Consider the following 106,438-nt stretch of genomic DNA (forward strand, 5'->3'; position numbering starts at 1 on the left):
ACAAATTCAAATATTAAAAATTTCGAAAGATTAAATTTCAAATATTCAGTTTTTTCAAAATAAATATCAAAAATGCATAGCTATTCACAAAATATAAATATTTTAAGAGGATCTTAATTTTCGGATTTTTTTTGGAAAAAATTTCAAAATCCAGAGTGGCTTGAGAAAATTAAATTTTTTGGAAAAAAATTTCAAAAATTAAATTTAAATTATTACATTTTTTCAAATAAATTTCAAGACCCAGCCATAAGGCCTGAAAAACACAATACTTCTGCAAGGAGCACTTTGCTGACTTCTGGGACAAGACATTCAAGCCCTTTTCCAGTCATGATCTCCTTCCCCTCGACTTTGGATTGTGGAGCATCTTAGAAAACATGGTTGGGAAGACATCACACATAAATATGCAGGAGTTCAAAGCCAGCATCAAGAAGCAATATGCCAACATGTCCACAGATTATACTGTGGCAACCTGCGCCAAGTTCCGACCTTGTGTGGAGGCTGTGATAGAGGCTGGAGGCAGCATTACTCAATATTTTTTTACCATGTTTATTGCTAAAAGTTTTTAAAATAACATTTTTATTATAATTTTTTAAGTAAAAGTGGTTAAGGTTTTGAATTTGCTTCTTCATTGCAAAAAATATCCCTCTACCATTCTGTATTGAAATCTTGTAATTAAAATAAAGAAGATAAAATCGTAATTAGATGCTACTGCAAGTTCGAAGTCCCCACCCTGTCATTCACTCTGAGCGGATAAACTATTTATTACCAAATGTCTACGCAAAAACAGGTTATAATGACTTTTTTCAAAGACAAGTGTTTATTACACTTGTCTTTTTCGCCGAATTTTTTGTAAAGTTTTATCAACAAATTATTCTTATTAGCCCTTTGAATGTGCTGCAAATTGCACTTAAATTAGCTCAAGTTGATCATCACAATAAAAAAATAAGAAATGAAAAAAATGTCATGTTTGAAATCGACGGCATCGGGCTCAATATAAGTCTTTTAAATTAAATAATGATTCTGAACTACAGCTAAATTGCTGGGGTATCTACATTCATCCTAGTTATTTAATATTAAGCCTATATTTGACTCAAATATTGACCTGTATGTATATTAATTGAGTACGAAATGAGGATTTTCTCCTTCTCTTTATTTTTTTCCCAATATTCTTTTTATGTTGGTGTTCCCCAAATGACCAATTTATTTTTTAAATTATATACATATATGTATGTTATGTGCAATAATTAATAGAGGATTCCATGGATTCCAGTTACAAGTATCCTGTGGGCACATTAAATAGTACCCACAGTTATGTTACACATAAATACATAATGACCAAAGAATATAGTTTGATCAAAATGCAATGATAACGGCATGAATTAATAGACTGATGATTAAAATGACTGATGATGCAATTAATTAAAACCTTAGGAGAAGAAGTATATATTGTATCTGCATTCTTTCCTTATTCAAGTTGCAACTGGTACAAAACTAGCTGAATAGTCCTAGTATATATATATATATATGGCAATAACATAAAAGCAAGCTGGGATTTTTATGATGAATCAGAGAAAACGTATCATAAGTTTTTTACTTCAATGAAAACCCAAATAGGATTTTTTAAAGAGTCAAATACAATATATTAAACCACTGAAAAGCTGTCCAGCAAGTTATTAATATTATAGATATTTGTTTTAATTTTTATGTGAACATATTATATATAATTTCAGTCAATTTGATCCGGGGGTATTTGAACTTTAAATTGAATTTTGATATCATTGATATAATTCATTTCAGTTGGTGAGGCATGATGCTCTTGACAAGCTAATTATTGTCTTGTCTTTATTATTTTCGCAATTTGAATACTCATACACTCTTTTTTAATAATAATTTTCACGTCATGACGTCTAAGTAGAATTTATGATCAGTGTCACCGAATAACCAATTTTTATCAGGTTCAGTTAACCTTACAAACCGCAGCTCCTAAGGACTGTATCACTTTTTTAAATTAATATTAATTATAGTACTCAATTGATATGTTTATCATACTGTTGCAATATTGAGAAAAAGTATCACAGCTTGGTTTTATGTTATAGCCACACATATGGTTCAAAAAATATATTTCCTCTTTTTTTTCTTTACAAAAAGGAACCATTTTAAGAACCAGTCTAATATATGTACCTACATACATACTTGAAACTCAAGGTTTTAAAAGAAACAATAGAGGAAGGAGATGTTTTCATGGACAAAATCCTAATTAATTGCTTATGCTATTCAATTACATCTTTAATTAATCTAATTTGACACAGAGAACGATCAGTCAATGTGTATTGGACTACATGGAGTTAAATATATGTAGGTAATCTCCTAAATATGTAGATATCATTCAATTAATTCGTTTTATCAAAATGATAATTAGAATAGAACAAAAAAAAAATAACGTAAACGTAATGAACAAACTACTAATAAACAAATATACACCCAAGATGGCGCCACTATCCTAGGTTATGTTCAGGAATGGGCAGGAAAACGTGGACTGTCGAGCCTCTTGGCCTTTATGTCCTTTGTCAGAAAGTGGCATGATAGAAATTGACATTTATTCGTAGAAGAATGCAAATACTGAGAGTCCTATTAAAATCAAAACACTTTGAATTTTAAACTTCAGCAAGATTTAATTTATTAATTAACAATATAATTTCAAGAAAATTAATAATATAAATAGATGTGTGTCTGAGCTCTTTAAATCAGTAATGTAGCCATACATAGCGACAACGATAGCTTTCAGGCAGGAAAAGGCTTTAAACCCCCTGCGAATGAAGTCATGATGCCCCACTACAGGCTGTAAGTTGCTTTGAGGGCCTCGGTGTTTGGATGACGGGCACTTCAGTTCCTCCCTTGACATGCATCATAATGGTGTAGTCGAGGGGGCTGGTAGAAGGGCTGTAGGGAGGGGCCGAAAGTGTCAAAAAAGAGTTCAAAAGAGCATAAAATACTCAATTAAAAAGAGTCTTACAACGGAGGAAATGGGGTTCTTTCATTGCTGGTGTCAAAGGTGGTCTCTCCACCCTCACAAGGCTCTTTTTACCCACTTTTTTCTAGCTCTCTGGACTGACTCCGAGATATCTTGCATGGGTCCTCACTCACCATGGACTTGAGGGAGGATTGCACTGGACTATTTTCCTGAACTCATTTGTGTCTAGTTTGGTCATTTTGACAGTTCATTTCTAACGTCTTAAACTTGCTGATGGCGTAGACGGGTGTCCTGGAGACACCCAACTGCTTGGAGTACGCGAATGAAAATTTGTCGATCACGTTCTCAACTTGTACTTATCCTAGAGTGCTAAGGTTTTTTTATTATTATTAAGTAATTGTTTATGCTTTAATATACCAGAATATGAATTGCTTTCAATCAATCAACCTTCATTAAATATTCAATTACCAAGTATTCAGATTTCAATGGACCACCTTGCTCATATTACATATAGTAATATATTTTTATGTTGAGGAACCACATATCATATTGCATTCTTCAACGAATTACGCATGTCATGGATAACAAACAATATGTTGATTTCATTATTTAATTCCTGTTATACTGGATCACGAATCTGCAATTAATTTGTTTATATCAAATTTTTGATTTGAATTATTTAAGTACTTTTTGCCTTTTGAGCATGGCTTGAGGCAACTGTTTGAGAAATAAAAAATTCGGTGTCTTGTCATCTTCTCCATTTTCAACAACAAATCATTCTGATTAAAATATATATAATTAAATTTTGTTTTCTTGTAAATATTACTTGTAGCAGCGAGGTTAAAAAATTTGCACTAGCAATTGATTAACTAAGGAGAGGCTGGACGGTACACAGACAAACAAAGTCCCCACAACTCAATGTGGAAGATGGCTGCACTCATATATAAAAGATAGTCACATCTAAATAAAGTCTAAAAATCTACAGTTTGTTTGGTTTTTTTTAATGTCATAGTTGAAATAAAATTATCTGAAAATTTAATAATTGAAACTTATTTCCAAAAACTTTAATATTTAAAATATCATTTAGAACTTTTTCCAAAAAATTAAATTTTTTGTGAACAGTTGTGGATTCCTGGAATGTTTTCTAAATATATTACTAAAACCAACAAACCCTCCCACCCACCACCAATATATATTCTGCGGACGCCCATAATTTTGTGTGTGCATTTTACACTTCTTCTGAATGGGAAAATACCCTCCAAGTTAAGCAATGGCTTGAAAAGTGTTATTATGGGGCTCGACTCCATAGTGCAAAAATAATAACTTAAAAAGAAAAACAATTTTGAAGCGAAAAAAACTTGTTTTTTTTGTTAGACCCAAGAATTATCAGGGCATGTGCTATGTATATATGTGTGGCGATAACATAAACGGAAACATCATTTTTCTCAATATTGCAACAGTATGATAAACACATCAATTGCGCATTATAAATTATATTAATTTAAAAAAGTGATAAAAGCCGCGGTTTGTAAGGTTAACTGAACCTGATAAAAATTGGTTATTCGGTGACACTGATCATAAATTCTACTTAGACGTCATGACGTGAAAATTATTATTAAAAAGAGTGTATGAGTATTCAAATTGCGAGAATAATAAAGACAAGACAATAATTAGCTTGTCAAGAGCATGCCTCACCAACTGAAATGAATTATATCAATGATATCAAAATTCGATTTAAAGTTCAAATACCCCCGGATCAAATTGACTGAAATTATATATAATATGTTCACATAAAAATTAAAACAAATATCCATAATATTAATAACTTAGGAAGCGGATTACTTGTAGTTGGATAAACTGTTCAAACTTTCACCAGCTGGAAAACAAATGGAATTAATTGAGGAATTTGTTTTCCCAAATAGTTGGAAAAGGTATGAGCCCCCTTTGGAAATTACGTTGGAAGAGACAATATAACACATGCCAGAGACTAAAGTGAAGCCCTGGATCGACATGGTTGCCAAATGGAGGCCTTACATGTGGCAGCAGAACTTTTTTTTTTTGTATTGAAGTGCAACAACTTTATTCTAATTAACTAAATTTCTATTAATACAATATATATATTTGATACAAAAAAACAAGTAAAAACAAATCAAACCGATGTTCTACATATTTTAGCATGTCAAGCGGTAAAGGGGTTTTCGTACATTTTAATGTAGAAAAAAACCATAAAAACTATTGAAATTTTGGCATGGTTGCTAACGGGAGGCCTTACATGTGGCAACAGGATTTGAATCCTTGCCACACCTCGAAAAAAAGGTTGCAAATAGCTCCAAGACTATTGTTTATTGCGTTGGGTGTGATCAATCGACAAGCCAACCGAATTCCCTGCAACACCAAATAAACTTATTAGTCGGATCAAGAAGAAATACCAGGAATTACTCAGGGAAGAAGTGGCTTTTCTCACTTTTGGTCTTGTATAGAGACTGTAATGGATAGTGGAGGTCATTTGATTAATAAAATGAATTAGAATTCAGCAAGGTTTTATTTTTTAATCGGACAAATGTTTGGAGAGATAATTGCGTTTGAAAAAAATCCTTTATCGCTGCTGCACAGATAGCCTTGCGCTTTTTTTTTTTTACAAGGAAAAACTATATAAAAAAATTGAATTATTTTTATTCATTAAAACACTTATTTGTTATAATTTGGTGCCATTTGATTTTTATAGACTCGTTTCAGGTAAAAATGCGCTCTTTTCTACCAATTTTAAACGTCAAATGTTGATCAGCATGACTCAAAAATTGTAATTTATTTTTATTTTTTACCAACCAATAAATTTTAAGAACATGTTTCTCAAACATAAAAAAAAAAGATTTTAAGATCCAGTCTACATATAACGGTCCATGCAAAAGAGGCAAATAATGAATCGCATATAAATAACTATAAAGGATTTTTTTGTATTTTATTGAAAAAAAATGTGGCATAATTAATATGTGATTTTATATATAATTATCGAATACGGCCTTTATCAGGTTCCCATGAGTCCTCCAGACGGCTCCAGAAGCCCTGGCATACCCTGATGAAGTAGTCCTTGGACATTGTGGCCCAGGTCTTGTCGACAAAGGCCTTGAGGTCCTCAATATTTGGGTGATGCACTTGACAGGCCTGAATCTCGATGCACCACCATATTAAGTAATTAAAAGGATTGAGATCTGGGGTCTGTGTTAGCCATGAACTTTTGTCGCAGAATGGTATGTTTATGCTTCAGGCCATTGATGAACTTCCTGCAGCGTTCACGGCGATTATTCAGATTAGCCTCTGTGAGGAGAGGCCACTCGCGGGTTCTTCAGAGATCACACTCTAATGGCCCTAGACACTTTAGAGCGACTAAAAGCCTTGTCCTTGGCAAAATCAGACATGAATATCTTGGAATTGGCTGGAAAAGCTTCCTTGATCTCATTTGAGTCCAATTTTCTAACCTAACAATCTTGGGCTTTGTGGTCATATCATGGCCGTCATGTTAGCGTTTCTGAACTCGAAAAACATTATCCAAAGATACTCTAGTAGCCTTGATGACATCAGCGGAGGGGAGTCCGGCGCACAGTAGTGAAGCTATCTCAATCCTCTTTTGCTCATCAGGCGCAGTCGTCGACTTGATTAAAAAAAGTTTTTATCACATATAAATGTTGACAGCGTTAGCTATCTGTAACCGTCGGAATTTGTTCTCTACAATCACTCAACTCAGAGTTATAATTAATGAAATTTGAGTCTCAATTCATTTTGACGGATCGGTACAATCCAAAAAGTTAAAAAACAAACCATTATTTGACCATTTGAAGAATGGTTTTTAGAAGCATTCTTAAAATGGTCAGGATTACCATGATCATTCACCGTTACTTTTTTTTTGTACATACCAAAAAAGCTTACGATTTAAAACCCTTGGTACAGGGTCTTTCAGATAAATTAGGACTACATAAATTAAACTGCTTCTCGAATAATAAAGATTGAAAATTTGTATTGCTGTTAAGAAGGTCCGGATTCTTCCTGACCGTGTGTACAAGAGCAAATTCCGGCTAAAACACGAGCCGGGTTCCATTGGCCTCCTTGATCATCCAGGGAATGACAATAGTCGTCAAAACCTCACAGTATCAATCTGACCCGACCCGTTCCATCGAGTTAAAGAAGAACGGGGCGTCACAGTCCCGTTGTTCCCAGGACTCCCAAGGTCATAATGGATACCGGAAACTTGGTATTGAAGACGTGAGGAACGGTGGACTTCCCATTGCCATCCACCTATCTTTTTGTTTGTTGTACGTCTGGTGCACAGACCAGCTTTTACTTCATTATATCAAGAGGGTCGTTCTCTGCGTTAGCGAGTCCCACAATTGTTGATCTTCTTCGTTGCTTCATAGTTGCTTATTGTCCGATCACATTCAAAACGGACTCAATCAAAAGACAATATCATAAGTTCTCTAATGGTACATTAAAATGATAATGCTCTCTTTATTGATTTGGATGCGGTTAAAGTCATTCCCAATTTATTTACACAGGTTTGAGAATCGAAATCAGATTGATCAGATCGATTGAGGATCGAAATCAGAGTAATTCTCCGATATATTTGCTTGATTTATACGGAGTGGGACTTGTTTTTATTTCCTTCCTCTCACAGTTGCTTACAGCTGCTCTAATAACACGCCATGACAGCTAAGCTTCTCTCCTCCAAAACCTGCTTCAAATTGTGCGGATTACCAAGTTCACTTTGGGTTTATTTTATTTCAACTTAAAAAGTATGACAGATGTATATTATGCATCAGTAATCATTGATTAAATGATCCTATTAAATTAATCAAATACAAATTGTGATAATATGGAAAGGGATTCAAAGTCGAGGTTGATTGCTGATACATAAATGTACGTACTTAAATAAATGGAGGAGATTAACATCAGTTTTGTTACATTATGGAGAAGCGTGTCTCTGCCCTTCAACTCTTGACATCATTCAATGCAGAAGCAAGCTTTTTATACATTTGTAGGAATATATAGATATCTTCCTTGACTTAAGGATGGGTATTTCGAGACTTCTCATTAGGAAGTCTATAAATAAATGCAGCTACGCAGAGTATAATATAATATTAAATAATTATAACCTGTCAGCATAAAAGCAAGCTAGAATGTTTTTTCTGAAAAGGAGTCTGAATTACATAGATAGACTCGTCAACACAAATGTAAACTAATTTTGTCTCAAATTTCAGTACGGACAAGATTTGCATTCTTTGACAAATTACCCTAATTAAAACTTTGGGTGCGTTGCAAATTGCACTTAAAGTACTCAAAATTGATGGTCATAATAAAACAATGATAAATATATTGATTTATTTGAAAAGCCCCATATTGGGCCCAATACAAGTCCCTTAAATTAAATAAAGTTTATAAAGTATTGTTAAACCTCTTGGGTATCTTAACTCATCCTAGTAATTTGAATATAAAGTCTATAATTAATTCAGATATGTCCATGAAATGTTGTGCCATACAGTCTTAAACTTATATACCGGGCGTAAAAAAAGTACTGAGACCTGCTTCTAGGTAGTCATTAAACTACTCATAATTGATCGTGATGATGCTGTACATAGAAGGTTTTATTTTTTACTATAAGAATTCACATTAATTATGAATCTGGCCACCATCCGCCTCAGTGACAGCCTCAGGAACCCCTTGCACACTTTTGCAACGTAGTCCTTTTTCAAGATCCTTCATTGTTAGCTTATGGAGGTCTTCAGGGCATCAATATTCGGGTGGTTGATTTTGCAGGCCTTCTTCTCAATTTGCCATCAAATGGAGGAATCCAATGGATTCACATTTGGGCTCTGAGGGGACCAAAGGTTCCTAGATCACAAGTTTATGTTACTATCCATCCACTCTTCTACAATATTAGAAGTATGGGCGGAGTCCTGTCCTGCTGAAATACGTACGCAACCTTGTTGGACTTCTTAATGGTCTTGGTGATCTATGGGACCTACAACATCATCAAGTAGTCGGCTGTGGGTAACCGGTATCCAACAGGAACCCAAATTTGAGGCATTTTTCTTCAATTGATGCCATAACCCCCAACTTTATTACCCGGTTGCTGTTGTGCTTCAGATTATTCAAGAGTTGTTGACATCGCTGAAGACAGAGTTATTTTCCATGTTGGGACAGGAGTAGCCTTTCGGATGGCCTTGCCCATAGTAGACCTTCTTCTGCTTGGCGTATTCTAACATGTTCTTCGTTGGGTTGACCTTAAAGGCATCCATGATTTCTTCAGGCTTCACTTTGGTGGGTCTTCCGATCTTGGGGTTGTCCCTAAATTGTATCCATCAGCTAAACGATATCTGACCCGAAAGACTGTGACCTTGCTGATGTTTAAGGCCTTCATTATGTCTGAGGTGGTCCTCCGGTTGTGGATTTAATTGTCTATGGTGGCTTTTCTTTCCTCCATCACGACATGTACATAATTTAACGTGTACATCAATCAGAAGCTTCATAAGCTTCAAAATTTCAATCCTTTGTTGCTTCATTTTACTCATTCTCGTTTTTTTTGTGTTTTATTCAATCGTAACTTTTTCTCAAGTCACAAAACCTATCTTTCACCGAGGTTGAAGACAATTGACGAATAAATTTCCGATTTATTAAAATTTAAATTAAGTGTTCCACTAGATAAAATCGACCCTGTATATATGAAGTAAAACATAAATTGGGATTTTCTGTTCTTCTAGATATCTGTTCAAGATTGTTTTTATGTTAATGCACCATGTATACTGTATTTTTCACCGAATTCAAAACGGTTTCTTCAAGACAGATCCAAACCAAATTTAAAATTCAATAATAGTTAGGTCCGGAGCAGGGCTGACCACCACCACGGAAATCTTGGTCTGTATGAAAATAGGGACTGTTGAACGTCCAGAACGACTTGTATGCACGGCGCAAGTATCGCAGTAAAAGTTTATAGGATTTTAAACAATAGTTACGACTAAAAATATTATGAAATGTCAAAAAATTTAAGCTCAAAGCAAAGTATATATCTCAAGAAAATATTCCCGCTGAGTAATTTGAATTTTCGATAGAAATTCGACTTCCCCTTAGTGTTTACAATTTAGATCCTGTCAGGTTTTGATTGAATGGAGTGCACCATAATTGCCATTCTTGTACAATCTTAATTATGTAGCATATTCGTGCCGACCTAGGAGAATGAAGAAGTGAACAATGAAGTCCTTGATCATACCGAATGTTAAACAGTCTTTATGGGGACTGTTTGATGTACAAAAATATCCCCTGGTGGCCCTTGATTCATTTTCAAAGCCTGACATGATAATTATAGCTTGATATCCTATTGAGTTTTCCCTCGATAATAGTGATATACATCTCCAAACATGTCCTGCCGGATGTTGGATTTGTGTTTACATCCTTCATCTCACGGGTGCTGATAAGACTTCCTGAAAACTAAGCTAATAGAAAGAAACTTAATAGAAATACGAGGTTAGACCATCACGTAATTCGGCTTGCTATAATTTTGAATTTGATGTTTCGTACCAACTGCTGGGCAAGACACATCGGGGTTGACGTCATAGAGACAACAACAGTACTCTGATACTAACAGTCAAGGAAGGCAATATACAGCTATTCTTAATAGCATTTATTCTCTATGGCGTCACAATTAAAAAACGTGGTGGAAGTCGATTCTTCAGTTGAAAAAGTGTGATGCTATAACCTTGTATTTCTATTAATCTTGCTCTCACACAAAACATTATTCAAATTCTCAGGTGACCAGGTTAATCCTTTGTTATTTTATTTTTACATATCTGCAGGATATATTTTATGCACATTGATCTAAATCCGGCTAATTTTTAGCTGGCCCGTTTATTTGACTCTGGTAATATGAAAAACGAATTTTCTTTGCGTTAGCATTTGTCATTATTATATAATAAACTAATTCGGTCAAGCAAAAAATATAACAGTCTGAGACCGGTCTAGGATTTCTAGACCGAAAGCCAACACTAGTATATACAGGGTGTCCACGATAAATTGGAACTACTTTAAACTTAATCCAGATTCATAATGTGTATATTCGGGGTTAAATCATACTAATATAAAAGGTTGCAGGAACAATACACTATAACTTCCACCACAATTGTTTTGACAACAAACAATAGTCATCATGGAACAAGCAAGGAAAGACGCCATTCCTCGAATTGGCTCGCGCGGGACACGAGCCCTCTGCTATCTACAAGCTTCTTAACTACCCCAAGACCACGGTGTACCGGGTCTTCAATGCCTGGGAGGTTGAGAGGAAGTTCTGCTGCAAGGCCCACAACATGAGAAGTGACCGAATCCTCACTCCCCGCTTGCTTGAAGGCCTCCGGAAGTCCATCAGGGCTTCCCCGGGGACTTCCTTGTCCAGGTTGGCCAAGAACCGTGGAGTGAGAAAGCAGCTGGTCTCCAAGGCTGTGAATGAGGATCTCGGGTACAGGTCATACCGAATGGCCAAACAACACATCCTCACGGCATCCATGAAGACCACCAGGCTCACCAACGGTAAGCGTCTCATCAATGACCTGAAGAGCCATGGAGGAAGAATCATCTTCTTCTCCGACGAGAAGAACTGGACTGTCAACAGAAGCTACACCGTCCAGAATGACAGGTGGCTTGCCAAAGAGAGAGAAGAGGTCCCTGTGGTCTTCACCACAAAGTTTCTGGGCTCCATTACGAGGGAGTAGAATGCTGTCGATTCCGCGGAAGTCATCAGGGCATGCAAATCCTTTACGGGCAGGATGGAGAAGATGGTGGCGGCTGAGGGAGGACATGTTGAATAAATCTATTGTTTAATATCATGTCTAACTTTTTCATATTAACAAATACACTCCAAATTCCATTTTTATCAAGCAGGTTGAATTTTAAGATAGTTCCAATTTATCGTGGACACCCTGTATCCATGTTTAGATTGAAAGCAATCCTCAATTCTCCATCTTCCTGCATCCCCTCTTATGGCCACATCTCACGGCAACACTAGTTTTCGGGGCACCTGCTGGATATATCTTTTACTCATTCTGTGTACAAGGTAGATAAGGCCCTGTTTGTATCCAACATCATTTTTTGGGTTAAAATTTTCTAGCGACACCCCTTGTTTTAAGGTCCTGTTACCAAATTGAGCCTGTTTAAAAAAGAACAGAGACCAAAAATGGTTGAAATGAAATTAATGAGACCGATAGAACCGCTGAACTGGGCACAAAATTGTTTATATCACAAGAAATGATGCAACGGAATAATTTGAATTTTTCAATAACCAAGGATAATGAAGAGGAGAAGAAAAAGTCCCTGATTTGGGAGGAGAGATCACTTACTTGAATGGTATACGGATTTGCAGGTTCTTATTTGCATTGTCAGTTCACCATAAGTGTGTAATGAATGAGTGGGGCATTAAAATGAGTTTTTGCACGTCATACTCATTATAAATCCCCAAAGAATGTGACAAAACTCTTCCTCATTTATCCTTGAGGAAGGTGATGCTTTTTTATACGAATAACTACATATATAATATCTCTAATATGTAGTAATTATTTGATCATCTGGCACGAAGGATCTAAGAACCCATATTTTGTTCACAAATAATCATTATTATCATTTTATTAAGGATCAGTGGGGAGGGAGCCCCTCATCTTTTTATGTACATACACAGATTATCTATCTACATGTATACGATATGATAATGTACAAAAAACCTTGAGGAATGATATTTATTTATCAAACTAAATGAAATGAAATTAATCAACAACCTTTAAAAATAACATCAAAATATGCGAAATAACAAAATAAAATATGTAGAAAATCCACAGATTCAAGTTCATTAATTCTTAAATAAATATGTCAAAAGGATAATATGTGCAATAGATTGATCAATATCATATGTGGCGCGTCAACATAACAACAATTTTTAATAAAAATCAAGGAAAGAGAAAATCTCAATATAATAAATAATCTATACTTGAAGAGTGTATGGATTTTAAATCCAGAACAAGACGTTACGACCTCAATATCTTGGTAACCCTAGAATCGATGTTTATAAAAGTGTGTCCGTCAGATTCAATGTACATAATTGCACCTTGTTTTAAGTCCTATTACTAAACTGAGCCTGTATAAAAAAAAACCCGAGACTCAAACCGTTGAAATGATAGAGCTTTGACTGGCATTGATCGAACCGCTGAATCTAAACCGGGCACAACCTTGCTTATATCTATTATATATATATATATTCTTTGTTTTTTCTTAATGTTTATTTTTTGTCTGTTCAAAAAGAAACACTAAGGATTAAGATTAATAAGAAAAAAATATCATTTGTTTAAATTTAGGATTATTAGTTTATTTCCAAGATCGTCAAAATCTAGACTGGATTTTATTTGTCACGCAAAAAATCATCTCTAACCACCTCATCCATGGTTTTAATGACAATGGTTGAAATCGGTTGATTGGCATTGTAGATTTGTACTTTGTACTCGTCTAACAATATGAACAGATAAGAAAGAATGGTGACCCATTATTTGATTTGTATCTAATGGCTTGTGATTAGTGCTAATGGCCGTTTGACGAATCAGACAAACAATATTTACTTATGTTATCATTTTGTCATTGTACTATTCAAGAAATGACGAATCTCCTCATAAAAGTGCTCAGATTTTAATGGACCGCTAGGTATAACCCAGAATACATTTTGGGTATTATTGTTCTATCTTGCTTTTGTACTGATGCCACACATACGTAAATATTTACCTTCTTTTGATATGGAGTTCATTTGATAGCTCCATGGTTATCAAATTATTTTTGTATGCTTTAAATATATATGTTTAAAAATCCTTCTAGCATACTTTTGTGTTGACGAGCCACATATTGTTCATACATAATATATATACATATAATGATGCCTTGGGATCCCTGAGACATCATCTCTCTCTTTCTATTTTTCTATTTATTAATTCCAATCATATTTAAAAATGATCATAAGATGATAATCCAACAAACTATATGGCTTTGGTCAAGGTCAAATCCTTGCACACTCCCTATTATTTCAACCTGCGTTTTCACGATTTCACCTTGGTGCTATTGGTAATCCTCCTTCTTCTTTTTCTTCGTGTGTGTAGTTTGTTCATTTACTGATTAACTTAAAAAATAATCAAAGTGTTTACGCTGTAAAGATCATATTTTATAGGACCTTTGAAATAATAACATGATTATCTCCACTTTATCATGAATAAGTATTCTATAAATTATGTAAATATATCTAAGTGCTAAGTGGATAGTTCCATAGTTTCTCAGATACGGGTCGTTTTGAATCTTTGCACTTCAATAAACGGATCCTTGTCTGGAAATGTATGAGCATTTATCCCAAAGGTCGAGCCTTACTTAAAATAGGATCCGAATGCATTTTTGTTGATACTATTGCCAAAATATTAAATATCCCAATGTCGAAGGCCCCTCCTCCTAAAATACCACACTTTTTGAGAATGACAGAAATTGTTGGGAACAGTCAAGGCTGTGGGAGTCCAAGAGTCTTGCTTTCCAAGCATATTGAGGAGGATTTTGCACCGGCTCACACGCTTTACTCAATCAAAAGGCTTCAAACCCTGACAATGAGTTCTCTTATGAGCCTTAAGTTTTGATTTTATGGTGGTCTGGTTGCTGTCAAATTCACGAGCAAGGCCATTTAGAGTCACCTTGCCTCTTTTGCCTGTAATGACGCCTTTGACTGCATCAACCAATTATTTTGCCTTGATATGGACCTTGTGGAAACTTTTGATGTGCCTCTTGCCGTGAGCCGGTACACAGTAGAAAGGTTGCCGCCCAGCACTTTTGAGATATTTGATGGTAATTTTCCTAGCCCGTCTAACTCCAGAATTGCAGCTCTGCGTTGCTTTATGTCTTTTGGTCATGACACTTACATTTCTTGGTTGACTTTTCTTATTTTTTGTATACAGTTTCTTTTTACCATTGTTTACAATAAGTTATAGGTGTTGAAAATCGAAATATAACAAATAGAACAATTGCACCTTCTTTAAAAAAAGTGCTTCATATGAGACATACTTACCTCTATTTCTATTAGAACATCCCAAATTAAGGATTTTTTCATCTTACTAGAAAATTTAATATTTGAATTTTTTTTTTTAAATTTTATATTTGAAACTTAATTTTTGAAATATTGAATTTTCTCCTAAAATAAAAATCCAAAAACCAACTCAATGAGGCCTGTAATTGGTGTTGGGTTTAAAGATTATTAAAATTTTTAGAAGAGACGAGAAAAATAGGTTGAGTCAGCTGAACTCAGCCTATTTTTCTCGTCTCTTTACGTTAAAAAAAATTAATAAATTGAACAAATCTATTCATTTTTAGGGATTTTCAGTAACACAACGTTATCCCTTGCTAACACAAAAATGTACCGTGTATGTATTTTCTCTTCAACTTTTGAGGTTTCCGCTTCGATCTTCTTAAGCAGTGAACAATCCCCGATAGTTATTGGATAATGATTATATAGTTGGAACGAATTTGCTATCTGCTACCTACGGATTTTTGACCTTTTTCATCTTGTTTATTTTTGGGATGAAAGATTTTGTGAGATACTAAAGATTAAGGACGTGGTAGACTTTACTTGTTCACCAAAGGGAATTAGGACAATCATTACGTGACCAAGATATACGAACATAAGTCGAGTCAAATGGTATGAGTAAATCCAAAGCTGCTTTATCCAGTAGTGGGTACTCTTTCAACACAAAAAACTAGGAATACAAATATGTCTTTGGTGTTTGGCCACCGTAAAGTTCGATAATCACACCTTCCATGTAAGACGACAGATCATTAGCTCTGGTGGTAAAGGCGGGGTATCCATTGGACATACTTTTTAAAATGATTCATAGGATCCTTGTAAAAAATATGTATATTCATCAATACTTAAGTCTTGATGCCACTCAAAGTAATATCAATTTAAATTATATTCTTATTTTTTGGGGATCATCTTGTGACCCGCGATATGAACAATAGTTATTCATCATACTACAATTATAAATTGAATTTAAATATGCAACCCCGTATATGGGGATGGTGTCAAAAGATTCCGCACTCAACGTGTCTTGTATCTTTGTTATGTCGGAAACTTTTAATACCGCCTTCGTACCTTGTTAAGATTGTGACTGGATTTGATAATGGATTCCGTAGAAGATCTGGAGGAATATATGCATCCTTGATCATAGATTAAATGATTGAAAAGGTCACAGAACTTGATGTGAAGGGATATCTACACAATGAAGGATCCTACAATTAAAGGAGATGAGATCCAACGAGCGAGGAACAAAGATGCGAGATCCCTGGAATAGAATTTAAAGTCGAAGAGAGGATCAGAAGTTGGTGGATTGGTTATCCTCCAAACGGCATAAATATGAACTTCAAGGAAGGAGTGTGGATGAGGATCCGTATTAAATATAATTTTTTGGCAAAATGTTGCAAATAGTCCTTTGGCAAAGATGTTTTGTGCCAATTGTCCTAGAACCATATTATTAACTAGGACTAGGCTATTATATTAAATAGCTTTGGACCGCAAATGACCTTTAGTTGAATAAAATAAAGGATCTGTTTTAACTTATTATTATCATGGGCTAACGGATAGTATCATGCAACAAATATTATTTTTTAAATACGGATTCAAAGTTCTCAAAAAATCTACCTATAAAAATATATAGGCAACAATAGGTTAATTGTACCTTCCTACTTATGGTTTTTTTCTTTGTAAATATATAAGTGGCAACATATTTTAAAAATAGTTTGAGTAAGAATCAGGTTTTTTGATTAATCCAACTCATAAAATATAATACATATATCAAACGGAAAGGTCAAATAGTGACGAGTACTTTATTAAGTTGGTAGACTTCATAAATTAATATGTACATATATTTAGAGTTGTAAATCCCAAGCACTTTTTAGCGTGGGGGTATATCTTCTTAAGCTGTAATAATTGGTAATGAGACGATTTAAAAAAAAAAAAAAAAAAAAAAAAAAAAAAAAAAAATAACCGATGTCGATTCCCATACGATTATAGTAAAATTCCCGATGCCTTAATATTTTAAATAATAGTTAAGAAATACCATTTTGCTATAAATGTATATGAATTACAATTTATAAAATAAATCACTTCCTTTATTTTATGTAAATAATATTTACTTTAAACAAAGGCGAGCTTTTCCACGGTGAATTGTAATCCCACGGCAAGCTCTCCATACGCAAATATTGCAAAGGCGAACTTTCCAGGATCCCTTTATAGAACAGATTCCTCAAAAATAAGAATGTCTGCAACGGGCCCATATGTTTAGAATACATGTGTAGAAATTCAATTTGTGTCTTCTTAGTTTTTGAGTATTTTTATCCTATATTATTTTATTTTAATATTTATAAAATTACAAGACTTAAGGAAGAAATTGATATGGTCTTTTTTTTATATCTTGAACGATCTATTTTATAATTTTTACTTAGAAAAATAATAAATAATAAATTAGAATCGGAAATTAAACGTTATAATCCTAATGCCGATTCTAGAAAAGAAAAAAAGGAAGCCAATTCTCCGATTCCCGATTCCAATTAATCATCCTATCTCTAGATATAATTATTGCTTCATTCTTGAGTAGAGAATGTCCAAGTATTAAGTCTGGTAAAAACTTAGCGCCATCTGTCGGTCTTTGTACATACTTTTTAAACGACCCTCGTATATGTCGTGTTCATTTTGTAACTTGTATATAAACAGATTATACAAGTTACAATTTGGTCGTTTCTTATCGTCATGTTGAATTACGTATGTACATCATCAGTCCTTTTAATTACGAGTTGTAGGTTTAATTGAATGTATTATTTCATTTTGATCTGTTAAAATTACTTATCATTAAGATCAAATTTACCTTCAAATAAATCTATGTCAATCTTTACAATAATAACGGGCGTTTAAAATGTCTTTTAACACCTACTCAATTGCATTTTTGAGGGGTTAAAAGATATTATTTGACATTGTTACTAGCATAAAAAACGGATTTAGTGTATATACGAATTATTTTCAAAAAGTGAGGGGACTATTATCTTTTTAATAAGATAAAATATTAACTTATTCATCAATATGTATATTGTCCCCTTCAAAGTAATCCCCCTCAGGTACAATACACTTTTTCCAATACTCGAAGCACTTCTCATAAGCCCTTTTCGGTGTAGCCTTGAGCTCTTCCAGGGATGCAGCCTCTCTGAAATCTTAAGGTGGTAGATGATTACTTATGCCTTGGAACTTGCAATTCTCGTGATCCGAGATTTAAGAAGAATATACACTTCATTATATGGTAGGCTATTCAAAACTTGAGAATCCTTTAAAGAAGTTTAAAATAAAAAAATAAAATAAAAATGAAAATAAATACGGTAAAATAGGATGCATTTTGGTAAAAAACAAAACTTTGACTAAAATCTCTCAATCAAGCAGATCCTTGTTCTGTTGAATTATCATCTGGTGCTACGAGGCACAGTCTTTTTAGAGTATTTCTCCTAGAAGTCTTTGAACTCTCTGTTGTTGATCTTGCTATGGGGATATTAGCGGCTACCTAGGCTTTCACTAGGTCAGTATTGAATACACCAACACATTTATCTTTGTAGGGGATGACGTTGAGCACCTTATATGTATCTTTGTGTCCCTTGTTGTTTAAACCTTCATTTTTTTTGTGCCTGGCGCAATGTCCATGCTGTTCGAGGATAGTTCTGTTAGGGCTAAAGTTGTAAAGCATGCATAGCAAATACCTTGTTTCAAGCACCTAAGTCCAAATCTTGGTGCAACCCAAGGTTAATAGAAATACAAGGTTATGTCATAACGAGTGTACGACGGATGTTTGATTTCCACCACGCTTTTAGAAAGATAATCTTTCACTTCGAATGAATCTAAATATAAGAAAAACATTACCATCTGAAGAAAAAAATTGCATAAAATATTAACTGAATACAAATCTATAAAATATAACAATAGGCCACACATCAATTTTCATATCAATTCCCGTCAACATAAAAATAACAACAATCCACTATAATATAAATGTGTATTGGTAAGAGCGAAATTGTATTTAGGCAAACAACTACCTCGTTTCTTCAAGGTCTTTCACAAAAAGTTTTAGTATCTTCGCAATGACCAAAAAGTATAGATGAGTTTTAAGGATGATATCTAATAATATCAGTGCCAAGCACCTTTGATCGTCTTAAGAATCTTCAATTTGAACACTCTGTGTCTTGCAACCCTGCAAATTAAAATTGCACGAATACCCTCTGCAACTTTGATTTCTCCTATATTCTTTTTGCAATGTAACCTTTAATGTAGCATTCTCTATCCATTTAGTTTTAATAAGTATGATTTTTATTTTTCGTTGACCCACCAAACAGAATTATCTGGGTAATTGTATCTAAATTATTGTCCACCAGGCCCCTCAGGCTTAAACTAATTAATGATCTCAGAATAAATAACTAAGGACATTCCGAAAAGGCGTGTCTAATGGTTTTGAATAATTTATATTAATCTTTCCATGGAATACTGAAAACATAATTCCTCTGACTATTTGAAACTGAGATGCGAATTTTCTTCCATGAGCTATTGGGGAAGTTGATGACATAATCCTATGCAACCAATTACTAGGGGGATTTAATCCATCTATCACACCTTCACAATGTAGAGTATTTTCCTTTAAATTAGAATTCACTTGTCATTTTTTGGTTGCAAATCTGATTAAACTAGTTACTATGTGTACAGAAACATTATTGTACCGCGTGGCCCATTGAAATCCGAACACTTATTAATCCAATAACTTATGAAGGTTGAGTTAATTCATATTTCGACATATTAAAGCATAAACAATTAGTTACGAACCAAAACAAATCTACCTTACGTACATGTCGAGAAAATGACATTTGAACGTGATCGACAAATTTCCATTTGCGCTCTCCTAGACACTGGGCTGGGCGTCTACAGGAACAGCGTCTACGCTGTCAGTAAGTTTGATTCGTCAGAGATGAAGAAGAGATTTGTCAAATAAGCCAAACTGGATCTGGAGGAGGTAAGGAAAACAGACTAGGACCTCACCGGACTGTCCAAGAGCTATCAAAAAAGTGGATGGAAAGAGCCTTGTAAGGGGGAGATGCCAATTTCGACACCAACAATGAAATAAATCCATCTCCGTCGTTTCAAGACTCTTTTAAACTCTTTTTGACACTTTTGGCCGCCATACAGACCTGATGCCAACCATCTCCACTACGCCTTTTTGGGTGCATCAGAAGGGAAGGCATACAGTTTCTAGGCCCTGGAAGCCACTGTTAGCCCGCAATGGGACGGGTGCCAGGCCTTCTACCACCGCCTAGAAGGCATCATTGCTACTGAGGGAGAGCTCATACACACATCAATTCATAGTTATTAATATTGTTGAAACTATATTGTTAATTAATATGGTATATCTTTTTGAAGTTTAAAATTCAATGTGTTCAGATTTTAATGGACCACTCGGAATATATAGTCTAACCTTATCTAACAGCCACTTATTGTATGCGCATCACCTCACAAAGCACCCATATCCAGTTCTCAAATTTAGAATAGTTACAAAGCAGGAAACTTACTTTAAAAGACCAACTGCACTAATTGGTCGCTTTATTAGTTTTCCTTGTCTCAGCACCGCTTAATACAGGTTTGATTGTATTAATAATAGAGGATGATGTACATTTTTGCTTGAAAAGAGTCAGTCAATACATTACATTTGAATTAATTAGCATAAATAATGGAGTTATTGTTTAATTAGCCTTAATAATACAGGTTTTTCCGTTGCATAGCTTCACAAAACAAAAACGTAATAAAATTATTATTAAAACGTTTGGCCCGTCAACACAAACAAACCATAGAGATTTTTTTTGCAAAATGGAGTGGGAATTACCTACATTTGTATTCTTGTAGTAATATTTGTCAATTTCTATCATTAAATCATAATTACTAACTCTTTGAGTGTGTCCTAAATTACACTTAAAGTAGTCAACATTATATATTTAATAAATTAAGTGCTAAATGACTCAAAAATAGGAATCCTTTTAGAGGCCGTCTAGCCTCAGATCTTAAAGTCTGACCATTTTTTACTTGGTGCCATTCAAAAGAACTAACAAAAAGCTATAATTTAATGTTAGTTTTGTTTTTGTGTGATGAAAAATGTTTGAGGCAGAGGTAGAACGGCAGAGGGTGTGTATTTTCGACAAGTGAACGCTGTTCTGAAAAGGAGAAATGATCACTTCTTGGCTAAATCAAGGCAGCTGTGCTTCTGTTTGTTCCCACATTGAAGCCATAATTCAGAATGGAGGGAAATATATTGAATAGAAAGTGTAGAAAATGGTTGAGTTACCAACTTTTGCTTCAAAAGTTTAATAAAAAAATAGAACAAAGTAGAAATAAATTAAAAGTGAAAACGGCATTGAAGGTTTTCGAATTTATGAGTCCTCACCCTGTAAATTCTGCAAATGAACTCTTTATTTACTGTAAAAGGAATTGAAAAAATGAAGATGTGAAGCCCTTAAAATATGATGTTTTTTAACCTTAGAATTGCAATTTCTTAGATAAAATATAATCAAAAATGTGATTCACCTGTTTAGTGTGGATTAAATTTTTATTCTTTGGGAAATTATCCTACATTTCTATCAACAAATTTTTCAAATAAGCATTTTGCGTCTGTTACAATTTGCAATTAAAGTAGTCAGAAAGTATCATGACTATAAAAGGAAGATAAATTGACATCATCGATATGTAAGGGTCCTTATTATACTAATAATATCTTCACACTCAATTTATCTAAAGCATTAAGAGTTTACTAGTCGTTTACTCATTTTCAACTCCTTCAGAACTCGTTCTCGTTACGTCTATGTTAACTACAGCTGCTAAACAAATTATTAGAAAGAGCGGTGGAACATGTTGGAATTGGCATCCTTCTAAAGCCTTCATAACAAAACTTGAATAATGGAATGGGCATCAACAATACAAAAATGGGCGTATAACGCATAAAGAAAATGATTTTATACACCGTTGATTAGATATTATTGAAGGTGAAGAAGAAAATGAAATATAACGGATTCAAAATGAATGTCGTATTGTATTGATATTTTATTGTATTGTATATGATTATTTTCTTGGGATTTTAGTGTTGATTCTCTCAATTTTTCAGAGGGAATTTAGGGATATTGTCAATCTCTTCAGGTGCATCTATAGCTGCATAAATATAGGGTGGTAAATTTGAAAAATTTAAGAATAAAATATATTACAATTTATTTCCTAAAATTAATTGTGCAATTCCCAAATCTTTTTCTCTTTTATGTTATGAGTCCATTGTAACAGGGGTTTTCAAAGTGGGGGTGGCAAGACATAGATGCAGTGTCGCAAAATGCGTTCCAAAAACAACTATAATTTTTTGTACAATATACACACATGAGTTGATATTAGAATAAAACCATACAATTGTAGCCGAGTGTTCAGTTATTGTACTGAATAAGAGCCCAGCCTAAATAAAAACACAGGAGACATAGCAGCAGTTTAGTACATCCATCCAGTAAAACCCATCTTCAAAATAAGAGTCACTAAATAAATAGCATACTCATTTCCCATCTGTTTTTCTCTACACAAAAAAAACCAAACACATATCCTTTTTTTATCTTACTACACAGGTTAGTGATGGTTCATTTACATCAACCAAACAGTCAAGTCAAACAGGTACTGGCCAAAACTCTTTTGGAAACAACTGAAAATTATTGACAGTCTCAATGAAATGTTGGATCAGCTACTTCAATTGCAACAGCTCTGATCTCACTGTGTGGGTCGGTCGAGTGAGCATGGCCTCTTGGCCTGTGTGTGCACGTCTTGCCAGGTAGAACAAATACGCGCACGCATAGTGCTTTTGTGTGGTTGTGTGTAACATTATAAACTCCCTCCAGTGTCGTTGGGGGTCGTCGGTCTCGGGTACCGTTGTTATGGGCGTTGCAAGCACAAAAGTTTGGGAACGGCTGAATTATTGTGAAATAAATCACTCAAATTAACTGCCTGGATTGCCGCTGGATCCTTTGACATCAATTTAAGCTCTTTGACATAATAAACTATGGAAGTATTTGCATCTTTATGCGTGCACCCAGCACTCAAGCACACCACACAATAATGGTCGCATTGTATTTGGAGGATATCTCAAACATTTTGAATCTTTGCTAGTACAGTTTTGTCAGCTTAATCTGATGAACACACTTTCATAAACATAGTTCTCAGGGTTGCCAAGATATTGAGGTAATAATTTGTTCCAGATTTTACATACAATCCCCATCCTGTATATGAAGAGGTAAAAAAGCATAGCCTGGGGTTTTCTCCTTTTCAAGATTGTTTTTTTTTTTTTTGTCGATCCACCAACTCCACGTATTAAAAATGTTGTTTGTAACCTTTGTTGATAAAATATAAATCCTTTTTATTATTTTTTAATCTTGAAGATCTCTTACTCATCACCAAGACGCGAAGTGATCTTCTTTTATGATGATAAATGGGGGGGTTTAGTGCACAAATCAACAAAAGTGCTGATTGAAAAAACAAAACAAAAAAAAAACACACTGTTTGTCTCTATGTTTACTTCATGTTCTTTGGTAAAAAAAAAAAATGTTGATCGTCACGTTCATTTTAAAGACAATGACTTCAAATCTACCTGAAAATGACGGTACATGATAATATACCTAGAGCAAGTTAATCATGATTGATAGTACATAATCTGTATATATCTATTTAATAAAGTTGTGTGTGTCTTTTATATGTCCTCACACTGTTGGGCCTAGGAGGGGGAAACGTTGCATGGGTGTCTCTTTTGAACTTGGTCAGGCTATGAATGGGTGCCTATTTGTTTGTTGTCTTTTTATGTGGGTAGTTTATATTCCTTAGCCAAAGCACTAAAGTTGTTTTTTGTAGCTCAAGGAGACTAGATAGGGGGTTAAGTTATAAATCAAAAACTGACTGACTCAAAAAATAACTATACGAATAACAAAGCTTTCTAAAAATTTTTAAAATCGAAAAAAGCTATTGGAGTAAAAGTCGGTGAAAAATGAAGTTTTTTTTGTTTTTTTTTCAGGTGCAAAGCATGGATTTCCCCATTGAAATAATGGATAAAGGGTATCAATTACAAAGATAAAGATTTGTACAACTAACATGGAGTATATACTAATGTTATCCTGATTTATTAATTTATAAAAACGTTCATTTAGACTTTTTGAAGACAAAAGTGAAGCTATGGATTGAAACAGTTTTTCTAACTAAAGAAGATGCTTATTTATGCTAGATACCTAAAATAAGATTCCCCCCCCCTCAGCTGTTGCCATTATTATTTACCTCCTGAGTAGTGAACTTCCATATGGCTACTACCTTAGCTTATATTCAAAACCTGGTTAAACATTCGCGTAGGCTCATTTAAGACAGAGTATATCCTTCAGGATTTGTTACAGAGTTATAATTGCAAGACCACGTTTTGACTACTAAGCTACTCTACTCCAAAATATACATTAAATTGTCAGGTTCATGATGATGATTTTCGGCTGTCTTTTCCCCCCAAAAAAACAAGGCTACATACGTAATAATAAACTAATTTATCACACAACCTTTCCTCCGAAAAAAACATCAACGACATAAAAACGTCCCATAATCACTTGGTAATTGACCAATTATGCCTCAATTCTTCCCAAACAAGGAATTGTTATTCAATAACTCTTGAGAATTGTTTACAGCACCTGAACAATAGTTAACTCTAAAATTCAATCAATCAACATTCTAAAGACTGATTAAGTGAAAATAAGAAGATACATCAAACACTAACAATAGAATAATCTGTTTATTAGTGAGATAAGGCTGTGTCCCACCTCTTCCTTATCAGTACTCTGTACGTTGTTGATATGTTGATTTCGAATGAGTTTAACTCTCAAGCTAATTTCCTAGCTGTTGTAACCTCCCACCCCTTATGTCCTTTTTTATTATGTTATTGTAAATACAAATTCATTATTTTTCGAATTGAGGGTTTTTGTAATGTGTATCTCGCATTTTATATGTACGATCGGACTCAACTAGACGTTGTTAGAAAGATACAATTTCGTGCTAAAAAACATGTTAGACAGTGAAAATATAGTTTATGGTCTTTATCTTGTAACAGCCAATCATGCAGTATTTTTGTTTCATGGATTCAGTTCTGGTAATTTTGATTTCAAAGATACACGTCACTCTGGAAGACCAATTGTCGAAAATGTGGTAAAATATTAAAAAATTGATATCAACTTTTTTGATTGCCAATGTGATGAATATCAAATATCCATTATCTTTATTTTTTATTATATGAATACATTATATCCTGTCCAGGGACAATACCGGGCCGTGCAAAATTATATACCAATGATGTAAATATACTTTTTAAGAGGTTTTGTGGCAACCAATCTGATTGTTTCGTATTTTTACTGTGAGAGTGTAACAACTTCCACACATGAGAACATGTACAATCAGGAAACCAAGAGGATCGAAATTGCAGCCCTCCTCCCAGCGGGAGTGTCTCATTACAACTTTAAGGAACAGGTTGGGGCCTCGTTGAAGACAATTTACAACGTTTCCAAGAGCTTGGTGGCTGGGGGTGATCTCAAGCATTCCCCTGGGGCCGGCAAGAAGTTCACTGTCTCAACAAGGCAAGTAAAGGCAGTGTTCAAGAGGACTCCCAACATTGACAAACTATTTTAATTCTAAAAATGTATGAATAAATTGTTTCTCAAGTCATTCAAATGTCATTATTGTCCGCTATATGTTCTGAAGAAAAATCGGTAAATAATTCTGCACGGCCTAGGAAATGTCAAATGATAATTTCCGCGTGTGCAACAAAAAAACACAATATATATAGAAATTGATATTGTAATGTAAAGTAAGTATTGGAATTGATCATGAAGTGTTTTGTCATTGTAGCCCTAGTCATGATTGGAATATCGACTTCTTAGTTAACCAAGTAAGTTCACTTATGGATCTTGGCTGGAAATAAAATATACCCCAAAGGTTTTTTTACAATACTATCAAAATTACGGAATAAATTTTAAAATATTGAGTCATATATCCTACATACATGTAGTTCTCTTTCGGGGATTATGACACTATTTTTTTTTCTTTTTTTTTTAGACCTAAGCACTTCAATGGCCTGTAGTTTTAATCGGGATCTAGTTTTTGGGAATAAATTATATAAGAACGGCGCCATAGTTACACAACATAACAATTTTAACTTGGTCTAAAAAAGTGAGTCTACTGTTTCATAGTATAATGGGCTCGAAGATTAAATCTGCACTTTCTTTCGTTTTAACGACGAAAAAACCCACTATAATATCAGGCTGTAGAGTCGTGTCTTGGTTATCACAATCATTTAAAGTCATGTGTTTTGAGCCTTGCTTAATACAATCACACCCTTGATACGGCCTCTGGAGAGGGGGGAGTCAGTGACGACGAGCTCTTTAGGTATTAAGGCAAGAAATCTAAAAAATCCTAGACTCATAGTTTATAATTAATGTGCATTATCCATAATGGTTCAATGCCCAGGCACTGTTGGATAGAATGACACGTCATATTTCAACTTAATTGTCTTAAGTCTCAGAAAAAATCAACGTGCGAGCTCTTGATGCACACAGTGAAAATATCTGCTGGGGTTGCTCACAGAGAATTTATGTTACAAGCTCTGGTTTGTTCTGATGTCAAGTATGACATCATCATAATAGTAAATTGAATCCGGGCAACTAAAGTAAAGAATGAACAAACCGATCAACTGGATAGCCTATCTGGCAGGATCAGAAAAACGTATGCAAATAGTGCTTTAAGACATGTATCATCAACATTATTTGATCTACAAATAAGATTCTAATAGTATTAATGAAAATTCATTAGTTTACTAGGTTGAATACTTACGTACAATACAAAAACTTTCTCAAAATAAAGTATAAACCAACATCAAAAATTGAAAGATTGCAGTTCAAGAGCCTTATGAAACTCTGAGCAATGTCGGGTGTTTCAGGTAGTAATTAATACACGAGGAAATTTATAATGCATGCACGTATTTATTCAGACAAAATGTATAGTTTACAAATTCATAATTAAAAACTAAGGGAATAATGTAGATTTACACCTGTTTTTGGTAGAGAGTGTAAGCGGTCTGCTTCGTTGCAGCAATTGTATGACTATAATTCATGTACCCTTCACTCGTAAAGGACCGTTGAGTGAAGAAAACCAGAGAGCCTGATGTTTTGTCATAAGCATTGAAACGCATTAGCTTATAATTTGTAGCATTGTCTTTTAAAACCTCTGCATCAAATTTCATTTCAACTCCTGAAGATGTGTATGGCCTTTTTCCTTCCTTTCTCCATGTTATAGAGGCATTGTAGGGACTACCATTGGGCTCTAAAAAAACAGCAATATTAACATAAAATATAAACAAGGAGTTTTGGAACATTACGTATTCCTGTAATTTTGTAACCCTCTTCAGTTAGTTGAATACATTGCATCGTTATTGGACCTTTGCTATATGCAGTGGCATTTGCCTTGCTAACACCGAGCTTCATTAAATACTCTACTGTACCACTTCGTCTTTCTTTCATTTCAAGCCATGATCCTTGAAACAAAAAGGATGGCCTATTTTGTCCGGAGATAAAATTTAATACAAATTTATTTCACTAGTAATTCAACTTACTTGGAAACCTCAGAAGTGGTTACTCCAACCAAGACAAGAGCTACAATGATAAAACACTTCATGATGAACTCAAAAACTGACTTAACTTAGCATTCTTCATTACTACATATATATTTTTTTTTTTTACAAGTGCAAAGTAATATTTTATATACTAATGACGTGGATAGTTTAAAGTATGAAATGTAATATTAAAAAACTACAAAAAAAATAGGACGTATCCATTCAATAGATCGTCAATTCTAGTCCTGAATGCAAACCTTAGACTTTATGATGTGTTTCAAGTCCTTCCCCCTTATTGATTTTATAAGAATAATTTGATTTCTAGTTATTTTACTTAATACAATATAATGATATTATTTTTTAGAGCCTTATGCATCCTTATATCATAAAAATATGTTTCATCCGTATAAGATTATGATAGCTAAGGGATTTATCTTTTTGATGATACTCCTGCTAAAAATTTTACGATTAAGTATTCGCTGTTAATTAGTCAAAAACAATCTCTTACTATGTTTAACATTGTATATGAAATATTGAATAACACTTAGTTAAGAAGTCTATCCTCACAGAGATACATAATTATTTTTTAGATAATAACTTCTACTTTATATTTTTAATCTGCCATTTTGTTTATTATCATCTAAATTATCTCCAACCTTAATTCGTCTTTGTCATAATGTACCAAAGTGTTTAAATTGGATTCTGTAGTATAAATAACAAAGAGTTACTGATTTTTGAACGGCAGAACATTAAAATAATCACATCTAAAGAATGAGAATGTAGTTCCATCAGACTTGATCTTTTTAAACACTTTTTAAAAGTATGATTCTTTGAACATAATGATCCGTCTTCTTATGTTTCTTTGCTAGAATGTCTCGTTGGATTGAGAGTTTAGAATGATCTTCTTACGGCTATCAGTATCTTCTTTCATTCTTGGTTGGGCATTTAAATGCTAAGGGATATAGAAAATCAAAAATGTTTTTGCCGGTCAATTTTCACTTGACTTAAAACTTTTTATTCGACGTTTACTGATTCATGATTAATGTAATCAGGCTTGCTAGAATTTTCAATCGGATGTATCGGACATGGCCAGAATGATGGGAACGTCGACACCAACTGTTTCAAGGGAATTGAAAAGGGCTGGAAGAAAGTCCCTGAGGCGTACTGAACGCCCTCTGCTAACTGAACGTCAGTGAGAAGTCAGACTTCAGCGTGCCAAGAAAATCTTGAATGATATCAAGAGCTCATCTTGACGCATCATCATTTTTTCAGATGAGAAAACTTTTACGGTCGATCCTGTTTTTAACAGGCAAAATGACCGTGTTGTGTGCTTTGGAGATGTTTGGAGATCCAAAGGGAAGGCCATGAAGTCGGTATGGTTCCCCACTGGCTCAGATTAACAGTGGAGGATTATGTGAAGATTCTGGCGTCCAAGGTCCTTCCGTGGATCAAATCGGCAACTCTCCTGGGGTTTTTCAACAAGATGGAGCACCCGCCCATGCTTCCAAGAAAGCTCAGGAGTGGCTCAAGGACAACATGAACTTTTCGCCAAGGACTACTGGCCCCCTCAGAGCCCAGATCTGAACCCACTAGACTTCCCTATGTAGACGCACGTGGAGACCAAGGCCTGCAAAAAACGACACAAGAACATAAATGCCTTAAAGGCTGCTGTCAACAAGGCCTGGGCCTCCATGGACGCCGATTACATCCAGCAAGTCTGTGGCAGCTTCAGATGTCGCCTGACCAGTGTCATTGAGTGAAATGGTGGCTACATTGATTAAATTTGATCACAAACTATTTTAATTCTAAAAATGTATGAATAAATTGTTTCTCAAGTCATTCAAATGTCATTATTGTCCGCGATATGTTCTGAAGAAAAATCGGTAAATAATTCTGCACGGCCCAGGAAATGTCAAATGATAATTTCTGCGTGTGTAACAAAAAAATACAATATATATAGAAATTGATATTGTAATGTAAAGTAAGTATTGGAATTGATCATGAAGTGTTTTGTCATTGTAGCCCTAGTCATGATTGGAATATCGACTTCTTAGTTAACCAAGTAAGTTCACTTATGGATCTTGGCTGGAAATGAAATATACCCCAAAGGTTTTTTTACAATACTATCAAAATTATGGAATAAATGTCAGTTATTTTGACGTTGATCCATCTACGATGGAAGCTAATCTACATTCTGAACAAGATACAAGTTCAAAGTTCGAACAGATAATATAAAAACAAGAAAAAGGTAGCGAATATACCATGCGGGAAAAATACCTTCGGCCCATTTTTAAATTTAATATATAGAATATATTGATAGATATTTCATCAGTTACAATTTGATGACCTAGGTGAGTTACGTGAATCATGAGTGAATATAATTCTAAAAACTTCTCCTATTATAACATTCGAACCTCAACAATTCCTATAAATAAATACATTCTGTTTTTCAAAATGTATATTGTTTGTGGGGTGGAAAATACCATTAAGATTTTGTAAGTATAAAAATTACTACGATATAACTTTCTCTCCTTAAACAATACAATCTTTAAATCACGGAATCTCTTCATTTTGATAGGGATAGTTGTTGAAGATTAAAACATAATAATATATAAAGTTATGAGTAATACACAGGCTATATACGACTACTTTTACACGTATGATAGATATGTTCACGAATGTCAGCCCATACAACTGTTCCTATGATTCATATTTACATTGAATATTTACCAAATATTGCTTATTTCAAACCGATATGTTATTATATTTTCATGACCTATAACTAGGACCTAAAAGCTCTTTTAATCTCTTTCTCACAAATTTTAAAATATTGAGTCATATATCCTACATACATGTAGTTCTCTTTCGGGGATTATGACACTATTTTTTTCTTTTTTTTTTTTTAGACCTAAGCACTTCAATGGCCTGTAGTTTTAATCGGGATCTAGTTTTTGGGAATAAATTATATAAGAACGGCGCCATAGTTACACAACATAACAATTTTAACTTGGTCTAAAAAAGTGAGTCTACAGTTCCATAGTATAATGGACTCGAAGATTAAATCTGCACTTTCTTTCGTTTTAACGACAAAAAAACCCACTATAATATCAGGCTGTAGAGTCGTGTCTTGGTTATCACAATCATTTAAAGTCATGTGTTTTGAGCCTTGCTTAATACAATCACACCCTTGATACGGCCTCTGGAGAGGGGGGGAGTCAGTGACGACGAGCTCTTTAGGTATTAAGGCAAGAAATCTAAAAAATCCTAGACTCATAGTTTATAATTAATGTGTATTATCCATAATGGTTCAATGCCCAGGCACTGTTGGATAGAATGACACGTCATATTTCAACTTAATTGTCTTAAGTCTCAGAAAAAATCAACGTGCGAGCTCTTGATGCACACGGTGAAAATATCTGCTGGGGTTGCTCACAGAGAATTTATCTTACAAGCTCTGGTTTGTTCTGATGTCAAGTATGACATCATCATAATAGTAAATTGAATCCGGGCAATTAAAGTAAAGAATGAACAAACCGATCAACTGGATAGCCTATCTGGCAGGATCAGAAAAACGTATGCAAATAGTGCTTTAAGACATGTATCATCAACATTATTTGATCTACGAAATAAGATTCTAATAGTATTAATGAAAATTCATTAGTTTACTAGGTTGAATACTTACGTACAATACAAAAACTTTCTCAAAATAAAGTATAAACCAACATCAAAAATTGAAAGATTGCAGTTCAAGAGCCTTATGAAACTCTGAGCAATGTCGGGTGTTTCAGGTAGTAATTAATACACGAGGAAATTTATAATGCATGCACGTATTTATTCAGACAAAATGTATAGTTTACAAATTCATAATTAAAAACTAACGGAATAATGTAGATTTACACCTGTTTTTGGTAGAGAGTGTAAGCGGTCTGCTCCGTTGCAGCAATTGTATGACTATAATTCATGTACCCTTCACTCGTAAAGGACCGTTGAGTGAAGAAAACCAGAGAGCCTGATGTTTTGTCATAAGCATTGAAACGCATTAGCTTATAATTTGTAGCATTGTCTTTCAAAACCTCTGCATCAAATTTCATTTCAACTCCTGAAGATGTGTATGGCCTTTTTCCTTCCTTTCTCCATGTTATAGAGGCATTGTAGGGAGTACCACTGGGCTCTAAAAAAAACCAATATTAACATAAAATATAAACAAGGAGTTTTGGAACATTACGTATTCCTGTAATTTTGTAACCCTCTTCAGTTAGTTGAATACATTGCATCGTTATTGGACCTTTGCTATATGCAGTGGCATTTGCCTTGCTAACACCGAGCTTCATTAAATACTCTACTGTACCACTTCGTCTTTCTTTCATTTCAAGCCATGATCCTTGAAACAAAAAGGATGGCCTATTTTGTCCGGAGATAAAATTTAATACAAATTTATTTCACTAGTAATTCAACTTACTTGGAAACCTCAGAAGTGGTTACTCCAACCAAGACAAGAGCTACAATGATAAAACACTTCATGATGAACTCAAAAACTGACTTAACTTAGCATTCTTCATTACTACATATATATTTTTTTTTTTTTTACAAGTGCAAAGTAATATTTTATATACTAATGACGTGGATAGTTTAAAATATGAAATGTAATAATAAAAAACTACAAAAAAAAAAATAGGACGTATCCATTCAATGGATCGTCAATTCTAGTCCTGAATGCAAACCTTAGACTTTATGATGTGTTTCAAGTCCTTCCCCCTTATTGATTTTATAAGAATAATTTGATTTCTAGTTATTTTACTTAATACAATATAATGATATTATTTTTTTGAGCCTTATGCATCCTTATATCATAAAAATATGTTTCATCCGTATAAGATTATGATAGCTAAGGGATTTATCTTTTTGATGATACTCCTGCTAAAAATTTTACGATTAAGTATTCGCTGTTAATTAGTCAAAAACAATCTCTTACTATGTTTAACATTGTATATGAAATATTGAATAACACTTAGTTAAGAAGTCTATCCTCACAGAGATACATAATTATTTTTTAGATAATAACTTCTACTTTATATTTTTAATCTGCCATTTTGTTTATTATCATCTAAATTATCTCCAACCTTAATTCGTCTTTGTCATAATGTACCAAAGTGTTTAAATTGGATTCTGTAGGATAAATAACAAAGAGTTACTGATTTTTGAACGGCAGAACATTAAAATAATCACATCTAAAGAATGAGAATGTAGTTCCATCAGACTTGATCTTTTTAAACACTTTTTAAAAGTATGATTCTTTGAACATAATGATCCGTCTTCTTATGTTTCTTTGCTAGGATGTCTCGTTGGATTGAGAGTTTAGAATGATCTTCTTACGGCTATCAGTATCTTCTTTCATTCTTGGTTGGGCATTTAAATGCTAAGGGATATAGAAAATCAAAAATGTTTTTGCAGGTCAATTTTCACTTGACTTAAAACTTTTTATTCGACGTTTACTGATTCATGATTAATGTAATCAGGCTTGCTAGAATTTTCAATCGGATGTATCGGACATGGCCAGAATGATGGGAACGTCGACACCAACTGTTTCAAGGGAATTGAAAAGGGCTGGAAGAAAGTCCCTGAGGCGTACTGAGCTCCCTCTGCTAACTGAACGTCAGTGAGAAGTCAGACTTCAGCGTGCCAAGAAAATCTTGAATGATATCAAGAGCTCATCTTGACGCATCATCATTTTTTCAGATGAGAAAACTTTTACGGTTGATCCTGTTTTTAACAGGCAAAATGACCGTGTTGTGTGCTTTGGAGATGTTTGGAGATCCAAAGGGAAGGCCATGAAGTCGGTATGGTTCCCCACTGGCTCAGATTAACAGTGGAGGATTATGTGAAGATTCTGGGGTCCAAGGTCCTTCCGTGGATCAAATCGGCAACTCTCCTGGGGGTTTTCAACAAGATGGAGCACCCGCCCATGCTTCCAAGAAAGCTCAGGAGTGGCTCAAGGACAACATGAACTTTTCGCCAAGGACTACTGGCCCCCTCAGAGCCCAGATCTGAACCCACTAGACTTCCCTATGTAGACGCACGTGGAAACCAAGGCCTGCAAAAAACGACACAAGAACATAAATGCCTTAAAGGCTGCTGTCAACAAGGCCTGGGCCTCCATGGACGCCGATTACATCCAGCAAGTCTGTGGCAGCTTCAGATGTCGCCTGACCAGTGTCATTGAGTGAAATGGTGGCTACATTGATTAAATTTGATCACAAACTATTTTAATTCTAAAAATGTATGAATAAATTGTTTCTCAAGTCATTCAAATGTCATTATTGTCCGCGATATGTTCTGAAGAAAAATCGGTAAATAATTCTGCACGGCCCAGGAAATGTCAAATGATAATTTCCGCGTGTGTAACAAAAAAACACAATATATATAGAAATTGATATTGTAATGTAAAGTAAGTATTGGAATTGATCATGAAGTGTTTTGTCATTGTAGCCCTAGTCATGATTGGAATATCGACTTCTTAGTTAACCAAGTAAGTTCACTTATGGATCTTGGCTGGAAATGAAATATACCCCAAAGGTTTTTTACAATACTATCAAAATTACGGAATAAATGTCAGTTATTTTGACGTTGATCCATCTACGATGGAAGCTAATCTACATTCTGAACAAGATACAAGTTCAAAGTTCGAACAGATAATATAAAAACAAGAAAAAGGTAGCGAATATACCATGCGGGAAAAATACCTTCGGCCCATTTTTAAATTTAATATATAGAATATATTGATAGATATTTCATCAGTTACAATTTGATGACCTAGGTGAGTTACGTGAATCATGAGTGAATATAATTCTAAAAACTTCTCCTATTATAACATTCGAACCTCAACAATTCCTATAAATAAATACATTCTGTTTTCAAAATGTATATTGTTTGTGGGGTGGAAAATACCATTAAGATTTTGTAAGTATAAAAATTACTACGATATAACTTTCTCTCCTTAAACAATACAATCTTTAAATCACGGAATCTCTTCATTTTGATAGGGATAGTTGTTGAAGATTAAAACATAATAATATATAAAGTTATGAGTAATACACAGGCTATATACGACTACTTTTACACGTATGATAGATATGTTCACGAATGTCAGCCCATACAACTGTTCCTATGATTCATATTTACATTGAATATTTACCAAATATTGCTTATTTCAAACCGATATGTTATTATATTTTCATGACCTATAACTAGGACCTAAAAAGCTCTTTTAATCTCTTTCTCACAAATTTTAAAATATTGAGTCATATATCCTACATACATGTAGTTCTCTTTCGGGGATTATGACACTATTTTTTTTTCTTTTTTTTTTAGACCTAAGCACTTCAATGGCCTGTAGTTTTAATCGGGATCTAGTTTTTGGGAATAAATTATATAAGAACGGCGCCATAGTTACACAACATAACAATTTTAACTTGGTCTAAAAAAGTGAGTCTACTGTTCCATAGTATAATGGACTCGAAGATTAAATCTGCACTTTCTTTCGTTTTAACGACAAAAAAACCCACTATAATATCAGGCTGTAGAGTCGTGTCTTGGTTATCACAATCATTTAAAGTCATGTGTTTTGAGCCTTGCTTAATACAATCACACCCTTGATACGGCCTCTGGAGAGGGGGGAGTCAGTGACGACGAGCTCTTTAGGTATTAAGGCAAGAAATCTAAAAAATCCTAGACTCATAGTTTATAATTAATGTGTATTATCCATAATGGTTCAATGCCCAGGCACTGTTGGATAGAATGACACGTCATATTTCAACTTAATTGTCTTAAGTCTCAGAAAAAATCAACGTGCGAGCTCTTGATGCACACAGTGAAAATATCTGCTGGGGTTGCTCACAGAGAATTTATCTTACAAGCTCTGGTTTGTTCTGATGTCAAGTATGACATCATCATAATAGTAAATTGAATCCGGGCAACTAAAGTAAAGAATGAACAAACCGATCAACTGGATAGCCTATCTGGCAGGATCAGAAAAACGTATGCAAATAGTGCTTTAAGACATGTATCATCAACATTATTTGATCTACGAAATAAGATTCTAATAGTATTAATGAAAATTCATTAGTTTACTAGGTTGAATACTTACGTACAATACAAAAACTTTCTCAAAATAAAGTATAAACCAACATCAAAAATTGAAAGATTGCAGTTCAAGAGCCTTATGAAACTCTGAGCAATGTCGGGTGTTTCAGGTAGTAATTAATACACGAGGAAATTTATAATGCATGCACGTATTTATTCAGACAAAATGTATAGTTTACAAATTCATAATTAAAAACTAAGGGAATAATGTAGATTTACACCTGTTTTTGGTAGAGAGTGTAAGCGGTCTGCTTCGTTGCAGCAATTGTATGACTATAATTCATGTACCCTTCACTCGTAAAGGACCGTTGAGTGAAGAAAACCAGAGAGCCTGATGTTTTGTCATAAGCATTGAAACGCATTAGCTTATAATTTGTAGCATTGTCTTTCAAAACCTCTGCATCAAATTTCATTTCAACTCCTGAAGATGTGTATGGCCTTTTTCCTTCCTTTCTCCATGTTATAGAGGCATTGTAGGGAGTACCACTGGGCTCTAAAAAAACAGCAATATTAACATAAAATATAAACAAGGAGTTTTGGAACATTACGTATTCCTGTAATTTTGTAACCCTCTTCAGTTAGTTGAATACATTGCATCGTTATTGGACCTTTGCTATATGCAGTGGCATTTGCCTTGCTAACACCGAGCTTCATTAAATACTCTACTGTACCACTTCGTCTTTCTTTCATTTCAAGCCATGATCCTTGAAACAAAAAGGATGGCCTATTTTGTCCGGAGATAAAATTTAATACAAATTTATTTCACTAGTAATTCAACTTACTTGGAAACCTCAGAAGTGGTTACTCCAACCAAGACAAGAGCTACAATGATAAAACACTTCATGATGAACTCAAAAACTGACTTAACTTAGCATTCTTCATTACTACATATATATTTTTTTTTTTTACAAGTGCAAAGTAATATTTTATATACTAATGACGTGGATAGTTTAAAATATGAAATGTAATAATAAAAAACTACAAAAAAAAAATAGGACGTATCCATTCAATGGATCGTCAATTCTAGTCCTGAATGCAAACCTTAGACTTTATGATGTGTTTCAAGTCCTTCCCCCTTATTGATTTTATAAGAATAATTTGATTTCTAGTTATTTTACTTAATACAATATAATGATATTATTTTTTTGAGCCTTATGCATCCTTATATCATAAAAATATGTTTCATCCGTATAAGATTATGATAGCTAAGGGATTTATCTTTTTGATGATACTCCTGCTAAAAATTTTACGATTAAGTATTCGCTGTTAATTAGTCAAAAACAATCTCTTACTATGTTTAACATTGTATATGAAATATTGAATAACACTTAGTTAAGAAGTCTATCCTCACAGAGATACATAATTATTTTTTAGATAATAACTTCTACTTTATATTTTTAATCTGCCATTTTGTTTATTATCATCTAAATTATCTCCAACCTTAATTCGTCTTTGTCATAATGTACCAAAGTGTTTAAATTGGATTCTGTAGGATAAATAACAAAGAGTTACTGATTTTTGAACGGCAGAACATTAAAATAATCACATCTAAAGAATGAGAATGTAGTTCCATCAGACTTGATCTTTTTAAACACTTTTTAAAAAGTATGATTCTTTGAACATAATGATCCGTCTTCTTATGTTTCTTTGCTAGGATGTCTCGTTGGATTGAGAGTTTAGAATGATCTTCTTACGGCTATCAGTATCTTCTTTCATTCTTGGTTGGGCATTTAAATGCTAAGGGATATAGAAAATCAAAAATGTTTTTGCAGGTCAATTTTCACTTGACTTAAAACTTTTTATTCGACGTTTACTGATTCATGATTAATGTAATCAGGCTTGCTAGAATTTTCAATCGGATGTATCGGACATGGCCAGAATGATGGGAACGTCGACACCAACTGTTTCAAGGGAATTGAAAAGGGCTGGAAGAAAGTCCCTGAGGCGTACTGAGCTCCCTCTGCTAACTGAACGTCAGTGAGAAGTCAGACTTCAGCGTGCCAAGAAAATCTTGAATGATATCAAGAGCTCATCTTGACGCATCATCATTTTTTCAGATGAGAAAACTTTTACGGTTGATCCTGTTTTTAACAGGCAAAATGACCGTGTTGTGTGCTTTGGAGATGTTTGGAGATCCAAAGGGAAGGCCATGAAGTCGGTATGGTTCCCCACTGGCTCAGATTAACAGTGGAGGATTATGTGAAGATTCTGGGGTCCAAGGTCCTTCCGTGGATCAAATCGGCAACTCTCCTGGGGGTTTTCAACAAGATGGAGCACCCGCCCATGCTTCCAAGAAAGCTCAGGAGTGGCTCAAGGACAACATGAACTTTTCGCCAAGGACTACTGGCCCCCTCAGAGCCCAGATCTGAACCCACTAGACTTCCCTATGTAGACGCACGTGGAAACCAAGGCCTGCAAAAAACGACACAAGAACATAAATGCCTTAAAGGCTGCTGTCAACAAGGCCTGGGCCTCCATGGACGCCGATTACATCCAGCAAGTCTGTGGCAGCTTCAGATGTCGCCTGACCAGTGTCATTGAGTGAAATGGTGGCTACATTGATTAAATTTGATCACAAACTATTTTAATTCTAAAAATGTATGAATAAATTGTTTCTCAAGTCATTCAAATGTCATTATTGTCCGCGATATGTTCTGAAGAAAAATCGGTAAATAATTCTGCACGGCCCAGGAAATGTCAAATGATAATTTCCGCGTGTGTAACAAAAAAACACAATATATATAGAAATTGATATTGTAATGTAAAGTAAGTATTGGAATTGATCATGAAGTGTTTTGTCATTGTAGCCCTAGTCATGATTGGAATATCGACTTCTTAGTTAACCAAGTAAGTTCACTTATGGATCTTGGCTGGAAATGAAATATACCCCAAAGGTTTTTTACAATACTATCAAAATTACGGAATAAATGTCAGTTATTTTGACGTTGATCCATCTACGATGGAAGCTAATCTACATTCTGAACAAGATACAAGTTCAAAGTTCGAACAGATAATATAAAAACAAGAAAAAGGTAGCGAATATACCATGCGGGAAAAATACCTTCGGCCCATTTTTAAATTTAATATATAGAATATATTGATAGATATTTCATCAGTTACAATTTGATGACCTAGGTGAGTTACGTGAATCATGAGTGAATATAATTCTAAAAACTTCTCCTATTATAACATTCGAACCTCAACAATTCCTATAAATAAATACATTCTGTTTTTCAAAATGTATATTGTTTGTGGGGTGGAAAATACCATTAAGATTTTGTAAGTATAAAAATTACTACGATATAACTTTCTCTCCTTAAACAATACAATCTTTAAATCACGGAATCTCTTCATTTTGATAGGGATAGTTGTTGAAGATTAAAACATAATAATATATAAAGTTATGAGTAATACACAGGCTATATACGACTACTTTTACACGTATGATAGATATGTTCACGAATGTCAGCCCATACAACTGTTCCTATGATTCATATTTACATTGAATATTTACCAAATATTGCTTATTTCAAACCGATATGTTATTATATTTTCATGACCTATAACTAGGACCTAAAAAGCTCTTTTAATCTCTTTCTCACAAATTTTAAAATATTGAGTCATATATCCTACATACATGTAGTTCTCTTTCGGGGATTATGACACTATTTTTTTTTCTTTTTTTTTTAGACCTAAGCACTTCAATGGCCTGTAGTTTTAATCGGGATCTAGTTTTTGGGAATAAATTATATAAGAACGGCGCCATAGTTACACAACATAACAATTTTAACTTGGTCTAAAAAAGTGAGTCTACTGTTCCATAGTATAATGGACTCGAAGATTAAATCTGCACTTTCTTTCGTTTTAACGACAAAAAAACCCACTATAATATCAGGCTGTAGAGTCGTGTCTTGGTTATCACAATCATTTAAAGTCATGTGTTTTGAGCCTTGCTTAATACAATCACACCCTTGATACGGCCTCTGGAGAGGGGGGGAGTCAGTGACGACGAGCTCTTTAGGTATTAAGGCAAGAAATCTAAAAAATCCTAGACTCATAGTTTATAATTAATGTGTATTATCCATAATGGTTCAATGCCCAGGCACTGTTGGATAGAATGACACGTCATATTTCAACTTAATTGTCTTAAGTCTCAGAAAAAATCAACGTGCGAGCTCTTGATGCACACAGTGAAAATATCTGCTGGGGTTGCTCACAGAGAATTTATCTTACAAGCTCTGGTTTGTTCTGATGTCAAGTATGACATCATCATAATAGTAAATTGAATCCGGGCAACTAAAGTAAAGAATGAACAAACCGATCAACTGGATAGCCTATCTGGCAGGATCAGAAAAACGTATGCAAATAGTGCTTTAAGACATGTATCATCAACATTATTTGATCTACGAAATAAGATTCTAATAGTATTAATGAAAATTCATTAGTTTACTAGGTTGAATACTTACGTACAATACAAAAACTTTCTCAAAATAAAGTATAAACCAACATCAAAAATTGAAAGATTGCAGTTCAAGAGCCTTATGAAACTCTGAGCAATGTCGGGTGTTTCAGGTAGTAATTAATACACGAGGAAATTTATAATGCATGCACGTATTTATTCAGACAAAATGTATAGTTTACAAATTCATAATTAAAAACTAAGGGAATAATGTAGATTTACACCTGTTTTTGGTAGAGAGTGTAAGCGGTCTGCTTCGTTGCAGCAATTGTATGACTATAATTCATGTACCCTTCACTCGTAAAGGACCGTTGAGTGAAGAAAACCAGAGAGCCTGATGTTTTGTCATAAGCATTGAAACGCATTAGCTTATAATTTGTAGCATTGTCTTTCAAAACCTCTGCATCAAATTTCATTTCAACTCCTGAAGATGTGTATGGCCTTTTTCCTTCCTTTCTCCATGTTATAGAGGCATTGTAGGGAGTACCACTGGGCTCTAAAAAAAACCAATATTAACATAAAATATAAACAAGGAGTTTTGGAACATTACGTATTCCTGTAATTTTGTAACCCTCTTCAGTTAGTTGAATACATTGCATCGTTATTGGACCTTTGCTATATGCAGTGGCATTTGCCTTGCTAACACCGAGCTTCATTAAATACTCTACTGTACCACTTCGTCTTTCTTTCATTTCAAGCCATGATCCTTGAAACAAAAAGGATGGCCTATTTTGTCCGGAGATAAAATTTAATACAAATTTATTTCACTAGTAATTCAACTTACTTGGAAACCTCAGAAGTGGTTACTCCAACCAAGACAAGAGCTACAATGATAAAACACTTCATGATGAACTCAAAAACTGACTTAACTTAGCATTCTTCATTACTACATATATATTTTTTTTTTTACAAGTGCAAAGTAATATTTTATATACTAATGACGTGGATAGTTTAAAATATGAAATGTAATAATAAAAAACTACAAAAAAAAATAGGACGTATCCATTCAATGGATCGTCAATTCTAGTCCTGAATGCAAACCTTAGACTTTATGATGTGTTTCAAGTCCTTCCCCCTTATTGATTTTATAAGAATAATTTGATTTCTAGTTATTTTACTTAATACAATATAATGATATTATTTTTTTGAGCCTTATGCATCCTTATATCATAAAAATATGTTTCATCCGTATAAGATTATGATAGCTAAGGGATTTATCTTTTTGATGATACTCCTGCTAAAAATTTTACGATTAAGTATTCGCTGTTAATTAGTCAAAAACAATCTCTTACTATGTTTAACATTGTATATGAAATATTGAATAACACTTAGTTAAGAAGTCTATCCTCACAGAGATACATAATTATTTTTTAGATAATAACTTCTACTTTATATTTTTAATCTGCCATTTTGTTTATTATCATCTAAATTATCTCCAACCTTAATTCGTCTTTGTCATAATGTACCAAAGTGTTTAAATTGGATTCTGTAGGATAAATAACAAAGAGTTACTGATTTTTGAACGGCAGAACATTAAAATAATCACATCTAAAGAATGAGAATGTAGTTCCATCAGACTTGATCTTTTTAAACACTTTTTAAAAGTATGATTCTTTGAACATAATGATCCGTCTTCTTATGTTTCTTTGCTAGGATGTCTCGTTGGATTGAGAGTTTAGAATGATCTTCTTACGGCTATCAGTATCTTCTTTCATTCTTGGTTGGGCATTTAAATGCTAAGGGATATAGAAAATCAAAAATGTTTTTGCAGGTCAATTTTCACTTGACTTAAAACTTTTTATTCGACGTTTACTGATTCATGATTAATGTAATCAGGCTTGCTAGAATTTTCAATCGGATGTATCGGACATGGCCAGAATGATGGGAACGTCGACACCAACTGTTTCAAGGGAATTGAAAAGGGCTGGAAGAAAGTCCCTGAGGCGTACTGAGCTCCCTCTGCTAACTGAACGTCAGTGAGAAGTCAGACTTCAGCGTGCCAAGAAAATCTTGAATGATATCAAGAGCTCATCTTGACGCATCATCATTTTTTCAGATGAGAAAACTTTTACGGTTGATCCTGTTTTTAACAGGCAAAATGACCGTGTTGTGTGCTTTGGAGATGTTTGGAGATCCAAAGGGAAGGCCATGAAGTCGGTATGGTTCCCCACTGGCTCAGATTAACAGTGGAGGATTATGTGAAGATTCTGGGGTCCAAGGTCCTTCCGTGGATCAAATCGGCAACTCTCCTGGGGGTTTTCAACAAGATGGAGCACCCGCCCATGCTTCCAAGAAAGCTCAGGAGTGGCTCAAGGACAACATGAACTTTTCGCCAAGGACTACTGGCCCCCTCAGAGCCCAGATCTGAACCCACTAGACTTCCCTATGTAGACGCACGTGGAAACCAAGGCCTGCAAAAACGACACAAGAACATAAATGCCTTAAAGGCTGCTGTCAACAAGGCCTGGGCCTCCATGGACGCCGATTACATCCAGCAAGTCTGTGGCAGCTTCAGATGTCGCCTGACCAGTGTCATTGAGTGAAATGGTGGCTACATTGATTAAATTTGATCACAAACTATTTTAATTCTAAAAATGTATGAATAAATTGTTTCTCAAGTCATTCAAATGTCATTATTGTCCGCGATATGTTCTGAAGAAAAATCGGTAAATAATTCTGCACGGCCCAGGAAATGTCAAATGATAATTTCCGCGTGTGTAACAAAAAAACACAATATATATAGAAATTGATATTGTAATGTAAAGTAAGTATTGGAATTGATCATGAAGTGTTTTGTCATTGTAGCCCTAGTCATGATTGGAATATCGACTTCTTAGTTAACCAAGTAAGTTCACTTATGGATCTTGGCTGGAAATGAAATATACCCCAAAGGTTTTTTACAATACTATCAAAATTACGGAATAAATGTCAGTTATTTTGACGTTGATCCATCTACGATGGAAGCTAATCTACATTCTGAACAAGATACAAGTTCAAAGTTCGAACAGATAATATAAAAACAAGAAAAAGGTAGCGAATATACCATGCGGGAAAAATACCTTCGGCCCATTTTTAAATTTAATATATAGAATATATTGATAGATATTTCATCAGTTACAATTTGATGACCTAGGTGAGTTACGTGAATCATGAGTGAATATAATTCTAAAAACTTCTCCTATTATAACATTCGAACCTCAACAATTCCTATAAATAAATACATTCTGTTTTTCAAAATGTATATTGTTTGTGGGGTGGAAAATACCATTAAGATTTTGTAAGTATAAAAATTACTACGATATAACTTTCTCTCCTTAAACAATACAATCTTTAAATCACGGAATCTCTTCATTTTGATAGGGATAGTTGTTGAAGATTAAAACATAATAATATATAAAGTTATGAGTAATACACAGGCTATATACGACTACTTTTACACGTATGATAGATATGTTCACGAATGTCAGCCCATACAACTGTTCCTATGATTCATATTTACATTGAATATTTACCAAATATTGCTTATTTCAAACCGATATGTTATTATATTTTCATGACCTATAACTAGGACCTAAAAAGCTCTTTTAATCTCTTTCTCACAAATTTTAAAATATTGAGTCATATATCCTACATACATGTAGTTCTCTTTCGGGGATTATGACACTATTTTTTTTTCTTTTTTTTTTTTAGACCTAAGCACTTCAATGGCCTGTAGTTTTAATCGGGATCTAGTTTTTGGGAATAAATTATATAAGAACGGCGCCATAGTTACACAACATAACAATTTTAACTTGGTCTAAAAAGTGAGTCTACTGTTCCATAGTATAATGGACTCGAAGATTAAATCTGCACTTTCTTTCGTTTTAACGACAAAAAAACCCACTATAATATCAGGCTGTAGAGTCGTGTCTTGGTTATCACAATCATTTAAAGTCATGTGTTTTGAGCCTTGCTTAATACAATCACACCCTTGATACGGCCTCTGGAGAGGGGGGAGTCAGTGACGACGAGCTCTTTAGGTATTAAGGCAAGAAATCTAAAAAATCCTAGACTCATAGTTTATAATTAATGTGTATTATCCATAATGGTTCAATGCCCAGGCACTGTTGGATAGAATGACACGTCATATTTCAACTTAATTGTCTTAAGTCTCAGAAAAAATCAACGTGCGAGCTCTTGATGCACACAGTGAAAATATCTGCTGGGGTTGCTCACAGAGAATTTATCTTACAAGCTCTGGTTTGTTCTGATGTCAAGTATGACATCATCATAATAGTAAATTGAATCCGGGCAACTAAAGTAAAGAATGAACAAACCGATCAACTGGATAGCCTATCTGGCAGGATCAGAAAAACGTATGCAAATAGTGCTTTAAGACATGTATCATCAACATTATTTGATCTACGAAATAAGATTCTAATAGTATTAATGAAAATTCATTAGTTTACTAGGTTGAATACTTACGTACAATACAAAAACTTTCTCAAAATAAAGTATAAACCAACATCAAAAATTGAAAGATTGCAGTTCAAGAGCCTTATGAAACTCTGAGCAATGTCGGGTGTTTCAGGTAGTAATTAATACACGAGGAAATTTATAATGCATGCACGTATTTATTCAGACAAAATGTATAGTTTACAAATTCATAATTAAAAACTAAGGGAATAATGTAGATTTACACCTGTTTTTGGTAGAGAGTGTAAGCGGTCTGCTTCGTTGCAGCAATTGTATGACTATAATTCATGTACCCTTCACTCGTAAAGGACCGTTGAGTGAAGAAAACCAGAGAGCCTGATGTTTTGTCATAAGCATTGAAACGCATTAGCTTATAATTTGTAGCATTGTCTTTCAAAACCTCTGCATCAAATTTCATTTCAACTCCTGAAGATGTGTATGGCCTTTTTCCTTCCTTTCTCCATGTTATAGAGGCATTATAGGGACTACCATTGGGCTCTAAAAAACAGCAATATTAACATAAAATATAAACAAGGAGTTTTGGAACATTACGTATTCCTGTAATTTTGTATCCCTCTTCAGTTAATTGAATACATTGCATCGTTATTGGACCTTTGCTATATGCAGTGGCATTTGCCTTGCTAACACCGAGCTTCATTAAATACTCTACTGTACCACTTCGTCTTTCTTTCATTTCAAGCCATGATCCTTGAAACAAAAAGGATGGCCTATTTTGTCCGGAGATAAAATTTAATACAAATTTATTTCACTAGTAATTCAACTTACTTGGAAACCTCAGAAGTGGTTACTCCAACCAAGACAAGAGCTACAATGATAAAACACTTCATGATGAACTCAAAACTGACTTAACTTAGCATTCTTCATTACTACATATATATTTTTTTTTTTTTACAAGTGCAAAGTAATATTTTATATACTAATGACGTGGATAGTTTAAAATATGAAATGTAATAATAAAAACTACAAAAAAAATAGGACGTATCCATTCAATGGATCGTCAATTCTAGTCCTGAATGCAAACCTTAGACTTTATGATGTGTTTCAAGTCCTTCCCCCTTATTGATTTTATAAGAATAATTTGATTTCTAGTTATTTTACTTAATACAATATAATGATATTATTTTTTTGAGCCTTATGCATCCTTATATCATAAAAATATGTTTCATCCGTATAAGATTATGATAGCTAAGGGATTTATCTTTTTGATGATACTCCTGCTAAAAATTTTACGATTAAGTATTCGCTGTTAATTAGTCAAAAACAATCTCTTACTATGTTTAACATTGTATATGAAATATTGAATAACACTTAGTTAAGAAGTCTATCCTCACAGAGATACATAATTATTTTTTAGATAATAACTTCTACTTTATATTTTTAATCTGCCATTTTGTTTATTATCATCTAAATTATCTCCAACCTTAATTCGTCTTTGTCATAATGTACCAAAGTGTTTAAATTGGATTCTGTAGGATAAATAACAAAGAGTTACTGATTTTTGAACGGCAGAACATTAAAATAATCACATCTAAAGAATGAGAATGTAGTTCCATCAGACTTGATCTTTTTAAACACTTTTTAAAAGTATGATTCTTTGAACATAATGATCCGTCTTCTTATGTTTCTTTGCTAGGATGTCTCGTTGGATTGAGAGTTTAGAATGATCTTCTTACGGCTATCAGTATCTTCTTTCATTCTTGGTTGGGCATTTAAATGCTAAGGGATATAGAAAATCAAAAATGTTTTTGCAGGTCAATTTTCACTTGACTTAAAACTTTTTATTCGACGTTTACTGATTCATGATTAATGTAATCAGGCTTGCTAGAATTTTCAATCGGATGTATCGGACATGGCCAGAATGATGGGAACGTCGACACCAACTGTTTCAAGGGAATTGAAAAGGGCTGGAAGAAAGTCCCTGAGGCGTACTGAACGCCCTCTGCTAACTGAACGTCAGTGAGAAGTCAGACTTCAGCGTGCCAAGAAAATCTTGAATGATATCAAGAGCTCATCTTGACGCATCATCATTTTTTCAGATGAGAAAACTTTTACGGTTGATCCTGTTTTTAACAGGCAAAATGACCGTGTTGTGTGCTTTGGAGATGTTTGGAGATCCAAAGGGAAGGCCATGAAGTCGGTATGGTTCCCCACTGGCTCAGATTAACAGTGGAGGATTATGTGAAGATTCTGGGGTCCAAGGTCCTTCCGTGGATCAAATCGGCAACTCTCCTGGGGGTTTTCAACAAGATGGAGCACCCGCCCATGCTTCCAAGAAAGCTCAGGAGTGGCTCAAGGACAACATGAACTTTTCGCCAAGGACTACTGGCCCCCTCAGAGCCCAGATCTGAACCCACTAGACTTCCCTATGTAGACGCACGTGGAAACCAAGGCCTGCAAAAACGACACAAGAACATAAATGCCTTAAAGGCTGCTGTCAACAAGGCCTGGGCCTCCATGGACGCCGATTACATCCAGCAAGTCTGTGGCAGCTTCAGATGTCGCCTGACCAGTGTCATTGAGTGAAATGGTGGCTACATTGATTAAATTTGATCACAAACTATTTTAATTCTAAAAATGTATGAATAAATTGTTTCTCAAGTCATTCAAATGTCATTATTGTCCGCGATATGTTCTGAAGAAAAATCGGTAAATAATTCTGCACGGCCCAGGAAATGTCAAATGATAATTTCCGCGTGTGTAACAAAAAAACACAATATATATAGAAATTGATATTGTAATGTAAAGTAAGTATTGGAATTGATCATGAAGTGTTTTGTCATTGTAGCCCTAGTCATGATTGGAATATCGACTTCTTAGTTAACCAAGTAAGTTCACTTATGGATCTTGGCTGGAAATGAAATATACCCCAAAGGTTTTTTTACAATACTATCAAAATTACGGAATAAATGTCAGTTATTTTGACGTTGATCCATCTACGATGGAAGCTAATCTACATTCTGAACAAGATACAAGTTCAAAGTTCGAACAGATAATATAAAAACAAGAAAAAGGTAGCGAATATACCATGCGGGAAAAATACCTTCGGCCCATTTTTAAATTTAATATATAGAATATATTGATAGATATTTCATCAGTTACAATTTGATGACCTAGGTGAGTTACGTGAATCATGAGTGAATATAATTCTAAAAACTTCTCCTATTATAACATTCGAACCTCAACAATTCCTATAAATAAATACATTCTGTTTTTCAAAATGTATATTGTTTGTGGGGTGGAAAATACCATTAAGATTTTGTAAGTATAAAAATTACTACGATATAACTTTCTCTCCTTAAACAATACAATCTTTAAATCACGGAATCTCTTCATTTTGATAGGGATAGTTGTTGAAGATTAAAACATAATAATATATAAAGTTATGAGTAATACACAGGCTATATACGACTACTTTTACACGTATGATAGATATGTTCACGAATGTCAGCCCATACAACTGTTCCTATGATTCATATTTACATTGAATATTTACCAAATATTGCTTATTTCAAACCGATATGTTATTATATTTTCATGACCTATAACTAGGACCTAAAAAGCTCTTTTAATCTCTTTCTCACAAATTTTAAAATATTGAGTCATATATCCTACATACATGTAGTTCTCTTTCGGGGATTATGACACTATTATTTTTTTTTAGACCTAAGCACTTCAATGGCCTGTAGTTTTAATCGGGATCTAGTTTTTGGGAATAAATTATATAAGAACGGCGCCATAGTTACACAACATAACAATTTTAACTTGGTCTAAAAAAGTGAGTCTACTGTTCCATAGTATAATGGACTCGAAGATTAAATCTGCACTTTCTTTCGTTTTAACGACAAAAAAACCCACTATAATATCAGGCTGTAGAGTCGTGTCTTGGTTATCACAATCATTTAAAGTCATGTGTTTTGAGCCTTGCTTAATACAATCACACCCTTGATACGGCCTCTGGAGAGGGGGGAGTCAGTGACGACGAGCTCTTTAGGTATTAAGGCAAGAAATCTAAAAATCCTAGACTCATAGTTTATAATTAATGTGTATTATCCATAATGGTTCAATGCCCAGGCACTGTTGGATAGAATGACACGTCATATTTCAACTTAATTGTCTTAAGTCTCAGAAAAAATCAACGTGCGAGCTCTTGATGCACACAGTGAAAATATCTGCTGGGGTTGCTCACAGAGAATTTATCTTACAAGCTCTGGTTTGTTCTGATGTCAAGTATGACATCATCATAATAGTAAATTGAATCCGGGCAACTAAAGTAAAGAATGAACAAACCGATCAACTGGATAGCCTATCTGGCAGGATCAGAAAAACGTATGCAAATAGTGCTTTAAGACATGTATCATCAACATTATTTGATCTACGAAATAAGATTCTAATAGTATTAATGAAAATTCATTAGTTTACTAGGTTGAATACTTACGTACAATACAAAAACTTTCTCAAAATAAAGTATAAACCAACATCAAAAATTGAAAGATTGCAGTTCAAGAGCCTTATGAAACTCTGAGCAATGTCGGGTGTTTCAGGTAGTAATTAATACACGAGGAAATTTATAATGCATGCACGTATTTATTCAGACAAAATGTATAGTTTACAAATTCATAATTAAAAACTAAGGGAATAATGTAGATTTACACCTGTTTTTGGTAGAGAGTGTAAGCGGTCTGCTTCGTTGCAGCAATTGTATGACTATAATTCATGTACCCTTCACTCGTAAAGGACCGTTGAGTGAAGAAAACCAGAGAGCCTGATGTTTTGTCATAAGCATTGAAACGCATTAGCTTATAATTTGTAGCATTGTCTTTCAAAACCTCTGCATCAAATTTCATTTCAACTCCTGAAGATGTGTATGGCCTTTTTCCTTCCTTTCTCCATGTTATAGAGGCATTGTAGGGAGTACCACTGGGCTCTAAAAAAAACCAATATTAACATAAAATATAAACAAGGAGTTTTGGAACATTACGTATTCCTGTAATTTTGTAACCCTCTTCAGTTAGTTGAATACATTGCATCGTTATTGGACCTTTGCTATATGCAGTGGCATTTGCCTTGCTAACACCGAGCTTCATTAAATACTCTACTGTACCACTTCGTCTTTCTTTCATTTCAAGCCATGATCCTTGAAACAAAAAGGATGGCTATTTTGTCCGGAGATAAAATTTAATACAAATTTATTTCACTAGTAATTCAACTTACTTGGAAACCTCAGAAGTGGTTACTCCAACCAAGACAAGAGCTACAATGATAAAACACTTCATGATGAACTCAAAAACTGACTTAACTTAGCATTCTTCATTACTACATATATATTTTTTTTTTTTTTTACAAGTGCAAAGTAATATTTTATATACTAATGACGTGGATAGTTTAAAATATGAAATGTAATAATAAAAAACTACAAAAAAAAATAGGACGTATCCATTCAATGGATCGTCAATTCTAGTCCTGAATGCAAACCTTAGACTTTATGATGTGTTTCAAGTCCTTCCCCCTTATTGATTTTATAAGAATAATTTGATTTCTAGTTATTTTACTTAATACAATATAATGATATTATTTTTTTGAGCCTTATGCATCCTTATATCATAAAAATATGTTTCATCCGTATAAGATTATGATAGCTAAGGGATTTATCTTTTTGATGATACTCCTGCTAAAAATTTTACGATTAAGTATTCGCTGTTAATTAGTCAAAAACAATCTCTTACTATGTTTAACATTGTATATGAAATATTGAATAACACTTAGTTAAGAAGTCTATCCTCACAGAGATACATAATTATTTTTTAGATAATAACTTCTACTTTATATTTTTAATCTGCCATTTTGTTTATTATCATCTAAATTATCTCCAACCTTAATTCGTCTTTGTCATAATGTACCAAAGTGTTTAAATTGGATTCTGTAGGATAAATAACAAAGAGTTACTGATTTTTGAACGGCAGAACATTAAAATAATCACATCTAAAGAATGAGAATGTAGTTCCATCAGACTTGATCTTTTTAAACACTTTTTAAAAGTATGATTCTTTGAACATAATGATCCGTCTTCTTATGTTTCTTTGCTAGGATGTCTCGTTGGATTGAGAGTTTAGAATGATCTTCTTACGGCTATCAGTATCTTCTTTCATTCTTGGTTGGGCATTTAAATGCTAAGGGATATAGAAAATCAAAAATGTTTTTGCAGGTCAATTTTCACTTGACTTAAAACTTTTTATTCGACGTTTACTGATTCATGATTAATGTAATCAGGCTTGCTAGAATTTTCAATCGGATGTATCGGACATGGCCAGAATGATGGGAACGTCGACACCAACTGTTTCAAGGGAATTGAAAAGGGCTGGAAGAAAGTCCCTGAGGCGTACTGAGCTCCCTCTGCTAACTGAACGTCAGTGAGAAGTCAGACTTCAGCGTGCCAAGAAAATCTTGAATGATATCAAGAGCTCATCTTGACGCATCATCATTTTTTCAGATGAGAAAACTTTTACGGTTGATCCTGTTTTTAACAGGCAAAATGACCGTGTTGTGTGCTTTGGAGATGTTTGGAGATCCAAAGGGAAGGCCATGAAGTCGGTATGGTTCCCCACTGGCTCAGATTAACAGTGGAGGATTATGTGAAGATTCTGGGGTCCAAGGTCCTTCCGTGGATCAAATCGGCAACTCTCCTGGGGGTTTTCAACAAGATGGAGCACCCGCCCATGCTTCCAAGAAAGCTCAGGAGTGGCTCAAGGACAACATGAACTTTTCGCCAAGGACTACTGGCCCCCTCAGAGCCCAGATCTGAACCCACTAGACTTCCCTATGTAGACGCACGTGGAAACCAAGGCCTGCAAAAAACGACACAAGAACATAAATGCCTTAAAGGCTGCTGTCAACAAGGCCTGGGCCTCCATGGACGCCGATTACATCCAGCAAGTCTGTGGCAGCTTCAGATGTCGCCTGACCAGTGTCATTGAGTGAAATGGTGGCTACATTGATTAAATTTGATCACAAACTATTTTAATTCTAAAAATGTATGAATAAATTGTTTCTCAAGTCATTCAAATGTCATTATTGTCCGCGATATGTTCTGAAGAAAAATCGGTAAATAATTCTGCACGGCCCAGGAAATGTCAAATGATAATTTCCGCGTGTGTAACAAAAAAACACAATATATATAGAAATTGATATTGTAATGTAAAGTAAGTATTGGAATTGATCATGAAGTGTTTTGTCATTGTAGCCCTAGTCATGATTGGAATATCGACTTCTTAGTTAACCAAGTAAGTTCACTTATGGATCTTGGCTGGAAATGAAATATACCCCAAAGGTTTTTTTACAATACTATCAAAATTACGGAATAAATGTCAGTTATTTTGACGTTGATCCATCTACGATGGAAGCTAATCTACATTCTGAACAAGATACAAGTTCAAAGTTCGAACAGATAATATAAAAACAAGAAAAAGGTAGCGAATATACCATGCGGGAAAAATACCTTCGGCCCATTTTTAAATTTAATATATAGAATATATTGATAGATATTTCATCAGTTACAATTTGATGACCTAGGTGAGTTACGTGAATCATGAGTGAATATAATTCTAAAAACTTCTCCTATTATAACATTCGAACCTCAACAATTCCTATAAATAAATACATTCTGTTTTTCAAAATGTATATTGTTTGTGGGGTGGAAAATACCATTAAGATTTTGTAAGTATAAAAATTACTACGATATAACTTTCTCTCCTTAAACAATACAATCTTTAAATCACGGAATCTCTTCATTTTGATAGGGATAGTTGTTGAAGATTAAAACATAATAATATATAAAGTTATGAGTAATACACAGGCTATATACGACTACTTTTACACGTATGATAGATATGTTCACGAATGTCAGCCCATACAACTGTTCCTATGATTCATATTTACATTGAATATTTACCAAATATTGCTTATTTCAAACCGATATGTTATTATATTTTCATGACCTATAACTAGGACCTAAAAAGCTCTTTTAATCTCTTTCTCACAAATTTTAAAATATTGAGTCATATATCCTACATACATGTAGTTCTCTTTCGGGGATTATGACACTATTTTTTTTTTCTTTTTTTTTTAGACCTAAGCACTTCAATGGCCTGTAGTTTTAATCGGGATCTAGTTTTGGGAATAAATTATATAAGAACGGCGCCATAGTTACACAACATAACAATTTTAACTTGGTCTAAAAAAGTGAGTCTACTGTTCCATAGTATAATGGACTCGAAGATTAAATCTGCACTTTCTTTCGTTTTAACGACAAAAAAACCCACTATAATATCAGGCTGTAGAGTCGTGTCTTGGTTATCACAATCATTTAAAGTCATGTGTTTTGAGCCTTGCTTAATACAATCACACCCTTGATACGGCCTCTGGAGAGGGGGGAGTCAGTGACGACGAGCTCTTTAGGTATTAAGGCAAGAAATCTAAAAAATCCTAGACTCATAGTTTATAATTAATGTGTATTATCCATAATGGTTCAATGCCCAGGCACTGTTGGATAGAATGACACGTCATATTTCAACTTAATTGTCTTAAGTCTCAGAAAAAATCAACGTGCGAGCTCTTGATGCACACAGTGAAAATATCTGCTGGGGTTGCTCACAGAGAATTTATCTTACAAGCTCTGGTTTGTTCTGATGTCAAGTATGACATCATCATAATAGTAAATTGAATCCGGGCAACTAAAGTAAAGAATGAACAAACCGATCAACTGGATAGCCTATCTGGCAGGATCAGAAAAACGTATGCAAATAGTGCTTTAAGACATGTATCATCAACATTATTTGATCTACGAAATAAGATTCTAATAGTATTAATGAAAATTCATTAGTTTACTAGGTTGAATACTTACGTACAATACAAAAACTTTCTCAAAATAAAGTATAAACCAACATCAAAAATTGAAAGATTGCAGTTCAAGAGCCTTATGAAACTCTGAGCAATGTCGGGTGTTTCAGGTAGTAATTAATACACGAGGAAATTTATAATGCATGCACGTATTTATTCAGACAAAATGTATAGTTTACAAATTCATAATTAAAAACTAAGGGAATAATGTAGATTTACACCTGTTTTTGGTAGAGAGTGTAAGCGGTCTGCTTCGTTGCAGCAATTGTATGATATAATTCATGTACCCTTCACTCGTAAAGGACCGTTGAGTGAAGAAAACCAGAGAGCCTGATGTTTTGTCATAAGCATTGAAACGCATTAGCTTATAATTTGTAGCATTGTCTTTCAAAACCTCTGCATCAAATTTCATTTCAACTCCTGAAGATGTGTATGGCCTTTTTCCTTCCTTTCTCCATGTTATAGAGGCATTGTAGGGAGTACCACTGGGCTCTAAAAAAAACCAATATTAACATAAAATATAAACAAGGAGTTTTGGAACATTACGTATTCCTGTAATTTTGTAACCCTCTTCAGTTAGTTGAATACATTGCATCGTTATTGGACCTTTGCTATATGCAGTGGCATTTGCCTTGCTAACACCGAGCTTCATTAAATACTCTACTGTACCACTTCGTCTTTCTTTCATTTCAAGCCATGATCCTTGAAACAAAAAGGATGGCCTATTTTGTCCGGAGATAAAATTTAATACAAATTTATTTCACTAGTAATTCAACTTACTTGGAAACCTCAGAAGTGGTTACTCCAACCAAGACAAGAGCTACAATGATAAAACACTTCATGATGAACTCAAACACTGACTTAACTTAGCATTCTTCATTACTACATATATATTTTTTTTTTACAAGTGCAAAGTAATATTTTATATACTAATGACGTGGATAGTTTAAAATATGAAATGTAATAATAAAAAACTACAAAAAAAAAAATAGGACGTATCCATTCAATGGATCGTCAATTCTAGTCCTGAATGCAAACCTTAGACTTTATGATGTGTTTCAAGTCCTTCCCCCTTATTGATTTTATAAGAATAATTTGATTTCTAGTTATTTTACTTAATACAATATAATGATATTATTTTTTAGAGCCTTATGCATCCTTATATCATAAAAATATGTTTCATCCGTATAAGATTATGATAGCTAAGGGATTTATCTTTTTGATGATACTCCTGCTAAAAATTTTACGATTAAGTATTCGCTGTTAATTAGTCAAAAACAATCTCTTACTATGTTTAACATTGTATATGAAATATTGAATAACACTTAGTTAAGAAGTCTATCCTCACAGAGATACATAATTATTTTTTAGATAATAACTTCTACTTTATATTTTTAATCTGCCATTTTGTTTATTATCATCTAAATTATCTCCAACCTTAATTCGTCTTTGTCATAATGTACCAAAGTGTTTAAATTGGATTCTGTAGGATAAATAACAAAGAGTTACTGATTTTTGAACGGCAGAACATTAAAATAATCACATCTAAAGAATGAGAATGTAGTTCCATCAGACTTGATCTTTTTAAACACTTTTTAAAAGTATGATTCTTTGAACATAATGATCCGTCTTCTTATGTTTCTTTGCTAGGATGTCTCGTTGGATTGAGAGTTTAGAATGATCTTCTTACGGCTATCAGTATCTTCTTTCATTCTTGGTTGGGCATTTAAATGCTAAGAGATATAGAAACCCAAAAATGTTTTTGCAGGTCCATTTTAGCTTGACTTAAAACTTTCTATTCGACGTTTACAGATTTATGATTAATGTAATCAGGCTTGCTAGAATTTTCAATCGGATGTATCGGACATGGCCAGAATGATGGGAACGTCGACACCAACTGTTTCAAGGGAATTGAAAAGGGCTGGAAGAAAGTCCCTGAGGCGTACTGAACGCCCTCTGCTAACTGAACGTCAGTGAGAAGTCAGACTTCAGCGTGCCAAGAAAATCTTGAATGATATCAAGAGCTCATCTTGACGCATCATCATTTTTTCAGATGAGAAAACTTTTACGGTTGATCCTGTTTTTAACAGGCAAAATGACCGTGTTGTGTGCTTTGGAGATGTTTGGAGATCCAAAGGGAAGGCCATGAAGTCGGTATGGTTCCCCACTGGCTCAGATTAACAGTGGAGGATTATGTGAAGATTCTGGGGTCCAAGGTCCTTCCGTGGATCAAATCGGCAACTCTCCTGGGGGTTTTCAACAAGATGGAGCACCCGCCCATGCTTCCAAGAAAGCTCAGGAGTGGCTCAAGGACAACATGAACTTTTCGCCAAGGACTACTGGCCCCCTCAGAGCCCAGATCTGAACCCACTAGACTTCCCTATGTAGACGCACGTGGAAACCAAGGCCTGCAAAAAACGACACAAGAACATAAATGCCTTAAAGGCTGCTGTCAACAAGGCCTGGGCCTCCATGGACGCCGATTACATCCAGCAAGTCTGTGGCAGCTTCAGATGTCGCCTGACCAGTGTCATTGAGTGAAATGGTGGCTACATTGATTAAATTTGATCACAAACTATTTTAATTCTAAAAATGTATGAATAAATTGTTTCTCAAGTCATTCAAATGTCATTATTGTCCGCGATATGTTCTGAAGAAAAATCGGTAAATAATTCTGCACGGCCCAGGAAATGTCAAATGATAATTTCCGCGTGTGTAACAAAAAAACACAATATATATAGAAATTGATATTGTAATGTAAAGTAAGTATTGGAATTGATCATGAAGTGTTTTGTCATTGTAGCCCTAGTCATGATTGGAATATCGACTTCTTAGTTAACCAAGTAAGTTCACTTATGGATCTTGGCTGGAAATGAAATATACCCCAAAGGTTTTTTTACAATACTATCAAAATTACGGAATAAATGTCAGTTATTTTGACGTTGATCCATCTACGATGGAAGCTAATCTACATTCTGAACAAGATACAAGTTCAAAGTTCGAACAGATAATATAAAAACAAGAAAAAGGTAGCGAATATACCATGCGGGAAAAATACCTTCGGCCCATTTTTAAATTTAATATATAGAATATATTGATAGATATTTCATCAGTTACAATTTGATGACCTAGGTGAGTTACGTGAATCATGAGTGAATATAATTCTAAAAACTTCTCCTATTATAACATTCGAACCTCAACAATTCCTATAAATAAATACATTCTGTTTTTCAAAATGTATATTGTTTGTGGGGTGGAAAATACCATTAAGATTTTGTAAGTATAAAAATTACTACGATATAACTTTCTCTCCTTAAACAATACAATCTTTAAATCACGGAATCTCTTCATTTTGATAGGGATAGTTGTTGAAGATTAAAACATAATAATATATAAAGTTATGAGTAATACACAGGCTATATACGACTACTTTTACACGTATGATAGATATGTTCACGAATGTCAGCCCATACAACTGTTCCTATGATTCATATTTACATTGAATATTTACCAAATATTGCTTATTTCAAACCGATATGTTATTATATTTTCATGACCTATAACTAGGACCTAAAAAGCTCTTTTAATCTCTTTCTCACAAATTTTAAAATATTGAGTCATATATCCTACATACATGTAGTTCTCTTTCGGGGATTATGACACTATTTTTTTCTTTTTTTTTTTTAGACCTAAGCACTTCAATGGCCTGTAGTTTTAATCGGGATCTAGTTTTTGGGAATAAATTATATAAGAACGGCGCCATAGTTACACAACATAACAATTTTAACTTGGTCTAAAAAAGTGAGTCTACTGTTCCATAGTATAATGGACTCGAAGATTAAATCTGCACTTTCTTTCGTTTTAACGACAAAAAAACCCACTATAATATCAGGCTGTAGAGTCGTGTCTTGGTTATCACAATCATTTAAAGTCATGTGTTTTGAGCCTTGCTTAATACAATCACACCCTTGATACGGCCTCTGGAGAGGGGGGAGTCAGTGACGACGAGCTCTTTAGGTATTAAGGCAAGAAATCTAAAAAATCCTAGACTCATAGTTTATAATTAATGTGTATTATCCATAATGGTTCAATGCCCAGGCACTGTTGGATAGAATGACACGTCATATTTCAACTTAATTGTCTTAAGTCTCAGAAAAAATCAACGTGCGAGCTCTTGATGCACACAGTGAAAATATCTGCTGGGGTTGCTCACAGAGAATTTATCTTACAAGCTCTGGTTTGTTCTGATGTCAAGTATGACATCATCATAATAGTAAATTGAATCCGGGCAACTAAAGTAAAGAATGAACAAACCGATCAACTGGATAGCCTATCTGGCAGGATCAGAAAAACGTATGCAAATAGTGCTTTAAGACATGTATCATCAACATTATTTGATCTACGAAATAAGATTCTAATAGTATTAATGAAAATTCATTAGTTTACTAGGTTGAATACTTACGTACAATACAAAAACTTTCTCAAAATAAAGTATAAACCAACATCAAAAATTGAAAGATTGCAGTTCAAGAGCCTTATGAAACTCTGAGCAATGTCGGGTGTTTCAGGTAGTAATTAATACACGAGGAAATTTATAATGCATGCACGTATTTATTCAGACAAAATGTATAGTTTACAAATTCATAATTAAAAACTAAGGGAATAATGTAGATTTACACCTGTTTTTGGTAGAGAGTGTAAGCGGTCTGCTTCGTTGCAGCAATTGTATGACTATAATTCATGTACCCTTCACTCGTAAAGGACCGTTGAGTGAAGAAAACCAGAGAGCCTGATGTTTTGTCATAAGCATTGAAACGCATTAGCTTATAATTTGTAGCATTGTCTTTCAAAACCTCTGCATCAAATTTCATTTCAACTCCTGAAGATGTGTATGGCCTTTTTCCTTCCTTTCTCCATGTTATAGAGGCATTGTAGGGAGTACCACTGGGCTCTAAAAAAAAACCAATATTAACATAAAATATAAACAAGGAGTTTTGGAACATTACGTATTCCTGTAATTTTGTAACCCTCTTCAGTTAGTTGAATACATTGCATCGTTATTGGACCTTTGCTATATGCAGTGGCATTTGCCTTGCTAACACCGAGCTTCATTAAATACTCTACTGTACCACTTCGTCTTTCTTTCATTTCAAGCCATGATCCTTGAAACAAAAAGGATGGCCTATTTTGTCCGGAGATAAAATTTAATACAAATTTATTTCACTAGTAATTCAACTTACTTGGAAACCTCAGAAGTGGTTACTCCAACCAAGACAAGAGCTACAATGATAAAACACTTCATGATGAACTCAAAAACTGACTTAACTTAGCATTCTTCATTACTACATATATATTTTTTTTTTTACAAGTGCAAAGTAATATTTTATATACTAATGACGTGGATAGTTTAAAATATGAAATGTAATAATAAAAAACTACAAAAAAAAATACGACGTATCCATTCAATGGATCGTCAATTCTAGTCCTGAATGCAAACCTTAGACTTTATGATGTGTTTCAAGTCCTTCCCCCTTATTGATTTTATAAGAATAATTTGATTTCTAGTTATTTTACTTAATACAATATAATGATATTATTTTTTTGAGCCTTATGCATCCTTATATCATAAAAATATGTTTCATCCGTATAAGATTATGATAGCTAAGGGATTTATCTTTTTGATGATACTCCTGCTAAAAATTTTACGATTAAGTATTCGCTGTTAATTAGTCAAAAACAATCTCTTACTATGTTTAACATTGTATATGAAATATTGAATAACACTTAGTTAAGAAGTCTATCCTCACAGAGATACATAATTATTTTTTAGATAATAACTTCTACTTTATATTTTTAATCTGCCATTTTGTTTATTATCATCTAAATTATCTCCAACCTTAATTCGTCTTTGTCATAATGTACCAAAGTGTTTAAATTGGATTCTGTAGGATAAATAACAAAGAGTTACTGATTTTTGAACGGCAGAACATTAAAATAATCACATCTAAAGAATGAGAATGTAGTTCCATCAGACTTGATCTTTTTAAACACTTTTTAAAAGTATGATTCTTTGAACATAATGATCCGTCTTCTTATGTTTCTTTGCTAGGATGTCTCGTTGGATTGAGAGTTTAGAATGATCTTCTTACGGCTATCAGTATCTTCTTTCATTCTTGGTTGGGCATTTAAATGCTAAGGGATATAGAAAATCAAAAATGTTTTTGCAGGTCAATTTTCACTTGACTTAAAACTTTTTATTCGACGTTTACTGATTCATGATTAATGTAATCAGGCTTGCTAGAATTTTCAATCGGATGTATCGGACATGGCCAGAATGATGGGAACGTCGACACCAACTGTTTCAAGGGAATTGAAAAGGGCTGGAAGAAAGTCCCTGAGGCGTACTGAACGCCCTCTGCTAACTGAACGTCAGTGAGAAGTCAGACTTCAGCGTGCCAAGAAAATCTTGAATGATATCAAGAGCTCATCTTGACGCATCATCATTTTTTCAGATGAGAAAACTTTTACGGTTGATCCTGTTTTTAACAGGCAAAATGACCGTGTTGTGTGCTTTGGAGATGTTTGGAGATCCAAAGGGAAGGCCATGAAGTCGGTATGGTTCCCCACTGGCTCAGATTAACAGTGGAGGATTATGTGAAGATTCTGGGGTCCAAGGTCCTTCCGTGGATCAAATCGGCAACTCTCCTGGGGGTTTTCAACAAGATGGAGCACCCGCCCATGCTTCCAAGAAAGCTCAGGAGTGGCTCAAGGACAACATGAACTTTTCGCCAAGGACTACTGGCCCCCTCAGAGCCCAGATCTGAACCCACTAGACTTCCCTATGTAGACGCACGTGGAAACCAAGGCCTGCAAAAACGACACAAGAACATAAATGCCTTAAAGGCTGCTGTCAACAAGGCCTGGGCCTCCATGGACGCCGATTACATCCAGCAAGTCTGTGGCAGCTTCAGATGTCGCCTGACCAGTGTCATTGAGTGAAATGGTGGCTACATTGATTAAATTTGATCACAAACTATTTTAATTCTAAAAATGTATGAATAAATTGTTTCTCAAGTCATTCAAATGTCATTATTGTCCGCGATATGTTCTGAAGAAAAATCGGTAAATAATTCTGCACGGCCCAGGAAATGTCAAATGATAATTTCCGCGTGTGTAACAAAAAAACACAATATATATAGAAATTGATATTGTAATGTAAAGTAAGTATTGGAATTGATCATGAAGTGTTTTGTCATTGTAGCCCTAGTCATGATTGGAATATCGACTTCTTAGTTAACCAAGTAAGTTCACTTATGGATCTTGGCTGGAAATGAAATATACCCCAAAGGTTTTTTTACAATACTATCAAAATTACGGAATAAATGTCAGTTATTTTGACGTTGATCCATCTACGATGGAAGCTAATCTACATTCTGAACAAGATACAAGTTCAAAGTTCGAACAGATAATATAAAAACAAGAAAAAGGTAGCGAATATACCATGCGGGAAAAATACCTTCGGCCCATTTTTAAATTTAATATATAGAATATATTGATAGATATTTCATCAGTTACAATTTGATGACCTAGGTGAGTTACGTGAATCATGAGTGAATATAATTCTAAAAACTTCTCCTATTATAACATTCGAACCTCAACAATTCCTATAAATAAATACATTCTGTTTTTCAAAATGTATATTGTTTGTGGGGTGGAAAATACCATTAAGATTTTGTAAGTATAAAAATTACTACGATATAACTTTCTCTCCTTAAACAATACAATCTTTAAATCACGGAATCTCTTCATTTTGATAGGGATAGTTGTTGAAGATTAAAACATAATAATATATAAAGTTATGAGTAATACACAGGCTATATACGACTACTTTTACACGTATGATAGATATGTTCACGAATGTCAGCCCATACAACTGTTCCTATGATTCATATTTACATTGAATATTTACCAAATATTGCTTATTTCAAACCGATATGTTATTATATTTTCATGACCTATAACTAGGACCTAAAAAGCTCTTTTAATCTCTTTCTCACAAATTTTAAAATATTGAGTCATATATCCTACATACATGTAGTTCTCTTTCGGGGATTATGACACTATTATTTTTTTTTAGACCTAAGCACTTCAATGGCCTGTAGTTTTAATCGGGATCTAGTTTTTGGGAATAAATTATATAAGAACGGCGCCATAGTTACACAACATAACAATTTTAACTTGGTCTAAAAAAGTGAGTCTACTGTTCCATAGTATAATGGACTCGAAGATTAAATCTGCACTTTCTTTCGTTTTAACGACAAAAAAACCCACTATAATATCAGGCTGTAGAGTCGTGTCTTGGTTATCACAATCATTTAAAGTCATGTGTTTTGAGCCTTGCTTAATACAATCACACCCTTGATACGGCCTCTGGAGAGGGGGGAGTCAGTGACGACGAGCTCTTTAGGTATTAAGGCAAGAAATCTAAAAAATCCTAGACTCATAGTTTATAATTAATGTGTATTATCCATAATGGTTCAATGCCCAGGCACTGTTGGATAGAATGACACGTCATATTTCAACTTAATTGTCTTAAGTCTCAGAAAAAATCAACGTGCGAGCTCTTGATGCACACAGTGAAAATATCTGCTGGGGTTGCTCACAGAGAATTTATCTTACAAGCTCTGGTTTGTTCTGATGTCAAGTATGACATCATCATAATAGTAAATTGAATCCGGGCAACTAAAGTAAAGAATGAACAAACCGATCAACTGGATAGCCTATCTGGCAGGATCAGAAAACGTATGCAAATAGTGCTTTAAGACATGTATCATCAACATTATTTGATCTACGAAATAAGATTCTAATAGTATTAATGAAAATTCATTAGTTTACTAGGTTGAATACTTACGTACAATACAAAAACTTTCTCAAAATAAAGTATAAACCAACATCAAAAATTGAAAGATTGCAGTTCAAGAGCCTTATGAAACTCTGAGCAATGTCGGGTGTTTCAGGTAGTAATTAATACACGAGGAAATTTATAATGCATGCACGTATTTATTCAGACAAAATGTATAGTTTACAAATTCATAATTAAAAACTAAGGGAATAATGTAGATTTACACCTGTTTTTGGTAGAGAGTGTAAGCGGTCTGCTTCGTTGCAGCAATTGTATGACTATAATTCATGTACCCTTCACTCGTAAAGGTGCGTTAAGTGAAGAAAACCAGAGGGCCATCTTTTTCGTAAGTATTGAAACGCATTACATTATCATTTGTAGCACTGTCTTTCAAAACCTCTGCATCAAATTCCATTTCAGGTCTTGAAGATGAGTATGGTCTTTTTGCTTCCTTTCTCCATGTTATAGAGGCATTATAGGGACTACCATTGGGCTCTAAAAAAACAGCAATATTAACATAAAATATAAACAAGGAGTTTTGGAACATTACGTATTCCTGTAATTTTGTAACCCTCTTCAGTTAGTTGAATACATTGCATCGTTATTGGACCTTTGCTATATGCAGTGGCATTTGCCTTGCTAACACCGAGCTTCATTAAATACTCTACTGTACCACTTCGTCTTTCTTTCATTTCAAGCCATGATCCTTGAAACAAAAAGGATGGCCTATTTTGTCCGGAGATAAAATTTAATACAAATTTATTTCACTAGTAATTCAACTTACTTGGAAACCTCAGAAGTGGTTACTCCAACCAAGACAAGAGCTACAATGATAAAACACTTCATGATGAACTCAAAAACTGACTTAACTTAGCATTCTTCATTACTACATATATATTTTTTTTTTTTTACAAGTGCAAAGTAATATTTTATATACTAATGACGTGGATAGTTTAAAATATGAAATGTAATAATAAAAAACTACAAAAAAAAATAGGACGTATCCATTCAATGGATCGTCAATTCTAGTCCTGAATGCAAACCTTAGACTTTATGATGTGTTTCAAGTCCTTCCCCCTTATTGATTTTATAAGAATAATTTGATTTCTAGTTATTTTACTTAATACAATATAATGATATTATTTTTTTGAGCCTTATGCATCCTTATATCATAAAAATATGTTTCATCCGTATAAGATTATGATAGCTAAGGGATTTATCTTTTGATGATACTCCTGCTAAAAATTTTACGATTAAGTATTCGCTGTTAATTAGTCAAAAACAATCTCTTACTATGTTTAACATTGTATATGAAATATTGAATAACACTTAGTTAAGAAGTCTATCCTCACAGAGATACATAATTATTTTTTAGATAATAACTTACTTTATATTTTTAATCTGCCATTTTGTTTATTATCATCTAAATTATCTCCAACCTTAATTCGTCTTTGTCATAATGTACCAAAGTGTTTAAATTGGATTCTGTAGGATAAATAACAAAGAGTTACTGATTTTTGAACGGCAGAACATTAAAATAATCACATCTAAAGAATGAGAATGTAGTTCCATCAGACTTGATCTTTTTAAACACTTTTTAAAAGTATGATTCTTTGAACATAATGATCCGTCTTCTTATGTTTCTTTGCTAGGATGTCTCGTTGGATTGAGAGTTTAGAATGATCTTCTTACGGCTATCAGTATCTTCTTTCATTCTTGGTTGGGCATTTAAATGCTAAGGGATATAGAAAATCAAAAATGTTTTTGCAGGTCAATTTTCACTTGACTTAAAACTTTTTATTCGACGTTTACTGATTCATGATTAATGTAATCAGGCTTGCTAGAATTTTCAATCGGATGTATCGGACATGGCCAGAATGATGGGAACGTCGACACCAACTGTTTCAAGGGAATTGAAAAGGGCTGGAAGAAAGTCCCTGAGGCGTACTGAACGCCCTCTGCTAACTGAACGTCAGTGAGAAGTCAGACTTCAGCGTGCCAAGAAAATCTTGAATGATATCAAGAGCTCATCTTGACGCATCATCATTTTTTCAGATGAGAAAACTTTTACGGTCGATCCTGTTTTTAACAGGCAAAATGACCGTGTTGTGTGCTTTGGAGATGTTTGGAGATCCAAAGGGAAGGCCATGAAGTCGGTATGGTTCCCCACTGGCTCAGATTAACAGTGGAGGATTATGTGAAGATTCTGGCGTCCAAGGTCCTTCCGTGGATCAAATCGGCAACTCTCCTGGGGGTTTTCAACAAGATGGAGCACCCGCCCATGCTTCCAAGAAAGCTCAGGAGTGGCTCAAGGACAACATGAACTTTTCGCCAAGGACTACTGGCCCCCTCAGAGCCCAGATCTGAACCCACTAGACTTCCTATGTAGACGCACGTGGAAACCAAGGCCTGCAAAAACGACACAAGAACATAAATGCCTTAAAGGCTGCTGTCAACAAGGCCTGGGCCTCCATGGACGCCGATTACATCCAGCAAGTCTGTGGCAGCTTCAGATGTCGCCTGACCAGTGTCATTGAGTGAAATGGTGGCTACATTGATTAAATTTGATCACAAACTATTTTAATTCTAAAAATGTATGAATAAATTGTTTCTCAAGTCATTCAAATGTCATTATTGTCCGCGATATGTTCTGAAGAAAAATCGGTAAATAATTCTGCACGGCCCAGGAAATGTCAAATGATAATTTCCGCGTGTGTAACAAAAAAACACAATATATATAGAAATTGATATTGTAATGTAAAGTAAGTATTGGAATTGATCATGAAGTGTTTTGTCATTGTAGCCCTAGTCATGATTGGAATATCGACTTCTTAGTTAACCAAGTAAGTTCACTTATGGATCTTGGCTGGAAATGAAATATACCCCAAAGGTTTTTTTACAATACTATCAAAATTACGGAATAAATGTCAGTTATTTTGACGTTGATCCATCTACGATGGAAGCTAATCTACATTCTGAACAAGATACAAGTTCAAAGTTCGAACAGATAATATAAAAACAAGAAAAAGGTAGCGAATATACCATGCGGGAAAAATACCTTCGGCCCATTTTTAAATTTAATATATAGAATATATTGATAGATATTTCATCAGTTACAATTTGATGACCTAGGTGAGTTACGTGAATCATGAGTGAATATAATTCTAAAAACTTCTCCTATTATAACATTCGAACCTCAACAATTCCTATAAATAAATACATTCTGTTTTTCAAAATGTATATTGTTTGTGGGGTGGAAAATACCATTAAGATTTTGTAAGTATAAAAATTACTACGATATAACTTTCTCTCCTTAAACAATACAATCTTTAAATCACGGAATCTCTTCATTTTGATAGGGATAGTTGTTGAAGATTAAAACATAATAATATATAAAGTTATGAGTAATACACAGGCTATATACGACTACTTTTACACGTATGATAGATATGTTCACGAATGTCAGCCCATACAACTGTTCCTATGATTCATATTTACATTGAATATTTACCAAATATTGCTTATTTCAAACCGATATGTTATTATATTTTCATGACCTATAACTAGGACCTAAAAAGCTCTTTTAATCTCTTTCTCACAAATTTTAAAATATTGAGTCATATATCCTACATACATGTAGTTCTCTTTCGGGGATTATGACACTATTTTTTTCTTTTTTTTTTAGACCTAAGCACTTCAATGGCCTGTAGTTTTAATCGGGATCTAGTTTTTGGGAATAAATTATATAAGAACGGCGCCATAGTTACACAACATAACAATTTTAACTTGGTCTAAAAAAGTGAGTCTACTGTTCCATAGTATAATGGACTCGAAGATTAAATCTGCACTTTCTTTCGTTTTAACGACAAAAAAACCCACTATAATATCAGGCTGTAGAGTCGTGTCTTGGTTATCACAATCATTTAAAGTCATGTGTTTTGAGCCTTGCTTAATACAATCACACCCTTGATACGGCCTCTGGAGAGGGGGGAGTCAGTGACGACGAGCTCTTTAGGTATTAAGGCAAGAAATCTAAAAATCCTAGACTCATAGTTTATAATTAATGTGTATTATCCATAATGGTTCAATGCCCAGGCACTGTTGGATAGAATGACACGTCATATTTCAACTTAATTGTCTTAAGTCTCAGAAAAAATCAACGTGCGAGCTCTTGATGCACACAGTGAAAATATCTGCTGGGGTTGCTCACAGAGAATTTATCTTACAAGCTCTGGTTTGTTCTGATGTCAAGTATGACATCATCATAATAGTAAATTGAATCCGGGCAACTAAAGTAAAGAATGAACAAACCGATCAACTGGATAGCCTATCTGGCAGGATCAGAAAAACGTATGCAAATAGTGCTTTAAGACATGTATCATCAACATTATTTGATCTACGAAATAAGATTCTAATAGTATTAATGAAAATTCATTAGTTTACTAGGTTGAATACTTACGTACAATACAAAAACTTTCTCAAAATAAAGTATAAACCAACATCAAAAATTGAAAGATTGCAGTTCAAGAGCCTTATGAAACTCTGAGCAATGTCGGGTGTTTCAGGTAGTAATTAATACACGAGGAAATTTATAATGCATGCACGTATTTATTCAGACAAAATGTATAGTTTACAAATTCATAATTAAAAACTAAGGGAATAATGTAGATTTACACCTGTTTTTGGTAGAGAGTGTAAGCGGTCTGCTTCGTTGCAGCAATTGTATGACTATAATTCATGTACCCTTCACTCGTAAAGGACCGTTGAGTGAAGAAAACCAGAGAGCCTGATGTTTTGTCATAAGCATTGAAACGCATTAGCTTATAATTTGTAGCATTGTCTTTCAAAACCTCTGCATCAAATTTCATTTCAACTCCTGAAGATGTGTATGGCCTTTTTCCTTCCTTTCTCCATGTTATAGAGGCATTGTAGGGAGTACCACTGGGCTCTAAAAAAACAGCAATATTAACATAAAATATAAACAAGGAGTTTTGGAACATTACGTATTCCTGTAATTTTGTAACCCTCTTCAGTTAGTTGAATACATTGCATCGTTATTGGACCTTTGCTATATGCAGTGGCATTTGCCTTGCTAACACCGAGCTTCATTAAATACTCTACTGTACCACTTCGTCTTTCTTTCATTTCAAGCCATGATCCTTGAAACAAAAAGGATGGCCTATTTTGTCCGGAGATAAAATTTAATACAAATTTATTTCACTAGTAATTCAACTTACTTGGAAACCTCAGAAGTGGTTACTCCAACCAAGACAAGAGCTACAATGATAAAACACTTCATGATGAACTCAAAAACTGACTTAACTTAGCATTCTTCATTACTACATATATATTTTTTTTTACAAGTGCAAAGTAATATTTTATATACTAATGACGTGGATAGTTTAAAATATGAAATGTAATAATAAAAACTACAAAAAAAAATAGGACGTATCCATTCAATGGATCGTCAATTCTAGTCCTGAATGCAAACCTTAGACTTTATGATGTGTTTCAAGTCCTTCCCCCTTATTGATTTTATAAGAATAATTTGATTTCTAGTTATTTTACTTAATACAATATAATTATATTATTTTTTGAGCCTTATGCATCCTTATATCATAAAAATATGTTTCATCCGTATAAGATTATGATAGCTAAGGGATTTATCTTTTTGATGATACTCCTGCTAAAAATTTTACGATTAAGTATTCGCTGTTAATTAGTCAAAAACAATCTCTTACTATGTTTAACATTGTATATGAAATATTGAATAACACTTAGTTAAGAAGTCTATCCTCACAGAGATACATAATTATTTTTTAGATAATAACTTCTACTTTATATTTTAATCTGCCATTTTGTTTATTATCATCTAAATTATCTCCAACCTTAATTCGTCTTTGTCATAATGTACCAAAGTGTTTAAATTGGATTCTGTAGGATAAATAACAAAGAGTTACTGATTTTTTTGAACGGCAGAACATTAAAATAATCACATCTAAAGAATGAGAATGTAGTTCCATCAGACTTGATCTTTTTAAACACTTTTTAAAAGTATGATTCTTTGAACATAATGATCCGTCTTCTTATGTTTCTTTGCTAGGATGTCTCGTTGGATTGAGAGTTTAGAATGATCTTCTTACGGCTATCAGTATCTTCTTTCATTCTTGGTTGGGCATTTAAATGCTAAGGGATATAGAAAATCAAAAATGTTTTTGCAGGTCAATTTTCACTTGACTTAAAACTTTTTATTCGACGTTTACTGATTCATGATTAATGTAATCAGGCTTGCTAGAATTTTCAATCGGATGTATCGGACATGGCCAGAATGATGGGAACGTCGACACCAACAATATGTTATGTGTATTGCTATAAAACACATTTATTGGCTAACATACATAGAGTATGTAAGGAGTTCGAACAAGAGACAAAATAGCTCATGACAGAAACAAAATTTCTATGTTTAGAAAAACAAAAATAAATAAACACAGCAACGTTTCAAATAGTATAATTGGTAAAACACTAAAAAATTCACAGGGTTTACATCACTGGTAATAACATTGGGTCATTAATTTTTCGACATTAGTCGTAAAAAAAAATATAACCTTTATCCCGTTCCTAAATGAATAGAGTATGAACTTATTAAGTAAACATTATAGTATTCCAACAAGACTCAGCGCCCGCACACATCGCCATGAGGACCACTAACTTCTTCAACTCCTACGACATCACTTTCTGGGATCGCAACACCTGGCCCTCCAACTCACCCGACCTTGTGATTACTACTTGTAGGGGAAGTTGGAGAGGGAGGTGTGCAAGGTCAGTCACAAGAGCATTGCGGCCCTGAAGGGTTCCATTACGAGGGAGTGGAATGCTGTCGATTCCCCGGAAGTCATCAGGGCACGCAAATCCTTTAGGGGTAGGATGGAGAAGATGGTGGCTGCTGAATAAATTTATTGTTTAGTATCATGTCTAACTTTTTCATATTAACAAATACACTCCAAATTCCATTTTTATCAAACAGGTCGAATTTTAATTTATCGTGGACACCCTGTATACCTTACGTATATTGTTTTCTCTATGAATCACTTGGGCGCGAACCTACGGACATTGAGCTCAAAATAATAATTCATCCTGAGTGCATTGTCCATGAGCTACGGTGATACCATAATTTATTTTGGTTTCGAATACCGGAACTGATCCAAATTCAGAAAGTGTGGATCCGTCCTACCTTTAATTTTATATGACTTCTTCAAGACCCATACAGACCAGACTTGTTCTTTCAGACCTCTTTAAGCCAATTTATTTAAAGGATCAAATAAGTATGATCCACTATAAATTATAACAGGCTAGAACTTGCAGACCGAAAGCCAACACTCATAATATAAATGGTGTTAATTGCCAAATGAAATGCAGGCCTGTATGGAAAAACCTTCAATTGCTGGACACTCAAATGATATGATTAGATAATATTAAACGTCCATTCCTAGCATAATTACTCTATATATATAACTGTAGAATTCGATGACAATGATTATGTAATCAGCTTCTTCTTTGAAACATGGATTAGACACCGCCCTTTGTTAAATGATGAAAACATGAGTTTGTGAAAAAATCATTTGTCTAACAGAATGAAATTTATTACACACATGCAAGTTTATAATATTGGGAAATTTTGCTCAATTTTTAAAAATGAGAAGGATTAAATTTCTGTGAGTTGAAGTAGAGGTCGTCTCTATAAAATGGGAGGGGTTTCATCCAAATTTTGAGTTAATGAAGTCTAGCCTTTGTAGATAGTTAGGTCAAATAACTTTTTAAAGTTATGTAAAGAATAAATTTTAACAAGAGATGCGTGGACACATATTTCAAATGAAAAAGTTTTAGTTAATTGTGAGGTTAGTTTATTATTCCGTAGGGGGGCTGTAGCCCTTCCCAAATTAAGGAATAGGGGTAAACAAAAATGAAATATTGAAATGTTTTTTCAAAAATTTAAGTATTTTCGAAAATTTGTGGATTCTGAAAACTTTTCCCAAAAATTTAACTATTTGTGAGTTTTTGAGGATTAAAAAAAAATTAAATATTTGACATTTCATTTTTGAATTCTTTTACCAGAAAATTCAATTTTCATTTTTTTTCCCACAAAAAATGTTAATTTTGAAATTTTTTTGTACAAAATTTATTATATGAATTATTTTTTTTAAATTATATTAAATTTGTTTTCCAAAAAATTAAATTTCTGAAATATTATGTGAATATCAATGGAATTTTTGAATTTTTTTTTCAACATACTTTGTTCCGTGGATTTTTTTTATTTATTTCAAAAGCTAAGCCACCCCTCAAAATATAATCTACAGACGCCCTTGACAAGTATTTATATAAGTAAAGTTAAATAAAATGTTATTTTAGGATGCAGCGTAGATCGACAATTATTTGCTGCGGATGACCTTCTTTTTCTTGAGGTCGAATATAACAAATTGCACCACCATGTGTTATCATTATAGAATGTTTACACTGACGTCATAAATTGCATCATAATTAAAAAATACATCATCTTTGGGCTCAAAGTTGAAATTTTTACAATATAAACTGTAACAATCTCTAATCAATCTTTATTAAACTACATCAAATTGTTTTTATGAATAAAAAAAGACTAATAAAATTGACGCCAATGATGAACAGCGATGAACTGAAAATCCCTATAAAATAATTTGATTTGTGCATTTATTTTATCATTTAGGGACGAGAAAAGTATGATAATTAGGTAAAAATATTTAATTAGTATTTTATCGCGGTTATTTTTAATTATGAAGTTTCCCTGTGTAACCAAATGACAGCCCTCTGAGCCAAGACCCTCAACCCCCTGGCGTTGCAGGGTGGAGTGTCTTGGAGAAGAATGTCTGCCACACCTGTCATCCAAAGTTAGATTCGTTCTGTGCCGTGAACACGGCCTTCATCTTCAAGAGTTGCCTATTGATGTAGACTGATATTGTTTTTGAAAGAGGAATTATTTAGTCAAAAATATCCTTAAATATAGTATTCAACCCTTTACGTCCGTATGTGACTAATTTGTAATACTATAAAAAATAACTATATCAAGAATTAATAAAGAAATAGAGCTTAGAAACAGAACGAGAATGTAGACAAAGGTTCTGTTTACGTTTTAAGTTAGTGTTTCATCAGAAAAGCGCAAAACTTTTCAGTAAAAACAAAAAATTTTACTGATTCATTTACGTGTATGTCACTATACCACATTACAAGTTGAGATTTAGACAAATACAACAGTTTTTATCGGTGGGACTTTTTAGTTACATCTTGAGTACCAACTGACAATTTTTACTTCTATAGTTCTAAATTTTTCCCAACAAATATGAACTATACACACCCTAATATTCATATTTCAATCATTTAATAAAAATATTGTCATTGAAAATTTAATTCAATTTGCAAATTCGTTTATAGTTTTTGATTCTAAAAAAACACTTTTTTTTTTCGTAATTTATTAAAGCTAAAGCAAGTTTTGAATCATGACTCTCTATAGAATTATTATTGAATAGTTATTGAGAATTCTTCAAGGGAATTTAATAAGAGTAAATTCAAACTCAATGATTCAACTTTCAGAACACTTATCATGGAGGATAAGGAGTAGACAAATCGACTGTATATTTGATGTGTTTAGGAAGGTGAATGAGAAATAAAGGAAGTTGTCAAAATATATAGAAAATGCATCATCAGAAGAACTTTTGACCTTGAACTGGATATTTACATAGCATTTATGTGGAAACATAGACCTAGTCTATATAAAAAATATCTCTTGTTTTGGAAACCATCGTATCTCTAAAAAATGCCTCCATTTATCAAACTGACATTGGAATAATAAATTATTTTTATTTTTGCAATCATATTTGTAGGGTCGTTTTGAAGGATTTCTTCAAGGATAGAGGATGGAAAAATATCCTCGAAAGAGAAAACCCAATTTTTCCGTTTTGTTCGAGACCTTCCTTTACAAATTTGGTAACCTTCTTTCTTTGCAAAAAGAAAAGGAAAAACGACTCAAAATCAGTTGGTAGTAATTAGCCAATTAATGAAAGAATTATTATTCACAAAAAAAAAAAAAAAAAAAAAAAAAAATATAAATCATTTGTTATTATTAAAAAATTCTATTTTTGAAGAAAAATTTTCAAAATCACATTATTTGAAAAACAATTTATATATAAAATTAAAAAAAAAAATACTACATTTTTTGGAGAAAATTTATAAAAACTCATGGATATTCACAGAAAATTAAATTTTTTCGAAAAATAATTAGAAAAAAGATAAATTTTCATGCAAAAAGAAAAGAAATACTTTTTTTTAGGGGGGAAGGGTTACCAAGCCTGCCCTTGTAGACGCCCCTGGGTCCAGTTCAGTCCTAAAAACACATAAAACTATATCATTTATAACGTTACAACTTTATTTCTTCTTTGTTTAGTCAGTTACTGAGATTCTTAAGGTGGAGTCCTAAGATTAGACTAAACTGTAACGAATAAATAAAGACTGACACAGTACTAACTAAGAGACCATTATATTTTGAGATATGGAGGTTACAATGAACTTTAAAACACTTAACCTTACCTTAACTTCGGAATAAATTGTGATATATAAATCAATTTTTCCTGATTTTATGAGGAGGTTTGCTCTCTGCCGAGTTTAATTCTTATTTGGATTTATATTAGTACTAAATTAAGAATGACCTTTTTTTGTTTCTTTTTAGAAGAAATGTTGCATGATTCAATATGAGGAACCAATGCGAATTTAATGCAAGGGAGACCATGGACTGTAACCAGGCTGAACTGGGAAAAAATTATATACACTAATGCTAACCCATCAACAAGTCCACTTATGAGCTTTGATGTAATACTTTTTGTAAAATGTAAATTTTCTTTCGAAAAGAAACAGAAATAAGGTCTAAAATATATGTGTAAATCAGTCAAACCCCCAACAACAAAATGATTACACAGGGGAACACTCATTTTGTACTCATGAATTCAAGCCAAAAAAACAAAAATATACATATATCTTTGAGCAGAGAATCGAAAACGGATCTCAGTTTTTCACTTAGTCATATGGAATTCTAAAATATCTGGTATTATATTAATTCGGAATTATTATTGTTGAGACTACTTTTTACCCTTAACACACTCTCCAAGTTAAAAGTAAGATTAATATAACTTACTTAAAAGTTTGGTATGAAGAATATTATATTACACAAATACAGTCAATGTTTTATATAAAAAAATAATTATTTAGGCTCCAAGATAAATTACAAATACTATGTTTGCTAAGAGAAAATTTCAAAATTTATTAAATTTTTTGGAAAAAAAAACAAAAGAATTAAAATTTAGGAAAAATATTTCAAAAATTAATTTTTTTTTTTTTGATTTTTTTAAAAATCTACTACTATAAACAAAAAAATAAATCTATTTTGAAAAAAAATTGAAAATCTTATATTTTTGAGAAGAAATCAATGCTTCTTCTCAAAAAAAATTATAACAAAAGTTAAAACAAAATTGGTTTTGCAGCCGAATATAATTTAACGTTTGTGTTCTTATGTATCTTTTGACGGTTTTTTTTTATTAAATCGACCCACAACGAGTGGAGTTATAGCCTTCTGAACATCTCTGGGCCAAAGCTTTACGCCCAAATTTGAGAGAGTTTAGAAGTCCCAGGAGAGTCACAGAACCCTAATATTCCACTAAGTCTCTTATTTTATATAGAAAAGTCAGCTCACCAAAAATCATCAACATCGGTGATGGTCATACCCTGAGGGTGTGTACACTTGACGTTCAGGAGTTGATGATAAACTTTTCAGACAAGTTCTACAACGCAGCCACTATGGTTGTCTATAGTGAGTCCACATTTGGGTATGGAGTTTTGTTAATTTCCTTTTCCAAAGCCAATCCAATGTCTCCCTTCACAGCCCTCCCCATGGTCCTAGCAGCCACGGAGAATTTGGTGGTGGCAAGGCCATTCATAGATTTGGTGGGTCCCTTCTTGATCTTCTCCTCCAAGTTGGACAAGAACTCGGGGTCCCTCTTTAAATCGTGCCTCCACTTCCTGCTTTCCTGAAGAGTTCTTCAACATTATGGCCAGCTTGAAAACTTCATGATAAGGAGTAGACACGAAATGTTAATTATAGTTTGTCTATGCACAAAAAATGGCTGAACCAGAATGTCAAAAATAGTCACTAAATCTTCCTAACTTAAAGAGAAAATGAACACTAATTAACAGTCCAAGTTTCGCCCCTGTTATTCAACCAATCAATCTCTGGTCTAAAGAAAAAAAATGAAGAGCTTACAACAAAATGAAAATATACGGTTTGTATTGGCGAGGTAATGCCGTGTCAGTCCATGGAAATAAGATAGCGAATAAAATGGGACGTAAGTGAGACATTGAATTGGTATGTGTACGTAAAAGATATCCATATCTAAAAATAAATATAACTACTCTTCCTACGAAGAAGAATGAGACGCAAGGACAAGATAAGACACATCCAATTAGAGCTTCTTTATTATAATTACTTAAATAGAATTTCATTTTTGTGGATGTCGTGAACCTTAAGTCACCGCCATTTAGTAGGGAGAGAGAGAGAGAGAGAGAATGACGATCCCTTTTTTGTATTTACTATCTATACTCTTGCTACTGCTTCGTCTGGTTCGAGACGGAGAGAGAAAGAAAGAGATCCTTCTTTTACTTCCGGAAACTTTAAAATAAATTATTATTAGGAAAAAGAGGAATAAAAGATATCTTTGGGCAATACAGTTGCTGAAAGGTGGTAAATTGCTTGCTTCTTTCAAGGACTTCTTCTTCATTCTACTTCAAGTGGATACAATATACCTACATATGTCGTATAGAAGGTACAACCACCCAAAAATCAAATAAAGAATTTGGAGTATACTTGTGAGTAAGAGAATGCAAGGATTGAATAGAAAGAGGCGTCCGCAGGGGATGAACTAGACGGGCACTTGCCCCTCCCCCCAAGAAATGAAGGACTTTTTTTTTCTTTTTCCTGGAAAATTTGGTCGTCAGTCGGGCAAAGAATGTAACAGGGTAAAAAATTTAATCTTTGAAATGTATTCCCATAAAATTTAATATTTAAAATGACATTTCTTGTAAATAGCTGTAGATTTTGAAGAAATTAAATATTTCAAGATCTACTTTTGAAATATTTTTCCAAAAAAATTAATTTCTAGTAAAATTAATTTTTTTTTTTCAAAAATTTGATTTAAAAAAAAAAAATTAATTTTATGAGACTAACAGTAGATTTTTATTGTTTTTTTTAAAAATCTAATTTCATTTTTGAAGTTTTTTCCTAAAAATTTAACTTTCTGTCAATAGCTGTGGATTTTTGAATTTTTTTCCAAAAAAAATTAATATTTCAAATTTAGCTTTTGTTTTTGTGCTAAAAAATATTAATTTTCTGTAAATAGCTATGGGTTTTTAATTTTTTTTTTTCAAAAAATTAAATTTTGGTAACATTTTTTTGTAAAAATTAAATTTTTTGTTACAAGCAGTGGATTTTTAGACATCGAACATTTTGATAAAATAGTAATGGAAATCAATTATTCAATTGCCCAGGAATAGGCAATTAGCCAGAAAATCGTTTGGAACCATCTGAATCAGATAATCCAAACTTTATTAATTTCATTGATAAAATAAACGGTTAGAACTTATTACTTCATCCATTATTAATGAAGAAATAATTTCCATTGTTATAAAACTTCTTTGTTTAAGGCCCCAAAGTGCCCAACATTATTAAATCCTTATGACTTTGTTATATATATATATATATATGTACAATTATTAATAATATTTTGATCGCTAAAAGGTAAAAGTAAGATATAATTAGAGACAATATTTCCAGGTTAATAAAAGATTGTGAAAAGATACAATGACATTAATTTTGATTACATTTTAGAGTCTGAGATATAAAATAACAAGGCAATAGATTGGTATATTTATAATAGATTGTAAGATTTAAGTCCTTTTTATAAATTGGTTCCAATTTGAGAACCGATTCTTGACTAATTTTCCTTAATATGAATATCAAAAAAGTTTAAGTAAAAATCATCTATATTTTACACAGCGTTTTCTTTACAAACATAAGCATTGTCCGCTGTCGTTCAGTGTTCTGAAGTTAGATTATACCTCTAGTTCCTACGGCTCTCACGGTATTACCTCGCTAAAACCTAAATACATACGGTATCCAATAAAATATTATGAAGGATTGTAATATTAATAGGACTAATGATGGACTGGAAGCAAAGGGTGATTCAATGCGAGTGGTTTTTGGATTGTAGAAATAAAACACATAAAATATTATATTATGGTCAAAACTTTATTATGAACAGAAAAAACAATCCTTTACAATTATTTCTAGAAAATAATCCCCTTCATATGTTGGCCGCAACTGGCCTTTTAAATGGTACATTCTTTCGCCCCAATTTTCGATGAAAACTATTGTTTTCAATGGATGCTCTTGATACAATTGGGGTTGCTCTATGCCCCAAATACGGCAATTTCGCTTATTTACGTAGCCATTGAGCCAGAAATGGGCATGATCACTGAACAAAATTTGGCGCGGAAAAAACGGATTTTCTTGGATACGTTCAAGAGCCCATCCACTGAATACACGACGCAAACGAAGGTTCAGCGGCTTCAATTCTTTCACGAGCTGTATTTTGTATGCCTTTAAGCCTAAATCTTTCTTCAAAAAGCGTCGGGCTGTTGTATACGACAAACCATGTTGTTGAGAGCGGTGGGAATCGATTTTTCACGATCTTCGGTTACACTCTCGGCTCCGGCCGCAATATTTTCTATGCTGCGAGCTGTACGTGGCCTACTAGACGACGGAACATCCAAGCAAGTTGCTGCCCCCATCAAGTTTTTCGATTATTCTGCGAATTTTGGATTCTGAAGGTTGATTATGTGGACCATAAGTTGGGCGAATTTTGCAAAAAACTTCTTTCACAGAACGCTGATTTTCATAGTACAATTGAACATTTGTACACGTTCTTGTGGCGTATATCTTTCCATGAAGAATTGTAAAACAATACTGAGTACAAATGACGTATGAATTTGACAGAACTCGCGCACGCCAGTCAAAAAATCCCTACTGGAAAAAACTGCTCGTTTTGAATCACCCTTTGCATAAATATCATTTGGTGTGATTGACTTATTGCGCTAACTACCAGATGATTTGCGGTCTCTTTTGGGGTTCTTTTTGAATGAAAGGTTGGATGACAAAAAATGTTAGGACGTATCTTGATAAATTACCAACTGATATGAGGCTTGTCTTATGTATTTGATTGCTTTTTGGAGGAAAAGTTGCGTTCCATAATAAAAGACGCCTCCACAGATGGATGGTTCATATAATAATGATTTCCTTTTTTACTAATTTGATGAAAATTTCTAATTTTCATAGATACTATAATACAAATGACTACAGTAATATTACTCGTTAAAACATAATTAAAGGGTGATTGTAATGGACTAAATGGTTATGATAGCATCTATTTATAGTTTGGTACAATTAAAATGACAGATGTAGTAAATTAAATAAAGCGTAGTAATGAGTAAAAGTTACATCATGGACAATTTGCTTATATGAACTACACCTTGTATATAAACAGGGGCGTCCGCAGGATCAGATTTTTTTGGGAAGGGGGAGAGAAGGGGGCATTTTTTTTGGGGGGGAATGGAAAATTAATCTCTTTGGAAAAATTAACTGCTATTTTCTAAAAAAAAATTTTTTTTTTCGAAAATTAACTCGAAAATTAAATTTTTGGGAAAAAAATTTCGAATATTAAATATTTTCAAAAAAAGAAAATCAAAAATCTATTGCTACCCTAAAAGATTAAATTTTTTACAAATAAATTTAAAAAATCCACATCTGTAAAGAAAAAAATTTCAAGTATAAAATTTTTTTGGATTTTTAAAAAGAAATTTAAGCTAGTCTCAAAAATTAAATTTTTTAAAAAAAGAAATCAAAAATCCACCACTGTTACAAAAAATAAAATTTTTTAGAAACAAATTTCCAAAATAAACTTTCAAATGTTTAATTTTCAAGTAAAAAGTAAAAAATCCATTTTTTTTTTGGGGAGGGAGAACAAGAAATTGAAATTGAGAGATTGTATTTGAAAAATACCATATTTGGTCCAATATAAGTCTCACAAATCAAATAAAGGTTGTAAAATAAAGCTAAAATCATGGGCCATCTTAATTCATCATTTGAATAATAAGCCCATAATTCAGCCATACGTTGCATATAGATTAATAATTTGGGATATTCATTTTCTTAAAGATTATTTTATGTTGACGGACCACATATCTACAATATGACGATCAGACATAGTCGAGTTCAAGATAAAGTTCCCCCTTTATACATAAAAACAAATTTCTCTCGGGAAAAGTTACAAAGTTTTTTTGTGAAAAAGTGTTTTCTATCATCGTTCTACAACGTTGACGACGACGATTTTTAGAAAAAGTTGTACTGGATCCTTCCTGCAAACGTCTCTGGTAATTCGATGATGGTTAAGGAAGGAAGGAGAGAGGGATGATGTTGTGCGTGTGCGAAATGGAACCGCTGTTGGTGTGGTAAGGGAGGGAGTGCGTGAGTGCAGGATGGATGGCATTTATTCTTTTTATTCTTATTTTTTGTAAAGTGGTGCATGATTTTGAATCAATAGATGTTAGTCGCTTACTGCCTGGAGTTGAGTGAGAAAAAAGAAGAAAAAAAAGACACTATTTAATAAGTAACGAATACTTTTATTTAAAAAAATAAACAAAAAAATCACATTGCTTTAATATTGAGGCCCCTTCTACTAATACAATATCTTACGCTTTCCCTTCCTTGATATAAAAGTGCCGTACTTCAAGCATTGACCTTTGTGGTAATATATATATCTTGACTGTTAATGATAACTTTCACTCACGTTATCATCTCCTAAACTTCTAGGTTGTCAATAACGAAATACTCCCTTGTTGAACCATGCAAACTCACCATTGCCTCCTCCTGGTGATCCTTCAGCTGTCTGTTCCGGGTAAGAACACATCATTTAAATTGCATTTATTCCTTGTGTTAAAAAATAAAAAAGATTCACGACTTTACATACAAATTCCTCTAAAGTGTTCGGACAAAACGACTATGAACGACCTTTCCTAAGACAACAAGACAACTCACCGCCCGACTATCTACAAGAACGCTCTACCCTAACTCTTAATGACAAGAAGAGTGAGGAATATGACTATATTTATGACATTGAGGAAGAGAAGGGCTCTTCATATATTGAGCCAGACACTCTTCCTCGCAAGGAAGAGCCTTCAAACTCTAATAGTCTAAAACGACGTCCTCACTGTTCTTCAGTACGTCGTACAATCCCACACGAAAAGTACTGTGACAAATATTACCTTACGACAGAGTGTGAGAACGACGGATCCATCCTTCGCTCTTGTCCCAATGGACTTTCTTATGCTGGATCTGACCGTTTCGGACTTATTGACGTTTGTGACTATCCTCATAGTGTGAATTGTCGTGGAAAAGAAATGAATAGTGAGTCATTTTTTGTTTATTTTTCTCTCTCTTTTCCCTCCCTTAGCGATCCTCTCCGAAAGAGTAATTCAGCAGCAGGATCCCTGTCAGGCAAAGAACTTGATTGTGTCTGATGTAGACTATTGTGATCGATATTGGGAGTGTCTAGACGGCCAGGCAGAGCTCTATGACTGTCCTAATGGACTTGTTTGGGTGGGAAGAAATCGTGGCATTGCAGATGGATGCGATTATCCTTGGAGAAATCCAAGTCTTTGCAGAGACAAAGACTTGGCGAGTAAGTCTTTGTCCAATTACCGCCTCCACTTAAATTTTCTTTTCTTTTCTTATATATTTAATTATATCAGACACATAAAAACTATCAAGAAAAGTGAAATCTTGCGGTTTCATTTTCTAATTCATTTTTTTTTCTTTTCTTTTCCCCCTCTTCCTCTTCTCCATTTTCTATTTTATTTTGGTTTTTATCATCGTCATTCCTCAAATTGATGCAGATCCTCCAATCAGCACTGAGCATTGCGACTGGTTATACGGAATTTTCGGTCATGAAACATCCTGCACTCGCTACTGGACATGTTGGAACGGAACTGCCACTGAGCAATTCTGTGTTGGTGGACTTTTGTACAATGAAGAAACCCATGCCTGTGATTGGCCACAAAACGTTGTAGGATGTCAAAAACATCGTGAGTGACTCCTCCATCTTGTCTTTTTATCTATCTCATAAAACTCGTTTGATATTTATTTGCATATTTATTATATAGGTATGCGAATAATTATTAAAGGAGACACCATTTTTTGACTTATTTGATAAAACTTGGCTATATAGGGATTTTTCCTTTAAAAAATAAAAGGTGACCATAGTTGAAACTATTTTTTTGTTAATATAAAAAAAGTATTTGGAGATTTTTTATATCGTTCTTTTAAACACGTAAAAAATGATTTATCATACAAAGATATAAAAACTTTTGATAGAAGTTTAACTTGACTAATTTTCTTAATTTTACTGACTAGCTGGTATGTCTAGTATACGGAGGGGATTAAAACAAAACCATGTTTTTTTTTCAAAATGCAAAAAATATTTTGTAAAATTTTAAAACTTTGAGCCTATGAGCTATATTCATTGAAATTGTTCAAACATTGTGAGTTGCATTTTTTTATCAAAAAACAAAGAAAAACACACAATTGACCCGTCAATTTTTTTGTACTTAAAGTGATTTACTTAGCACCTTAACCTATATATATATATATATTTATAGCCTTATGCAAAGATGACGCCAACGGTAATGTGCCACTTGGAAAGTCTTGCAACCGCTACTGGGCTTGCCAAGGAGGCTATCCTCGTCTTCAAAGATGCCCTGCCATGTTAGTCTTTGACAAAATACGCAAGAGATGTATCTCTCCCCCAACTGCTGATTGTGATATTCCAGCCACAACGCCCGCTTCTGTACCACACATTGGAAAAGAGGCTGTTGCAAAGGCTAAACATCTGAAACGAACCGGGGTACGACGACGTAACAATAATAATAATAACAACGGAGGCGGTGGAATTGAAGAACGAAAGTCCTCTATCCCCATTCAAGATAATGATGCACTCTCCAATAGCCTTTCAGGTGCTGAGCCAGCCTTTTCCATTCCTCAAGGAGCTACACTCATTGGTGGTAGTGGCGGGGGTGGTTTTTCAGAATAATCCTACGGATTTATTAACCCTCACGCTAATCGCCCCTCCCAATCATTCAACCTGATGAAATAAATATATACATACAACAAATTCATTATAATTCTAATTTATGGCCTTAAATTAAATGTCATAAAGTCCCCTCAAACTACTAAAACCACCGCTGGGTGTATCTATTATCCAGTTACTCCTTCTTCATTGCCTCTGCATGTATACAATAATAACTTCTTTTAAGTGGATATATCTATGAATATATTCTATTTGGGCTATTCAATCCTTGTACATGTTACCTGTTATATATACATATATTTTTTTTTTTTTGATTTTGTGTGTGTGTGTTTAGTACAAAGGTTTATTTTGATTATATGAAATATATAACACTATACATACTATATACCTTTGAGAATTATTAACTATATATGTACAGGGTGGAAACTAAGATTTATACTCTTATACAATCACAAATTCTGAGGTTGTAAGTGACTGATTTGATCAAATTATAAATTACATTGTATCTAAAAAAGACTAATTTTATGTAAGCATTTTTTTATTTATTCAGCTAAGAAGGCCATTAAAGTGGCCATAGCTACCTTAACATTTGGATAGACACGCAACTACCTTTACCGATTAACAAGGTTGAACCCGGTTACGCGGTTCTATCAGTCCTCGTCTCAGTCCTATCATTTCAACATTCTCCGTCTTGGTTCTACTTTATTGGCCTCATTTCCGGTATTCAGCCTCGTTTCTTTTTTATACAGGCTCAGTTTGGTAACAGGCGCTTAAAACAAGGGGCTTTACTAGAAAATTCAGGGACAAGAAATGGTTTTAGATACAAACCGAGACGTAGCCGCCTTCTACACATAGTGCATAGTGCCCCTAGCAGGGATCCTGAAAACTAAGGTTGCTTAAGACAACGGTTGTCAAGGTGGGGGCCGTGAGGGAGACAAGGGGGATGGGTGTAGGGAGATGGAGAATTGAGGATTAATTAAAGCTAATTTATTTTATAAGAATATATGCACAAGAAGCAAGACCGATAGGGAATATATTGCGGTCTCGGTTCCGATCCTGGTTCGACTCTGTCAGTTCCAATTCTAGCGGTTCGATAAACGGAACCGTTAGACCAATGAGGGCACAAGCTTGCCCATTAATGTCGACAATTCCCTCCCTGTAACTTTGACTCCTCAACAATTTTAATATTTTTTATTTTGATATAAAAAAAAGGTTCCAGATAATTTTGCAGTCAATTTTTTTGCCGCCGTTAATTTTGAGCATTACTGACTATATATATAGGTATACATATACAAACTAAAAATTGACTAGATGATGAATATGTTCGGGTTCATTTAATAGTTGAAAGTCGGAACTTTAATTATAAAAAAAAAGAACCTCTTCAAAAACGCTGTCAATTTAAGAGAATGCTACCACAATATTTCATGGATAAAGCTCATTTTTGAATTTATCGTAGAATAAAAGTCTATTTATTTGCATGCCATAGCTTAGAAGATTGGAAAAGAATATAGAAATACGGGAGCAAAGATAAAGAAGCTTAGAAAGAGAGAGGAAAAAAAGTCTAATTAAGAACTATAATTATTTAATAATAATTCAATGTTTGAAATAATTGGCTAACCATTCACTAATTTTGGACCTTTTTCGGTTTCTTTTCGAGGTAGCAAGAATACAATAAAGGTGACTAGAAGCCCAATGTTAGATTAATAGTAACTAATAATTATGTACTTATAGTAATACCACTAGGTTATTTATTGTTTCGGCATGAGTAATCAGTAAAAATGTAGCCTTAATAGTTCAAATTGTTCCTAACTTTAGATAAGATACTTGTAAAACCCGACACAATGTGGTTCCGCTTTCCTCTTGATATAGACTTGTATAAAAATAATCTTTAAAACACTTGGATGATTGAATCGAGGGGGAAAATTATTTTAAGGATCTATTTTCTTTATAAAAAGGTAACAAATTATATAGGCCCTGCAGCCGATGGGAACATACTTGAATAGAAAAACAGCTAACAGTATTGTCGATAGTTTAGTATTTATATATGTTATATGTAGGGCTGATAGGGTACGTTTTTAGACTCGGGTTGATACGTTTGTATATATTATCACATTTTAAATATTTTGATAGGATATAATTTTTGTTATTATTCTTTAAATTAATAGATTTAGTTGGTAAGGTAAGATTTTAATCCATAAGCATCTTTTTATATAATAGATAATTTCTTTTTAATAAATTCCCCAATGTTTCCAAGTTAGCTTCACGATAACTTGTCACTACATGGGGATTTTTTGACTGCTAATCAGTCTTGTGTATTACACGAAAATGTTAGAAAAGGGAAACTTTTTGCAAATTTTTTTATTATAGATTCATGAATAATATTAGTATATAACCTGTGGATGTCTCATATCAAGCTTTGCTTTCTTAGAGAAATTAAGTATACATAGAAATAATTTATTTCCACTGAAAAGAAATGATTATTTAATGAAAAATCGATGAAACTTTAAAAACTACATTAATTAAAAAAAAATACTATTAAAACGCACTGAACCGCGTACTCTGAAGGAAGGATGTACTTCAGTTTGTACCGAACCGTGGGCTTAGTGTACCGTCCCCGCCCTAGTTACTATATCTTTCTAACATGTATGTATTATAAGAAAAAAAGTATTGAAGAATACGTTGCAAACTGTGGACATTTTTATTTTTCACCCGGTATGTATGACTATGTTAGCTTTGATTTGTCTTGTTTCTCAATTTGCAGAGCCTTTTCTTGACATTTGAAGTCCATTTAATTGAACAAAAGAAGTTATGAAGGGTTAAATCATATAAACATTTATAGGAACGACTTAACAAAAATCAATCAACAGGTAGGAACGTCTAGATAACCGTAAAAACTCATTTTATTATATGCATTTATTGAAAAAAGTGATCAAATTGATTGACAAAAAAAAATCTGAATGACATTTTTTATCAAATCTATTAAAAAGTGAAAAGATAGACAAAGTAGAAACGACTGCATTTACTTGAGTTATAAATAGAAAAGGATTCCCAATTTAATGCAAATGATATTTGGTAACAAGTTTATACAGGTATTTATTCTAAGTTTTGTGTTAAGCTATGACTCACATTTAAGTAAGGGAAGGTAAGAACTAATAGCTAATGTTTGCCGCAATAAATTGGAAAAAATGACTATTTTAAAAAAAAGAAATGATTTTTAGGCATAAATTGCATTTTGATAATATATAATTTTTATTATTTGAACATGATTTTACTCTAGTGGTAGTTTATGACATTGTCCAGTGTTATTAGGGGACAAGAAGCGGACAAATTTTGCATTATGAATACAGTTAAAACGATATATCCAAAAAAATTATCAGTGTTGTGCACCTATTCTCATGTGTACACTCACACGAAGCTACACATTATATATATACATATGTTCTCTCCTCAAGAATAAAAGACTAATAACAGCCAATTAAGATTGATTTTAAATGACGTGATGAACCAGGGTCCATTAAAATCTCAGCATTTTGAATTTTAAACTTTGTGTGTCTGAGCTCTCTATATCACTAATGTGGTCGTCCTTAGTGACAATAATGGCTTCCAGGATGTGGTGGAAGTCATGATACCCTCTGCAGATATAGTCCTATGTCATGGGGTCCCAATGCTGGCTGACAGTGACTTTGAAGGCTTCAGTGTTTGGACAAGAGACACACCAACCACAGGTGCAGTCGAAGGGGTTGTCACCATGCCTGTGGTAAGGGGTGTGAAAATATAGCTCAAAAGAACTCAAAAGACTCATTCAAAAGATTCTTGTAAGGGAAGAGATGGGGTTCTTTCATTGCTGGTGTCAAAAGTGGCCTTTCCACAGGACTTTTTCGACCTACTTAAATTGATAATTCTTTCGAACGTCTTGTGTGAAACCCATAGATCTCTTGCATGGCCCCTCATGAAATAAGAAGTGATTGACCTGCTGTTTTCTTTAACTCTTCTGGGTCTAGATTGGCCTTTTTGGTGGAACCTTTATTTCTCTCCAATGTTTAAGACTTACTGACGGCTTAGACAGTGGTCCTGGAGAATCCCAAATGCTCGGAGTGTGTGAATGTAAATTTCTAGACATGTTTGATTATCTGTAATCAGCCAAATTATGAAGAGGGGATGTCCTTGTACGTCTTAACAGGAGTAAATAAACTTAGAATATTCCTTAATAAATACAAATCGTTATCTTGCAATAAAATATTTTTGATTTTTTCAAGACACTCTACGTAGACTTTTGAAGTTTTATTAGTGTATTTGAACATTGCTTGTGATAGGCAATATAGTCGTTGAAGAAGGGACCTTCTTCCGCTTCTATTAAAAGTAACACCATTGTTTAAGAATATTATAAATATTCATTAAGGTGGCCCTTAAAAGCCAGTGTTTACCTTGGATTTGTCTCACCTCTGAGAATATAACCTAAGTTTAAAGATAGGAAGGATTAAAATTTATTTTTGAATCTGGATGGTGTTGAATCTTTAACATAAATATGCGAGTACATTTCGGGCACACAAAATTTAAAAGCCTACCAATATTTCTCTAAAATTTTATTTGCAACTAAATAATAAAAAATAAAATACAGATTAGGGCCTCGGGTTTTGTATGACGAACACTACACCTTTTAGGTGCATGTCGAGGGGGTTGGCATCCAGGCTGTAGGGGGGTCAAAAGTGTCAAAAAAGTGTTCAAAAGAGCTCAAAAGACTCATTCAAATGAGTCTTTGACCTTTTTGAAAGTTTTGGACTTACTGATGGCGTAGACTGTGGTCTGGGAGACTCCCAACTGCTTGGAGTGAGCGAATAGAAATTCGTCCATCACGTTCAAATCTCATTTTCTCGACTTGTATATAAGCTAAAAAGCTCAGATTTATTTTGTTTTGTAATTAATTTCTTATGCTTTAACATATCGAACCATGTATTAATTTTAATCACTTAGCCTTCATAAATTATTGAATTAGTAAGTGTTTAGGTTTCAATGGACCACTCACGGTGATAGAATACTATGTATAACTATTTTTTAGCAATATTTACCTTCGACGGTAAACGCTCGTTTCGCAATATCTAAACGCATAATATTGCTAGTATCAAAATGTACCTTTTCTACAAAATGGACCATTAGTTGGCTCACTTTTCTTTTCAGGGTAGCGGTCAAATTTTAATTTATTCTACTTTTCATTTCTGGTTAAAAATAATAAAAACGAACTCGGCAAATGTTGATTAACTTATCATTTTAGTCAAAAGCTTAAGAGCCCCCAAATATCGCTTAAATTTGAAACAGCTTTCTCACGTAGAACTGACTGAGTTAAGGATAATAGAAACAGTGATTTTTGTACTTATATAAATTTAGAGCCCCCTTAATATGTATTTATATTATTGTCTTTTGGGGTTTGAACTCTGGGGTCATGACTTCTTTTCCCCACATGGAAATACCTTCAAAAATAAGAATTGAAGTCAGGAGGTTACCTCTTTGCATTTGCATAGTAACGGCCCTGGTTTGATCTAATAAACTAAGGTTGTTCTTCAGAACTTTCACCAGCCTTGGCATCAAAAGTCTGCAATATTTCGGGCTCAAAATATTTGGATCCATCCCTTGGAAAGAATGGGATTTGAGATATTTCTTTCTGACGACATACACGATCCTTGAGAGAGACGTTGTATAATACATACGGGATTATATATGTACACTCAAGGACATGCCCATGACATCGCGTTACCTCACGAACTTACAAATTGACACGGTATTTTGTTGTTCGATGTCGAGTTTTTTTTTTTTTTTTTTACTTCTGGTCTCCTTCAAAGTCATTGCCTTTTTATGTGTCATTCACCATTTCCTTTAACCTATTCTTCTTCACAATTTTTATTTTACCTACTTATTTTGGGAATTGTTCAAGGCGGTTTAACCCATGATGCAATTCGGATTCAAATAGTTTTCAACTTACAGAACACTGATGAGAAGAAACCAGGGCAAAAGTCCGACTCCAACACACAACTTATCAATAAAATATATGTGTTATGTAGTCATTTCAGTCTAGAGACTATAGATTTAATTTATAGATATAGGTAATTATTAGTTATATGAAATAAATAATTGGACTATGTATAGAGAAAATATTTGGTAAATAAGATATTTAACAAGCTGAAAAAAAATAAAATAATGAAATGGATCAAAATTTATCTATTGTTAATACATTCACAAGTTCTGAGCATAATTTATGTACTCGTAACCAAAGAACGATAATTCAAACAACTTTGTAGTACAACGTTACTCTTTACTCTGATGAAATTGACTATTCACAAGACTATGAAATGAACTGGCGTGTCTAGTGGCTATGCTTTAGCCAACATAATAATTTAGAGTTTAAAAATGTTTGGAAATTGTCATTTTATAGACAAAAAAGCACGTTGGAAATTTGTTAAGTAAACTAATTAATGAGTTAACTTTCAAGTTTAATAAATTTATAGTACTTTATATCTATTATACATAACCATTTAGAAAAACCCTTTACAAACACTCAATCTAAGCATTAGGCTATAAATAAGTTTTATTTACATAAATTATAATAATTTATTGGGCCGGAGTCCCTACCATTTTTCCAACTCCTGAACCCAACTCCACCAAAATAGTCACCAACTTGGACTCCGCATCCGTGGAAGAAACAAAGTATAAAAACGAAGAGATGACCAAATCACTAAAAAATATAAATATATAGAGTATTTTGTTGTGAGCTGTCCATGTTCCTTCTTCTTTTGGTTGAATTCGAATTAGCTCTTGCTAAGCTGTCAACTATTGTCTTTAATATATAAAAAAATACTTATAATTTGCTTTTATGAAAAAAATTTACCATTTATCAGTAATTAATTCATATATTTGCGAATCCTAGATCTCTATGGGAGAATTATTTCAATCTGGTGACAAGTAATTACGAGGGTAGTCTACAAAGTTTCCGGCCTAAACGTGAATATGACAATACTCGTAAAGAAAAGCTAGTTAAGTCTATCTAGCATATGTTGACCGTTACTTACCAAAGTTTCAGCCATTTTGTACGCAAAGTTGTTTTGCAATAGTCGTTTGAATGTGTGTGTAGATGTGTGTGTTTTTGTGAAAATAGACCGTTCGAGTATCAAGCTGTCATTAAATATTTGCTTTTGTAAGTGTAGCTTTTTGAATAGATTCAATAAATAGCAGACATATAAAGGCTTGTTTGCTAAAATTTGACGTGTCTACGTCAATCCAACTCGGAGTAATTGAGCCAAAAACAAAAAGCGTATATTGAACAATTATTTTCCATATAAAAGCGCCAAGTATTATTTGGATATGTTCCAGGGATGGGAGCATCGTTGGGAGAAGTGTGTAGAGATACAAGGTGACTAGTTTGAAAAATAAAAATTCCGAAAAAATATTTCGTATCTTCGTTACATCGAAAACTTTTCATACACCCCTTGTACGCTGTTAAGAGGAGGACTCCCCACTGGAATTGATAATTGCATTGACATTCAGATATTCCAATGGAAGTACTTTTATGGAACTCCTTCGATCTTATTATGGAAGTCTACTGTGATTTTGTAGAAGATCTGAAGAAATGTATGTATTCTTGAGCAAAGAGAGAATGATTGACGATGTCCCAGACCTTGATGATAAGAGAAATCAGTATAGTGAATGAGATTAGAGTCAGAGACAAAGAAAAATGTCGTTTTGCATCATTTTTAGCCTCAAAACGGAGATATATCAAATACAGTTTTACATAAGATTTATTTATCCAACTTTTAATTTGTGGATGGTTTTTATGGTAAAAAGTGACTCTGAGCTGTAATAATCCCAGATATTTCAGAATTCAAATGACTGAGAGAAACACTGAGATCAATTTTGGATTCTTCGCTCATAAATAAATACAGAATGAGTAATCCCTTGTAATTAATTAACAAGCAAATTGCTAATTTTTCCTTTAAAATGATACTAATTTTAAATGTACAATTATTATAAAAAATATCAATTATGAATGCATCTAAGACGCATATAAAATAAACTCTTCTTAAAATATAGTATTATTAGGTGTTAAGATCAAATCAGCGCATTTTTCTATTATCGTTAAAATTGTCACTGAGGCCACATTTTTTGGCAAGTTAACTTAAATTGTTTATATGAATGTTAAAGAAGAGATAATTTGATTTATCTGCCTCTAGCATCAAATCATGGTCTATCTGCTACCAGCATCAATCACGGCTTGTGTCCACGACTGCGGACACTTCTGGTTCTGCAATATTTATATTTTTTTCTCTGAGAACGATCCTTAATCGAACCGACACACATTGCGTTCAAGACAATCATTTCTCCTGAGCGCTTGTTCACAGAGCTCTATTAAACTAAGGTCATCTTAATTTTAGTAAAAACAATTCCCTATTAATCAGTGTATGATTTTATAGTAATGTATACATGTAGAATCCTCAAGGACAAACCAATGAAAGAATAAAAAGATACATTTTATTGGGAGTCCAAGATCATTCACATTGGAAGGATTTGACAAATATTAAATGTATATTTAAATAATTTTGCTTGACATGCGCTATATTGTTCATTTTTCATAAATATAAATGCATCCATGTTCCCTCAAACATTCCCTTTATGCCTGACCTTGTTATTTTAGGGGAGGGAGGGGACTCTTCGAGAAACAAATATATCTTTAAGGTTATATACGTTAATTTGTTTCTATTTTTCATTACATTTGGTGCATCAACATAAAAATAATCTTAAACAATAATAAAAAATAACACCCGACTATTACATAAATATATTTGAGTCAATTATATGCACATAGGTTGCATGACTCTCCTGAGTTCTTTGGAAGTATTTTTTGGCCCCCTACGCCATCAGTCAGTCTGAAGAGTTGTAAAAGATGAAGGGCTCTGTCATAAAGGCCAAACTTGATCCGTAGGAGTTAAAGATATAATATCCTTAGGTCCATGAGGACCCAGTGTAAAGAGCTATCAAAAAAGCTGATGGAAAGAGCCTTATGAGGGGGAGAGGCCGCTTTTGACACCAGCAATGAAATAAACCCATTTCTCCGTTGCAATACTCTTCGGAATGAGTCTTTTGACCTTTTTTTGACACTTTGGGCACCCATGCAGCAATCAACCAGTCTGAAGCGTTGGAGAAGAAGAAGGGCCAAACTGGATCCGTAGGAGTTAAAGATCTTATCTCTATGAATTAGTCGTTTGAACATTTTTTTGACACATTGGGCACCCCTACAGTCATCAGTTAGTCTGAAGCGTTGGAGAAGAAGAAGGGTCAAACTGGATTTATAGGAGTTAAAGGTCTAATCTCCTCAAGTCCATGAGGGCCCATGTCTAGAGAACTATGAAAATAGAGGGTTGAGAGGCTGTTTTTGACACCAGCAATGAGAGAAATCCCTCTCCTCCGTTGCAAGACTCTTTTGAATGAGTCTTTTGAAATTTTTTTAGACACTTTGGGCACTATGGACTCTATTAACCATACAATATTTCAATTTTTTATTCCTTTATTTTGACGAACCATTTTGACTAATACAGGGAGCGGGGATCAAATTGCCACCTAATTTAAACGTTGATAACTTGAAGACGACCTTATCAAATAAAAAACCGGTTACCAAATAGGAAAGCTAATCTCATCAGCTGACGATGCGTAGTTCAGTTAGCATCATGCCATCATCATATGAGGAGATAAAGAGCTATAAGTGGAACGAGGAGCTTTCGAGGTCCGCCGTAGTCATGGCATTGGTTAATAATGGAGGTGAAATCTCCAATTCAACGATTGCTTCAACCTTAGGAGTGAACTTACTGTTCAGCGTATCTGTAAGAAGCTAGAGGACACCTGGGATGTTGATGCCACCATAAAGAGGGCACCCAAGGAGGAGGGCGCCGACAGGAAGGTCAGGGACACCGACTTTGTCGACAAGGTGAAGAAGATGGTTGAGGATGACCCTACCAGGTCCATGAAGGCCATGGTGAGGGATCTGGGCAGCCATGAGAAAACAATAAGGGACTGTGTATCTGAGGATTTAAGGTGCAGGAGCTACAAGATGCAGGTGGGCCAGATATTGACCCAGAATGCAAAGAACAACAGGCTGATGAAGTCAACAAAATTGCTCAACAAGCTCAAGCACCCAAAGCAGCCCGGGATGCTGTGGTTTTCTCTGATGAAAAGAATTTCTGTCAAGATCAAAAGGTCAACAAGCAGAACAACAGGTGGATAGTCACCTGCACCGGCTATGTGAGGAAGGTAATGAAGACCAAGTTCCCTGCAATGGTCATGGTGTTCGGGGTGGTCAGCAGTGAAGGTCATGTTATGCCTCTCCACATGTTTGAAACGGGGCTAAAGGTCAATACATAGGTCTACCTAGATGTTATGGAGAAGGTGGTTCTGCCCTGGATCCAAGGGGTGGCCGGAGACAGGCCCTGGGTGTTGCAACATGACTCAGCACCATGCCATGTGTCCAAAATCTCCATGCAGTGGTTAACCGAGAACTGTTATGATGTCGTAACCAAGGATTTGTGGCCTCCTAACTCTCCCGACCTTAATCTTTTGGACTATTTTGTCTGGGGCTATGTCGAGAGATGATGAATTTTTTGAATTTTTGTTTTGAATTTCAATAAAAAAGTTAATAAATGTATATTTTGTGTTGTTTTTTGTAGAAAAATATTTTGGCGACAATTTGATCCCCGCTCCCTGTATATACATATACATACATTCAGCCCAATATTTCATGGATATTTGAGTCAATCATAGACTTATTATTCGAATTTCTGGGATGAATTTCAATACGTAAGACTTTTAACTATCGTTTCAAGTTTTTATTTAATAAAAAAAACGTACATTGTCCCCGATATGGTCTCTTTCAAATACATAAAATCTATCAATTTCTCATTTCTTATATTATGATGAACAATTTTGAGTAATTTAATTGCAATTTGTGACACACCAAAAGGTTTAATATGAAAAATTTGTAATTAGAAATCGACTATAACTTCTCGAAGAATACATATATATATTTTGAGAAAAAATCATTCTAGCTGTCTTTTGTGGGAACAGCCCACAAATGTAGCTATATTTATCGCATTTCATAAGCTCTGAAATTCATTGTTAGCCGTGTTGATTAGAACGTAATTACTAAGGGATTACTTTCCTGGTAACTAATAGTGTAACGATATTACGTTCCTATAAAAGTACCTATTATACAATATTTAATGGAGTAATCAAGGGGCCCACAGGGGATGTGCTGGAGGGATTGTAGCCCTCCCAAATAAAGAAATTTTTGCTTTTTATAAGAAAAGTTCATATTTGAAATTTAAAAAAAAAAAAAATTCAAATTTAATATAAATTTTCTAACTTTTTTTTCGAAAAAATGTCTGATATAGGTAAAGTGAAATTATATAGTTATTCCCTCAACTCTATTGCAAAAACGTCTGTACAAAAAATGAAAAAACTTCTCCTTAATGTATTTTATATTTGTAAATAATATCGTTTATTATTCCCTGAATATGTTGTTTGTTATAGAAGCACTTGTTGTTGAACTTTGGACATTTGAGTCGGTTTCAAAGGGGTGAAACAGGATTTGTTTTTTTCTATTTAAGATGAACACATATCACATTCGGGGCTACCAAAATACATAAATATATATATGTATATGTATTACATATATAAGCTTACTCTAATAGACACATAACCTTTAGTTGAGCTGATATCATGACTCAAATCATTGAGTGTGTTCCTAATTTCTCTGAGGGAAAGGATCCTAAGGTACTTCAAATATAGAAAATTGGAGAGTAAATGAATGTAAAAATCGATTCGTGTTGATTATTATAGATCATTGAGGCCATATCCGATGCAGTCAAGAGTGTGCAAGGCGTCACCCTCCTGGATGTGGATCCAGGCTCATCCACTAATCGCACAGTCTATACATTTGTTGGAGATCCGGAGTCTATTGTAGAAGGCGCCCTTGCAGCCGCTAAAGCCGCGTATTCCTTGATAGATATGAGCAAACATTCTGGAGAACATCCACGACTGGGAGCCCTTGATGTTTGCCCCTTTATTCCTGTCCGTGGAGTAACGGTGGAAGAAGCTATTCAAGTGTCAAAGGTTCATTTATATGTATATTAATGTCCAGGAGCTTATTATATTTTCTGATCTTTTATGTAGAACTTTGGAAAGAGGCTGGCAGATGAATTGTCTATTCCTGTATATCTCTACGGCTATTCTGCGGATCCAAATAAACCCTATAGAAAAACTATGCCTCAAATCCGTGAAGGGGAATATGAAGGACTGAAAGATAAGATTCAAAAGAAGGAGTGGGCTCCAGATTTTGGACCAAGTACTTTTGTTCCGTCATGGGGTGCAACAGTGACGGGTGTGAGAAAGTTTTTGATTGCTTATAACGTGAATCTCTTAGGCACAAAGGAGCAGGCTCACAAGTAAGCTGCCACCTTCATACATATTTGAGTTATTTCTACCAAATGCCATGCTTTTTTTTTCTTTAAAATAGAATTGCAATTAGAATAAGGGAAAAGGGTGCTGGTAAGGGGAAACCCGGGAAATTTAAATGTGTTCAAGGTATGGGATGGTTCCTTGAGGAATGTAATATTGCACAAGTGTCTCTGAATGTGACTGATATGGACGAAACACCAATGCATGCTGTCTTTGAGGAATGTAAATCCATTGCAAATTCAATCAATGTGGCCGTAGCAGGATCAGAGGTTGTGGGTCTTCTTCCACTCTCAACTCTATTGGAGGCTGCTGAATACTATATTAAACAAGAAAATCTATTTATTCTTGAGGAGGATCAAAAAGTAAAGCTTGCCATCAATCGGTTAGGCCTCTCCACACTTTCTCCCTTCAATCCAAAGTACGTTGTTTCAAAATGTATCATATTTTTACTATTCAAAATTATGTTCTAAACGCCATTTCATATCCAGAGAGCGGATCATTGAGTATTGTCTTCCTGAGGTAGAGGGCCCACTTGCAAGTCTGTCTGTGAAGGACTTTATTCTTACTGTAGGAGCTAGGACACCTACTCCTGGAGGAGGATCCGTCTCTGCCGTCGTTGGAGCACTTGTAAGTTTCCTTTTGAATAATAACTGTAGCTGTAAGTTCTAAGCATTTACATCCGTCTAAAATTCGTTGTAATTGGCAGTATGAGAGGTTTAAAAAAAAAACTGATATGCCCTCTTAAAGAATTATATAATAATGATAACATTAGGAATAACTCCATCGTCGATCCTCAATAGTACAAGGGCTCATACATTACCAATCCTCAATGTTACACTCTGTCTTTAATTAGTAAAAACACTTTGTATTTAGATGTTATTAATACCTTAAGAATCCATATTCATAAACCAAAGTTTGTCTGTCTGTCCTAATCAATGTATGCTCTCGGTAGATTCATTTTTGATTTAAGAAATAACAATTTATAGACCCAGAGTCTGCCACAGAAGATGATACCCCGTAAGGTATAGAAAGTTTGACTCCTTGAAATTACTTGTCACCTAAACTATTAATTATTTTTTTGTCATCTTACCCTCCCCAAGCCTCCATACCCCCTTTGAAATAGCCAAAGGCTTGTTTATTTGATTCCATACGAAACATGGTCAAATTTGCATCAACGTATAGTTTAACGTGAAAAAATGTCAATTTTAAGCTTTTCTGGGTACTTTGTATTTGGTCTAACCCAGGGGTAGGCAGCGTTTTTAGACATGGAGTACCAACTTCAACATTTTTAATCAATGAGTGTGCCACTATCAAAAACAATGATAATAAACTACGGGAATATGTTCTAATAGGCGCGTGTCAGTTAATATGCCTCTGCATGCCAGCAGTGGCACGACTGTCATAGGTTGCCGACCCCTAGTCTAACCTCAAGTTTCTGACAGATTTTTTTTGTTAGTCTGGGTTTTCTTAGATGCCCGGCCATTATATTATAAATTGGTACAAGTTTTGACACATTTGTCTTATGGGGTTAATAAACTACCTGGATGTTATTTTCAGGGAGGTCGGCAAGCCAACACAGCCGGGGTGAGGTCAGGCTGGCAAAACATTCAATGTTTTAGGTGAATTAAGTAATTTTAGGGGTTAAAACCTTCTGTAATTTATATGGTAAAATCTTACGTGGTATGCTCCTAGACTATTTGTCATATTAATTAAATCTGGTGGGCGTTTTGTATGAAGCATCAAGCGCGCCGTTATTAAAAAAGAAAGGGAGTACATGAGGATCCCGCTGAACACGGTAAATAACTGCACGGTTTTTGCATTGCGTGCTGCTTGGAATTATTCCGGCTCCCCATAGAGTGCAGTATATTCCACTCATGTATCGTTTTTTTAAAAATATTATGATAATAAATTATAAAAGATACTATACATTGAAGTAAATTCATGAGTCTTCTTGACTCGTATGAGCTCAGGTTTTTTTTTGTTTGTAAGTAATAGTTTATTCTTTATATATATATCAAAATTTGAACTAATTTTAATCACTCAACCGTTCTTGAATTATTGAATTAGTAAGTGTTCTGATTTGAATGGATCACCCTGTATATAAGGAAAGGGATTTGTTGTTACTCCCTTTTTCTCTAGTCTGTTGCTAGTCATATAATAAAATAACACAGCACGTGGGCTGCTCCCTTCCCAAACATTTTTCAAATTCCAGGGTCAATTTTTGAGTTTGTACATAGCATAAGTACCTTAACATTATGGCTTTAATTATAACTTGAACTATAATTTGTCATCTACCTCCTCTTTAGGGAGCTGGACTCTGTGCCATGATGGGTCAGCTTTCATGGGGTCGAAAAAAATGGGAGCATATTGATAAGGAAATGAGAGAAATCCTTCCAGGGCTTGTGTCTCCTTCTAGAAAAATGATTTCCTTTATAGACGCAGATACAGAGGCTTTCAATAAATACATGACCTCTCTCAAACTCCCCTCTGACACCCCCGAACAGATTGAAGCTAAGGAAGAAGCAATGGATCAAGGATTAAAAACATCGACAGGAGTACCTTTTAACTTGGCAAAGCTTGCAAACAATTCATGGGAATCAGCCATTCAATTAGCTGAAATCGGGAATATGAACTGTAAATCCGATTTAGAGGTATGAAAGCAAATACTACTTTGTGTAATCCCAGTGACCCTTTCTTCCAATTATAGGTAGGCTCCAAGCTCCTTGAGGTAGCAGTATATGGAGCATCACGTAACGTACTCACAAACCTTAAGGACATTAAGGATGAGGATTTCAAGAAAAAGATGACTACCGATATTGAAAAGGAAGTGCTCATTGCAAAAGAGAAATGTGCTCTAATCTTGGAAATCCTTGAAAGACGAGATCAAGAGGAATCATGACCACATAGGGATTATGACTGCATCATTGACATATTTATTACTCATTGCGTGAAATATATTAGTTTTAATTAATTATAGTACTTTATAATTTATTTTTGACGTGAGTTAATCATGAGCTGGGAAAAACTGTTTGATACACGTGTATATTTGTATTAATATATTTTTGCTAAATTAATGTTTAACACACCTGAAATCCATGATTACAGGGAGTCCACGATAAATTGGAACTACTTTAAACTTCATCCAGATCCATAATGTGGATATTCGGAGTTAAATCATACTAATATAAAAGGTTGCGTGAACAATACACTATAACTTCCACCACAATTGTTTTGACAACAAACAATAGTCATCATGGAACAAGCAAGGAGAGACGCCATTCCTCGAATTGGCTCGCGCGGGACACAAAGCCTCTGCTATCTACAAGCTTCTTAACTACCCCTAGACAACGGTGTACCGGGTCTTCAATGCCTGGGAGGTTGAGGGGAAGGTCTGCCGCAAGGCTTACAACATGAAAAGTGACCGAATACTCACTCCCCGCTTGCTTGAAGTCCTCCGGAAGTCCATCAAGGCTTCCCCGGGGACTTCCTTGTCCAGGTTGGCCAAGAACCGTGGAGTGAGAAAGCAGCTGGTTTCCAAGGCTGTGAATGAGGACCTCGGGTACAGGTCATACCGAATGGCCAAACAACACATCCTCACGGCATCCATGAAGGCCACCAGGCTCACCAACGGTAAGCGTCTCCTCAATGACCTGAAGAGCCATGGAGGAAAAATCATCTTCTTCTCCGGCGAGAAGAACTGGACTGTCGACAGAAGCTATAACGTCCAGAATGACAGGTGGCTTGCCAACGAGAGAGAAGAGGTCCCTGCGGTCTTCACCACAAAGTTCCCGGCCTCCGTGATGACTTTGGGTATCATCTGCAGCACCTGTGAGGTGATGCCTCCTTTCTTCTTCAATCCCAAGGAAAGGGTCAACGCAATAAGGTACTGCGAAGTCATGGAGTAGTTTGCCATCCCCTGGATGAAGGATACGGCCACTGGGAGGGAGCTCATATTCCAGCAAGACTCAGCGCCCGCACACATCGCCATGAGACCCACTAACCTCTTCAACTCCCACGACATCACTTTCTGGGATCGCAACACCTGGCCCTCCAACTCACCCGACCTCAATCTGTGTGATTACTACTGGTAGGGGAAGTTGGAGAGGGAGGTGTGCAAGGTCAGCCACAAGAGTATTGCGGCCCTGAAGGGCTCCATTACGATATGTCGATTCCGCGGAAGTCATCAGGGCATGCAAATGCTTTAGGGGCAGGATGGAAAAGATGGTGGCTGCTGACGGAGGACATGTTGAATAAATTTATTGTTTAATATCATGTCTAACTTTTTCATATTAACAAATACACTCCAAATTCCATTTTTATCAAGCAGGTTGAATTTTAAGATAGTTCCAATTTATCGTGGACACCTTGTAATTCTCATTTTGGTTTAATGATTCTACAAATATTTAATACCTCTTCTTTGACACGATAAGGAGTAATTCCTTAATTTTGGCTAGACATAGAACTTGTAGCCTCACACCCGCTTCCCCGAGCATCAATTAAACCTTTCAATATTCCAAAATACATTCTCTATTCTACAGTCAGCCCTAGCCCACAGATTGTGTGGGTGAACTGCTGGTTGCGAAGCAAGTTTCTTCTCCCCTTTCTTGAGCATCAAATAACCCTTTGAATATCCAAAATACACCCTGGCCCTCAGGTTGTACAGGTGAAGTGCTAGAAAATACTATTTTAAAGCCGCCATAGCCTTAAAGGCTAAAAGTTGTTACCAGAACCGTTTGTAGAGCCGTAAGAACCTACAAGAAAAATTTCAAGAAAATCCATTGCATTGAATGTGATTGAAGATATTCACATTTAATATATTCATATCTTGTTGATGTTTAAAATTCAAAGGCTTCAGATTTTAATGGAAGACTCGCTATATAGTTAGTTCATTTCGATATATGGCTCTGAATGGACATTATACTCTAACAATCTGATTTAGAAAAAAAAAAAAAAAAACAAGGTTATTCTGGAGTAAGAAGAAATGTTATCCAGACTTTGGGTGTTTCAACCCAATACGTTTTTTGGGATTCCGATCCTTTCCTTCGGACATTTTTGAGTTATATACTCGACGTAATCCACATAATCAAATGCATTTTTCCTTCAACGATTTATTAAAATAGCTTCATCTACATTTGATGTCAAGAAGGAGACTAAAATGTTCGCACATGGATTTATTGGGAGGTGTGGCAAGGATTGGGCCAGGTTTCTCATAAAGGAGCTCCTAGAGAAAGTTAGAGTATTCATAATGTTTTTGGTTTTTTTATCGTTGAGTGAGTATATTTCACGAGAATTAACAACGAAAAAAATAAATGTCTATGTAAAATACAATTTATACTCTATTATCTAACTATAAATGTATAATTTTTTTTTTTAAACAATATTTATTTAATTATAACTTGTTTGCAAATTACTAAATATAAGCTCTTGTCATTATATCACCAATTATCTCCTGTGTATAACATGGATGGGAGCTTGAATTGTCTCAAACTTGATTATTTTCCAAGATGTATTCAATCGACTATGATTTTCTTTTCGGTATTTGATTCACTTTTCCATCTCCTGCATATAAATATTTATCAAATTTTTGATGCAATAAAGATCACATCAATTCCAAGACCATATTCTGTTGTTCGAAATATGTAAATTCTAGCATCACTTTTGCCATTTCTTTATTATTTTTCTGCAAACAAAATCGGTCTGTATAGTCTTTTTTTTTTAAATAATGGATTGATACTCGCGCGCGCTTAAATTATATGCTTCTTCTTTAACTAATATTAAGAAATATGTTCCCTTCAATCCACGTCACAATTGTACACTTCGCACAAGACTATGTGATTTTTTTCTTTCTCCCTCCCGCCAAAAGAAAGGGAGAGAAAGAGATAGAGAAGAAAAGAAAAGAAAGAAAAAGATCAAGGTACAAAGGGACAGACAAGATGAACAGGACTTTTGATTCCTCCTCTCGTCAACAGATACAGGTGTGCGCGTCTAAAACTGAACACTCCTTTAAATTTTATGCCATGCACATATTCGTGATTTTATTGAGTTGAAACCGGTTTATACTTCGAGGCAAGGGTCTTGACTAGTTAGAATCAAAACTCCAGCAAAATCTAAATAGCAACAGTAAAACAACAATCGATAATATGGAGAGACGTCAAGTCGCAATTTTGGAACTTTCCGCGCGGGGAAAAACTCCCAATAAAGCTAAGATAAAATCCGGTGTCGTTGGCCACCATCTCGCCTAGGCTGAAGGGCGTCTCATCACTGAAAAAATGACGACATCGGCTGGTTTTTTCTTAAGCTTGTTGAGAACTTGCGAGGCGTTTTTCCTTGTCTACAGGTTTGAGGGCATAACGAGGGGTTCTCTTGTAGACCTTAAGACCAAGATCTTTCTTAACTAGCCAGTCCATGGTCCTTCTACTGACGTTGAACTCCCTGGAGAGGCTTCTGACGGTGACCTTACCTCTCCTGTCCTCGACAGACTTTTTCACGGCAGCAACCATTTCGTCCGACCTTCGAGGCCTTGACTTAGATCTTGTAGTCACCTCAGGAGTCCCTTTAGGTACGACGTTGTAATCAGTGGTGTGGCTGCAGTTCAGAACCTTAGCAATTTCAGTGGGAGGTTTTCCCCGCGCGGAAAGTCCCTAAAGGAACTTGAAAATAATGAACTTTGAAGTCTTTGGAACAAAAGTTCCAATGACTTCATTTATACTACACGGTGGTCCAGATAAATTGGGGAAAATGCTTATAACGAACGAAGTAATTTGTTCGTTATAAGCATTAGGACAGAAAGCCAAACACCTGTTGTTCTGGTTTTTGACCTTCTGGTCCTCGCAATTGTTATGTTGTCGCTTCTGGTCCAGATATAGGACGGCGTGGTATGTAATGGATGTATTTTTCCGTTCGGAGGCTTGTTCCAAGAAATTCCAAGTGAACTTTTTATATAATTCATATTTCTATGTTATAATTATATGTCATAGTTTTTAATTTCATCCAGGCAGCATTCATTTGTAATTAAAAATTAATCTAGAAAATTTCAATTAAAGAAAAAAGTCATGTACACCCATTTGACCCCACTCACTCATGGTTTCAAATGGGGTATCCCCTCTTTTTTGGTTCAAAACCTAAAAAAAATGCTACTTTTTAAAATAATTTTTTAGCTTATATTCATTTAAAGACTCATACTTACATTTTGATACTTGAGTTAATTATGTTAAGGCCTAAGACTTTGTGTAGAAGTATATTAAAAAAAAAACATCAATTTAAAAATAGGAAGAATTCCCCGTTTTCTATGTTATCGAGAGGGAAAAACAATGTAAAAAGTTTTCTACCTAACAATGATACAAATACATTTATCTTATTTATTTTTCAACATGGTCTCCTTGTAGCAGTTCTGTACCCTAGCAAATAGTGCACAGCGTTTTACTCTACAAAATATTCTTTCATCAGACACTTTCTGTTCGTGGCTCAATAACTCCGAGTTGGATTGCCTTAGAAGCATCAGATTTTAATATCATTATCTGAATTCTATACAGAGTTATACATACTTAAAAAAAAATAATGACAACTCAATACTCGATTTTGTACATTTTCACAAAAATACGCTCATAAATTCACTCAAACGACTGTTACAAAATAACTATTCACATAAATGTGAGTTTCCAATTATATCTGACATATCGGGCACAATGTTTCTAAAAACTCTCTGCATATAAATTATCTTCAAACTTCAACAACTTTTCTTTGCAAAATAAAGAAATTCTGGTATTTCAAATATTTATTGTCATTACAATCATTTTGTAAGCTGATGAGAAGAATTAATCATATTTCTAATGTGTTTTTCTTAATTTTCTGTTTGTTAAGTGTCCAGATTTCAACTAAACCCCTGGTAAATAGCTTTTGTTAGCCCGTAAACAATTCCAAACAGTCATTTTAAACAATAGTTTCATAGTTTTGAAATATTGGAGCTAACTACCAACTGATTTTGTCCCTTTCCTCACATTTCTTTTTGAAGGAAAGGTTGCGTGATGTAATACAGGTTATTACGTGATACATGGTGAAACTCACATCTAAGTGTTTCAGATGAAATAACCATTAATTACCAGAATTATAGGACAGCAACTTGAAATCAAAATGGATTATAAATTATCCTATTGGCTGCGTAAAAATTACCGTGGAACAGTGACGATCACTGTGGAAGATTAAGAAAAGAAAGATAATCATATTTTAATCAAGTGACTTTTACAAATTTTAATTTCTATTTTATAACTTTAATGACCATTGTCTTGTTTATTAAGTGGACCTTTCCGTACTCCAGAATCAAAAACTAAAATTTTATTAATATAATGTTATATATATAATTAATTTTTTTCATGAACACGATACCAATGTCCATAAACAAATATAGTTTTTAAATCTTTGAATAATCAATAAATTAATTCATGAAATCAGACTTTTGAAAGTTTTTATTCAATTGTGATCTTGAGTGATTTGTAACACTTAAATTTTTGTGTGTGTTCTCTTGATCATATGTTTTCTAGGATTCCTTGTTGTTGATGATATACATCTTTCAACGATTTGAGAATTACACTGAATATTTGTTAGAGTTAAATCTTCACCTTGAGCACATTTTAACAATTCATTTATTAGCCTTTTAATAATTTAGGAAGTCATTTCCAATACCTAAACACATCTAACACTAACATGATAATTTTGAATTTGGTCAACTTTAAAAAATAGGGAACACTCTTCTGTCCAGTTATCCTAATCAGCGTTCTGAACGTTGATTGGTTGAATTAGAATAAACTCTTGTCAATTTGTAAACGATTCCAATTAATCATTGGTGAATTGTTCCGTAGAATTGGGGCTAGCCATGACTATTTTTGAACTATTTGTCTGTTTCTTTTGGAAAGAAATGTTGTGCGATACAATAAAGGTAACGCCGTGAAAAAATTGTAGAATCCCTAAATTCTCAATGTACAATGAAATATGAAGTTCAATGAAAATATCTATAACAAGTTTAATGATATTTTCTTCATCCACAAAATCATGATTACTTCTGTGTAAAAGTCAATAAATATTTGACATATGAGTAATGTAATATGATTGGTCAATAAAATAATTCATTTTTCTATTATTATATTTCAATTAATAAGGCCTATCCTAACTATTTGGGCTTTAATTAATAATATGTCAACTTTCAAATAAAGATTAAGTAAGGTTGAGTGATTATTCATGATATTCTTGCGCTTATTAATATTATGTTTCAATCAAGGTTAATTGTGTTTCTATTAACCTTGGTTTAAATGCTTCTTTTCACTTTTTGGGACATTACTTTGCTTCGAAGATATTGAAATCAGAGCTTTTTTGTAAATTCCAAGACATTAGTTAACTTTTGGCCTAATTTTAAAACATAGGTTATCGTACTTCAGCTGAAACATCAAATCTAAGGTTGGCTCTTTTGAGCCAACTTGTCCCAACGAATAAAACAATGACTACTTCCATAGTTTTTAAACTATTATAGATCGTTGCCAATAACCTCATAAATTGCATCATACTTGAAAGAAACAACATCTTGAGGCCTTAAAGTTTTTATGTCTAATAAATTTTCATTAAATAGCTATATGAATATAAAAAAAAACTTAATACCTGCATTGAATTCTAATTGATGCCCATGGTAAACAGTGATATTTGATTTCAATAATAGTAATATGCATAAAAGGTCAGCAACAATGGTTAGATTTGTACCACAGTTATCAAAAAATATCTTATTCTTTCTATTGTAACTCTTAATTTTATCTTAAATACGGAATTAAGGTTGTATTAGGGTATGATATATATTATATAAAAAAAGCTATGTAATATAAGTTTGCTATTTTGATAGTCTAAATAGTCAATTTTTTTAATAGTGAAAACTTATTTTCTATTAATATTAAGGAAACTAATGTACTATTGTATTTCAAAATTGGACCAACAAATACAATCCATCTATCAAAAAATATATCCCTCATTTGATTAGTTTTGTTATATATCAAACACTTCTTATTACATCATTATATATTGGAATTTTCATAATTACATATTTGTAATATATTTTGTATAGAAGGACTTAAATTTTATTTTCTATAACAATCAATCTTTTCAATCCAGTCGGCCCACTTCCCCCCTCTGACGGATTCACCCATCTTTTTACAATAATAGTTAGTTTTCTGGTGGGCCAGAACCCATTCCAATCTCCGAAACAGACACGACTACATGTGCACGAACATTGCCCTTACATTGGATATAACAATTTGGCGTTCCTATGGAAATAATCTCCGACAGAAGCCCTCAGTTCACTTATCAACTCTGGCAACAAGTATCTTTCTCTCAAGCCTAGAAAATAACCTGCACCACTTCATATCATCCACAGTATAACGGATTAGTCAAACGCTTTCATCGACAATTCAAATATTCCATTAAAGCACGCCTTACTTCTTCACAAACGGTAGACCAACTTCCCTGGCCACTTCTAGGTATACGTACAGTCCCTAAAGAAGGTCTTCCTTCTTTGTCAGCAAAAATGCTTCACGGTCAACTCTTCTCCATTCCTGGTGCAATGATATATCCTTCTTCGTCTTCTCCAGAACAAACACTAACCGACCTAATACACATGTTTCATTGTTACTTCCTCACTCAATCAATCATTACATCAAATAGATTACGTATCATCGAGGCTTTGGAACTCTCAATTCTTTTTTGTTCGTCGTGGTCCTACTCTAAAAGGTCTACAGTCCCCTTATGAGGGCCCCTCTTCAAGTAATACAATTGTTAGGTATATATTGGGATATTCAACAGGGCTCCCGATTCCAACAGATCTCCATCGGCCAATTAAAGACCAGATTAGTTCTAGATGACTCTTTACGAGAAGACTTCAATGTTAATCCCTACAGTTGCCTCGACGTGAACTTTTATCAAGAACGTTTAAACAAATATTTTTAATATTAGCCTATTACTTAATAAGAATATGTTTATCGATGTTTTGGTGTCTTTGTAAATGTTTACATGGCTGTTAATCAGAGTTTTTTTTTCTGATCGGTGATCATTGTGATATGAAGATAGCCGATAATATATCGCTTATCGCAGTATCGCAATTGGTCCTGATCCTTATATCGCTATATTAAAACAGAAATGGAAAAAAAATATTGCGATCCGATCAAACAGATCCAGAGAGAGACGACAACTTTGAGAAGCAGGTCTTCTTCATGTCAAATAAAGAGCCAGAAGATAAATGATTCATGAAGATATTTTATTATTTGCCGGCAGACTTTATTATAGTTTTTTTTTTCTACACATTTTTTTCTAAATTAAAATATTATAAATAAATACATTTGAAAAAGGTGTATATATCGTTTATTTTAGTTTAAAAACATGTCTACATGTATATGTTTTTACAGAAATTGTATATTTTAATGTGATCCCAATTAAATTGATCGACCCGCTGATTGCAAATGACCCTGATCGCTATATCGAACTGAACTTCTTATCCCAATTTTTGATTGGATCGCAATGTTTTTTCTGATTGCTCACATGCCTGAATATTTATGTGCTACATATATCGTAAAGCCTCTTTTACTTCAGGACTTGAAGTACCTATTGTACTCACGGAACCTATTCAAATTACGTGCTGTTTTCTTTTGTTATCTACATTTGATACATAGAAGTGAAGTGAAGAAAATATTATTCAGTTTATTTGGTCATTAATCAATAATAATTATAACTCACTAATCAGATTTCGAGACTCAAACATGGGGTGTTATTAACTCTATTGAAATTGGGACTTTGAACTCCAGGAGCACTCGGTTTGGACTAGAAAAAAGAGATTTCAGATTTAACTATGATTCAATATAAAAGACTTGTAACTCGTCTAGAATTCGTCCTCCGATCGACAAGGTTCAGATTTGAATAAGACTCAAGGCTTAAAACTCACTATCTCACGTACTCAAAAACTCACAACTGTACTTTTGAGACTTCATTCGAGCTTATTTCTCATTAATTGAGATTCTG

General features: G+C 34.0%; 10 protein-coding genes and 1 long non-coding RNA gene across 12 annotated transcripts; 2 read left to right on the plus strand and 9 right to left on the minus strand.

The window, feature by feature from the left end:
* Positions 1-31,585: 31,585 nt before the first annotated feature.
* Positions 31,586-32,358, minus strand: LOC121124644 (uncharacterized). Its single transcript, XM_040719826.2, has 3 exons — positions 32,234-32,358; positions 32,000-32,175; positions 31,586-31,945 (listed from the first exon to the last, which is right to left on the minus strand). The coding sequence occupies exons 1-3, from the start codon at positions 32,293-32,295 to the stop codon at positions 31,668-31,670; spliced, it is 516 nt and encodes a 171-aa protein (XP_040575760.1). The 5' UTR covers positions 32,296-32,358; the 3' UTR covers positions 31,586-31,667.
* A 3,688-nt stretch (positions 32,359-36,046) lies between these two features.
* On the minus strand, positions 36,047-36,820 carry LOC121124557 (uncharacterized). The gene is made up of 3 exons (XM_040719713.2): positions 36,696-36,820; positions 36,462-36,637; positions 36,047-36,406 (listed from the first exon to the last, which is right to left on the minus strand). The coding sequence occupies exons 1-3, from the start codon at positions 36,755-36,757 to the stop codon at positions 36,129-36,131; spliced, it is 516 nt and encodes a 171-aa protein (XP_040575647.1). The 5' UTR covers positions 36,758-36,820; the 3' UTR covers positions 36,047-36,128.
* Positions 36,821-40,508: 3,688 nt separating this feature from the next.
* Positions 40,509-41,432, minus strand: LOC121124563 (uncharacterized). Its single transcript, XM_040719720.2, has 3 exons — positions 41,157-41,432; positions 40,923-41,098; positions 40,509-40,868 (listed from the first exon to the last, which is right to left on the minus strand). The coding sequence occupies exons 1-3, from the start codon at positions 41,216-41,218 to the stop codon at positions 40,591-40,593; spliced, it is 516 nt and encodes a 171-aa protein (XP_040575654.1). The 5' UTR covers positions 41,219-41,432; the 3' UTR covers positions 40,509-40,590.
* A 3,533-nt stretch (positions 41,433-44,965) lies between these two features.
* Positions 44,966-45,682, minus strand: LOC121124622 (uncharacterized). Its single transcript, XM_040719785.2, has 3 exons — positions 45,614-45,682; positions 45,380-45,555; positions 44,966-45,325 (listed from the first exon to the last, which is right to left on the minus strand). The coding sequence occupies exons 1-3, from the start codon at positions 45,673-45,675 to the stop codon at positions 45,048-45,050; spliced, it is 516 nt and encodes a 171-aa protein (XP_040575719.1). The 5' UTR covers positions 45,676-45,682; the 3' UTR covers positions 44,966-45,047.
* Positions 45,683-49,412: 3,730 nt separating this feature from the next.
* On the minus strand, positions 49,413-49,976 carry LOC121124596 (uncharacterized). The gene is made up of 2 exons (XR_011781818.1): positions 49,827-49,976; positions 49,413-49,772 (listed from the first exon to the last, which is right to left on the minus strand). It is a non-coding gene; the product is annotated as an uncharacterized lncRNA (long non-coding RNA).
* A 3,897-nt stretch (positions 49,977-53,873) lies between these two features.
* On the minus strand, positions 53,874-54,661 carry LOC121124621 (uncharacterized). Its single transcript, XM_040719784.2, has 3 exons — positions 54,521-54,661; positions 54,287-54,462; positions 53,874-54,232 (listed from the first exon to the last, which is right to left on the minus strand). The coding sequence occupies exons 1-3, from the start codon at positions 54,580-54,582 to the stop codon at positions 53,937-53,939; spliced, it is 534 nt and encodes a 177-aa protein (XP_040575718.1). The 5' UTR covers positions 54,583-54,661; the 3' UTR covers positions 53,874-53,936.
* Positions 54,662-58,331: 3,670 nt separating this feature from the next.
* LOC121124427 (uncharacterized) lies at positions 58,332-59,256 on the minus strand. The gene is made up of 3 exons (XM_040719582.2): positions 58,981-59,256; positions 58,747-58,922; positions 58,332-58,691 (listed from the first exon to the last, which is right to left on the minus strand). Exons 1-3 carry the CDS (start codon positions 59,040-59,042, stop codon positions 58,414-58,416), a joined length of 516 nt encoding a protein of 171 aa, XP_040575516.1. The 5' UTR covers positions 59,043-59,256; the 3' UTR covers positions 58,332-58,413.
* Positions 59,257-62,780: 3,524 nt separating this feature from the next.
* LOC121124428 (uncharacterized) lies at positions 62,781-63,551 on the minus strand. Its single transcript, XM_040719583.2, has 3 exons — positions 63,427-63,551; positions 63,193-63,368; positions 62,781-63,137 (listed from the first exon to the last, which is right to left on the minus strand). Exons 1-3 carry the CDS (start codon positions 63,486-63,488, stop codon positions 62,956-62,958), a joined length of 420 nt encoding a protein of 139 aa, XP_040575517.1. The 5' UTR covers positions 63,489-63,551; the 3' UTR covers positions 62,781-62,955.
* Positions 63,552-67,230: 3,679 nt separating this feature from the next.
* On the minus strand, positions 67,231-67,963 carry LOC121124570 (uncharacterized). The gene is made up of 3 exons (XM_040719727.2): positions 67,880-67,963; positions 67,646-67,821; positions 67,231-67,590 (listed from the first exon to the last, which is right to left on the minus strand). The coding sequence occupies exons 1-3, from the start codon at positions 67,939-67,941 to the stop codon at positions 67,313-67,315; spliced, it is 516 nt and encodes a 171-aa protein (XP_040575661.1). The 5' UTR covers positions 67,942-67,963; the 3' UTR covers positions 67,231-67,312.
* Positions 67,964-79,323: 11,360 nt separating this feature from the next.
* Positions 79,324-82,292, plus strand: LOC121124109 (protein obstructor-E). Of its 2 annotated transcripts, none has more exons than XM_040719219.2 (5): positions 79,324-79,570; positions 79,636-79,720; positions 79,807-80,229; positions 80,718-80,906; positions 81,480-82,292. In XM_040719219.2, the coding sequence occupies exons 2-5, from the start codon at positions 79,669-79,671 to the stop codon at positions 81,908-81,910; spliced, it is 1,095 nt and encodes a 364-aa protein (XP_040575153.1). In that variant the 5' UTR covers positions 79,324-79,570; positions 79,636-79,668; the 3' UTR covers positions 81,911-82,292. The 2 variants fall into 2 exon arrangements, with proteins under 2 accessions (XP_040575153.1, XP_040575154.1); XM_040719220.2 differs by lacking the exon at positions 79,807-80,229 and adding an exon at positions 80,276-80,503 and having other exon boundaries at positions 79,339-79,570.
* An 11,263-nt stretch (positions 82,293-93,555) lies between these two features.
* Positions 93,556-97,367, plus strand: LOC121124164 (formimidoyltransferase-cyclodeaminase). The gene is made up of 7 exons (XM_040719290.2): positions 93,556-93,712; positions 93,779-94,051; positions 94,112-94,383; positions 94,455-94,814; positions 94,885-95,023; positions 96,703-97,047; positions 97,104-97,367. Exons 1-7 carry the CDS (start codon positions 93,659-93,661, stop codon positions 97,293-97,295), a joined length of 1,635 nt encoding a protein of 544 aa, XP_040575224.1. The 5' UTR covers positions 93,556-93,658; the 3' UTR covers positions 97,296-97,367.
* The last annotated feature ends 9,071 nt before the right edge of the window (positions 97,368-106,438 follow it).

Source organism: Lepeophtheirus salmonis, chromosome 9 (genome assembly GCF_016086655.4).
Source record: "Lepeophtheirus salmonis chromosome 9, UVic_Lsal_1.4, whole genome shotgun sequence".
NCBI classification, from domain to species: Eukaryota; Metazoa; Arthropoda; class Copepoda; order Siphonostomatoida; family Caligidae; genus Lepeophtheirus; species Lepeophtheirus salmonis.

What these genes read in the sequence shown, in the direction of transcription:
- LOC121124644 (XM_040719826.2), bottom strand. Translation starts at nt 32,295, where the DNA reads ATGAAGTGTTTTATCATTGTAGCTCTTGTCTTGGTTGGAGTAACCACT. An exon ending in ACCACTTCTGAGGTTTCCAA is followed by an intron (nt 32,176 to 32,233) that starts GTAAGTTGAATT and finishes CGGACAAAATAG; the next exon opens with GCCATCCTTTTTGTTTCAAG. An exon ending in TTACAAAATTACAGGAATAC is followed by an intron (nt 31,946 to 31,999) that starts GTAATGTTCCAA and finishes GGTTTTTTTTAG; the next exon opens with AGCCCAGTGGTACTCCCTAC.
- LOC121124557 (XM_040719713.2), bottom strand. Translation starts at nt 36,757, where the DNA reads ATGAAGTGTTTTATCATTGTAGCTCTTGTCTTGGTTGGAGTAACCACT. An exon ending in ACCACTTCTGAGGTTTCCAA is followed by an intron (nt 36,638 to 36,695) that starts GTAAGTTGAATT and finishes CGGACAAAATAG; the next exon opens with GCCATCCTTTTTGTTTCAAG. An exon ending in TTACAAAATTACAGGAATAC is followed by an intron (nt 36,407 to 36,461) that starts GTAATGTTCCAA and finishes CTGTTTTTTTAG; the next exon opens with AGCCCAGTGGTACTCCCTAC.
- LOC121124563 (XM_040719720.2), bottom strand. Translation starts at nt 41,218, where the DNA reads ATGAAGTGTTTTATCATTGTAGCTCTTGTCTTGGTTGGAGTAACCACT. An exon ending in ACCACTTCTGAGGTTTCCAA is followed by an intron (nt 41,099 to 41,156) that starts GTAAGTTGAATT and finishes CGGACAAAATAG; the next exon opens with GCCATCCTTTTTGTTTCAAG. An exon ending in TTACAAAATTACAGGAATAC is followed by an intron (nt 40,869 to 40,922) that starts GTAATGTTCCAA and finishes GGTTTTTTTTAG; the next exon opens with AGCCCAGTGGTACTCCCTAC.
- LOC121124622 (XM_040719785.2), bottom strand. Translation starts at nt 45,675, where the DNA reads ATGAAGTGTTTTATCATTGTAGCTCTTGTCTTGGTTGGAGTAACCACT. An exon ending in ACCACTTCTGAGGTTTCCAA is followed by an intron (nt 45,556 to 45,613) that starts GTAAGTTGAATT and finishes CGGACAAAATAG; the next exon opens with GCCATCCTTTTTGTTTCAAG. An exon ending in ATACAAAATTACAGGAATAC is followed by an intron (nt 45,326 to 45,379) that starts GTAATGTTCCAA and finishes GCTGTTTTTTAG; the next exon opens with AGCCCAATGGTAGTCCCTAT.
- LOC121124621 (XM_040719784.2), bottom strand. Translation starts at nt 54,582, where the DNA reads ATGAAGTGTTTTATCATTGTAGCTCTTGTCTTGGTTGGAGTAACCACT. An exon ending in ACCACTTCTGAGGTTTCCAA is followed by an intron (nt 54,463 to 54,520) that starts GTAAGTTGAATT and finishes CGGACAAAATAG; the next exon opens with GCCATCCTTTTTGTTTCAAG. An exon ending in TTACAAAATTACAGGAATAC is followed by an intron (nt 54,233 to 54,286) that starts GTAATGTTCCAA and finishes GGTTTTTTTTAG; the next exon opens with AGCCCAGTGGTACTCCCTAC.
- LOC121124427 (XM_040719582.2), bottom strand. Translation starts at nt 59,042, where the DNA reads ATGAAGTGTTTTATCATTGTAGCTCTTGTCTTGGTTGGAGTAACCACT. An exon ending in ACCACTTCTGAGGTTTCCAA is followed by an intron (nt 58,923 to 58,980) that starts GTAAGTTGAATT and finishes CGGACAAAATAG; the next exon opens with GCCATCCTTTTTGTTTCAAG. An exon ending in TTACAAAATTACAGGAATAC is followed by an intron (nt 58,692 to 58,746) that starts GTAATGTTCCAA and finishes GTTTTTTTTTAG; the next exon opens with AGCCCAGTGGTACTCCCTAC.
- LOC121124428 (XM_040719583.2), bottom strand. Translation starts at nt 63,488, where the DNA reads ATGAAGTGTTTTATCATTGTAGCTCTTGTCTTGGTTGGAGTAACCACT. An exon ending in ACCACTTCTGAGGTTTCCAA is followed by an intron (nt 63,369 to 63,426) that starts GTAAGTTGAATT and finishes CGGACAAAATAG; the next exon opens with GCCATCCTTTTTGTTTCAAG. An exon ending in TTACAAAATTACAGGAATAC is followed by an intron (nt 63,138 to 63,192) that starts GTAATGTTCCAA and finishes CTGTTTTTTTAG; the next exon opens with AGCCCAATGGTAGTCCCTAT.
- LOC121124570 (XM_040719727.2), bottom strand. Translation starts at nt 67,941, where the DNA reads ATGAAGTGTTTTATCATTGTAGCTCTTGTCTTGGTTGGAGTAACCACT. An exon ending in ACCACTTCTGAGGTTTCCAA is followed by an intron (nt 67,822 to 67,879) that starts GTAAGTTGAATT and finishes CGGACAAAATAG; the next exon opens with GCCATCCTTTTTGTTTCAAG. An exon ending in TTACAAAATTACAGGAATAC is followed by an intron (nt 67,591 to 67,645) that starts GTAATGTTCCAA and finishes CTGTTTTTTTAG; the next exon opens with AGCCCAGTGGTACTCCCTAC.
- LOC121124109 (XM_040719219.2), top strand. Translation starts at nt 79,669, where the DNA reads ATGCAAACTCACCATTGCCTCCTCCTGGTGATCCTTCAGCTGTCTGTT. An exon ending in CCTTCAGCTGTCTGTTCCGG is followed by an intron (nt 79,721 to 79,806) that starts GTAAGAACACAT and finishes ATTCCTCTAAAG; the next exon opens with TGTTCGGACAAAACGACTAT. An exon ending in TCGTGGAAAAGAAATGAATA is followed by an intron (nt 80,230 to 80,717) that starts GTGAGTCATTTT and finishes AAATTGATGCAG; the next exon opens with ATCCTCCAATCAGCACTGAG.
- LOC121124164 (XM_040719290.2), top strand. Translation starts at nt 93,659, where the DNA reads ATGACTCAAATCATTGAGTGTGTTCCTAATTTCTCTGAGGGAAAGGAT. An exon ending in ACAAAGGAGCAGGCTCACAA is followed by an intron (nt 94,384 to 94,454) that starts GTAAGCTGCCAC and finishes TCTTTAAAATAG; the next exon opens with AATTGCAATTAGAATAAGGG. An exon ending in CTTTCTCCCTTCAATCCAAA is followed by an intron (nt 94,815 to 94,884) that starts GTACGTTGTTTC and finishes TTTCATATCCAG; the next exon opens with AGAGCGGATCATTGAGTATT.